At 46.3% G+C, this 139,789-nt stretch overlaps 2 protein-coding genes and 1 long non-coding RNA gene across 7 annotated transcripts; 1 reads left to right on the top strand and 2 right to left on the bottom strand.

The window, feature by feature from the left end:
• Window positions 1-10,811: 10,811 nt before the first annotated feature.
• On the bottom strand, window positions 10,812-13,227 carry LOC132507076 (uncharacterized). The gene is made up of 3 exons (XR_009536041.1): window positions 12,166-13,227; window positions 11,558-11,774; window positions 10,812-11,327 (listed from the first exon to the last, which is right to left on the bottom strand). It is a non-coding gene; the product is annotated as an uncharacterized LOC132507076 (long non-coding RNA).
• Window positions 13,228-42,492: 29,265 nt separating this feature from the next.
• Window positions 42,493-139,019, bottom strand: RAB4A (RAB4A, member RAS oncogene family). Of its 3 annotated transcripts, none has more exons than XM_060126343.1 (8): window positions 138,808-139,019; window positions 107,165-107,245; window positions 104,938-105,052; window positions 99,306-99,368; window positions 98,016-98,170; window positions 95,794-95,889; window positions 91,985-92,117; window positions 42,737-42,870 (listed from the first exon to the last, which is right to left on the bottom strand). In XM_060126343.1, the coding sequence occupies exons 1-7, from the start codon at window positions 138,836-138,838 to the stop codon at window positions 92,002-92,004; spliced, it is 657 nt and encodes a 218-aa protein (XP_059982326.1). In that variant the 5' UTR covers window positions 138,839-139,019; the 3' UTR covers window positions 42,737-42,870; window positions 91,985-92,001. The 3 variants fall into 3 exon arrangements, with proteins under 3 accessions (XP_059982324.1, XP_059982326.1, XP_059982325.1); XM_060126342.1 differs by lacking the exon at window positions 42,737-42,870 and adding an exon at window positions 83,370-87,363; XM_060126341.1 differs by lacking the exon at window positions 91,985-92,117 and having other exon boundaries at window positions 42,493-42,870.
• CCSAP (centriole, cilia and spindle associated protein) lies at window positions 54,619-72,345 on the top strand. 3 transcript variants are annotated; one of them, XM_060126266.1, is made up of 5 exons: window positions 54,619-54,760; window positions 55,251-55,682; window positions 66,578-66,846; window positions 68,414-68,559; window positions 68,949-72,345. In XM_060126266.1, the coding sequence occupies exons 2-5, from the start codon at window positions 55,301-55,303 to the stop codon at window positions 69,001-69,003; spliced, it is 852 nt and encodes a 283-aa protein (XP_059982249.1). In that variant the 5' UTR covers window positions 54,619-54,760; window positions 55,251-55,300; the 3' UTR covers window positions 69,004-72,345. The 3 variants fall into 3 exon arrangements, with proteins under 3 accessions (XP_059982249.1, XP_059982251.1, XP_059982252.1); XM_060126268.1 differs by lacking the exon at window positions 54,619-54,760 and having other exon boundaries at window positions 55,149-55,682; window positions 68,414-72,345; XM_060126269.1 differs by lacking the exons at window positions 54,619-54,760; window positions 68,414-68,559; window positions 68,949-72,345 and adding an exon at window positions 67,254-67,383 and having other exon boundaries at window positions 55,149-55,682.
• Window positions 139,020-139,789: the final 770 nt, after the last annotated feature.

Genomic DNA, 139,789 nt, shown 5'->3' with positions numbered 1-139,789 from the left:
GAGGTGGGAGGAGGGCGAGGAAGGACCAAGTGAACGCTCCGAAAGAAGGACGGCGCATCCTAGGCGGGGAAGGGCACTGGGGGCCGGCCAACAAGGAAATGCCTGCAGGGAAGGGAGCCCAGATGGTGCTGAAGAAGAGGTCAGCAAGAGAGAAGCAGCAACCCCACTCCACTCCCGCAGTGTCTGAAAGGCACAAAACATAGTAACAGTTTGCATTTCTATGAGCGAACACTGCATCTACATATTTTAAAGTAGCCCAGTGTTTCCCAGTCAAGACTTTCGGGAAAAGTGGTCCCTAAATGAAATAGATTCTGACTCAAGAAGGTAATACACTCATTCAGAAATAAGTTTATAAGTAGAATTAACAACATAGCTGTGTTATATGCCACTGTGCCATATGTTTATTCCCTCCTGTTATGGCCTATTGAGAAGCTTCCGAAATCATTGAAGCCTGCAAGGCAGGAATACTGCCAAATCCAGATACAAAGAGAATCACCATTCAGTAGAACTTAAGATTTTAATAAAACAAGTATATGATACCAAATCCGCTGAAAACCATGCATTTATCCACTTAGGATGGATAAAGGTTAGAAACGAGCTAGGGCTTCCCTGGTGGCGCAGTGGTTGAGAGTCCGCCTGCCGATGTAGAGGACGCGGGTTCGTGCCCCGGTCCCCGAAGATCCCACATGCCGCAGAGCGGCTGGGCCCGTGAGCCATGGCCGCTGAGCCTGCGCGTCCGGAGCCTGTGCTCCGCAACGGGAGAGGCCACAGCAGTGAGAGGCCCGCGTACCGGGAAAAGGGCTAAATTCTAGCCTTCCAGAGATACCCAGGTTTTATGGATAATACTACATTGACACAGGCATATCTGAGCAAACAACACACACACAGCCTGAATAATTCGTATAGCCAACAGCTGGGAAGACACGTCAGAATTACATGAGTCAGCTAACCAGCGCGTTAAATCTTTTTTAACCAGGACCCCAGGTCTCTTAATTAGGATTTAAGTAAGATATTTAAGGAGGTAATGACCCATTTCTCCTGTGGTCATAATCATCAAATGCCCGAGAGAAGTTTTCCATATAATCTGTAGCATTTCCTTCTGCCCCACCTTTGACGTTGTTCTACTGAAAACATGTGCAAAAATTAGGAATTGTGTGTTTTTCCTGGAAGTGTGCCAGATGACCTTCTCTCTTCTGGTTCTTCTCTAAAAGGAAACAAGCATCACACATTTCGTTGGTGTTCTGCATCTTTCCTGCTCTCCTAGTAGGTTGTGATTATAGGTGTTTGGTAAATTGTGTTACCTATATTAGGCCTGAAAGAAGATATTTGGTTGCTATAGTAAAGAATGATATATATATAACATATATATTATATATTATGTATATATAATAATGTATAATTATATGCATATATAATTTATGTATATATAATTATATACATTTTAATATAATTATATATAATTTTACGTGTATATATAAAATATACATACACACACACACACACTGTATATAGAGTGTATATAGTGTGTATAGGGATATACACATGTTTGTGCTGGGTGAGGAGAGCCCCCAGCAGCTCTAAGTGCGTTTGCAGCATGAAGAAGCGAGAAGCTCCTGTTTGACAGCAGGGTACTTGGCACTAGAGGGAATAATGTTACGGCTACTTTCCCACTGAAAAGCCATCTCAGAGAATCAATTTTTGGAGCTGTGAGAGAATTGAAAGCAACAAAAACAATTTCCCCAGCAATCACTTATGGTGTGTTTCCTTAGACCTGGTAGGTCTTATCAGGGATCTCACGGCAGTTATTTCATTCTCTCAAAAGCTCATTAAATAGCCGTAATTTTTTTTCGCACCGAATCTATATTGCTAGTGCCCAGTTGAAGGAAGAAGGGACAAAGAAGAAAATGGGAAGAGAGGATGTGTCAGGATTAAAAAGAAGGATTAGGCAGAGTGGGAAAAATAAAAGGGTCTGGGATTGGGGTACAGCCTAGGTTTTATCATTTAAACCTTTGGCAGTTAGAATTAGACCATGGAATACCGGAGTACCTCCCAGCTGTTTAGTCCCCTGAACTGTCACCCTAGATTTGGCAGAACCCTAAGGGGTTAATGAAATATTTTATTGCCCATCTACTATGTGCCAGGGGTACGGAGAAGGCTAAGATGTGGTCCCATCCTGGGAGTTCACTGTCATGACCCCCGCCATCACCAGGCACTTATGCCTTGACTCCGATCGCCGCAAAGCCTGTTGGAGGAGCTGCCTGGGATATCGGATGCTGTGGGTATCTGGCTGCTTTGCACTCGCCACCACCAGGCCGGCTTCCCTCCCGCACAGCATTGTTTTCTGATGAGGCTGGATGGTTCCAGAAATAGATTCTTACAGGGAAACATCCATCATTGTGCTGGAGAAGACCTGCCCACCCCTGGCCTTGGGGACACAGACTACTGCTGCCTCTCACCTGGCAGTGCCTCTACCCTGAGAACAGGAGTCAGAATGGGCTCAGGCCACAGACCAGCCCTGCCCCTGAGGGCACTCATGTGGCCAGGCCACCTGCCTGCCTTCCTCCCTTTCCTTCTTGCCTTATTTCTGTCGCTGACATTTCCTCTCTGCCCCACACTGTCCTTGGAAGTCACCCTCTTTTGCACTGTCGCTATGTCACAGTCCTTTTGGGGAGTTCCCACAAGCTGATGCGCTGTGTCTGACCTCAGCTCAGAGAGAAGCCGAGAAGACCTGGTGTGATGGCGTGCTGGTGAGGTGGGCAGCATGGCGGGTCCCACGTCCGGGTCCACCTGCGTCCTTGTCACCCACAGCCAGAGACACTCCCCCCAGCAGGCCATGGGCTGCACCTTCCAGAAGGGGCACGGATGGCAAAGGCAGCTGGAGGTTAGCTGACGTGAATGAGGAATGGGGGCCCCTCATTAAGGGTGGCCCTTTCACTGGGTGCAGGAGCCCTGAGCCTTCTGATTGACCCTGCCCCTGCTTGTCAGTTTCTTAATGGCTTATCCTGATGAAATGGAGCGGGAGCTTAAGGGGTCTTCATAGAACAGAAACACCCCCCTCTATGTCCTCTGCCTGCCTCTTGTCTGTAGAAAAACTTTAGCCAACGAATAAATTTATTCAGAGAAGTGAGAAAATGCAGAAGCAAAGAAAAGCAGTCAAACAAAAATAATAATAATTTAGTCATTAAACAAAGTCAAGGATTTTAGTTCCTCCTCAAGGGTTATAGATAATATTCTGAGCCATATCCTGTGAGCTACCTTGTAGATATTGAAACTCCCACCAGGTGGAAGAAGTTAACTACATGATGACCAGACTGTAGCCATGACATAAGCTGCAGCAATTCCCAGAACTGGCCTCAAAGAAAGGGGAACAAACCGACCCTGGAACTGAAGGCTCACTGTACCGAAAACAATCAGACTGACGCTGATCAGACCACCAATGACGAGTTTCAAGATGACGGTCAGAGCTGGCTGTGCTGTTGCTGCTTGTAGCCCCCTCCCTCTGCCCATTCACCCCTGAAACTCCCCTTTAAAAGCTCTTGCCCTCTGATCGGCAGGGGAGAATTGGCCTTTGGACGTGAGTCCACCTTCTCCCCAGGTTGCCAGCCTCCAGGATAAAGCAAACCTTCCTTTCTACCAACACTTACCTCTCAAATATTAGCTTTCGAGTGATGAGCAGCCGGACCTGAGTTCAGTAGCACTGATGCTGAACAGTTTCTGGGGGTGGTGATTGGGTGAAAGACTCAAATGTGCAAAGGTGATGTTGGCGGTTCTCAGAGCTGTCCGTAGAATCAGGATTGCCTTTCCTGTGATAGTCATTGGAGTTTCCTAAACCTTATCACCACGTGGAGAGCTCTGGTCACTGGAGATGGACTCGGGAGTAGATGTCTCTCTACGTCATGGACCAAGGGTGGCCGTAGCACCCCTGGATCCTTGTTCACCCCATCTTTCCTAGTTTCCTTCATGGGACCTGTATTAAGTTCCTGTAACAGATTACCACAGACTGGGTTGCTTAAAACAACAGGAATTATTTTTTCCCACAGTTCTGGGGTCTAGAACTCCAAAATCAAGGCAGGGTTGTCGTCACTCGAGGCCTCTCACCTTGGCTTGCAGATGCCATCTTGTCCCTGTGTCTGCACGTCCTCTTCCCTCTCTTCATGTCTGTGCCCAAATTCCTCCTTATAGGACACCAGTCATGTTGGATTAAGGCCCACCCTAAAGACTTTGTTCTAATTACTCCTGTAAAGGCCCTGTCTCCAAATACAGTCACATTCTGAGGTCCTGGGGGTTAGGACTTCAACATATGAATTTGGGTTGGTGATGACACAATTCAGCCCACAATAGGGACAACAATTTAACCCACTATAGTAACTAAAAGGCCACTAGTAACAATTCATTTTAATGGTCCATTTTAATAGCCCATTCATTTTAATAGTCCATGGACTATTAAAATGTTAATGTTTGTTTGACTGCTTTTCTCTTATGTTATGACTCTTATGTGTCTTATGTTATATGAAGAACTTTCACATACATTAGCTCATTTTATCTTATAAGGTAGCTAGGATAGGGATTATTACTCTACTTTCATAAATGATAACAGTGAGGCCTCAAGACTGAGTGACTTGCCTAAGTTTATAAACTTAGTTTATAAATTAGTAAAAGTGGCAGAGGAAAGACTTTAACTTGTAACTCTTGACTCTATTCTTTTATTTTCAATTTTGATGTACCCTTATATTTTATATACATTTCTTGTAAACAGCATAAGGCTGAATAGTTTTCCCAGCCTGACAATTTTGTCTTTTAATTGAGACACTTTGTCCGTTTATATTCAATGTGATTACTGGCATATTTGGGTTTAAATCTATCGTTTTATTTTGTACTATTAGTCCAGCCTGTTCAAAGTCTAAAATTAATCAATATTTTTACTTTCCTTGGACAACACGAGACCCTTGAGGACTTCTAATTCATCCATTTATTTTCATCCTGACTCATCACATATTTTCATTCTATCTTTATAAACCCTTACATATTATTATTTATCATACATCAGTCATGGTTTTAACCTCCTCAAAATACTGTAATTGTCTTATAGAGCTCAGATTTTCTTATATATTAATAATTTTCTCTGCTCATTTCTTCTTCCCTATGGGTACCTTCCAAGGGAGATTATTCCCTTACACCTGAAGCATAGTCTTTAGAATTTCCTTTTGTGATGGTGTGTTGGTTGCAAAATCTTTCAGTTTTTGTTTGCTTATGTGCTTATTTCTCCCTCATTCTTGAAACACACTTTTTTCTCATAAAGAATTCCTGGATAACAGTTATTCCTTTTGGCATATTGAAGAGGGCATTTCTCTGCCCTCTAAGTGCTATTGTCACTGTTGAAAAGTCAGCAGTCTAGTCCCTCTTTGAGGAAATCTGCATTTCCATTTCCCCACATTTCAGCTTAAAATTTTTTTTTTCTTTTTGTCTTTGATATTCTTAGAGAAAATCTTAGAGAAAATATTGTTTCTCTATGTCATACCTAATTGTAGGTTTCTTTTTTCTTATCTCGTTTGGGATTTACAAGCTTTTGAATATGTGGATTGCTGTCTTTCAACAGGTTTGGGACATTACCAGCCCTTGTTTCTTCCAACGTTGCCTTCAATCCTATTTTTTCTCTCATCTCATTCTGAGGAATTGACAAATTGGGCTTCACCAAGTTTAAAATAGTTGCTCATCAAAGAACACCACTAATAAAATGAATAATCAGGCCACATACTGAGAGAAAATATTTGCAAAACGTGTACCTGACAAAGGGTTGGTAGCCAGCCTATATAAAAATAACCTATAGGGCTTCCCTGGCGACGCAGTGGTTGAGAGTCCGCCTGCCAATGCAGGGGACATGGGTTCATGACCCGGTCCAGGAAGATTCCACATGCTGTGGAGTGGCTGGGCCCGTGAGCCATGGCCGCTGAGCCTGCACGTCCGGAGCCTGTGCTCCGCAATGGGAGAGGCCACAACAGTGAGAGGCCCGTGTACAGCAAAAAAAAAAAAAAAAAAAAAAAAATCTATAAAATTCAATAACAGACAAAAATGCAATAAAATGGGCAAAATATTTTGAACAGACACTTCACAAAAGAATATATAAATGGCCAATAAAATAAGCATACACTCATACTCAATGTAATCAATGGCTGTTGTCAAAAACAAAAAAACAGAACAAAATAACAAGTATTGGCAAGAGTATGGAGAAACCGGAACGCTTGTGCGTTGCTGGTGAGAATGTAAAATGGTATAGCCGCTATGGAAAAATGTTATAGCAATTCCTAAAAAATAGAATTACCATATGATGTGGCAATTCTACTTCTGAGTATATACCCCAAAGAAATACAAGCAGGGACTCAAAGAGGTATTTGCACACCCATGTTCATAACAGGATTATCCCAATAGGCAAAAGGTAGAAGCAGCCCAAGTGTCCATTAATGGAGGAATAGATAAAATGTGGTGTATATGTACAATGGAATATTATTCACTCTTAAAAAGGAAGGAGATTCTGACCCATGCTACAACATGGATGAGTCTGAAGACATTATATTAAGTGAGATAAGCCAGTCACAAAAGGACAAATACTGTATGATTCCACATATATGAGGTACTCAGAGGAGTCAGATTCATAGTGAAAAAGTAGAAGGGTGATTGTCAGGGGCTGCGGGGAGGCGGGAATGGGGAGTTAGCTTTTAATGGGAACTGAATTTCAGTTTGGGGGGATGAAAAGTTTCTGTGGATGGATGGTGGTGATGGTTGCACAACAATGTAAATATACATAATGCAATAGAACTGTAGACTTACAGATGTTTAAAATGCTAAATTTAATGTTATGGGTTTTTTTTACCACAATCGAAAAAAAAGACAAGCACATGAAAAAGTGCTCAAAGTTTTTAGTCATCCAATAGATGCAAAATAAAAGAACAATTTATACTATTATATACCCACTATTATGGCTAAAATTAAAAAGACTGACACCAAATATTGGCAAGTATGTGGAGCAACTGGAACTTTCATACTCTGAGTGGGAATGTAAAATGGTGCAACCACTTCGGAAAACATTTGGAAGTTTCCTATAAAACTAAACATACACCTGCTCTAACACCTGATAATTTTAATCCTAGGAATTTACCCACTAAGATTAAAGACATAGTCACAAAAGGACTTATACAAGAATTGTGATAGCAGCTTTATTGATAATAGTAAAAACTGGAAACAGGTCAGGTGTCCATCAACAGAAAAATGGATAAACAAATTGTGTACAGCTGTATAATGGAATACAATTCAGCAATAAAGAGGAACAGACTGCAAATGCACATACAACATAATGGATCTCAAAAATACCGAGTGAAAAAAATTTACACATATATACAGTAAGATTCCATTTATATGATATTCTAGAACAGGCAAAACTAGTCTATGGTATAGACAAAAATAAGAACAATGGTTGTCTCTGGGAGTGGGATGGATATTGAGAAGTGGCATGAGGGGACTTTTTGGAATTATGGAAATGTCCGTATCTTGATAAAGGATTGGGTTACAAAGGTCAGATTCAGTGACTGTACAATTAAGATTTGTGCATTTCATTTTGTGTACATTTTAATCAAAAGAAAAAATTGCAGGCAAAAAAATAAGATGTCAGAACTTCTGATACCCTCTACATTAAAAAAGTTTTTTTAAAATTTTTAAATGGAAAAAATTTTTTTTTGTATTTTTCATTTTAGGGGGTTTATCTGAATTGCATTGTGGGTAATTTCTTCCAATTGATCTTCCAATTTACTAATTCTCCCTTTAAATTACTTAATCTATTGTTAAACCCTTTTGCTCAGTTTTAAATTTCTGGTATTGAATTTTTAACTTTTAGAAAATTTTAGAAATTATTTTATTTTAAAATTAACTAGATCATATTTTTATAGCTTTCTGCTTCCTATGGATATGCGTTAGCTTGTCTCTTCTTTAAAAGAGCAAGCATAGGTTTTTAATAATATGAATCTAATAATCCTAGTGGATGAAGTCTTGGAGTTTCTTTCTATTACCTATTGTCCCAGTTCATACTCACACTACCTTTTTCCATGTGTACTTGACAGTGTCGCGTTCACTGTCTTTGAAGAATTATTTCTGGGACACTTGGAAACCCAGAATAAAGGTGACTCTCTCAGGAAAGGACTTGTATTTGCTTCTGCCAGGGATCTCCTGGGATACCACTAATCTGAAATGATGGTAAACTAAATCCACCGCCTGAGGTCTCCTGGTCCCCCCAGATGAGGTGGGCTGCGAATGCATGTGAGAACTCAGCCTGAGTTTACAATTTCCCAGGAATCTGCACCCCACGCCACTACCACACACTTGGTACCAGGGCCACTCGCCTGTCTGATCCTCAAGTGTCGGTGTGGGGCAGGGCTTACCCCTGGCTCACTCCTTCACGCTTCCCCGTGGTGTAAACCCGTGTCCCAGCTTCACGAAGGAGGCATCAAGCTTTGCAAAGCTGTTAAACCCCAAGCGCAAGGTAAGTGAGATAAACAAACACTCTCAGGGCAAGAGCTGTTTCTAGAATCACTGTCCTGCTGGTGATTCCTTACTATCTTGTCAACTCTTCGGTCTTGTAAGATGTTCAAAATACTTGATGTGGCTTTTTAGTTGTTTTCCACAGGAATGTTGTTCCAAGAACTCAGCCTGTCATATTCCCTAAAAATAGAACTCAACACCTTTCACGGTGCAGGCCTGGCTTTAGCCACCCTTGAAACACAGCTCAAATCTCACACATGGGCTTAAGGAATTTTGCCCCAAATTCTGTTGCCTTATTTTAAATCTGTTATATTTTCCCTGGGCCTAAAAATACACTGGGTCTGAAAATTCCCCAGGATAACAGGGCACCAGCTGGGAGACAGAGCTGCCTGGAGCCCTTCAGCCCAATGTTAATGTGCCCTGTGTCAGCAGGGACCCATTGGACCAGGGAAAAAATGAAGGGCAAAAGGACAAAGCAACTCAGTCAAAGTGATAAATTACCACGATGCTTTCTGCATGGGGGGTGATAGGTGATTTTTTTCTGCCTTTTTTATACTTCATTATTCTTTTCAACTTTATTATTTTCAAGATATAAGTGTTATGTTAATATTAAAAATACTTAAGCGAAAAATGAAAAAATAAATAAACAGAGAAGAAAAGGCCCCTCTAGGCCCTCAGCCCTGAATGGTACTTCCAGCAGCAGAGATGAGTTTGGGCAGATCCATTTGCAGCCACGCGGGTGGCGGGAGGTGGGGCCATGGAGGCAGGGGTCGGAGAACGGCTGTGTCAAGTGTGACCCCAAGGTGGCCCCCGCTGAAAGGACTAAACTGCTCCTGTCTTTTCTCCCGTCTGAGCTCCACAGGCATCCTGAGTGAGCTGGGCAGATGGCACTGGGGAGAGCATCTCTGGGTTCCAGCCCTGGCTCCGCGGAGGACGTTGGTTTCCATCGGTAACAGGAGGGGGAAGCTCTGCTCTAGGTGGTCCCCGTTCCTCTGACAGTCTGTGATCACACCCCCCCACACTTCTCTTGCTCAGGACCCCTGGGAGAGGAAGGGGGGCTGTTGTGAAGCCCCTCAGGACGCAGGACAAGGGGATGAGCAAAGGGGAGACTCCAGTGCTATAAAGAGTTTCTCCACATCCAGGTTCGCTTTGAAGTTCTGAGAAGGCTCTGTTTACCCTTTACCCTTCCTAAGCCAGAGTGCCCACAGTTCTGCCTCCCCTCCCCCTCCCGCCCAGTCCACTCACGCATTTACCGAGTGTCTCTTCTATTGCAGGCACAAGAGGCACTACATGGAATAACTACACTGCACTTGAACTTCTCCAGTAAACGCTTAAAAAGGATGCCTACTATGCTTACCCTCTGTCTTTGGAAGGTTCTCTGGAATCTAGGTTTTCCTCTGAGTTTCGTCTCCGGCCTCTAGCGCTGGTGCAGGGCAGGCCGGTGGAGAACCAGGCTCCAGGAGGCCCGCGTGCTGGGATCACCAGGGACGCCCAGAGCCTCCCTTGGGAGATGCTGTGTAGTGATTTCTTCCTACGCTGCCCTGGCGGTGGAGGCCAGGAATTTGAAAGCTGGGGATCTCAGCACCTCTGAAATTACAGGGCATCTCTCACTGACATGAGAGCGAGCGCAGTGGTCCAGCCTGGACAGGGTGGAGCCCTCACAAACAGCCCTTCCTCAAGCCTCTGCTCCCCTGCGCACTTCCCTTGCTGCACCCCAGTCCCAGCCCTGCACTGGGTGGTCATATTTTTTCCAAAGGGCAATCCAGGCAATTTGCAGCAAACAGATTTGTTCCCAGCCACACGAGAACACAGTGTTGTGGTTCACAGCCAGGGAGATGTCCTTTTTCTCCACCGTCTTCCTGGTTATCCAAGGTGCAGGTGTGGGGCCAACCTTCCCTCAGCTGGAGAAGCCAAGACATCCAACATCTAGTCTTGATTATTCTTTTTTTTAAAAAAATATTTATTTATTTATTTGGTTGCACCGGGTCTTAGTTGCGGCTCGTGGGCTCCTTAATCACGGCATGCGAACTCAGTTGAGGCATGCATGTGGGATCTAGTTCCCTGACCAGGGATCGAACCTGGGCCCCCTGCGTTGGGACTGTGTAGGTTTTTTTTTTGGCTGCGTTGGGTCTTCGTTGCTGCGCGCAGGCTTTTCTCTAGTTGCAGCGAGCGGGGGCTACTCTTCGTTGCGGTGCGCCAGCTTCTCGTTGCGGTAGCTTCTCTTGTTGCGGAGCACGGGCTCAGTAGTTGTGGCTCGCGGCTTCAGTAGGGCGCAGGCTTCAGGAGTTGTGGCTCGCGGGCTTAGTTGCTCCGTGGCATGTGGGATCTTCTTGGACCAGGGATCAAGCCCGTGCCTCCTGCGCTGGCAGGTGGCTTCTTAACCACTGCACCACCAGGGAAGTCCCTAGTCTTGATCATCCTTTAGCTCATTTTCCAAAAGCACCCAGAACTCTGTCACTCCACTCTTGCCCTGCTCGTTGACACACCTGCAGCTGTAAGTTTGCTGATTTACTCAACAAACTTTTACTGGGCACCTGCTATGTGCAGGCACTGTGCTGGGAGACAAGGAGGCCAGCCGAAGAGTCCAGGTCTCAGCCTCAGGGAGCCCTCAGTGCAGAGTGGGAAACAGAATTCATCAAACAACAATGCAAGCCTGTCCATTTAGCATGGGCTGCAAGAGCCGTGCGGTGTGACAGTACAGAAGAAGCCAAGGGGGGTGGGCTCCTGAGCCAGGGCAGTCGAGGTACTTTGAGGGTGAGTAGGTAGCAGCAGGTGAAGTGGGGAGGCTGGAGGTTCATGGCCTGTGGAAAGGTGGGTGTGACGGGGTGGGGATGGGGGAGGCTGGTGGGCAGAGAGGATGCAGGGGGAGGCAGACCCAGCCTGAAGACCCTCCACCGCTGACTGTATATTTTTTCTTTATTCTAAGAGCGGTGGAAAGCCATAGAACTGTTCTAAGCAGAGAGAGAGAGAGGGAAGCTGCCCTGCTGGGGCAGGAGGGCGTCCCAGGACGCCTCTCGGGTCTCTGACTCACCTGCGGATGCTCACTGAAATGGGCACCCGGAGCTTGGGACTGCGGCTGGTGTGGCAACCAGGCAGATTGGTGGTCCCAGGCAGGAGGGCGGCAGGGCAGTCCTGGCCCTGAGGGGGTGCACCCTGGGCTCTGAGGCGGTAGTGTGACATGGGCTGCAGCCACTCACTTCCTCTCATTCCATTCCCACCTTGGAGCTGGCCGGTTACTGGAATGTTCTCTGTAGAAAATCCAGAAAGACCACAGGAGAATGAAGGTTTGTGCTATTTCCCTCCCATCTGAGGGGAAGGGCTGGGGAGGGGGAGGGGAGGCAGGGAAGGGAGGGGGAGGGGAGAGGAGGGAGGGGAGGGGAGGGGAGGGAGGAGGGGGAGGGAGGGGAGGGGAGGAGGGGGAGGGGAGGGGAGGAGGGGAGGGGAGGGAGGAGGGGGAGGGGAGGGAGGGCAGGGGAGAGGAGGAGGGGGAGGGCTGGGGAGAGGAGGAGGGGAGGAGAGGGGAGAGGAGGAGGGGATGGGGAGGGGGAGGGGAAGGGAGGAGAGGGGGAGGGGAGGAGCCGCAGCTGTCTGCCGGCCTTCCGTCACACGGGGAGTCGGGTGCCGGCCCCCACCGCCTACCTCTATTTTTACATCAGCGCCGCTGGCAGCTGGCTGGTTGAATCGGCCTCCCAGCGGCGGAGGGACTCTGGCGGCGGGCGAAGGCCGCACGTAGTCGTCTCAGCAGGAATTATGAAGCGAACCGTCACTCTTGCGAGGAGATCTTCGCCTTTCCCCTGAGCTGCTGTGCCCTGGGCGCGACAGCTGCCAGGCGGTCAGGGCTCTGGGGACGGAGCCGGGAGTCAGCAGGACAACAGCCTGGGCTGGGCAGCGAGCGCAAGGCGTGGGTGGCTGCGGGGCGGCTGGAAGCTGTGCTAATAGGCACTGAAACGCGCCATCCCGCGGCGCGATGGGCCCAGCGACACGCGACCGGGCGGGTAACACGCTCAGAACCCCGGGCCGGAGCCTGGGCGGGGCAGTCAGATGCCGGAGGAGCCGCCTTCTTACGGGCGGCGCCGCGTCCGGCAAACCCTCGGCGTCTCTGAGCCTAATTCCCACCTGTGCGAGGGGGTAGCGAGCCCAGCCCTGCGGGGCTGGAGGATCTCAGGCGCTCGGGACTGGTGTCCGCAGTGCCGAGAGCGCGGCTACTTCTTCCTCTCGCTGTGTCTGGAGGGGAGCTCGGCATACACCCCCTCCCTTGGTCTGTGACGGGTGCAGGAGCCTTCCTGAGGTCACCGGCGGGGTCAGGTGCTCTGCCACGCGCCTTCGGGCCCCTCTGGGTCTCAGCCCGCATGTAAAACAAGATCATCTCCAAGAGAACATCGCTCCTGTGAGCTGCGGCTGTACCTTCAACCACCTGGTGGTTTGGGGCATGGAATCAGAGGCTGATGTTGGGTCCCGGCTCCTGAATTCACCTTATTTGCACCACAGGGTGAATGTTGACTGTGTCCATCCTGGGGATTTAGATTCCCAGAAGAGGGAGTCAGGGTTGACCCTTGCTGGAAGGAAGGGGATGGGCTGGGGGCAGCACACCCTTCTTGCCTGCTGTGAGGGGTGGCTGCTGCCCTCCCCCCACACAGTGGATCCCCCAGCTCCCGGGCCTGGTGGAGGAGAGCCATGAGTCTCTCTGGTCTGTCCTCTGACATTCCGAGCGAGAGCCTGGTGGCCCAGGGCCCAGGCCTGCCTGTGCTCTCAGGCTGGGGCGGGCCAGGCTGAGCCTGACCCCATGCAGCTCAGAGCCCCGAGGGTCACGCCCCGACCACTGGCACAGCCTCTCCTTCTGGGGACTCCGGAGCAGGCAGCTGTCTTCCCCTTCACACACTCCACCTGACCCTAGAAGGAAGCAGAGGGACATGGACAAGTGGCCGGTGTGGTTTTCCCCTTTCTCCCTGGGTGAGTAAGCGCAGCTTTACTCTCAAAGTCAAGAGCAGCCGTGGTGGGCCCCGAGGGGGAGGCAAGGGTGTCCAGACCCCGTGAGGGACGCACACGGGGCGGCCCAGGCCGAGGCACAGGCGTCCTCTCCGCCCTGCTCCGCATCCCCCTGTCCCCACGTCTCTGAGCACCAGGCGCCCAGCTCCCCTCACAGTGTGTGTCCCGTCTTCCTGTCGGGTATCTGGAATGCTTGGCCTGTCTGTGGACCTGGGCAGTGGGCAAGGCGTGGCCCCAGGGGAAAGGCAGCGGGCCTTGAGCTGCTGGGACCCTCTCCCAGGGCTTCAAGTGTCAGGTCTGGGTCTCGTTAATCTCAGATGCTCCTTGAGGGCAGTGCCCAAGCTCCCCAATAAAGTGGCCACCAAAGCCACGTCGTTCCTCCCACGGGGGCTAGCTTGGTGGGGCCGCTGGTCCAGCAGCGAGTCTCTGCCTGTTGTGACCTAGGGTCAGGGGTCTCCCCACCGTGCCCTGTGCCAAGGAGCAGCTGGCCCCAGAGGAAGCTAGAAGTTTTCCCATTTTGCAGATTGGAAAGACAAGGCTGAGAGGTGATTCTAAAGTCCCAGGCTGCTGTTGCGGCAGGAAGCTGGACGTTTCTCCGGCGCCCCGGGATGCCCGGGGCAATGACATGGGGGGGATGGTGGGCGAGCCCTTGGCAGCCCTGGAAACACGGAGTCAGTCTCCTTCCGGGGGAAAGACCAAGGGGGCACGACCCTCCCCCATCCCCTCGGTCAGAATCCGCCTTGAGGACAAAGCCCGCCACCACCCTTCTCAGGTGTTTTATTTTTCTCTCTTCTAAGTGGCCTCCCCTCGCGCTGTGCACCTGGCTTGCCATCTCACAGGTTCATTATCGTCCAGACTGAGCTCCCAGCGCTGGGTCTGGACTGCAGCCTGGGGACAGGAAGAAGGGAGTGGGGGGAGAGCAGCCTTCCTGGGCTGGTCTCACAGTGACAGCTGAGCCGCATGCCTGCCATTCCCCCCAGCGCGCTCATTCTCTGGATATAGGGGCTGCTGACACAGCCAGGGGCTCCGGGGCTGGACGCGCTGCTCCGGGGCTGGACGCGCTGCTGCGTTAGGGCGAGGCCAGCGCCGGGCTGGGGCGCCAGCTTTCCCCCTGTCCTTGCATGGTCAGGGCCCACAGCCTGCATTCTGATTTGTGTGTATTATTAGGTCCCAGGACTCCTGCAGCCCTGGGAGAGCCTCAGAGGGTGGGCCCCAAGCCAGTCTGTGAAGGGAACTTGCTCCTGAACTTGAACTGTGTTTGGGGGTCCTCTGGCCTGCTTAAGATGGCAGGCCCGCCAGCTCCTGCTGGTAAAATGGAAAGGTGCCTCAGTGCCTCTCCTTGTTGTCCCTCCAACTGCCCTTGAGCCCACGGTGCTTGGCAGTCCCCTCCTGCACCTTCCCTCACCCCCGACCCCGGGGCTCCTTTCTGTTCTATAACCTAGTTCATGGCTGACGGAGCTTCGCTGCTTTCTTCCCTGGTGACATGGGGGAGTGTTTACTAGGGCGGTTAAGGCCACGATTCTACAAGGAGGGTTAATTCTGGGAATTGGGACCACACTGCCCTGGAGGTGAGGGGGCGTCCCCGTCCAGGGCACAGAGCCCCCCGACCCCCAGGCAGGAGGAATGCCCAGACACTATTTGACGATGACTGTGAACGGGGAGAGGCTGTGCAACTTTGCCACCGAGGGGACAGGAGTGACAGGCCCCTCACTCTCTGCCTTTGGCGCCTGCCCTCCACCTTGGGGGCTCAGAGCCAAGGCCAGGCCTAGTGAGCAGGTCTGGTTTGATTGGACTATTATTATTATGAATTAATCTTTTTTACAGGTAAAGAACTTCATTAACCTTTGTTTCAAACGTTCTTCCCAGGCCTTTTCAGCTTACTGAGCTGCAGAGAATGAATTGTTTAAGCAAAGGCTGAAAAGAGGTGCAGTGTCCGGGGGGGCTTGGGCTTAAAATTCTCAGAGGTCTGATTTTATCACATCCACGAACAAAATGTTTAAAAGCGGCCATAACAGACTGGCAGCTCCTAGTAACGTCTTCAAGTTTTCTCTTCTTCAGACGTTGACTCCATTCAGTTTGCCTGGTTCTTAGAAGCCTCATGAGAACTCTCAGCGGGCTCTGGACCCTCACCATCACTCCTGACCCTGGTTGGAGCGCACAGGCGAGGGGCTGATGCCGGGAGGCCGGGACTGCGGCAGGAGCTGCAGGAGAAGCCAGGCCAAGTGGAGGGCACCACACCCTGACCCCTTGCCCGGCCCCTCAGCCAGACCCCCTTCCCAGTGGGCGCCTCAGCGTAAGGGCTGCAGCCTTTCTTCCCAGGGAGCTCCTCCCAGGCGGGCAGCCTGGCAGGCCGATCTCACCTGTGCTCTCACAGCCCTGGGTGCCCCACCTCCTGGGGACAGAGGTCCTACCTCGCACTGGGGACCCTCCTCTGCGGAGGTGGGCACAGCCCCCAGGGCATCTGAGCTCTCCCCACTCGCTCCCGGGGACAGTCCCTCATGACTCAGTGCCTCGGGGCCTTATCTTCCGCATCTGTAAACAAGGGGCGTCGCGGTCACCGCCAGGGGCTCTCTCTGCCCCAGCCCTGAAGTCCTGCCCGCGCTGCCATTCCAAGAGCAGGACGTGGTGGGCTCCTGAAGGCCCTCTTGGCGGTGGCAGTGCTGGCGGACCCTCCACCCTCGGGGAGGAGCTCTGGGCCCCCGGCTTGCAGCGCCCAGGCCGTGGACCTTCTTGTGTCCTCTGCCCTCTGCCTGCCGGCTGGGGCCACAACGGTCACCACTGGGGTCACCACTGTGTCAGAGGGAGAAGCTGGTATTTCTGCTGCCCTGAGAACAGTGTCCTGAATGGGGTAAGCGCAATATATGTGTTTGTTGAATGCATTAAGGATGTATTATTTAAGACCGCAATTAGAGATTTTTCAGAAATAAACTTTTATTTTGGAAAGTTTTTAGGTTTGCAGAAAAGTTGCCATGGGAGCACGTAGACTCCCACACATCACACCCCCAGTTGCCCCACTGGTAGCCCTTCTGTTAACTGGGAGAGTTGTCACTCTTGGGAACCAGCCTTGGCGCGGTGCTATTACCTACGCTCCGGGCTTTCTCTGGGTTTCTCCTGTTCTCCCGTTGGTGCCCTGTTTCTGCTCCAGGACCCCATGGATGCCACGTTGCACTGGGCTATCATGTTCGCCTCCTCTGGTCTGTGAGAGTTTCTCAGTCTTATCTTGGTTTTCGTGACTTTGACAGTTCTGAGGAGTTCCGGTCCGGTATTTGGTAGAAGGTCCCTCAATTTGGGTTTCCCTGGTGTTTTTCTCATGATCAGACTGGGATTCTGGGTTTTTGGAAAGGATACTAAGAGGCAAAGTGCCCGTCTCCTCATATCACATGAGGGGACCCGCATGACACCCCTGCTGACGTGAGGGCACGTGGCTGAGGGGGTGTCTGGCAGGTTTCTCCAGTCTGAGTGACTATTTCACTTTCCCTACAATATTCTTTGGAGCCCAGGCTTAGAGCTTAAAGGAGGGGGATTGAGCCCCACCCCCTGGAGGAGGGAGTATCTCCGTACTGTTTGGAATCCCCTGTAAGGTGGAGCTGCCACTTCTCACCCATTTATGTACTTCTTCCATCATAATTTTCATCAGTATGGGTTTATAAATATAGTTGTTTTATACTTTGGGTTATAATTGGGCTATATTATTTATTTTGTTGCTCATATCCTTCTGAATTTGGCAGTAGAAGCTCTTACGGGTCGCCTAAGATAGTAGAAAACATATATTGGTCTCTGCCCCCGGTTCCTGACACAGGGCTCCTGAAACCCTTGTGATTTCCTGGGCGATAGGAGGGTCTTCTGTTCTAATGAGGGGACTCTGCGTGGTTTCTGAATGAGGGCTGGTCACCAGCAAGACCCAGCAGGATGAGAAGCTTGGAATTTTCAGACCCACCTCCCATTGTTTTGGGAAGGAGAAGGACTGAAAGCGGAGTTAATGATGGATCACGTGAGCCTCCACAAATCCCAGTAGGCTGAGTCTTTAGAGCCCAAGGGGAGGGGCCCACAAGGTGCTGCCTTGGCCACAGGGTCCTGAGAAACGGGGTCTTCACTCCTGCAGGAGGAGCCCAGCCAGGCCCCTGCCCAGCACAAGCCTGCCCGTCTGAAGGTGGCTGAGCTCTGCCTTCACCTTTGGGGACGTCGGCAGTGACCGGCCGCCAGCGACACTACCGGTTTGTCGCCAGCCCCCTCCTCTGTGTGGGCACAGAAAGTTCCCGCAGCTTGGGCCTGAGGTCTCGCTCTTTAAGTCCGGGCAGAGGGCACATCTGAGGGACACGTGGGGCTCAGAGATCTCGGAAGCTTCCAAATTAAAGGGAAAGGAATCTTGGCTGGAAGCACCAAGCATCTTAAGAGACGTGACTGTAGCAAAACAGAGAAGTGTCGTAACTCCGCCTTCTGCCTCAGACCTCGTGCAGGGGGAGCCCTGCGGAGGGCTCGCCAGGCCTGGGGCCTCAGCAGTGCTGATCGCACAGGGAACTGTGTGCTCTCTGGGGAGAGAAGCAGGATTTAAGTCTGAGGCACGTAAGGCAAGGTAACAGGCATTTATTGGGCACCCACCGTGTACCGAGCACTCTCCTGGCCACTGGGAGAGACAGCAGGGAAGAGGACACGTCTCTCCTGCCCGAAGAGCATCTCTCCTGTCTCCTGAAGAAAGTAAGACGCACAGGAAACCACCCTGTTAATAGGGATGCTGGCCGGTGACACCTCTGTGATTCTGCGAGTTACGACCGGGCTTCCCGCAGACCAAGTCCAAGGCTGCTCTCTCTGCAAGCTCTCAGGGCACCTTCAAAGAAGCACAGCCAGGCACATGCCCCAAAGCACTGCCCTGCCCGTGTCAGACAGGCATTCCCTCCAGTAAGAACCTGAGCACCACCCTGTGCCCTTCTGCTCCTGCCTCACATAGGAGCAGGCCAGGCAAACTGGACCTCTTGCCAGTTCCCCTGGAAGCAGAAAAGGCTACAGTGGTGTGGTACAGAGGATAGATAGCCCCCAGAGATGTCCATGTGCTAACTCCCAGAACCTGTGACCCTGGTACCTTATATGTCCAAAGAGATCACAGATGTGACTAAGATAAGGACCTAGAGACGGGAAGCTTATCCTGGATTATGTGGCTGGGCCCAGTGGAATCACGGGAGTCCTTAGAGGAGGGAGGCAGAGATTCAGAGTCAGGGAAGGAGAAGTGATGGGGCCAGTGATGCAGTTGCAGAAAGGGACCAGGAGACAAGGAATCCAGGCAGCCTCCAAGGAAACGCACTCTCCCCAGGGCCTCCGGAAGGAAGGCAGCCCTGCAGACACCCATTTCAGACATCTGGCCTCCAGAAATGTCAAACAGTAAGTTTGTACTTTAAACCACTAGGTTTGGGTTATTTGTTACAGCAGTGGTAGGAAACTAATACAGCTAACTGTCTTATGAAAAATGGCCCTTTCTAGGGCTAACTTCCCTCTTGACCTGGACCACAGGTTGTACAGAAGCGATGGAGACCATGTTGCAAAGGGGGATGATTTCTTTGGGGTCTGTATTAGGTACTTGACATTGACGTTTATGTTGGGCTCCCACCACCTCCACATCAAAAGCACATTTTTATATGCATCCACCTTACTTGGGTGGCAGCAAACTTGCCTTCCGTTCTCTGAAGTTCTTGCTGACTTCTCTTTGGACGGCAGCAATTAGGTGCCTTTGCTATTTCGAGCCTCTTCATTTCCTGATATCAGCATGACCACAATACCCCACAGACAGACCCTCTGCCACCCGAGGATTTATTTTCACAGGTTGCTTTTCCCTTCTACGTGACAAAGTGTCTCAAGGGAAAGGCAGCTTCACGGAGCCGGGCACACAGAACGGTGGGCGACATTTCTGTGCACTCGTGTCTGTGAGGACGTGGGTGCCATGTTCTCTAAACCTCTCCAGAAATAGACGAACTAAAACTTCCACGAGATTGAGGAAGGCTTAAAGCAACAACCCCACTCTAGTCTCTGTGCATTGTAGCTGAACCCTCCATAAATGGAGGTCCCCGGTCACGTCACAGATGCCCACATGGAAACCAGCAAAGCTCGCGTCCCGCGCCCTGCCATTCACGACGGCGCTCAGGAAGCAGCACCCGCGCGTCATACAGCATCTTAAACCTACTCTCATTTTACAATTGAGAGCTGCTGCTTTGCCTCCGAGACTTGAAATATGGCAAGTCTGGGCTGTCTAGGGCTGCGCTCCTTGCCTAGTGTGGTGGTGAGGCAGGTATTTGTCGATGCGTCACGTGCCTCACCCTGGAGCCTATAACTCAACGCGGATTAGCTTGCGTCGTGTATACTTCTTGATTGATGGACGCTCAAGTGATTTTCAACAGCAGTGCCAAGACTACTGGATATCCACATGCAAGAGAATGAAGTTGGACCCCTACCTTATACCAACACAAAATTAACTCAAAATCAATCATAAATCTAAATGCAAAAGTCAAAATTATAAAAATCTTAGAAGAAACATGGCAATCGATCTTTGTGTCCTTGGAATAGGTGATAGTTTCTTAGATATGATACCAAAGGCACAAGTCACAAAAGAAATAGGTAAATTAGACTTCGTCAAAATTAAAGACGTTTTTCCAAGTTCTGTGTCTTCTTTTTCTTAAAATTGAGATATAATTGACATATAACATTATATTCATTTCAGGTGTACAACATACTGTTTCGATACTGTATATATTACAGAATGATCACCACAAAAGTCTAGTTAACATCCATCACCACACACTTTTATAATTTTTATAATCAAGTAAGTGATTTCTGTGACTGGAAGAAAATGAGGACTCAAAGTAGGTAGGTGCCAACTGCAAGCTGCCCGGGGGGAAAAAAAGAAGAAATGAATAAAAAAGTGAAAGGAAGGGGAGGGGAGATGTGTGGGGACAGCAGACCCTGGGGAGCATCAATTTTTCCTTTAGAAATTTGATGGGGAAGAAAAGGCCTTGGTTGTTGACTTCATTTGCTTTTCTTTGTTCACTAGTGAATTGAAGTTTGTTTTTTGTGACGCGCGTGTGGCATATGCTCACTGGGCAAACTTGGCCTTTTGTGACGGGCCTGTTGCATCCTCTGTGGAAAAGCACATCCGATTTTCCGATTAGTTTGTAAGGACGCTACACTCCAGCTTCTGGGCAGGTTTACAAGTTGTGAGCATATTTTGCGGCTCCTCAATTTGAGAAGCTGTGGTGGATTTGCAGGTATTTACACATTCTCAGCGTGTGTCACACATCTATGGCTGGAGTCTGGTTTTGAATTTCATGCGCGAGAAAAACTCATGTCACTGGGGATGATAAACTTCCTTCCCTCTAGAGTCTGGTAGAGCGGGGCTGAGAGTGCTTTGTGGGCCCGGAGAGGTCTGTGACACCCTTGCTCGTGGGTGAGGGAAGAGGAATGGCAGACAATCATGGCGTGACAGGGAGAATAATGATGCGGACTTTAGATAGTGGGACAGAAGCCTCCTGACTTGCAGCGAGATCTTGGCAAGAGCTGGAATTTCTGCTGGAGAGGGTGTGGAGAAAAGGGAACCCTCCTACACTGTTGGCAGGAACGTAAATTTGTGCGGCCACTGTGCAAAACAGTATGGAGCTTCCTTAAAAAACTAAAAGTAGAGTTACCATATGATCCAGCAATCCCACTCCTGGGCATATATCCGGAGAAAACTATAATTCAAAGAGATACATGCACTCCAATGTACATTGCAGCACTATTTACAATAGCCAGGGCATGGAAGCAACCTAGATGTCCATCGACAGATGAATGGATACAGAAGATGTGGTACATATATACAATGGAATATTACTCAGCCATAAAAAAGAATGAAATAATGCCATTTGCAGCAACATGGATGGACCTAGAGATTGTCATATTGAGTGAAGTAAGTCAGACAGAGAGGGACAAATATCGTGTAGGATATCACTTATATGTGGAATCTAAAAAAAGTGGTACAAATGAACTTATTTACAAAACAGAAATAGAGTTACAGATGTAGAAAACAATCTTGTGATTAGCAAGAGGGAAAGGGGGGAAGGGATAAATTGGGAGATTGGGGTTGACACATACACACTACTATGTATAAAATTGATAACTAATAAGGACCTACTGTACAGCACAGGGAACTCAATATTCTGTAATGACTATATGGGAAAAGAATCTAAAAAAGAGTGGATATATGTGTATGTATAACTGATTCACTTTGCTGTACAGCAGAGGCTAACACAACATTGTAAGTCAACCATACTCCAGTAAAAATTAATTAAAAAAAAACTATGTGCCAAAAAAACCAGAAAACCAAAAATCTGACTTAGAAGTCAAAGCCAAGGATACTCGGCCTCTCCTGATGCAACAAACGGCAGCCTCGTTAATGATGGAAGAGTCACAGGATAGAGAGGAGGTACGGAGAATAATGACATTTCAAAATATTCTGCCTCATCAACATCAACAGATGTAATGATTCATGTGTCTCAGAGCATATTCAGGGAATAAGCAAAAAGAGGAAAGAAATAGAATTAAGCAACCTTGGCCCTACTTTGTCTCCTAACTTCTTCAATGTGACATGACACTTGTCATGTTTGTTTAGGCCACTTTTCCTCACGGTGCTAGGAACTTCTTGATCACTCTTAAGAGTGATACTGATTTTGATTACATCTTTGAAGATTACATCTTTGATTACATCTTTGTAATTTTGATTACAACTGATGATACCGTAATAAGGAGAAAAACGGATCAAAACGTAAACAAATGATTCATCGTGTGGAAACCGGCAATTGATCCAGCCCTGTTACCACTGTGTGTGCAGCGCATTTCCCACAGTCAGGGAGAAAAAACACTTTGTACCTTCATACAAAATAAAAATAATACGGCCACTCTATCTAGTTTTGGTCTCACCAAAGAACAAAATCTCGAGCATTTCCTGTAAGCCTGGACTCTCAGCAGGGACCACGTCATCCTGGATTTGGGGTTCATGTCTGAGACAGTAACACAGCATCAGGGCGTGAGGAGCTGATCCTTTCCCACCATGAACAGACAGATGTAAACATGCAATCTTGTGGGGTTTTATAACATGAGATACTTGTTGGATTTTTTATTGGATGAGCTGGTCTTACTGAAGTCTGGCTCCCTTGCCCTTTTTGCAAATAAAAAAAATTTTTTTCATCCTGAAATACTTCTTGCCTCTGAACCTTCCCTTGACAGACTCAATGAATTTGATCTCACAGTTTTGAAAAGCCATACATGTCGCTCTTTGTAGAGCCATGTGGAACATCTAAGGGGCCCCAGAGCCCCAGCGCCCGCTTTCCCATGGCTCCATCCCAGGGCTGGCACCCTCCTTCACGGTGAAACTGGCATCAAGGCTCAAGGGACAGCAACGGCCTCACTGGAAGCCTGGAAACTCCACGGGGCTGCCTCTCTCAGCCCACTGTGTAATCCATGCAACTGACAGCGCTCAGCTTCATCTCCTTGAGAAAGTGTTAGCCCTGGGGCTGCAGGTGGGCAAGATGTTGCTGGAGGAGTTTGGTGACCTTTGAACCCAGTCCCCATCACCTAGGACCATTTGTAGGCATCCATGTATTTGGAAAGAAACATGGAGATGCATATGGCCTGATCCCTGGACCAGCCACAACGCGTCTGAAACCACCTCTGCCCTGCTAATCCAGGGCTGTGCTCGCCCCAACTGTGTGTCTGCTTTCCATCGGGGCTCCTGGACCCGGGAGGCTGCCCTCACTAGAGGAAGCTCTGCAGGCGGCATGTCAGCTCTGACGGAGGGAGGGCCGCCCCATCAGTGTGTCTCTAGCTCAATGTCAAAGCTCCGGGGTTCTAAGGGTCCCCATGGTCCTGTGGCAGCTGCCTGTGTCACGCCTGCGTTACACGGTAACTGAAGCCTTCTTACCATAGCAGGGGGTCGCTAGCAGAGCACCTGTCCCGTCCCTGCTGTTCGGCCTCAGTGAGAGGACCTGAGCGCTGACATCCCCCGCGTGGACCTTTCCGTGGGGAGAAGGAGAACGGCTGCGCGCAGACCTGGCGGAAGTGCTGCGCGCGCCGCGCAGGCGCAGAACGGGTGCTGAGACTGGCGGGTGCTTTCTGGCAGCCGTCTGTCCACACCCTTCTGTCCTCCTGCGGACTGGCCCTCTTTGCTGCCCTGCACTGTCAATCACATTGTGGTGCACCCACCCACCCCCCGCCCGCCAAATCGGAACCGGGCACCTGACCTGGGATCAGCTGGAAGCAGCATTTGGTCCTGGATGAGTCCGTGATCCAAATGGTCCAGTCGTCGTCCAGATTGGTCTGTGGAGTGCAGAGATGGGGGCTGCTTCTGCGGGGCCGGGGCGTGCCACATGGGGGGGCGGTGCTGTGCGGCCAGGACCCCGCCCGGGGAGGGAGCTGGGAGACAGAGAGACAGGTGGAGGCGCTCGGATCGGGTCTGAGGACCCAGTCAGGCCCGCATCCATTCCCATTGCTTGAATAATGGGAATTTACTTCCTTCCCACCTTTGTTTGGCTTCAGCTAGTTTGATTTGGGCTTCTGTCATTTTCAACTAAAACAGTCCCAGCTGTCCCTTGTACCCAGGCAGCTACCTAGTGGTTAAAGGCACAGATGCCCGGGTTCTGATGCTGGTTCCACCTCTCCAAGTGCAGGACTCTGACGCCCCAGCCTGTTTCCTCAGGTGCGAGGTGGCCCCGGTCGCTGTTAAAGAGCCTGTTGGTCATGCCCAGGTGATAACGGGTAAGAAAGCTTCCAACACCTGCCAATCATTATGACGGGGTCCTTTCAAGGCCTCCAACTGGTAGGTGCTCCAAAGAAGAGCTTTCCTTTGGAAAGAATGTTCTTATTTTTGAGGCAGTTTTAAGTGTAACTGGATTAACCCGAAGACCTCTACTTGCTTATTATAGGGAAATGTATCCAGAGGAAAGGAACACATTCGCATTTCTCCAGAGAGCTCTTCAAGAAAGGAAATCCTCCTTTACCCCAAACATTCTGCTAAATTCCAAGGCAGAGGTGTTTTAATTAAGTGTGTAATAAATACCTATCGTGGCCAGGACAGTAGTAGGTCATGTTCCTCTTTCAGCTGCAGAGCCTCTTTTAAGAGCTGCAGGGCATTGTTTTGTAGAGTTCTGATTGCTTTTTGTGAAATCGCTGTAGGCTTTCATTCACATAGTGATTTGTATGCAAATCCTTACAGGAGGCTGAAATGCTGTTTGTTTTTTTATTGGTTTTTTTTGTTTGGTTTTGTACACCTTCTTGTTCCAGAAAAGGTTTATGATAATTTATACAAGATTACAAAAGATAAAATAAAAACAAATAAGTGAAGAAATTGGACCATGGAGGGTGGAAAGCTAAGACAAATCTAGGAGTAAGATTTATAGGCAGGTATAAATAAACCATAAATTTAATTCTGAGCTTAGTAGCAGTTTACACAGAGAGGGAAATACAAGCAGGTATATGTTTGTGTTAATCATGCCTTTTTTTTTTTTAAACATCCTTATTGGAGTATAATTGCTTTACGATGTAATCATGCCTTTTTATTTTGATGCTTTGACATCTTGGGGTCTTGATGACCTTGTGAAGACCCGCCCCCCCTCCCCTACAAGGGCTGGCTAATTCCTGGAGATAGTACACAACTGGCCTTCAAGCATCTTCCAAATGCAAACCAACCAATGCCACACCCCAGCTACCTCCTCTATGGGTCTCTCACTCTGGGCCACATCCCCCTGCCCTAATCACCCAGGGCCAGGTAGCAGACACCTAGGGACAGCTCCTATGCCCCAAAGCCCACTGAGATTATTCAAACTCAATTACTCAAAATCAAATTAGCCAATATTGCACCTGCTTGCCCTGCCGCTTCTTGCCCTGCTTGCAGAAACCACAATAAAGGCTGCTGGCTGAATTTTCCCCACTCCCTCTGTCCTCTGGCTGACCCTGGTACTTCCCTGTACGGTCGTGCCTCTTATTTCTAGGGACTTGTGGATATACAAAAATTTTTCCTTCGTGACAGATATTTCCATGTCTGCGTGTCTTACCGTACCTGAGTAAAACGAATCCCTGACACATTCTACAGTAGTGCTTCATGACATCCAAGGAGAAAAGCCAGTTGCTCAGAAGCACAATTATTCATAAAAGTGAGGCCAGAGGTAATTATCTCCTGCGAGTCCTCTTAAAGAGGACATTGTGCCATGGTGTAAACGAAGGCTCAAAGGCAAATGCACAACAGAATGCCTTGGTATCAGTTAGGACACTTTCAGCAGCAAGTGATAGAAAACTGACTGAAAGAGGAATAGACACCAAAAGCTCAGAGGTAGGGCGGTTCCACAGAACTTACAGCTCCAGGAGAGCTTGGTTTCTTTGTGATTCTTTGGGTTTTTTGTTTTTTTGCTTCCCCACTGAACACTTTCTGAGACACAGTAGATCTGTTTATCTTAATGTAGTAAGAAAAAAAAAAAAAATATATATATATATTTTTTTGCGGTACGCGGGCCTCTCACTGTTGTGGCCTCTCCCGTTGCGGAGCACAGGCTCTGGACGCGCAGGCTCAGCGGCCATGGCTCACGGGCCCAGCCGCTCCACGGCATGTGGGATCTTCCCGGACCGGGGCACGAACCCGCGTCCCCTGCATCGGCAGGCGGACTCTCAACCACTGCGCCACCAGGGAAGCCCGTAAGAAAATATTTTGACATATTAGCTGATCATTTTTACTTTTGGTATTCCTGTCTACCCTGTGGCCTTTCTTTTTAATATTAGAGGCTAAGTCCAGAGATAAAAAAATGGAGTCAAAATCTTAGGCTTGACTCTAAATAAAATAGGCTTGTGAAAACCATAGCAGAGGTAATGTCTTGAAAACTAAGGATTTCAACGGACGAGAACCTGGCCTTTGGGGGAGGATCAAAAAGATCAGAGTGAAGAGCTGAGTGCATGATGTTTACCTGGAAATGACAACTGGAAGAACACCTACCAGCCCATTCTCTCCACCACAGAGCGAGGGGAGGAAGGCCCTTTCTGGGCTACAGGGAGGAGAGTTTCTCCAAATTTCAGAGGGTAGGGTAGTAGGGAAGGCTACTGATGCTGAGGGTCTCCGAGAAGGAACTCTGTGTCAGGCGCGTCCAGGCTGAATGAGCCATGATAATGACCCTTTGATAAGTTGGGAGGACCCCCGAGCACTGGGGTCTGTGCCCTAAGAAATGGCCAGCATGGACCAGGGCTCAGAGCATCATCTAAGCAGGGTCTGTGTGTGGCCAAGGCTATGGTTCTCAGGGTAGATCAGGGAAAGGTCCTGAGACTCCAGGAGGTCCCAGAGGTGCTGAGAGAGATGGGGGAGCCTCGTGGTCCTGGTGAGGGGGTGTAGCTACTTACAGACCTGGGGATCTGGCATCCAGGACCATAGCAAGGCTGCGGGGGGTGCAGAGGCGTGGGAATAAGGACCCAGAGGGGCCAGGTGGGCAGAGATGGACTGAGGCCAGCACCTTCTTCTCCTCACAGCTGCAGCACTTACCTGGGTCCCCCAGAGCCTTGACCCATCCCTAGGGCAGAGCGGGGAGAAACATCTGAACTTAAATCCTGAAATGGCTCCATAGTCATTAATAGAGTTTGTCTGGAAATACCAAGATTATTCTTGCTCTTGGGAGAAAATAGGGGCTCAAGACAAAAGTAAACATGATCATGGAAAAATACTGTTTCGTTTTCTCATGGTTGAGCTCACAGATCCTAGCGAAGCTCGGTGTAAGGTATTTTGGTGTTTAGTAAAATAGTTGTTTCATTCCAACTAATACCCAATTATTGGTTATTAGCTGTAGGCAGGACTCAGATGAGTCTTAAATTTTCTCTTTTATCCTTACAGGAAAATAATTTGCCTATATTTCCTCATTTTTATTAATTTTCTGTAGTGAACTTTATTGCTGTGGCATTTATTCATTCAGTAAACTACTGGGGACTTCTAGGCACCAAAGGCATCACGCATCAGTTTGGCATGAGAGACAAAATACCAGCGACTTGAATGAGATAGAAAAGTATTTCTCTTTCTTATAAAATCCTGGGAATAGACCGTCCAGGACTGGAGTTGTGGCTCCACAACTCCACAAGGTCTTCATGCACTCAGGACTCTTCTCTTGCCGTGTATGGTCTCATTTCACAGAGTCACTTCCTGGTCTAACATGGCTGCCCAGGTCCAGTCATCACACCCATATTCTGGCTAGTGGGAAGGAGGAAAACAAAGGACATGCCTAGCTGTCTTCTATGGAAAGCTCCTGGAGGCTGCCATGTGATACTGCTATTTACATGTCCTTGGGCGAATCTTGGTCAAAATGCATTGCTTTAAGAGTGACACAGCAAAGTAATTTTTATTCTGAGTGGCATGTACTCAAAAAAGTGGCAGTTCTATAAAGATGTAAGAAAGGGGAATGATTTAAGGGGATAACTAACAATCTCTAACAAGCACTAACAAAATTTCTTGGCATGTTCCATTTACGTCAATTTAGTTCAACAAACACAGATGGAGCATTTATCACAAGCCAGAAACGGGCAAGACAGGTGCTGGCGGGGTCCTCCTCCCTTCAGGCTGCTCTCCCCCTGATGAGGCAACTATCTTCTCATTCCCTTCTGATCTGATTTGGCTTTGCAGAGACAGATTTCTTTCAACAGTATTTTCCGCTAGCAATGTTGCCTAATGCTGAACTTTGAGGGTAAAGGATTGTTTTACTTACCTGCCACTTTGATTCTTTATGAGGAATCACCTAGCCTACAATTACCTCTAGGCTTTGAGTGTGAATCATCAATTGATACTAAATCTCTTAGACCCAGAATCACAGAATTTTAAAGCTAGAATGGTCTCAGAGAATAGGGAGCCCACCCCACTCATACACCCGGGAAGGGATGCAGAGGCTGGCCAGCACCAGAGGGTGCTCGGGGTTTGTGGTCCTCTCCAGGCCCTCTGCCTAGCCCTCCACAGGGGGAGGGCAGCATCTCGCTAGACCAGCGCACAGTACAGTCCCAGGCCTCTGTCACATGTCAGCAGGCAGTGCAAAGGGAGGCTGTAATTGATGCTCCATCCTGCTCTTTCATCCCCAGGTGGCTTGTCCCAATTCTGCAGATACACGGTTCTGAGCCCTGCTGGAGGCAAAGCTTTCTCCTTGTTGCCTCTCTCCACCCTCCTCCCCTCTCCTCATCTGAGCCTTCCAGCCACCCACGCCACCGTCCACTCCCTCAGCACTTGTCCATCTGTCTTTCTACCCATCCCTGGGTGCAGGGGGAGGGGGCAGAACTTCCCCGCACCCGGCCCCGGCAGCATGTCCTGAGTAGGTGGGTTGCGTAATTTGTTGTCCTAATAGTAAAAAAAAATCTGGTGGTAAGTGATTGAGTGGGTGTATAAAGAGTTAAAATTACCAAGGTCATTCTTACTTGGGCTGAAGTTACAGCCAGGAGGGCTGGGGATTAATTAGCCTGGTCCTGGCACACCTGGAGGCTGAATCAGCATCTCCCCCAGCCCCGCCCTGGTCACACAGCCTCCCGCCTTCGATCGATCATGTCCCCCGCCTGGCCGGCCGGCGCTCCCTGCTGCCCCTTCCCCGCGGTTTCCGTCCTCGGAGCGGAGCGCATCCTCTCCTCGGCCCCTCGCGGGCACCACCTGCGCTTCGCTCGAGCTTTCCGGGCACGCGCGGGAGCCAGGGTGGCCAGCGTTCTCCCCTCCCGTGCGTGAGTAACCCAGAGGTGCAGACAGGGCAGCGGGACAGGTCGGGATAGAAAAAGACTATGGGAGCATCTCACTCCAACGGATGCAAGATGAGTCCCCTTCCAGTCCCACCCTCGGCGAACTGGTCGTCAGATGTCTCCGTGATCCGGATTCATCTGACTCAAGGTCCCAACTGCTTGCCACAGGGCAGGGGTCGCTCAGAGCTGTCAACACTCTGCTTTTGAGCCTTCCTTTAAAGCACTGGGGCGGGGGTGTGCGATGGGGCATAGACGCTGATAAGTGTTGGGGGAAGGGTGTGTCTCTTCTCCACAAGGAGGTTGAGAAAGTGTTGCCTGAGATGCAGAAACTCCTTTTTTCCACATGCTTTGTTGTTCTCTGTGTGTGTGTCTCGTGCATTTCAGAATTCCCCGCAGAGAATCGAACCAGAATGGAAAAAACAAATATTCCGGGCTGAAAAAGAAAGATGCTTCCCGGAAGTTATGATGGCATCGCATCGCGTGGGAGCGCCTTCCTTCTGTGGCCGAGAAAACGGAGGGCTATTAATGGATACAGATTGTGGGTGGCCTATTTCCTTGCAAGTCATCCTAAGTGGAAGGCCTAACTGTGCTCCGTCAAGCTCTTTTCCTCGAATTCATTTGCAAAAAATCGCTTCCAGAGTTTCCCTGTAGAGGAAGGATACACCATATTATTTTAGAGAAGGCCAAACACCGCGCGAGAATTCCTGGTCCTGTAGCCTTGTCTCCCACACCCTCGTGCATCCCTGACTGCAGGCTTGCATCTACTTGGTACTCACTGTCGCTGGCAGGCTGGGGTGGGGGAGGGCGGCCCCCGTTTCCAGGCTCTACCACTCTTTTATTTACTTATTTTTTTTCGGTACGCGGGCCTCTCACTGTTGTGGCCTCTCCCGTTGCGGAGCACAGGCTCCGGACGCGCAGGCCCAGCGGCCATGGCCCACGGGCCCAGCCGCGCCGCGGCATGTGGGATCTTCCCGGACAAGGGCACGAACCCGTGTCCCCTGCATCGACAGGCGGACTCTCAACCACTGCGCCACCAGGGAAGTCCTCTGCCACTCTTTTGGGGCACAGATGGAGGAGGGGTGAGGTGTGTTCCTAGGCCCTTCTCCTCAACACAAAGGTCCTGGTCTAGTGCATTTTGGATGTGACCTCGAGAGACACCTCTGTCCACAAAAATGGCCCCAGGTAGCAGTAGTCAGAGTCCGGGAAGGCCCTAGGGCCAGAGGTCCATTTGGCTACCTTGGAATCTGTCCTTAAGGCCACAGAACAGCCTCAGCTGGGGTCCCGCTGGAGCCTGTACTCGCACTTTTTCTTCTTCTAGTCCCGACTCCCTATCAGGAACCTAGTGTTTAAGGTGGGAGGACAGACGTGGTGAGGCAGAATTAGACTTGGGCAGTGAATCTTCTCTGTAGTCTGAGAAATAAGTGAAGATCTAATGAAACCGCGGAAGGGGATTCCCAAACTGATACAAGACCAGAGGTACTTGCTTTGCTTGGTGGCGGAATGGGGATGGCCAGGGAGAGACAGAGGGAAAGGGGCCAGTGAAAAAAATGAGCCCTCTGCAATCTTCAGAAAATACACTTGACTGGTGAACCCACCAAACGTTCAGAGGCTGGGGCGGGGAGGGTAATGGGGTCACAGACATTGGGGGCTTCTATTCTGATGGGCCCCAAGATTGATAGTTGGGTTGGGGATGGGTCTCAGCCAAACAAACTTAGACCTCAGGGTGTAAGGGGATGCCAGTGGACATGTGTGTTCCATCACAAATAAACGAGTGAGTTTGGAATGAAAAGCAAAATCTACCTGCACTTTCCTTTTTACGCTACTTGAGAATGTCACCCGTTTCCAAGTGGCAGCCTTTGGTCTTTGAGTGTGTTTGTACTTGACAGTGAGTGTCCAGCATCCCTGCTCACCCATGTGGATCACGTGACACATGCATCCCTGTCCGTGGCAGGCAGGGTACAATTCTCAATCTGCCTCCTTGACTGAGGGTTCACACCCAGGGAGCGACACTGTGCCTGCAAGTACCTCCAACTTTTCCCGTGGTGACTTGGGTTTCCCTTTGAATCTTGCAGGACCCCCTTTCTGCCTTTTCCTCAATTCTCCCTCCCCCACAGTTGGGTCAGTATTGCCCGGGGGTCCTATTAAAATGCAGGTTCGAATTCAGTAGGTCTGGGTGGTCTGAGATTGTATTTTTAACACACTCCAGGTGAGGCAGGATGCTGGTTTGTGGACCACAGTTTCAGTGCTGACCCTCTAGATCCCAGAGGAATTTCTCAGCCCAGTGTGGCCCTCAAGCCATCGGCATCAGAGTCCCAGGGAGGTGGGGTGGGGGGGAGGGACTGGGCTCCAAACAGAATCCAGGGAGGACACCTGGCACCCACAGTAAAGTCCCAGATGACGCCTGTGCGGGCAGACGTTGGTGAGCAGCTGCTCCAGGAGAAGAAAGACTCACAGCCTGGCCCCCGAGCCCCCAGCCCCTCGCCGGGCAGAGCCGAGGTCACAGTGACCCACGGGCTTGTGCTGCTGCTACTTGCGCAGTCTCCTCCACCTGGGCCCCCAGGTTTTGGCCTCCCGAGTCCTGGAAACAGGAGATCGTCTTCGTGGGATGGCTCCAATAAGTAGCACTTCAGATCCTGGCATAAAGAAGCCCTCCTCGAGGGGGATACCACATAAAAGAAAAATCACCCAGGAAAGCACTGGAGGGGGCAGGGTGGGGAAGGACCCTCCCCCGACTTTGTTCCATGGAGCAGCCCTCAGCACAGGGGAATCCCCTGGGCCATCGCTGAGGCCGTGAGGATGGTGAGCCCGGCAGAGCTGGTCAGCAGGACCCTGGCTGCCAACCCAGGATGCCGCCTCGGGGCGGCACCGGCACCCTCCATGGTGGACGCAGAACCTCCCGGGAGATGCGCCTTCCCGCGGGGCAGAGACAGGCATTTAGCCCGGTAGACCCTGCCCTGCCCCAGCCCCCCACTGGATCCCACGCCTGAAAAACGCAGGTGACAGACCATGTACAAATCTGATCACGTGAGTAGATGGTGTGGTCCCCTTGGCACTCATACCTGGTGGCTGCTGAAACCCTAGAAAGAGAGTGTAATTAGAGCGTAATTACACCGTGCTTGCTTCATACATTCATTTCCCTGGTCAAGTGAGAAGTCTCACCCTTAACCAATGGTTTTATCTTCCCTGAAGGCTGTCTGCCTGCCCAGCGTGGACCTACGGATGATTTCCACTTTCAATTTAACGTAGACGTAATAACAACCCTAATGTTACCACCACTTCCCATAGCAATGATGGTGCCCCTCGTGTGTGAAAGGACTTGCACTTTGAAAGCATGGTTCCCCAGCGCCAGATCCCCGGAGACTCCGAGCCGCCTTCCTACCCCCTTCCTCTGAACATGCAGGGTGCATGTCAGGTGCAGGCGTGAAGAAGTGCAGAGACAGCCAGCCGGTTAGACCCCCTGTGATGAGTGCGGTGAGGAGGGCGCAGCGGGAGGGAGGCTTCTAGAAGCCCCCCGTACCTGGAATGAGCCCTGGAGACCGAGCAGGAGTTTTATAGGGAAACACACCAAGGCTGGAAGGTCCCTCCCATTCAGGGAACGGGAAGCAGCCAGCACTGCAGGTGCTGAAGATGGACATGGGCTGGGGAAGGGGAGGAGAGAAAGGCAGGCAGGGCCAGAGCGGGAAAACTTCCTATGTCCTGCCTAAGGTTTTGCCCCCCACCCCCACCGCAGGATCCCCTGTAAGGCCTTACGCAGAGGAGCCTTTAGGAGTGGGTCCTGGAGGCACCAGCCGGCAGCGCGTGGCTGCCCGCCTGGAGAGGATGGCCTTGGCGTGCATCAGCGCTGCGCTTGCACAGGCGGAGGGATCCTTGCAGGCTTTGGCGCTTGGCTCTCCACAGGGCAGTTCCCCCACTACCCTTCGCGCCCCGGTTGGTGCCCTGAATGGATCTAGAGTTCGCCATATGTCTGCGGTGGTGGCGGCAGGACTGAGGGAACCCAGCCATCAAGTTCATTTTCAAACAATTGGCGGGGAAAATACTTGGCACAATTAGAGAAATGGTTAATATAGTCTTACTTAAAATGGAAAATTGACCTTAAAAAAAAATCCAGGGCTTCCCTGGTGGCGCAGTAGTTGAGAGTCCGCCTGCCGATGCAGGGGACACGGGTTCGTGCCCCGGTCCGGGAAGATCCCACATGCCGCGGAGCGGCTGGGCCCGTGAGCCATGGCCGCTGAGCCTGCGCGTCCGGAGCCTGTGCTCTGCAACGGGAGAGGCCACAACAGTGAGAAGCCCGCGTACCGCAAAAAAACAAAACAAAACAAAACAAAAAACCAGTGCTCTAGTAAGTAAAGGGTTTCTCTCACTTCTGGGGGCTGCTCTAGCAAATTAATCAACCCCCAGGAGGGTATCCTTGGAACCTCCAAATTATAGGCAGCTGGTCAGAAGCACAGGTGGATTTGCAGCTGGCGTCTGAAGTGGCGGCAGTCTTGGGCTGAGTCCTCAGCCTGCGGGACCTGATGCCGTCTCCGGGTGGAGAGTGGCAGAACCGAGTTGAATTGTAGGACCCCCGGCTGCCGTCAGAGCGCTGCTTGTTGGCAGTGTAGGGAAAAGCTCCCCGCACGCTGGACTCGGTACTAGAATCATCAGACCTGCACCTGGCCTTGGAGGAGCTCTGGTTCCAGCGCTGAGACCCAGGGCATCTGGTCCAGGTTGGACTCCTGAGTCTTCCTGGGCATCACCTGGGCAGCAGGGACCCTGGAGCTGACCTGAAAGCCATCACAGGCCTGGGGCACTCGGACGTGGAACGCTGTTCACAGAGGTACTTGGGGTCCCTCGTTGCCTTGAGTCTTGCTGCAGGGCAGGTCCTCACACTTACATCCGGGAACTCAGCCTCTGAGGCTGGGGGATGCTCTTCCTCCTCCAGCCTGTGTGGTGGTCGGAAGGGGAAATGGGGGGACGCAGCATGTTTGCTCAAGGACCTGCTGAAGTCTGAAGGCTCAGGTTTCTGAACTCTGAGTGGAAACCAGAGCCCTATGGGGCCCTCAGGTTACGACGCACAGACCTGGGAAAGATATTTTCATGGACCCCTGCTGTGGGTTTGGGAACCAAGGTCGTTAAGCTGGTGGCCATCACGATTTAATTGTAGTGGGAGCAGAGGGGCCAGGGTCGGGGGGCTCCAAGAGAAGAAAGCCATGCAGTTTGGCTGGTATCCATCGGCCCAGTGTACCCAGTTGTCTGAGCTACTGGCAGGAAAGCAATCTCAGGCACTCATTTAGAAATCGACACTGTTCCTCCGGCCCCCACGAGGGAAGTGGCCCTGAAAGTCCCCACTGGATGGATACTGTTCTCTGGGGGCTGCAGACCTTGCAGTCACCCAGCCCGGCTCCTGCATCACCCCTCGGCAGGGTGGCCGTGCCCTCCCTGGGGCCTACAGGGGACAGTCCCGGCCCCTCCCCACCCTGCTCCGGCTCAGGTGTGCCTCGCTTCTCGCAGGGCCGAGGGGCAGCCTAGAGCCTGGTCTGCTGCCCACTGCAGTTGGGCCTTGGGGCATCCCACACTCTGGTCCACACCTGTGGGGCTGTGGTCAGCGATAAACAGGGATGCTGACCCAGGGTGGCGGTTCTCTGGGTCGGGGTCCACACTGAAAGCATCCTCCTGCTGAGAGAACAAGCCGGCCATGCAGTTGCTCAGTGGACGGTCAGTCAGCATCTCTGAGGCCTTAGACCTCCTCCACGGGTGACGTGTTTCTGTTTCACACCACGGTCCTGGGTGCTTTACGAGCTGGGTTTGTGTAGAATACTACCGGGCAAGGATTTTGGCAGTTAGGATCCATCGATTCCGCGGGCCACTCTTCAGATAAATTCCCCAGTCAAATCCACCTTTGTTTCTCCAGAGAAACCGGATCTGGATCTTCAGCCCCCATCAGTGAGAAGGTGCTGAGTCTGCCCGCCTGGCCGAGATGCCGGAGAGGACCAGTCTGAACATAGCGTCAGATCAGAAAGGGGAGAACCGGGTTCCAGCTTCTCAAAAAAAATCAAGCCGTCAGCCTCTTCGGGAGCTAAGTCTTCTTTTCAACATCTCAGTTATTACACACACCCCAAACTTAGTTCCCTAACCTCTGAGAAAACTTCCGGTCCGTTGCTGACCACTGCTGTCAAACCCACCAAATCTAACTCCAGAAGGGAGTTGATCTGAACATCCTCGGTCTGTATGGGCTTGGTTCAATGCTTTTATTTATGCAAAGCAACCGCTGAAGAAGGATAGCCATTTCCTTTGTGCCCAGGAGCCCCGGCCCCTCCAGAGACGTTTGGAGCTATTTATAAATGTGACACACGATGATGCCTGCCTTGGCAAGCGGGTCATACAGAACTTGAAGTTTGGGGAGGTCAGAACAGATACCCCAGTCTGAATCTGGCCATGATGTCATTTGCCTTCTAATTCCAGGTGGCCTGCTGCCCGGGGAAGCCATCCGAGCCCTTGAGGGAAGCAGGGCCCCATGGGAAATTTTGGTCCCTGAGGACCCCCGCTGGTAGGCTGGGAGACGTCTGGACCTGTAACAGGTCCTGGGGTGGGAAGGCTCCAGCACTCCATTTCGGCAATTTATGCCCCCAGAGAAGTTCTCACGCGTTTTAATGGAAATCAGTTTCCCGCTGCCTCACCATCCTCTGCCTTGTCCTTTTAGGCAACAGCACAACCCAGGGCAGAGCAAGACGCTTTAACCACCCAGACCCCAGACCCAGATAATCTACAGCTGGGCCTTCTGAAGATGCTCCTGGATGTAATTTGGAACCGTTTTTTTTTTTTTTTTTTTTTTTTGGCGATTTTTAAGGCCTCATTGAGAATAGTAGAAATGACAAAAAGATTAGAATCAGATAAACATTTTTTAAGGAAAATATAATAGATCCTAAGAAACTGTATGTCTGCTTGGTATTGCTTCCCAGAAAACTCCTGGGATTGATTGTTGAACATACGGTTTGTGACTATCATGCAAAGCACACAGCGGTGGCTGGGGGTCTGCGCTAGCTCAGAAAGTGCAGGTCATGCCAACCTGGCACCCTTCTCCTTCAGATCGTGCTGTTCAGTTAATACCTCAGGTGGAGCGCACAGAGAGTATTTTTCTTATTTCATAAAATATGAAATATAAAGTATGAAGTAGATCAGATCAATGAATAAAATACCAACCAAGATGAATATCAGGTTTGGATTTCAAATTTTAAATATGAAAAAAAGAATGGATATATGTATAACTGATTCACTTTGCTGTACACCTGAAACTAACACAAGATTGTAAATCAACTATATTCCAATAAATATTAAAAACAAAACAAAACAAAAATTTTAAGTACGGGAGAAACGTTCTGGCAATTCATGGGAAAAATAACTGGGGAGCTGTTAAATAAACCAGAGTGTGGTGTGATTAAAAAGCACACATAAACCTGCCCTGCCTGAGCAGCTATGTCCTCCTTGAGGGTGGGTTCTGTTCACATTGTCACATCTGTTCCTACACCAGCGCCAGCCACACGCTGGGGGCTCAGCCGTTTCTGGCGGTTCCTGCCTCAGCCCTCGTGGGCTGCAGGGAGAGGGACAGCCCTGACCCCAAGGTGGTTCCCAAAGGCTGGAAGGAGAAACGCTTGGTGTCCCCTGTGAGAGGCAGTGCAGCAGCTGGAGGACCGAAGGCCTGCACTGAGTTTAGGGACAAGTCGGTGCTCGCCCAGGTGACAGCAGTCGGAGGGGCTCCAGGTGGAGCCGTGCAGAGGAGCCCGTTTGCAGGTCCAGGTGGCTGACCTTGGCAGACACAGTACTCAGTGAACACCCACGGGCTCCTCTACATTTTCCTCTGCGGTTGGTTGACCAGATGACCATGTGACCAGATCTCACGGGCACGGATGTTATGAGCTGGTGTGTCTCCTCCATTCCTCTGAAATTATAGAATATATATGTACATATATAATCTCTGTCCCTGATTCCAGTCACAGAACTCCTAAAATCCAGGTAACTTCCCAAGTGGTAAGAACACTTGGAACATCCTTTGTTCTAATATTTGGTCTCTGACTTTGGTTCCTGACACAGATCTCTTAAATCCTGTGGAATTTCTTGGGCGATAGGCATGTCTGCTGTTCTAATGAGGCGACTTTTGGTGGGTTCCTGGGTGGCTTCCAGATGCCGGCTGGTCACGAGAAAGGTCAAGCCATTCTAATCATGCTTAGAATGTTCAGCCCTACCCCTGCATCCTCCGGGAAGGACAGAGAGCTGGAGATGGAGTTAATGATTGATCTTGCCTATATGATAAATCCTGTATAAAGACTCCCAGAGTGTGGGGTTCTAAGAGCTTCCGGGCTGATGAACACATCTACGTGCAAGAAGGTGGTGTCCCCGACTCCACAGGGACAGAAACTCCTGCGCTCGGGACCCTTTTGGACCTTGCCTTATGTGTCTCTTCATCTAGCTGTTCATTCATATCTTCTACTGTCTCCTTTTTTTTTTTTTTTTTTTTCCGGTACGCGGGCCTCTCACTGTTGTGGCCTCTCCCGTTGCGGAGCACAGGCTCCGGACGTGCAGGCTCAGCGGCCATGGCTCACGGGCCCAGCCGCTCCGCGGCACGTGGGATCTTCCCGGACCGGGGCACCAACCTGCGTCCCTTGCATTGGCAGGCGGACTCTCAACAACTGCGCCCCCAGGGAAGCCCCTATCTCCTTTATAACAGACCAGCAAATGTTTCCCTGAGTTCTGTGAGCCATTCTAGCAAATGATCAGATCCAAGGAGGGGCTCATGGGAACCTCTGATTTGCAGCCAAGTCGAACAGAAGGTGTGGGTCATCTGGGGACCAACTACGGGTTCTTGGCATCTGAAGTGGAGGCATTCTTGTGGGACTGAGCCCTTAACCTGTGGGGTCTGATGCTAAACTTCAGGTAGACAGGGTCAGAACTGAATTGCTAGACACCCAGCTGGTGTCACAGGTTTTCCTGATGTGTGGAAAACCTACATTTCCGGTTTCGGGAGTATTGTGAGTGAGTGGTATCGTGAGAGTGAAGGTGAAACACGCAGGGAATGATTTTCTCCAAGGAAACCCTCCCTTCCCTTCTCCTTGTGTCCTGGAAGCTGTGTGTCACGATGGCCGTGTCACAAAGTGAAGGGATCTGGTATCTCTGACTCATGCTGGGAGGACAGTCCCTCTTTGTTTGAGTGAGAAATAGACTTCTATTGTTTTTAATACTGAGACTTTTAAAATTGAAGTAGAGTTGATTTACAATGTTGTGTTAATTTCTCTTGTACAGCAAAGTGAGTCAGTTATACATCTATATACATTCTTTTTCATATTCTTTTCCATTATGGTTTATCATAGAATATTGAATATAATTCCCTGTGCTATACAGTAGGACCTTGCTGTTTATCCATCCTGTATATAAGAGTTTGCATCTGCTAATCCGAAACTCCCAATCCATCCCTCCCTCCCCCGCCTCCCCCTTGGCAACCACAAGTCTGTTCTCTATGTCTGTGAGGCTGTTTCTGTTTTGTAAATAAGTTCATACGTATCATTTTTTTAGATTCCACATGTACGTGATATCATATGGTATTTGTCTCTCTCTGTCTGACTTACTTCACTTAGTATGATAATCTCTAGGTCCATCCATGTTGCTGCAAGTGGCATTATTTCATTCTTCTGTATGGCTGAGTTGTAAATACTGAGATGTTTGAATTTGTCTACTATAGAAGCTGGTGGCTCCTTGTTCTGTCTAATACACTGACCAAGTAGGAAGTGTTTCCAGATGTGATGAAAGGCAGCCTGCTCAGATTTCCCTACTTTTCTAGAGAGTGAGGATTGTCACCTTGGTTTCGTCTATCTGCTTTACTTGTTCAAGCTCCCTTGGTCAGATTGTCTTTAATAAAAGGCTTCTGCTGTTTTTTCAAAAGGCATAAAATAAATGAAATTTTCTAGCATTTATGGAGGGCTTGTGAAGCCCCCAGTGTGCATCTTGCTTCGTCCTCCCAGCAGCCCTACGACACAGGTGCTGTTACCAGCTCCATTTTTCAGGTTCAGAAGCTGAGGTGACAGAGGCAGGTGGCTCCCCTGGGCACAGCGGGGGTAGGTGGGGAGCTAGGTTCTCAGCCCTAGTCCGACTGACTGCAGAGCCCTCTCTCCTAACGGCTAAGTGACTCCGCTGATCTCATTTATCCTCCACCAATGCTTGAGTCCCCAACAAGTGTCTTCCGTAGTGTCTCTGGTAGAGCCCTCAAACACATTTCTGGTCCATTTTAATTTGCCAGCAAGTTCTTTATCCTGAGGTGAAATCTGAGTCCCAGACCTCCAATAGATGAATCATGAAGCATTCATGTGTCATCGTTCTCCTCTACACTGTATTCTGTATGCACCTTTCTATTTTAAGAAGACAGAGAGTCTGCACAGGAAAAGGGAAGAGCTAAAGGAGAGTTTCCAACCAGCCATCCATTGCAGAGAGAGGCATCACACGACACAACTGATGAGTATTACGTAGTGCATTTCAAAGTCATGGTGAGGGATGAAGGGTGATGTTCACCATTGGTCTCAGGATCTTGTGCCGTGAATTATTGCTATTTGAACATCCTGTACATAGAAATTATTTTTCAAAACATCTTTATCATGAACCATAGATAGTATTCTTCGGAATCACCTTTGGGTTTTATAGCAGGTGGCTCTCGCAGAATGTAATATATTTTCTTCCATGTGAATGAGTCAAATGAAGGAGTGGATTCTGCAGCTCTGTCAGTAAAGGTATGATCTTGGGACACTCACTTCCCTTCGCTAGGGCCTTGTAACTGTGCCCTCAGCTTTCAGGACTAATGGGCTGTGGTGTAAGGAATATCTAAGCAGCCTCTGAATTTCGGAGGACCCATGAGGGAATATTTTTTATATTTAATCCCACCTCCACCGCTCCCAAACCCCACCAACAGGGATTCTAATTTAACTTTGCAGCCTTGATCAGAAGGCTCAGATACTTTTCCTCTACTATCTATGCTTTTTAATCAAGATTTCTTGATGACCTGTGTCCGTGTGTTTAATCTCTAGTAGTGAGAAGTTAGGGAGCACAGTTCACAAGACCACCTTCCCTTTGGACACTTGAGTTTGGTAATTCTCTAGAAGGAGTCTCAGAACTCATTGAAAGCTGGTATACTCATGGTTACAGTTTATAACAGCAAAAGGGTGTAGATTAAAATCACATAAGTGGAGAAGCACATGGGCAGCGTCCAGGAGGGAGGGCTCCTGACTCGGGCCTTACAGTCTCCTCTCCCCATGGAGCCATGAACAGTGCTAACTCCTCCCAGCAATTATGTGTGACAGTACGTGGGGAATATTGCCAACCAGGGAAGTTCACCCAGGCCTTGGTGTCCAGAGCCTTTATTGGAGCTCCAGGGTCAACTGTCCGCGTGGCTGGCCTCAGTCTCTAAACCTTCTGGAGGTTGAGCTGATACTGCATGACCCAAAAGCCCCCCACCATCAACACATTGCTAGACACTCCGGTGCAGTCCAAAACCCCAGGTCAACAAATGCCCCACTCATTGGTAGGGCATTCCAAAGGCTTAGAAGTTACCCACCAGGGGGTGAGGGCAAAGGTCAGCCCTCCTATTGGTCAATGTTAAAATTCTCACTACATATGCAGAAATGTTTTCTTTTAGATAAGCTTGCAAACACCAGTCTTTTGTGTTTTTTTTTAATCTTGTTTTCTGTTTGAGACAAAACAGTCAACGGCTTCATCCACAGTAAATGCACTTTGAGCACCTGCTCTTGTGCTTGGAGAATCCAGTGTTAACTGCTGACATATTTTACCTTGCCGTACCTCAGCCATGTCTTCTCTATCAGCAGGTCACGGCATGTGACATGTTACATACGCCAGCAGCACAAATGGATGGAGTTGTGGAAGGGTTACCACCCCTTGACCACAGAGTGCTCAAGGCTCAACCTGGCTTCTGACCAGTACTATTATTTTGGTCGTGGTTGCCAGTTCCCAGGGTTCTGAAAAGAAGGCATGATGAGATGCAGAACAATGTCAGCAGACTCAAAATCTGCAGTTGATTTGTCACGGTCACTCGATTCCCTTTCACATACCCGTTTTCTCCTTCTCTCCAGGCTCAGAAAATGGGCAACACCCTGGCTCCACAAGGCTAAGATCTCTGCCTGTGCGTGGGGTCTCATTTATCCCACTTTTAGCCCCTTTCTCTCCTCGATTTTTCCCCTTCTCCAAATATGAACAGGTTACTCCTGTCTCTGAGAAACATTTTTATTTGACCTAATTATATCCCAATTTTCTGTTAGAGTTATTTATTTGTTTGTTTATTAGATTAAACACAAGCCAAAGACTTATTTAACTCATGATTGAAGGAGCCAGTGAACTGAGAGAGCTGTTTCAAGGGACTATGGGAGATACAGAAGTATTTATAGGCACAGAAAGAATGCTGGAAGAAGATTACAAAATTCCATACAAATTGGTTAATGTTCTATAGTGGAATAATAACTTTTGGAGTCTTCTTTTCTGTAAGGTATAAATCATTTGCATCTCTACAGGACAAAATTCTTTGGATAACAATAATTTGTGAGTGATATTAGCAAAATTACTTTGTACCTATTTCTTTTTTTTTTTTTTTTTTTTTGCTGTACGCAGGCCTCTCACTGCTGTGGCCTCTCCCGTTGCGGAGCACAGGCTCCGGACGCGCAGGCTCAGCGGCCTTGGCTCACGGGACCAGCCGCTCCGCGGCATGTGGGATCTTGCCGGACCGGGGCACGAACCCGTGTCCCCTGCATCGGCAGGCGGACTCTCAACCACTGCGCCACCAGGGAAGCCCTGTACCTATTTCTGTTAAGCCACATACAAAATATCTTTTCTGATCACAATGGAATAAAACTAGAAGTCAATAACAAAATGAAAACTGGAAAATTCACAAATATATGGAAATTAAACAATACTCTCAAACAACCAATGGGTCAAGGAAAAAGTTACAAGTGAAATTAGAAAATATCTTGCAAGAAATGAAAATGAAAACAAAACATAATTATGGGAGGCCAAAACTTATGGGAGGCAGCAAACACAATGCTAAGAGGGAAATCTCTAGCTGTTAACACATTTAAAAAGGAAGATCTCAAGCTAACAAAAGGAAGGAAGTAATAAACACTAGAGTGGAGATAAGATAGAGATAGAAAAACAATAGAAAACAATCTGTGAAACCAAAAGTTGGTTCTTGAAAAAGATGAACAAAATTGACAAATCTTTTCTTCTATATAAATTTATTTATTTATTTATATTTATTTTTGGCTGTGTTGGGTCTTCGCTGCTGTGCACGAGCTTTCTTTTAGTTGCAGTGAGCCAGGGCTACTCTTTGTTGCAGTGTGTGAGCTTCTCATTGTCGCAGCTTTTCTTGTTGTGGAGCACGGGCTCTAGGTGCACGGGCTTCAGTAGTTGTGGCATGTGGGCTCAGTAGTTGTGGCTGGCGGGCTCTAGAGCTCAGGCTCATTAGTTGTGGCACATGGGCTTAGTTGCTCCACGGCATGTGGAGTCTTCCCAGGCCCGGTCTCGAACCCATGTCCCTTGCACTAGCAGGCAGATTCTTAACAACTGCGCCACCAGGGAAGCCCAAAGTTGACAAATCTTTAGCTAAATCGATTAGGAAGAAAAGAGGAGAGAAGAAAAGTCAAGTTACAAAAGTCAGAAATGAAAGTGGGGCCGTTACTACTTATTTTATAGGAATAAAAAGGATTATAAGAGAGTAGTAGGAACAATTGTATGTCAACAGTGAATAGCCTAGGTGAAATTTACAAATTCCTAGAAACACACAACCAACTGAGACTGAATCATGATGAAACAGGACATACAAATAGACCTCTAACTAGTAAGGAGATTATATCAGTAATCAAAAATCTTCCAACACAGAAAAGCCCTGGGTCAGATTGCTTCTCTTGTGAATTCTACCAAACATTTAAAGAGGGGTTAACACCAATCCTTCTCAAGCTGTGCTGAAATATTGAAGAGGACGGAACACTTCCTAACTTGTTCTATGAAACCAAAATTTCTCTGATACCAAAGCCAGACAAAGACATTACAAGAAAAGAAAACTACACACCTTTACTTTTGAATATTATGTAAAAATCCCTAACAAAATACTAGCAAACCAAAATTAGCAGCATGTTAAAAGGATTATACACTGTGACCAAGTGGGATTGTGGGATTTATTCTCAGAATGCAAGGATGGCTCAACACATGAAAATCAATTAATGTAATACGTATTAACAGAACGAAGGAAACAAATTGTGTGATCATCTTAATTGATTCAGAAAAAGATTTTTGACAAAATTCAACACCCTTTTATGATAAAAAGACTCAATAAACTAGTAATGGAAAGAAACTTCCTCAACATAATAAAGGCCATATATGAAAACCTACAGCTAACATCATATTCAATGGTGAAAGACTGAAAACTTTTTCACTAAGGTCAGGAACAAGAAAAGGATGCCTATTTTTTGTCATTTCTTTTCAGAATAGTGTTGGAAGTTCTAGCCAGAACAATTAAGCAAAATCAATCAATCAATAAATGACATTTAAATTAGAAAGGAAGAAGTAAAATTATCTCTGTTCACAGACGCCATGATCATATATGTAGAAAACCCTAAAGATTACACACAAAAACCTGTCAGAACTAATAAATGAATTCAGCAAAATTGCAGGACATAAAATCAACATACAAAAATCCGTAGCGTTTCTATACAATAATAATGACAATCCAGAAAGGAAATTAAGAAAACAATTCTATTTACAATAGCATCAGAAATAATAAAATTCTTAGGAATAAACTTAATCAAGGTGGCAAAGGACTTGTACACTGAAAATTATAAAACATTGCTTAAAGAAATTAAAGAATACCCAAATGAATGGGAAGACATCCTTTGTTCACAGATTGAAAAGACTTAATATTGTAAAGATGCCAATACTACCCAAAGTGATTCACAGATTCAATGCAATCCTTATCAAAATCCCAATGATATTTTTCCAGAAATAGAAAAACTCATCTTAAAATTCAAGGAAGCCTGAACAGCCAAAGCAATCTGACAGAGAAAAACAAAGTTGGAGGACTCACAGTTCTGGATTTCAAAACTTATTGCAAAGCTACAGTAATTTTAATAAGTGTGATACTGGCATAAAGGCATATATATCAGTGGAATAGAATAGACAGGCCCCAAATAAACCCTTTCACGTAAATAAACCTTGGCACAAGGGTCCCAAGACCATTCAATAAGGAAAAGACAGATTTCTCAACAAATGGTGCTGAGAAAACTGGATACCCTCATGCAAAAGAATGAAGTTGTACCCTTACCTTACACCATACACAAAAAATCAACTCAAAATATATCAGAGTTAACTGTAAGAGCTAAAACTATAAAACTCCTAGAAGAAAACGGAAAAGCTTCATAACATTGGCTTTGGCAACAATGTCCTGGCTATGCCACTGAAAGCACAAGCAACAGAAGAAAACATACATAAATTGGACTTCATCAAAATTTAAAATTTTGTGCATCAAAGTACACTATTAACAGAGGGAAAAGACAACCTGCGGATTGGGAGAAAATATTTGCAAACCATATATCTGATAAGGGGTTAATATCCAGAATATATAAAGAATTCCTGCAACTTAACAACGATTAAAACAACCCGATTTAAAAACAGGCAAAATACTTAAATAGACATATCTCCAAATAAGGTATACAAAGGCCAATACGCACATGAAACAACGCTCTGCAGTCTACACTAATGACTGCTAGGGAAAGACAAATCAAAACCACTATGCGATGCCACTTCACACCCGTTCGGAGTATCGGCAAGGATGTGGAGAAATTGGAATCCTTGTGCATCGCTGGTGGGATTGTAAAATGGTGAAGCTGTTGTATAAAACACAGAATCACTATCTGACCCAGCAATTCCACTTCTGGGTATACACTCAAAAGAATTGAAAGCAGAGACTTGGACAGATATTTGTACACCCATGTTCGCAGCAGCATTAGTCATAATAGGCAACGGGTGATAATAACACAAATGTCTATTGACGGATGAATGGATGAACAAAATGTGGTCTACAAAACGTGGAATGTTATTAAGCTTTAAAAAGGAAGGAAATTCAGGGCTTCCCTGGTGGCGCAGTGGTTGCGAGTCCGCCTGCCGACACAAGGGACACGGGTTCGTGCCCCGGTCCGGGAAGATCCCACATGCCGCGGAGCAGCTGGACCCGTGAGCCATGGCCGCTGAGCCTGTGCGTCCGGAGCCTGTGCTCCGCAACGGGAGAGGCCACAACAGTGAGAGGCCCGCGTACTGCAAAAAAAAAAAAAAAAAAAAAAAATTAAAAAGGAAGGAAATTCTAATACATGCTACAAAATTGATGAACTTTCAAGACATGATGCTAATTGATATGTCAGTCACAGAAGGATAAATACCCTGTGGTTCCACTTATGTGAGGTGGAATTTGACTTAGAATAGTCAAAAGTCATAGAGATAGAAAGCAGAACGGTGGTTGCCAGGGGCTGGGGGAGGAGGGAAAGAGGAGTTAGTGTTTGATGTGTATGGAGTTTGAGAAGATGAAAAAGTTCTGGAGATGAGATTCACAGCAATGTGAACGCACTTAATGTCACTACAATTAAAATGGTAAATTTTGGGTTACATATACTTTACCACAATAAACAATTATTTACATTTTTACAAGTTAACACCAATCCTTACACAAGTTAAAAAATTTTAATCAATAACTAAGCGAGGTACATACCACTAGCGCAGGGTTTCCCAACCTTGGCACTACTGATGTTTTGGGCCAGAAGATTAACTGTTGTGGGCATTGTCCTGTGCACTGTAGGGTGTTCAGCAGCATCTCTGCCCTCCTCTCACTAAATGCCACTAGCACCCTTCTCCCCTTGTGACAACCAAAAATGTCTTCAGACATTGCCAGATGCCACATCTCTATTGGTTGGGAACCACTAATAAGGGTTCTGGAAATTCTGACTTAATCTCTGATATTGAATGTTGTCTAAGCAGCATCAGCTTGGAAGTCTATAGCCATAAACTTATTCCTTGAGCTATCGATCGTTAGAAGTTTCTGGTGGAGTCCTTTGCACCAACATCCTTTAGACCATCATTCTCTGCTGTAATCCAACTTCCAGAGTCTGTAGTTTAGAGCAGAGCAAGTCCATACCTCAGAGGACTGATCTCGTTTATGGTGTGCATGAAATATTGACGTGACTGACTTGAGTTCATAAACAGACAGGTGAGACTATTAAGCACCCCACCCTCACAAAGACTATTATTAACCCCAAGTCTTTACTGTATTTCGTGTGGCTGAGAAAGATTCTCATCATCTTCCTATATGCTTAGACCATAAAGCCAGATTCCTAATCATCGCTGCCAGTGGGGAATAAATTATTGGCCACGTGCAAATCAGAACCAGAAACAAACTAGTCTAAGGACCAGAAATAGAACCAAAAATCATGGGACAGGGGTGGAGTGAAGAGAAACAGAGAGTCAAAGAGGTGAATTCTATTACCACTCGGGATTCACTCAAGGCACCAAGAAAATATGTTCCTGGGCTTACCTGGCCTAGGAGGTGCACCATTTTGGGCAATGACGTTCTGAAAGTTGGATCCACTTGGACTTCACAATGGGATCTCCAAAACTGTCAAAGTCCCAGATGCGTACGTTGAAGCTCCAGCCCCAATGTGACTGGGTTTAGAGTTAGGGCCTGTGAGGAAGTGATAAGGGTGCCCTAATCTGTCAGGGCTGGTGTCCTTATAAGAAGAGGAAGAGACACCAGAGCTCTCTCTCCACCACGTAAGGACACAGCAAGAAGGCGGCCGTCTACAAGCCGGGAGGAGAGCTCTCAGCAGAATCTCATCACGCCAGACCTTGATCTTGAACTTATAAGCTCCAGAACTGTGAGAAGTAAGTTTCCATTGCTTAAGCACTCCATCTATGGTATTTCGTCATGGCAGCCTGAGCAGACTCATACAGTGTAATCCCCCCAAAGTTGTCAGCATGACTTACAAATACAGGAAGAACGTGTGTCCAAGATACATTTAGCCCTTCAATGGGGGCCCAGCGTGATGGGCCTGGATTCATCCCCAAGGCCCGGGGTCATCCTGCTGTGCTGCTTTCTAATGAAAAGACCTACCATCTATCGATTGCTTATTAAATGCAGACACAGTTCTAACTACTTCATAAACTGTAATTTTATCTAATCCACACAAGAACTTGCTGTTAAGCTTATTTCATACCTAAGATCACTGATGCACAAAGAAGTTAAATTACTTGACCCGGGGCACGGAGTTAGTGGCAGAGCCAAGATACAAACTCATGCAACCTGGCCCCAGTGTCCTCTATACTTACCCCCACACCTCGGTGTCTGCACCCTCTCTTCTCTCTGTCTCAGAGTGCCTGGCTGATTATTCCTCTGTTGAATTCCTTTTGTCTTAATCAATCCCTTCTAGCAACGTGAGTGTTAACTCTAGAGCCAGCCATACCTGAGTTCCAGTTCTAGCTCTGTTACTTACTAGCTGTGTAATCTTGGTCAAGTTATTTATTAGGTCTAGTCCTCAGTTTCCTCAGCTGTGAAATGGGTGTGATAGTAGATTCTATTTCAAAGAGTTGCTGTGAGAATTAACTGAGACAATGTAAGGAAAATGTCTGATATATAGTGGGCATTTGATGCCAGTTCTATTAGAAAGCTAATCATATATTGTTTTTCTCTTGAATACAGGATAGGGGCTCTTGTTCTGGGGTCCATAAGCCAGCACGGGGAGAGGCTGACAGGCAGGCAAGTGTCTTGTGTGTACCTTTATTTTTTTCTGGGGAGAAAGCCTACAGCTTTTATTATATTCCCAAGAGAGTATGGACCTCCCCGAAAGTTGGGAACCACTGAACTTTGAGTCTGGAGGCTGAGACCGGAGTCCTTCACGTGTCCTGCCCTCAGCACAGCTGGGCCACAGCAGGACCTGGGTCTTTCAGGTCTCCTCCCCTGAGCGCAGCGCTGGGCACACAGAAAGCTTTCAGCAACGAGCCTGGAATTGAATTCCACTGGAATTTAGCAGCTATGTCATGGCCTGGGACAGTGAGGTCCCTGATTACCAGCCTGTCCTCATTCCATTCAAAGATGCCCACGGTTAAAAGATTTCCAGATCACATCTCTGGCCCCATAACAATATTTCAAAGCTGGATACCCAAATGCTGCATTGGTAAAGGATACTGATTACATCAGTCAAGCTGCACTATGACGTTTACTGCTAGCTGACTACTACACGGATGGAGGGGATGACTGTGTGTATGGCAAGTCTCTGTTATCCCTCTCGGCCCTGGCTTCACTGGAGTACCTTAAAATAATAGCAGCTATCATGTAAAGAGTAGAAACAAACTATTCATTTTAATTTTTACCCTTCTACTTGGGGTTTGCTATACCCATCCCCAATTCAAAAAGGATTCATACATACATATATACACACACACACACATATATATATTTATCTTTTGAAGTATAGTTGATTTACAATGTTGTGTTAGTTTCAGGTGTACAGCAAAGTGATTCATTTATGCATACATATATATGTATCTATGTGTTTATATATGTAGGCATAATGAATAGATATACATATATACATATACAGTATTCATGTATATTTAGATATTGATTTCCAATTAAGGTATTAAATATATCTTATGTATCTTATATATCTATATGAGATCTGTGTAGTTTTATAGTACACATTTCCTGCAAGTCTCATTGAATTAAAAAGTTCACATTTTATATGAATTCTGGAAAATAAATAACAATTTTCAAACATTTAAAAAAGCATTTAAGTCAGCTTCCAAAATATACATGATACAAAAGGATCAAATCCATAAGAGAGGAAATCAGAGGAAAAGAAAAGAATATAAAATAGAATAAAACTGTGGTATGTTAATGTACAAAATTGGGACACAAATTTGGCTCTATACTTTATAGCAGCTGAAGCAAAGAAACAAACAAACAAAAAACCCCCCAGGATTTCCAGTGTCCAAAATGTAAAAAACTAGTCAGCTTGTCAATAAAAGCCCGAGACGAATTTGTGCCGTGAGTTGTCACAGGGGAAGCGTGTACCAGGTCACCTCCCTTCATGGATCTGACAGTTCCGTCTGCCTGTTTCTGGTCCAGTGCCTCAGGGAAGCTGATGCCCTGACACTAAGTGCAATTCAGAAAAAGCAATTCTGTGAGGCGCCAGAGCAGTACTCTTGAAGTACACTGTTTTCTAGTAAATTGGCTAGAAGGCAAGGGGAAAAAAAAAGGCTTTGGAATCCTAGAGCAATGGAGAGAGTGCGTATTCATTAGCAAGCCTCCATGAAGGATATTTTCTTTCTCCCCAGCCTGGCGCTGTTCTCTAGGGGGGAAACCTGAAGCGTAGGGAGTCTGTGCTGCTCGACTAAGAATGTCATCCTCTCATGAATATTCTGAAGCCTCAGAAGATGATAGGTATCCTGATGTGCATGGTGCCGGGCTGATGGAGTATAGGCAGTTTGGTTGAGAATGCCTTCAGAAATGCACACAACTAGGCAGCCCAGGGCTCAGCACTCCACCGCACAGAGCAAGACAGCCGGAATTCGAGTCTGGGCACGCCCTCAAGGCAGGCGTGCCGGATGCTGCCGGAGGACACACACGTAGAATTCCGTTCTGACGAATTGCCATGGTAATCGCACTGCTTTCTGGATTTGATGGCCTATTATGGAGTAGTCAGGGAATTGGGGATATCTTGGCTTCTCTGTTAGACGGGACCGAGAGCGGGAACAGCAGGCAAGGGGAGTTTTCTGGAGGGAGACAGAGGCACTGCTGGAAGTGGAGGGGGGAGGGAGGGGGAGTGTGGGGGAGAGCTGGGGGCCGTGCAGGAGAGGCCCTAGAAGATAAGAAGCGGCAGCAGGTGAGGAAGGGCAGAGGACAAGTGTTGCTATGGTCTGAATGTCCATGTCTCCCTAAAATTCATATGTGAAGCCTACTCCCCAAGGTAATGGTATTAAGAGGTGGGGCCTTTGGGGAGCCCTCATGAATGGGATTCCTGCTCTAAGAGAAAAAGCCCCAGAGAGCTCCCTGGCCCCTTTGCCCACCATGTGAGGGCCCAGTCTGTGAGAGAGAGAAAGCGGATTCTCCCCAGAACTCAACCACGCTGGCGGGCACCTTGATGTCAGCGCTGTCAGAAATAAATGTCTGTCGATGATAAGCTGCCCAACTTGTGGTACTGTGTTATAGTGGCCCGATCGGACAGAGGCGGGGTCTTCACCTGAGAGCCCGTCCCAGGGCTGAGTAGCTTCTCAGGGAAGAGCTCAGCTGGTGGTCCAGGTCAGGGTCTGTGGTCAGTGGGCGCCAGCACAGAGCCTCTCTTTGCCTCTTCTCAGGAAGTGAAGGACTCCAGGGCTTCCCTGGTGGCGCAGTGGTTGAGAGTCCGCCTGCCGATGCAGGGGACACGGGTTCGTGCCCCGGTCCGGGAGGATCCCACATGCCGCGGAGCGGCTGGGCCCATGAGCCATGGCCACCGAGCCTGCGCGTCCAGAGCCTGTGCTCCGCAACGGGAGAGGCCGCAGCAGTGAGAGGCCCGCGTAGAAGGAAGGAGTCAGGACAGACCAGTGTATCGAACGAAGTGCTCGATTGCTCTCAGAGAAATCAACTCTGCTCATTTCAGCAGTAAAGACACATATTTAAAAGTCACTTGGGTGGCTTCCAGAATCTCTGGAAGAGGTCTGGGGCTCTGAGAGGAAGAGCATCAATGGAGACCAATGGGGCTTGCATTGCTGACACCATTGGCTCTGGACACTGGCATTTCTGCAAGCACTGGGGTCACTGCTGCTCCAGGAACTCAGTTCTGAAACTGGCATTTCAGCCAAAGAGAGACCCTCCTGGTCCTTGCTTCTCTGCACCAGCAGACCCTGATTCTAAGCCTGGGGGCAGGAGTATCTGATTAGCAGAGTTTAGGTCTCAGGACTACTCTAGCTGCAAGGGAGGCTGGTGGAAATATAGCATCTGTAGCTTCCACGCTGGGAGATAGGTTTATAAAAAGGGTAGAGGGGATAGGGGACTCCTGAGTCTTGTCTGTGTTTGGAGAGAGAAGGAGAGGGAAAAGGCGAGGGAGGGGGAGGGAGGGAGGGAGACAGAGACAGAGACAGAGACAGAGAGAGGCAAAGTCCAGAGACGAATGGGAAGACCGAGGCTGATGGAGGGAACACCGGCTGGGAGGGGTCAGGAGAGGCAGGAGGCGAGCATATGACATGGAAAGAACAACTTGGGAGGAAGGAAGTGTGAAGTCAGGGAAGCTCTTGGAAGATCGCCTCCCTTGGCTCAGAAGGATATGGATTGACACAGGATGGGATGGCACCCTGAGGGGAGGGAGTGACAGTGCCAGGGGCGGCAGGTGGCAGGGCTCTGGAAGTAGGGAGTGCAGGAAGTTCAGCCCAGCAGCCCAGAAGGAGGACAGCCTGCGGCGTTCGCCACTTTGTGAGGCTGCCATCCCAGTGCAGCCAGACTTAGTCAGTAGCAGGCTTCTTATATGGAATCTGTATGTCTAGGTAGCAAATCTCTATTATCTTTCTATGATCTTTCAGGAGTCCGCCATTGACCTTCCTTTCTATTGGCTTCGACTCTCCCTCATGGAGGGGCCTGCCCAGGGTTGCCTCTCACTGAAGGCTCCTTCTACCAAAGTCCTCTCCTCTCCATGCGGGGACACTGCTGCCCGGCCTCTGAGGTCCCTTTGGTGCCTGCCCATTTTCTACTCTCTCTGTTTCTTCTGTGAGCTCCTTAGGCCAGTCCTAAAGTTTCCCTCTTGCTTCAGAAACCAGTTGCAAGTCCACAACATTGGCCACAGTTGTGTCTTGTAATCTCTGCTCGTTGGTCCTGATTCTACCTGCAGAACAAATCGATACCGTCATCCACACGGGCAGTCCTTCAGTGCCGTATGAACAGAGGATTCTCTGGAGGAAAGGTTTACCTCCCCTGATATAGAAATACAACTTTGTAGTTACTGCTTATGATTGTGTTCAGTTTCTTAACAGCCATACTTTACTTATGGTCAAATAGATCCCAGAAGACTTCCCCTCACAAATGCTGTCAGTCGAGATCTTTCTCATCCTGTTATTCTTCCAAACACAAAGATGAATATATAGATGGGCATATGTTGTTTTGTCTGCCTACCGCTCCTTCCTCTGGGAAGCCACTTCTTCCTTGTTCCCTGTGGTTCTCCTGTCAAGTTCAGCCTCCCGCCCTATTCCCATTTACAGGGATGGGCACATGACCCATGCCTGGCCAATCACATCACCTCCTACCCCCCCCCCCAACAGCTAAGCATGTGACTGAAGAATCTGTTTCTATAATTGGAACACCAAGAAGTTCTCTTTTGCTGGTGGTCCTCAGTGAAGACAACATAAGCTTGGGGTACAAGTGGCGTTTTCTCCAGCTGTGTGCAGGAAGTCCATTGCAGTGGGAGAAGAGGCCAGCCCTCCTCCCACCCTCACCCCCCAGGAAAGCAGAGGTCAAAAAACCAAGAGAAAGAAGTAGAGTCCCAGTGACATCGATGGATCCCCGGGTCTAGGTCTGCTGGAGCCAATAAATATTCTTTCTGTTTAAGCTAGTTGAATCGGGTTTTTGTCACTTCCAAGTGGATGAGCCCTGACTAATAATAACACTTTACAAAATTAGAATGAATGTAGTACACTTAACTGTGCAAAATAGGGAAAAGTAAAACAAAAAAAAACAAAAATCATTCCTAACCCTATTTTTCAGTTATACAAAAAATGGTATCATACCTTATATACTTTGTGCGTGTGTGGTTGTGATTTTAAGATATAGCTGCACATTCCTCCATTCAGTGTGCATGCCTCTTTGCAATGTAAGTTTGCTGCTGCTACTCCCGTGGAGGGGTGGAATTTCTCTCTCCCTGGATCTGGGCTAGCCTTGTGACTTATCTGAGCATTAGAATGCAGCAGAAGAGATGTATATGACCTTCAGAGGCCTTCCAACTTCTGCTATTAACCTCTTGGAAGAAAGGGCCAGGTGAAGAAGCCAGGCTAACCTCTTGGAGGATGAGACCGCAAGGAGGAGATCAAGACAGCCCAGCCCACAGCCAGCCTCCGTGCCAGGTGTGTGAGTGAGGCCATCTTGAACCTTCCAGCCCAACTCTCCCTTCAGCTGAACACAACTGTTTAAGTGAGTCTAAAGCAGCAGATGAACTACCCAGCTAACTCATAGAATCCTGAGAAATAATACACGGTAGTTGTTTTAAACCACAACAGGTGGTTAATTATGCAACCAAAGCTAACCGAAACAGATTGTGTTCTGACGGCACATCGTCATTTCCCCCACGTTATTAATATATTTATTAAGGTTCTTTTGTTTGCAACCATGGGAAACCAGTTTAAATAAAAGGGGGTTACATTAGAAGGTTCCTGGGGTATTTCAAGCTACAGAAGGTAAAGTTGGGGAGGGGAGAAGGCAGGGCCACCATGGGGGTGTCAACAGTAGGAGGAAACAAGTGTCTCTCCAGAAAACTGCCATTAACAATTAATGTTAATGACTTCTGGACAACTAACTTCAAGTTCTCAGAACAGGCTTGGGCCCAGCGTCTACCTCTGGAACTTCTGGCTACGATGGGGGGCGGGGCAGGATGCAGAGACAGGAGACAGAAGGGAAAACAGCCGTGAGTCGGTGGAAATCCAGGAGGGAAGCCGGAACCGGGTAACTCATCGTGGCCCGGGCCTTTTTTTCAATTGCTAATGTTTTGATTTCCCCAAACTTCTTTTCTTTCAGATCTTTTTTGTTACTAATGTATCCAGGCTCCTTTTAATAAAGGGGAAGAATCTGCATGGGGCCACGTTGGAAACTGTTAACAACCAGAGCAACGTTGTATACATAGCACAACGCAACTGAGTCAGCCAAGGTTTTCTGTGCAGACGAGTCTCTGAGAGGGTGGCTTGGCAGTTTGAGTCAATAGCTTCAAACACGTTCGGGGTGTAGACGAGAAAGGAGTTGTATCAAAGCGTTGAAAAGGGGTTAAAGCCAGAGTAACAGGTGTTGTGAACAGAGATAAGGAAGCAAGAGCCAACGTGCGGACTTGGGGTTGTTTCTGGGGAGCGCGACCGGCGCAGGTGTCGGGAAGAGAACACAGAACGTCGCGGGCTGGCGGGGGCGGCCTCGTTCCCGGATGCGTCCTGCGGCGGCAAGGGACCGGGCCAGCCGAGTCGCCCGCGTCCCCGCGCGCAGCGCCGAAGCCGCCGCCCACACCGAGCGGGCCGGGGGCCGGGGCCCGGGGCCCGGGAACGCGCGCGGGAGGCATCTGCTCCCGGGACTGAGGCGGCGCTTTGCCCTCCCGGCTGCTGCAGGAGCGCGGGCCGCCGCGCCGGCGGCGACATCTTGCTCAGCAGGAAAGCGCGGGGAGAGCGGGCGGCTCCGGGCTGCTGCGCCACACGCGCAGAGGACCGGCCGGCGCCGCGGGGCCGAGGGCGCACGGAGGAGGTAAGCGGGTCCGACCCTCCCGCCCGCACGCCGCGCTCGGAGGGCTCTCCTGGGACCGCGAGGCCGCCCAGCTCCCCGCGCCCACGCCTCCTTCGCCTCCCTCCTCCACCGCCCATCCGCGGGCTCCCGCGGCTTCTGGCTTCTGAGCTCCGGAGCCACCCTCCCGGCTGACCCCCCACACCCCCACGCCCCGCAGCCGCTGCCGCTCGGCCCCCACCCCCGCCGGGGCCGCGCTCCCAGGTCCCCGCCCCTCCCCCTCTCCCTCCCCCTCTCCTCCCCCTCCCCGGACAGGCCGCGCGCTCCCTCCGCCCCTCGCCCCGCCCACCGCCCGTCCCGCCCCCGCCGTGCCCGCCCCCACGCCCCGCCCTCGCCCGCGCTCCCTGCCCCACGTCCCGCCCCGTGCGGGCGGGGCTCCGGGTTTAAACGTCGCGGCGGGTCGGGCGAGTGGAGGGGCGGGGCGCGCCTCTGTGTCGTGCCGGGGGTTCCGTAGGCGACAGCGCGGCGCGGAACGGCGGGCACTCGGGGCCGGCGGGAGGCACCATGTCCCCGGGGAGCGGCGTGAAGAGCGAATACATGAAGCGCTACCAGGAGCCGCGCTGGGACGAGTACGGGCCGTGCTACCGCGCGCTGCTCCACTACCGCTTGGGCCGCCGGCTGCTGGAGCAGGCGCACGCGCCCTGGCTGTGGGACGACTGGGGCCCGGCCTGCGCCTCGGACGACTCGGCGTCGTCGGCGTCCTCGGGCGCTGGGGCCCCCGCGCCCCAGTGCGCCCCGGCCTCGCCGCCGCCGCCCGTGGAGCCAGCGGCGCGCGAGGAGCCGGAGCAGCGGGCGCGCGCGGCCCCGGAGGAGGAGCGGGGCGCGGAGGCCGCGGGGGACGCGGAGGCCAGGGACGCGGAGGCCGCGGAGGACTCGGCGCTGCCAGGTACCTGGCCGGGGAGGGCCCCGCTCGCGGGACTGGATTTGCTCTTGGGTTTCCTCTGAACCGCCCAGCTGTTTGTCGCAGCGCTCAGAGCAGGCGCTTCCTTGATTTTATTTAATCTAGGTATTTTGGGTAGGCGGAGAATGCGCCTCCCTTGACAAAATAATGAAGGTGGCTGCCCCGCCTCCGCCCTCCCACCCTTTATTCCGTAATGAGGTGGCTCTGGGTTGAGCCCAATGTGAACGCCTTTGACGTGTCCCTGGCGAAGTCCCCGGATCTTCATCCGCTGGCCTTGGTGGCCTCTGCACCACTGAACTCCCATCTCTTTATTTCTGAGCGCCCGTTTTTTTATGAGAGGCGCCCAGCTTTCATCAGATTCTCGAAGGTGACCGCCAGAGGTTAGGAACCACTGAGCTAAGCGCTCTGTCTTTTGAATGGGGCCGTTGTTTTCTGTGTTAACTCCCTGACCTCGCCGCGCTGTCCCTAAGGAATATTTTGCATTTGTTTACGCAGACTGTTGCGTAACTCCCGGCTGGTGGGAGATAATCCTTGTAAGTGCCTGGCTCCCTCCGCTTCTCGCCACCCCTCCTCCGGCTGCTGCTGCTGTGAGCGGGAGGAGAGGCAGCTGGAAAATGGCTCTTGGGGGCGGTGCATCTGCAGTTGCTGCCGGGGCCCCGCGCCTTCTCTCCTGCCCGGAGGAGCGCAGAGCTGGGGGAACTCTCGGCGTGTGAGGCGGGCTGGCTGGTCACTGGTGCTAGGGGCCAAGTTGAATGGATGCCCCAGATACATCCTGGAGGAACCCCCGGTTTCTTCCTGATACTCTAACGTGGGCCAGGCACCACCCGGCGTCGCTCAGTTTTAAAGAGGCTCTGGTGAGCAAAATAACTAAAAGGTACTGAGAGCTTGTCATGCATCCAGTCACTGATCTTAGAATATGTATTTTCTCATTCAACGTTCAAAACAATTCTAAGAGATGGGACCACAGCTTTTATCTGAGTTTTATAGATGAAACTCAGGATACATGATCAGTGATTTTATTTTTGTTTGCCAAATTGCAAGTGGTACTCAGTCAGACTCTCATCCTAGCTTCTCTGTGAGATGCTGAGCAGGAGAGGAAATTGAGTCCTGTTATACTGTTTTCAGCTACTCTCAGTTCGTCATCGGTGGCCGGTGGCAGAGCTGCCCCTCCATCCTCAGGTTACTTGTGAATTCCCACCCATTCCTAACCTTTGCTAGAAGTTCGCATAACAGAAGGTGGAGAGGGTAAGGGGGCACTGACCTACCAGCTCAGTTATGAGATGTACTTTATCAGACTGAATGGGCTTTTCTCTCCCCGCCTCTCCCCCTTCATTGTTTGCAAAAGAGCTGTCAGCTATTTCCATGCGTATATAAATGCGGTTTTTAGACAGCACTGTAGTATGGATGGGGTCTGTGTTTGCAAGAGTTCGTGATTATTTTGATTTCCTTAGAGACACTAAATCCTCCCAGTGGCTAAGGTAGTTACTTTTTCTCTGCTAATATTTCTGGTGTAGGCATCCAGGAGAAGAAAGGATGTTTCTGCTTTCAGGACTCCCAATCCCAGGATCTTTTGGTTTGCTCATGCCTGTCACAGACCCTGTCTATCCCTGTGAATGGCAGGATTGAAAGTCCTTGTTTTTCAGTGGACAGTTTCTGGAATGATGAGCACGCTTTTGAGTTTCTATAAAACGTAAGCGCTTAGCCCTTGTCTTTACTGAAGCCATGTGTGCGCACAGAATCGTGTAGCTCTATGTGGCTGAGCACCGCTACAGCAGCTCCCCTCCCCACCTGCCTGTTCCCTAGGCGGCCACTTCCCACTCCTCTGGTTTGCCTTGCTGTGTATTTGTTTCTCCAGGTAACATGACTTTTATTGATACTTCTTGATCTTTTTCAGTTTTTAGCACCATCCATTGGCTTTAATTCTTTTTAGTGATCTCCTAACCCATACACATGGCCTATCCCCACCCTCTCAGTACCGTCATCATAGAGTTCGTTAGATTCACAGTTAGTGCCTGTGGAAAGGTGGCTCACAGCTGCCCTATATTGTTTTTGCCGTGATTCCCTTTTCTTTCTTTTGCAACACCACGGACACATCAGGTTCACTGTCACCCTCCCCATCTTAAGACGTCCCTCCCGGGGCCTCTGACCTACTTTCATCTGGCCTGGTTGCATCTTGGGATGGCCCTTGGCCACTGCCGCAGGGTCTCCCTGGCTTCTCTCTTGGGTAGGACCCTCTGTTGTGTGGCTCTCACATCGTCTTCTTTCTTGGTTTACCCTCTCCTGACAAAGATTATCTTCTAGTACCTTCCTGAGAAAGGGTGTGTGAGAGGTTTAACTTTCTGAGACCTTGCATGTCAAAAGATTCTACCCTCACTATTCAGTCGTTTGTGGCTGGGCATGAAAGTCTAGGTTAGAAGTAATTGTCTCTAAAAAATCTGGAGGTGTTGCTGTCCAGTGTTGGAACTTCTGATGTTGCCATTACACTTCCATGTCATTCTTTGTTGATAACACGTTCCCCGCCTCGGGAAGCTTTTCAGGTCTTCTCTTTGTCCTCTGTGTTCTGAAAAGTTTCCCCGATCCAGGCCTGTTTTCCTCCAATGTGCTTTCATGGGTCCTTGCAGTCAAACTCATGTTTTGTAATTCTGGGAAGTTTTCTTGAGTTGTTTTCTCATTTCTATTTATTTAATTTTTTTTCTGTTCCTTTCTTTTTGAACTCCTTAGTTGGATGTCAGACTTCGCAAATGTATCCTATAATTTTCTACCCCGGCCCCCATTCCATCTGTCTTTTTCTTCTGTTTTTCTGGGCAGGATTCTCAACCTCATCTTCCAACTCTTCGATTACATTTTTCATTTGTGGGATCCTATTTATTTTTTAACATAAGAGCTGTTGAATTGTTTTCTAGGTTTTCCTCCCTCCCCTCCTTCCCTCCCTCTCTTTATTCCTCTTTAAAAAAAACAGTATTTTGTTCTTGATTCGTGCACATAGTATCCTCTCTTACCTTGCTGAGAACATCGCTAGGAGTTTTTTGTCCACTTTCTTCTTGCGTGTTTCTTCAGCACAGTCTGTTTCCCCTCCGTCTCCCTGCATTTGTTTCTTTTGCTTGTAATCCTGCATTTCCTGTTAGAAGCTTTTCTCAAATGTCTAATGATCCTTGACTTCTCGTTCTTATTTAAGAAATGGGTCTAAGAAACTGTCGGGAAGTTCCCTGTGTGTAGGGGGTGTGGGTGGAGGTGCTCGTTCACTGCGAAGTCCCTTCTCTCCGTAGCAGCATGCTTCAAAGAGGGTCTAGAATGTCTCCAATTCCTTTCTTCATATTCACATTTCTTTTTAAATTAAATTTTATTTTTTAACCAGTTATACGTATGCATATTTTTTTAAAAATAGGCTTAAAATGAAAAAATAATCCTGACCCATCCACCAGCCATGCTCCTCGCTCCCTAGGGGCCTCCTTCCAACTCTCTACCTTTCGTTTCAGCATTGTGGGCAACACTCTTTTCATTCAGACTAATGTTGGCTTTTTTAGTTTAAACATTATATACTGACTTCCCGTCAGTATATTTATGATGATTTAGCTCGAGATCTTAGCTTGGCCATCCCCACCCCTAGACACATACCAGCACCTACTTTGTCCCACAGTATTAACTATGTGACTGTTTCATTAAAGCACTATTCTGTGTTTGGATGATCACGGCTATGTAAATGTTATTTGCAGGTAATCCATGTAGTACATGCTGATTACATTTTCTTGGTTATTATTTATGTTTTTCCTGGAGTTAATCATAGCTTTACTTTTATGTTTGTTTGTTTGTTTGTTTTTGGTACTCCCGTCATTCATTCAGCCTGAAAGAGTCTGGTAGTACTGTAAAACTTGTCATATGCCAAGCACATTAGGTGTTCTGTTCGTTTCATTATTTTCCTTGGAGACATTTTTGTGGAACCCTTGGTTCTCCTGTTTTAATTTAGACTTTATGCTGTCCAGACCTGACATAGCTGTCAAACTGAGGCTTCTCTTCACTGATTGCCTGAGGATTCCTTTTGCTCAACTCCTTTATGCGGCCCCATCTCACAAGTCTCAAGTCTCCCTTCCTTTTGGTGGAGAAATGTTGAAGGGGAGTAAGCATTTTGTCACCTTGCAGTCTGAAAATGCCTTTATCCAAGGACTGGACTGCCATTTTGGCAAGATAGAGACTTCCTAGGTTAGAAATTTCAGTATTTGAAGGCATTATTATGTTGAACCCTAGGTTTAGGTCTTACTGTTGAGAAGTACCATGTTATTCTGATGCTTATTTTGTATACGTGACCTCTTTTCTTTCTTTCTTTTTCTTTTCTTTCCTTCTTTTTTCTTTGGGGAGGGAAGTTTTGGGACATTCTCTTCACCCTAGGTGCTCTAAAATTCTATGTGTCTGTCATTTTTCATTCATTGGGCTGACAATTTGGTGGGCCTTTTTAATCTGGAAACATTTCTTTTAGTTCCGTGCTGTTTTCTAGTACTGTTTAAAATAATTTTCTCCACTCTATTCAGTTTTTCTTTCTATAATTATTTTTAGTTGGATGGTGTACTTCCTGGATCAAACTGCTAACATTTTTATTTAAAAATTTTTTGATATTGGAATTTTTGGTTGTTTTCCAGAACTCTTTAATTTTATCTTCCACATTTTGTATAGAAATGTTAAATTCTACCATTCTAGTTTTTAATTTCAAAGAGATTACTTTTACTTTTTTGTCCCAAGTGTTCTTTAAAAAATTTTTTTTAAATAGCATCCTATTCTCTCCGGATTTCTTTTAACACCCCCACCCCCTCCCCAAAGCCATAAATATCCTTTGAGCGCTCTCTTATATTCCCAACCTAGTCTTTTCCTCTATATTTTGGTCTCTTTCTTATTAAAGGATGTACTTGAATGCTTGCTCTTAGCCTGTCTGCCCATATTTAAGAGTGAGGCTTGAAGGGCTTTTCGGGAGCTGTGTTCCTGGGGGAGCTTGTGACCGTAATTGCAGGAGGACCCTGCTGTTTCTCTGGGGGCTGCCAAGGTCAGTACCTGCCTGTTTCTCTAGTGTCAGCTTCTCAGTGCTCATCCAGCCTTCTGCCTGGGCGGGCACAAGCCTGGCTCTCAGCATCCGGCAGCAGAGTTGGGGGAAGGGAGGAGGGATCCCGTTCTTTACCACGTCATCCTGTTCTCAGGAAGGTGCCCCCTTACTTCCACTGTGCCTGGTGCCCTCCAGTCGTCCCTCTCCAGGCTGTAAGGCACTTGCATTCTGGGGCGGGGGCAGGGTGGTCGCCTGGCCAGAGGAGCAGAGGAAGGACTGTTGAAGAAGTATGCATTGCCGCACAACAGGATTACCCTGGAAACTAGTGCTTCAGACTCCAATTCTCACTCTGTTATTGCTCATGGTTTCTGTGGGTTGGAATTTGGCCCCAGGCACAGGACGTGCCTTGTCTCTGCTGCGTCGGACTGCGGCCGTCTGCTAGGATGCTTGCAGGTGACATCTTCAGGTGCCTGGCCCTCCTCGTCACATGCAGGCTGGCCTCCAAGGGCGAGCGTTCCTGAGAGAGAGCTGGGCACCTGCTGTATTGCCCTTTACGACTTATTGCCGGGAGCCACGTGGCACCTCTTTCACCCCATTCTCTGCTCATAAAAGTCTGCCCAGGTTCAAGGGGAAGCAGCATGGACCCTGGTTCTCAGCAGAGGCACATTCATATTACACTGTCAGAGGAACCCCTGGGGCACTGATTGATGCCGGACCTTTGGGAAGGCAGTCTGCCGCACTAGCCTTCTGGGGAGTCCGGTGCCTCGGTGCCAACTCCTGCGGGGCTCCGCTGTGTCCTGGGCCCTTCTCCTGCAGGGAGTCAGTAGCATCCTGCTCTTCCTGTGAGTCACTTCTATCTCTTTGTCACTTTCCATCTTCCAAAATTTGTCTGACGTCATCGCCTCCTTGCTCTTTGTCCTGCGGGTTTATACCTTTTTTCCTTCACTTTAGTGGGGTTTTGGGAGGAAGGGACTATATGCATGTGTCGCCAGTGCACATTTAGCCTGCTGACCCCATTTGCTCTATTTTTACTTATTTTTCACTTTCTTTATCAGTCTTAGAGGTTTGTGATTCTGTTAATTTTTTTCCTAAACTAACCCTTGGCTATGTTGGTTTTCTTTATTATATGTTTATTAATTCATGATCTTTTTTCCTTACTCTAATTTTTTAATGCTTACTTTTTTTTTAGTTTTTTATTTTTTAATTTATTTGTTTTGGCTGCATTGGGTCTTTGTTGCTGTACGCGGGCTTTCTCTAGTGGCGAGCAGGGGCTACTCTTCACTGTGGTGTGTGGGCTTCTCATTGTGGTGGTTTCTCTTGTGGTGGGGCACGGGCTCTAGGCTCACGGGCTCAGCAGTTGTGGCTCGCGGGCTCTAGAGCGCAGGCTCAGTAGTTGTGGCGCATGGGCTCAGTTGCTCCACAGCATGTGGGATCTTCCCAGCCAGGACTCAAACCCATGTGCCCTGCGTTGGCAGGCAGATTCTTCACCGCTGCGCCAACCAGGGAAGCCCCTCATGCTTATTTTTATAACATTTTAAGATGGATGCTTATCATTGACTTTTTTCCCCTGCCCCCGCTTTTTTTTGATATATTGATTTAAGGCTATACATTGCATTCTGATTACTGCTTTAGCTGTATCATGCTTAATGAGGAAACTGTAGAAACATTTCTAATAGGAACAGGATGAAGAAAGAAATGCCCTCTATCACCATTTTTTTAATGTTTTTTTTTTTTAATTTTTAAAAATTGTGGTAGGGGCTTCCCTGGTGGCGCAGTGGTTGAGAGTCTGCCTGCCGATGCAGGGGATGCGGGTTCGTGCCCCGGTCCGGGAAGATCCCACGTGCCATGGACCGGCTGGGCCCGTGAGCCATGGCCGCTGAGCCTGTGCGTCCAGAGCATGTGCTCCGCAACGGGACAGGCCACAACAGTGAGAGGCCCGCGTACCGCAAAAAAAAAAAAAAAAAAAAAAATTGTGGTAAAATACACACAACACAGATTGCCGTTTTAACCATTTTTAAGTGTATAGCTCAGTGGCATTGAGTACATTCACATTTTTGTGCAATTGTATGATTTGTTTTTGACCCATACATTATTTAGAAATGTTTTTAGGGGGAGGGATAAATTAGGAGCATGGAGTTAACAGATACAAACTACTATATATAAAACAGATAAGTGACAAGGATTTCCTGTATAGCACAGGGAACTATATTCAATACCTTGTAATAACCTGTAATGGAATACAATCTGGAAAAAAATATGTGTGTGTGTATATATATATATATATATATATATATACACACACACACATATATGAATTACTTTGCTGTACACCTGAAACTAACACAATATTGTAAATCAACTATACTTCAATTAAAAAAACTTTTTTTAATTTCAAAACTGGAGATTTAAAAAAGTAATTTATTTTTGTTGTTGTATCTAGCTTAATTACATGATAGTCAGAGGATACATTCTATATGATTTCAATTTTGTAAATGTATTAAGATTTGCTTTATGACCTTGCTTGGATAAGTAGATTTCTGTAAATGTTCCACATGTGCTTGACAAAATTGTATATTCTGCAGTTGTTGGGTGCAGTGTTCTGTATATACCTATTGGGTCAAATATGTTAATTCTGTTGTTCAAATAGTTTAAAAAGCCAATCTGTTCAATCAGACTTTCTGTGATGAGGGGCGGGTTCTCTGTCTGCAGCATCCAGCGTGGCAGCCACGAGCGACACGTGGGAATCGAGCACTTGAACTCTGATTGGTGTAACTGAGGAGCTGAGTATTTATTTTTACTTAATTTTAATTAATTTAAGCATATTTAATAGCCACATGTGGTTAATGGCTTTTGTATTGCACAGCATGGTCCTAAATCAAGACTGAGCGTATTTTTCAGTTACTGAGAAAAGGGGGTATTAGAATTTTTCACAGTAACTGGTGGTGACACCGTTTTGTCTGTCTGGAAATGTCTTTATTTAAAACTTTGAATAGGATTTTGAAACATATATGTGTATACACTTATCTTGTACCAGGCAGTATTTCAAGAGTTTTTTTTTTTTGCGATACGCGGACCTCTCACTGTTGCGGCCTCTCCCGTTGCGGAGCACAGGCTCCGGATGCGCAGGCTTAGAGGCCATGGCGCACGGGCCCAGCCGCTCCGCGGCATGTGGGGTCTTCCCGGACCGGGGCACGAACCCGCGTCCCCTGCATCGGCAGGCGGACTCTCAACCACTGCGCCACCAGGGAAGCCCCATCCTTTTCTGAGAGTCCTTCTCCGGCTTCTCTCCTGGAAGCTTTTCGACTTTGCTGGCTGTTCTCTCCCTGGCTCCCTGGCTGCTTCGTCTGCCAGCTCAGCCCCGGGGCCGCCCTCCGCCCCCTTTCCCCTCATTCCCACCGCCTACATCGTGTCCCCGCTGGGGGACCTGCGCTCCGTCTGAGCCTCGGCCCCCATCCGCCTGCTCAGGACCCCCTCCGATTCCACGTTCTCTTCTCGGTCCCGGATTAAGGGTCCAGCTGCTGCCTTCTCGGTGGCTCCAGGGGCATCTCACACCCGAGGCGTCAAGCACCCTTTCCCCATCCTTTGGCGGCCTTCTGCTGGAGGACGGCATGACCAGCCAGCCGCTCCCAGCCCCTGAGGACGCAGACTCCTCTTTGCCTGCCAGCATCCTCGCGGTGTCCGTCGCCCGCTCCCCTGTCCATCTCGCCCTGTGCCGCTGGGCTCTCTGCAGTGTGGTCTGATCGGTGTGCAGTTCACAGGTGCCCGGTGACTCTGAGCACTGGCCAGGTGTGGTGGGCGCCATTCTGGTCTTTCCCACCGCTCCGCCCCTGCCATCACTGTGGGTTACCCTCCCCTCCCCGGACTCTGCTATCTTTTCCTAGCTGTCCTTTCTGTCCCCACCACTCTGATCTAACCTGTCCTTCACGTTCGTTGCTAGAGACCTCATTCCCGAAATGAAAATAGGACCACATCATTTTTCAGCCTAAAATCCTTCAGTGATTCTTCTTCATTTTCAGGAAAAAATAAAACTTCTGAGTTTGGCACAGAAAGTCTTTTCTCCCCGCTGCTACCCGCCAGCCCCTCCCCGTGCGTTCATCTCTAGGCTCTCTGTGTGCCTGTCGTCTTGAACTATGTATATTCTTTCTTCTGTCCAGGCCGTTGAACAGGCCAGTCCCTCTTTCTGGAATTCACTTTCCTAACCTCTTCGTGGCTGGCTTTACCTTGTCCTTTGAACCAAATCATTATTGTCTTCTCTGGGCAGGCTCCCCACGTGGGTTAGAGGAAGAGAAGGAAGGGAAATGAATCGATGAAGATGATTTAGGTTGTTCCCATCTCTCTCAGTGTTGTGACTACACCAGCCTCGGTCCCCCTTCTACTCTCTGTTGTCTTGGTCCTGATGGGCTCTTTCCTCTTTTCCTACATCCAGGGAAGAGAAGCGGACAAGGTGTGGACACATCACTCAGAGGAGTGTGTGTGAGTGATGGGTGGATCTGGGTTCTCATGATACAGTGGAGGGCTGGCATCTCACCTCATCCCCAGGCAGCACAGGGCTGGGTTTATGGATGTGGCGCACAGGGGTGCGAAGCACTGAGCCCCAGGGTCGGACGCAGGCTGTCTGCTCCCTAAAATGCTTAATAATAAATGAAACAATTTGGTAGATCAGGGTCATTGCAGAAGACAGAAATGACGGTGATCTGTCAGGGTTCACACGTGTGCATTTTGTGTGAGGACCTCTACTTCCACGGGGACGTGGATGTCTGCAGGGAAGGATCCACTAAAGGGGTGAGGGACCCGGGTGTGTCCTAAAAGTGATGGGGTTTGGGAATAACAAGCTGGAAAGTCATCACCTAGAGCCAAATTCTGGAGCCTCGGAAACGAGGGGTTTCCCACAGATGTGAGCAAGGGGGTCTGTGAAGTGGAGCCTGGACGCACAAGGAGCTCTTATTCGCACATAAGTTTAGTCTGAGATGAAACGCAGGTTCACTAGGGGTTTACACAAAGAATACAACCTTTACAAGCTCATAAAGTGCTTATAAAAATAATGAATGGAAAGTCACTAAGCGTAAAAGGGAAATAGTTACGTTTTGGACTGTGTTCTTAGTATCTGAGTTCACCTCAGGCGGGCAGTCTATTCCCCACTGGAGTTTCCCCAGCCCCGCTGAGAGCCCCTGTGTAGACCAGGGGCCCTGGTTCACGTCAAGAACAAGAGCCCCCTTCCCAGATGCTCACACTGGGGGCGCCCAGCTGTGTGTGTGTGTGTGTGTGTGTGTGTGTGTCTGTGTGTGTGTGTGTGTCTGTGTGTGTGTGTGTGTGTGTAGCTATGGAAACCCTCCCTATTGTGATGGAGGGCTTTTGAAACTAAGGAGCGTTTTCCGTAATCATGGAGCTTCACAAAGAAATGCAGTCCTGGAGCTCCAGTTGAGTAATTTGAAGACGAACCTTTTGCAGCTGTTGAATGATTGTCACAGGTCCAGATCTGACCCTGAAGCAAGACGATAAGATGATTGGACTTATCCTGGGGAAAGCCATTAGGCCGAGTTGCTTTCTAGCTTTTAGTATTTAATTAAGATGCTTAATCTCAGAATGCGAGTGATAGTTGTTACTTTTGAATAGGCTTGGTTCAATCTTGGTGTATTTATGGTTGATGTTAAAATGGGATAGACTGAAAATTATTATACTAACGTGTTTCTGTCCTTCCGTTTTAAGTGAAACTTGTGAATTGAGCTATAAGTCAAAAAGTTACTGACTTTATTAAGCATTATGAATTTTTCATCCCAAATATTTAAATCATATGTAATTATATGTAAACCGGAATTTAAAGCATTCATCTTGTTTTATCTCCTTTTCCAAAAAGCACTGCCAGTGAAAGACATAAAAGAAAAACCTGAACGACAGATCAGGACCAGAGAGCCTGACAAATTACCCAGCAGTACCGAACCTCAGCCACCACCAAGTGCCTTACCTGCCAGAGGAAGCAGGAGAGCGGTCAAGAGTCCTCAAAGGTCATCAACTAAAATAAAAGAACCTAAGCACCCGTTCGCCCTTTATGGGTGGGGAGAAAAGCAGATGGATACAGGGAGCCAGAAGACTCACAACGTCTGTGCTTCTGCCCCCGTGCAGGAGGTGGGTGCCGGCGGGCTTCTCTGCTTTCCCCCTGCAGGATGGGGGTGGCCTCGCTTCTGTCATTGGCTGTCATACCCTGTGGTCACTGTGATGCTTTGGGACATGGTAGGTCTTAGGTGGCCCAAGGAAAGCCTAGAACTGGGCATCTGATTTGCACACAGGACGCAGGATGTTAGCTGCCTGGAGGTCAGGGGGTTTTGCTGGTAACCTGGAAGGGTTTACCGACACCGAGCCAGGCGGAGAAGTGCCAGGACTTGGGGCTCTCAAGTTCTTGGGGGGCCAGGAGGGGCAGCTGAGGGGCATGGGCCCTGCTCCATCAGCCTTGATAACTGGTACCCATCCCCTTGACCCCTTTGTTACTGTCTGTCTGTTAGATCACATCTCCTGCATTCTCGACATCTCTCTAGACTCTCGTTTTCTCTGTGGATTAAATTAGAGTGGTTGCGTTTCCCCTGCTCATCCATCCCCCGGAGGTCTGGTTCTCCTCGGACTCAGCCCTGGAGTGTCCCTGTGCGAAGGCCTGAGGACACGGCAGACGAGGGGGCCTCACGTGTGGAGCCACAAAGCAATGACTGTGTTAGCACTAACACCGTCACTCCAGCCCAAAGCAAAGAGGGAATGAAAAGAAGCAGAAAGTTCAGGCTGTTTGAATTCTGGTTAAATACCAGGATCCAGTGTTCACCGAACAGACTTCTGAGCCCTAGCAGATGGTGCTGTTTAGAGTGATATTTGAGACAACAGAGCTGTCCTCTGGCAACCCGGTGGGATTAAGTTGAACAGGGTTCATTAAACGTCTTAGCTGGTAAAATCCTTTGAGATTTGTTAGTATTTTGCTGTAAGACATTATTTATTTTGTAAGTACTTATTTTTTAATTTATTATTTGGCTGCATTGGGTCTTCGCTGCTGCGTGCGGGCTTTCTCCAGTTGGGGCGAGTGGGGGCTACTCTTTGTTGCAGTGTGCGGGCTTCTCATTGCAGTGGCTTCTCTTGTTGTGGAGCACGGGCTCTAGGCACGCGGGCGTCAGTAGTTGCGGTGCATGGGCTCAGTAGCTGTGGCTCACAGGCTCTAGAGCGCAGGCTCAGTAGTTGTGGTTCATGGGCTTCGTTGCTCCGCGGCATGTGGATCTTCCCAGACCAGGGCTCGAACCCGTGTCCCCTGCATTGGCAGGTGGATTCTTAACCACTGCGCCACCAGGGAAGTCCCTGTAAAACATTTAAATTCCTTCAATGGAATACTGATCCATGCTTAATGCTAAGGAGTTCCAGTAATATTCCAGAGCCAGTTTCTCGAGGCACCTGCAGATTAGTTGCTTACCATTTATATCTGAAATTTAGTCCGGTGGTCATTTTCTGTTGCCTAGTTTCTTTATTGCTGACGATGGGTAAGACAGAATCCAGGGCAGTGGCTCTTCTGGAGAAGCCTTTATACACAGAACTCTTGAACATGGTGAGTCTGGCTTGCCTCTGCCCTGCTCCAGGTGACGTGGGGGAAGCTTCATTGTAAATGTTCTGGAAAATTAGCACCAGAGCCACCTGAGTGAGTGTCCGTTTATTCTGACTCCCTTAGATTCATGAATCGGCGTTGCGAGCCAAGAGCAGAAGGCAGGTGGAGAAGAGGCGGCTGGCGGCTCAGAGGCAGCGGGCTCACTCCGCCGACGTGGACAAAAACAGGCGGGTCAAGCCTGCCTCGTCGGAGAACCCGTGGATGACGGAGTACATGAGATGCTACTCCGCCAGAGCTTGAGGGGAGGGACAGTTGCTCAGACAACCTCTTTTAAAAAGTGTAAATGAAAGAAAAGAAAAAACAAAACAAAAACCGTCAAAAGAAACTGGACACAGGTTTAAGAAACCAACTGATTATGCAAGATTTTTCTTAGGGAATTTCCAAAGGATTGTCTCTTTTGATGAATCCTGGTCACCTACCTCAGCAGTAGGGTGACAGTTGAAAGCCATAGACATTTGGTTATTTATGAGAATTCCCTAAATCTTTGATACTCTTATAAGGGTTTTGTTTTAAAGCATCTTAATCTTTTAAGATACTGACACCAAATGCCTTTAAATGGCTTACAGATTCTTAACTTCAGTATCTTCCCTCAGTTTAGGTGGAGCCTGTGTTGCTCCTGTTGTGAACGACTTCTGAGATTCCGTAGCTGGTAAGATCACGCCAGCTTGCGGCAGAAGACTCATTTTCCTTCTGTGTAGATTTCTTTGTGAAAGAATATCACGTTAAAAGTGAGTTTCAACGCTAGTACTGATTCCACGTATAGTGAAAGTAGAGCTTTGGTAGTTCCTAACAGTTCACTTTCTTTTGCATTTCAGTTCAGCACCACTTCACGTGGACCATGATATTTAAGAATTATTGGGCTGGGTGAGGGTCATCTTTTCTCTTTAAACTGTCATCTAGGCACTTATTAATAGTTTAATAGTTCAAGTGCATTCCAGTACGCAAAGTACCAGTGCAGTGTGTTTAGAAGTAGTACTGGTTTCTTTTGAGTCAAAGACTGTCCCTTTTTATTGTGAGATTTTTTAAGAACGCATAATGGGTACCGTTCACTTGCTGCAGTCTGGCCTTCTGACACACACGCACTGTGGACTTTTGCCTCCTTTCTGATAGCTTGGCAGTGACATTTAGAATGTAACTGTCCTGCTCGTTGGGGATGGGGCCAGATTTTAAGATACCCATTAGAGATGTGGACCACCCCTACTTTCTCCCCTATAGAACTCCCCAGTAGCAAAGCCTTGATGATGTACATCGTTCAGACTTTTGGTTGAAATACCTTCCTCCGAGGTTCCTAGCCGGTAGGTCTTGTGTGGGACCTCACGCGAGCAGATGCTGGCGTGTGCGTGGGCAGAGATGTGTGTAAACGAAGTGCTCCTTCTCTCTAGTACATTTGCTTTCGTGGTAGAAAGTGGTTTTGAGAAACACTGCTTTCCATCCAGGAGAGACAGGAACCTGCAGGAAGGATGAATGGTGAACTCCTCCTAGGAGAGAAGGAAGTACTTGGCCAGCTTAGCACGTGCAGATGTGAATGAAAGTCTGGTGTTTGATGTGAGTTTGAGCATCTCCTTGACAGTTGTACTCTGGGTCTTTGAAGTATGATGGGCAGTTTTTAGAACACAAATGTTTATTCCATGTAGAATCTTCACACAGTATCATCTTGCACAACTGTGTTAAGTTTTGCAAACTCATACTGAAGAATCATGAGCTTTTTTTAAAAAAAAAAAAAACCTTTTAAAATATTTACATTGTTTTTAGGTGAATACATCGTGAGCTCTCCCAGTCACTGCGATGTATATTTAGTACGAAGAAGGTCTGTGTGTTGTCCAAAGCAACCTCGCTAGTGATTCTGGTGAATCTTGCTGTTATTATAGTCCTCAAACACTGCAGGTACCTGAAGATGAAATTCCTGTGGCGTCGTGATGGTGGAAACTGTTTCTTTAAAATCACTTCCTGCATGTTCGGTTTTAACCAACGGCTCTGGCGTTCCATTCCCGTTGCAGCTGACAATCTTAGGAAGAGGCCGAGGGGAGTAGCTCGGGTCCACACTGATGGACTGTCTTAGAAACCCGACCCTTCGAGGCTCTGAGCAAGCCAGACTCTCTCCTTTAGAAAACAGACTCATATTCAATGTGCTTACTTATTACCGCAAACTCCAGATGCAGATCTGGAAGAACCTAGAGGGCAATGCTGGCCAATTTTTCCCCATTTTTAAGTAGAGGACAAATGAACAAAATTTTTAAAGTACTTTTAATGTGCATGAACAATGAATGAGTCAATATGAAGTACTTGTGAGTTCCCTTCCTATGTCCAAGTCATTAGTTGGTTAGGGTTTCTTTACTTTTCTCTCTCTTTAGGGGTAAAGATTATCTTTTAAGCCTACAAAATAGGCCTCTCCCGTTGCAGAGCACAGGCTCCGGACGCGCAGGCTCAGCGGCCATGGCTCACAGGCCCAGCCGCTCCGCGGCATGTGGGATCCTCCTGGACCGGGGCACGAACCCGTGTCCCCTGCATCGGCAGGCGGACTCTCAACCACTGTGCCACCAGGAAAGCCCCCCAAATTTTTTAAGTTGTAACAGTTTGATGTCCTACTTTTTCCTTCTCATTCTAGAAACTGATGTGATCATGTTCCCATTTCTTTGGACAACTTATAAGACGTCAAGTTAGTTTAAAATGACCTATCATGTTGCAAAGTTTGAAACTGAGAATCCAGTGATATTTAAAATATAGAATAAAATAATTGCTACATAAGACTCTTTTTAAAATTTTGGTTTTAAGTTCTTAATTAAAACAATTTGTCATAAACATGTTCTCTGTGTTACTTTGATTAAAAGCAATAATAGTATATTGAGTAACACCTGAATACCGCTACTGGACCGAGGTGAGTGAGAACTAAACAGGAATCCATCCGTTTCCTTGCTTTTAAAACCTAAAAGATCGCTCTTATTTAGGAGGTGTCAAAATGCTTGTACTCCCCTACTGTCAGAAAATTTCCAAGCACATATATACATTTTTTCAAGTTTACTGAAAGTAAAATAGGGCATAGTTTATCTGAATTAACTTGTAGTAAGCACACATTTGTGGTGCTTCTGATGAAATAGCTTTGTCACTGATTCATCAAATGTAAATTGCTAGTAACCTGAAAGGTGTGTATACTGGGTCACATAAACTCAACCATCTAAACTGCACAAAAGAAAGGTGGCTTTTGAGTTCTAAGGCTGTGCTGGGCGTAAACTTTATCAGCGGAAGGTTAGTACTTGATAAAGTGTTCAAGCGTATTATTGGCAAAGAGGGAGAGAGGCCAAGCATATGTTAGAAGTAAAAACAACTTTCCTTGTTGACTGCTTCAGTAGAAAATAGTTTAGTGGATAGTTTTACATTTCACTGGACTAGATAAAAAATGGTGCTAATATTTACACAGTCTGATTCTGTAGTTGGTTTGGGATCAAACTGTCAATGCCTGACTTATAAGGTTCTTACTGTAGTCTTGTGATCAGCTAAATAATATTTAAAAAGTGATCCTAAAAGTGTGACCTTGTATTTGAAATGGATTTTGTACAATAGGATGAATAGGGAGCTCTTCAATGTAAGGTGTGTGCTTTATACCAAATTCTGTGCAAGGAGTGACGTCTAGGTTTTGGGTCCAGATTTGCTCCCTTCCAGCCTGCTAGTGTGAGAGGGGGAAAAGCTGCTCGTCTGTTACTTATTTCCATTTTGAAAGTCAGGACACCTGAGTGAAGACAGTAGAGGCCTCTTTTTGGATTTCTTTTATAATTAGCAAAACTGTATTTAAGAACAGTCTCCCTGTGTTGTTATTGTATATTTATTTTGAGCACTGCATTCACTTTAACATTCTGAAGAACAAAGGCTGGGCACTTACCATCACAAGGCTCAGGCAGTGGGAATTTGGGGCTGTGTTTTCTAAGAACTATGTATTGCTTTTCGCTTGTATTGAATATTGCAGTTACTTGGAAAAATGTGAATAAAGTTCATTAATGTTACAGGCTGAAACTTCTGTTTTGTGGAAAATAACTCTGATTAGCACATAAATGGTTGAAGAAAGTGGGTGATCACATTGACCCCTAAATGGATTTTTCATTAGATAAATGTTTAACAAGATACGTTAGATACTTCCAGGAAAAGACACGTTCTGTGTATATACTTTGCGTTAAATGCCACATTTTCCCTCACACCTTCTTATTGTTTTGAAAATTACAAAAGCGATAGGGCATGGGTAAAGTAACTCAGAGAGAAGTTACAGAGTAAAAAGTGCAGGTTCCTTTCAGTACCACCCCCTCACCAAAATTCTGCACGCCTCCTTAGAGGAAACCAGTGTTAAGTTTGGTGTGTAAACTTCCAGACCTTTTTCCCAGGCACTTGGAGGTACATACACACTTTTTCTTTTTTTTTTGCGCAAACATGGAATAATGTTGTACACATTCTGTAACTCCCTGGCTTTCCCCCACCTGCTGCCTTGTCCACACGTCCCCCCCGTGGAGCTGACCCTGATTAGCCTACCAAGCACCCTTGAGACTGGCCTGACGGGCAGACCCCTCCTCGGGTCTCAGACTGACCACAAGATGGTGTACACATGGGGCAGGTCCAAATAGCACTGCCAAAACTTTGAAGACTGAACTGACGTTGGAACCAACACCCACAGGACTTGGGGCCTGAGCCTAAATAGGTTGATTACTTGCTAAAACAAAATAACCAGCATTCTCCACAGGACTTGGTCATGTCTCATCATGTAATATTCAGATGCGTAAGGTTCAATCCCAGGTTACTCAGCACATGAAAACCATGAAAATGGCTCTCATGGAAAAAGAAAATCAGTAGCTGCCCTCACGGGCTTGACGGAAGCTATTATTGAAAAGTTCAAACGAGAAATCGCCCTCTTGAAATAAGCATTGAAATAGAAATTATCAGTAGAGAAACAGATGATAGGAGAACTAAAGGAAAATATTAGAACTGAAAAATACTCCAACTGAAATTAAAAAAACCTTACTGGATAGACTCAATAGAAGATTGAAGATGACAAAATAAAGATAATACAAATCATCCAGTCTGAACAACAGAGAGAAAAAAGGGCTGAAGAAAAAGTTTCCGGGTTGTGTTATAGGAGTCCTAGAAGGATAAGAGGAAGAGTGTGGTGCTTTAAAAACGTGCAGAAATGATGGCTAAAAACCTCCCAAGTAAGCTGAGTGAAGCTGAAACAGGATAAACCAGGAAATCCAAGCCTAGATACATAGAAAACTGTTGAAAACTAACAGACATCTTGAAAGCAGCCAGAGAAAAATGAAAGATGACCTACAAGGGAACAACAATTCAAATGCCCATGCGTTTTTTTCATCAGAAACTACGGAGGCCAGGAGGAAGTGGCACGTTTCTTAAAGTGCTGAAAGAAAAGAACTGTCAACTCAGAATTCTGTATCCAGTGAAATATCCCTCAGGAATGAGGGAGAAATAAGGATATACTCATGTGCAGGAAAACTAAGAATTGATAGCCAGGAGACCTGCTTTAAGGGAATAGTCAAAGGATGTGCTTCAGACAGAAGAGAAGTGATACCAAAAGGAAACTGGGAACATGGGGAATAGAACAATAGTTCTAGAATTTGGTCTTTTGTTCTCGGTTCCTGAAACAGCTCCAGAGCCAGAAAGGTGAAAGGAGTGCCTTGTCATTTCATTCATAACAAGCCCCTTCCCGACACACCTTTTGAGATGACTTTTGGCCAGCCCCTAAGAATGGGGGCTGGTTGCCAGGGAAACCAACTGGGAGGAGAGGGTTGGAACTTTCCCATCCCTGACCTCTGGGGAGGACAGAGGGGCTGGAGATTGAGTCATTCACCAATGGCCAATGACTTAATCACTTACACCTATGTGATGAAGCCTCTGTAAAGCCCAGAAGGACGGGGTTCACAGAGATTCCAGGGTGGCAAACAGATGGAGATGTGAGGAAAGTGGTACCCACAGAGCATGTAAACTGCACTCTTTCCCTGTACCGTGCCCCATGCATCTCTTCCATCTGGCTGTTCTTGAGTTATATCCTCTATGATAAAGCAGTAATCCAGTAAGTAAACTGTTTTCCTCATTTCTGTGAGCTGCTCTAGCAAATTAATTGAACCCAAGGGAGGGGGTCCTGGGACCTTCCAATTTACAGCTGGTTGGTCAGAAGCACAGGTAACAACCTGGACCTGTGACTGGCATCTGAAGTTGGGGCGGGGGGCAGTCTTGTGGGGCTGAGCCCTTAACCCATGGGACCTGCCACTGTCTCCAGGCAGCAGCACTGAGCTGAACTGTAGGACACCCAGCTCGTGTCAAAGGACTGCTTGATGTGTGGGAAGCTCCCACTCACCTGGGGTCAGAGGTGGAAGAGTGCTGTCATGGAGGAGACACAGCAGTGGATCTTTCCTGAGAACCTAACAAGAGCTTCCAAACACAAGCGTCTGACCCCACAGTGAATTGAGTGTGAGCGCGTGAACGTTCCTAAAACCTGGCAGGCTCCTGTGGGAAGCATGGCAGATATCATCCCTACAAAATGACAGAATGCAAGACCCACAAAGGGTTCTCTGCGTGCACGGGGAAAGCCGCGCCACGAAAGTAAACAGAGTGGCTATGGAGAGCAGATTATGCTGATCTTCTGGGAACAAGGCTAAAACTACAAAGAAGACTGTCCTGAGGCAAAATGCAATACATGAAGGAACATCTGACCCCGAAAGGAGAACTAGACAAATTTACAATTATAGTTAGAGACATCGACATGCCTATTGGTAACAGAACTAGTAGACAAAAGATTGGTGAAGACACAGAAGAGCTAAACAACACCATTAACCAAATCACTGACATTTATAGAACACTCCCCAGCAAAAGCAGAACACAAAATTTTCATGTTCACATGGAACATTCATCAAGACAGTTCAGATCCTGGTGATTAAAATAACCTAAAATTTAAAATCTTACAAAGTATGTTTCTGACTATAATGGAATTAAACTAGAAATCAGTAAAGATAGGAAAATCTCAAATCAGTCAGAAATTAAACAACCTGCTCATAAATAATCCACCAAAAAGATGGTCTCAAGAGGAATTAGAAGATATTTTAAATGGAAGAAAAATGCAATTACAATATATTATAATTTGTGGGCACAGTTAAAGGAAGTAGTACTTAGAAGGAATTTATAGCATTGAGAGCTTATATTAGGAAAGCAGGCCTCAGATCAATAAGCTTCCATCTTAAGAGACAAAAGTAAGCCCACATCTTCCAGAATGAAGGAAAGAGAGCAGAAATCAATAAAATTGATAACAAAAGCAAATGAAGCCAAAAGCTGGTTCTTTGAAAAGATTAGTAAAATTGATAAGCCTCTAGCAAGCTTGACAAAAAAGAACAAGCCATACTGTTAGCAATATCAGGAATAAAATGTGATTATATGAATTTGCACTTCACTGACTTAGTGAGGGTTACCTTCTTTTTCATGTTGATCAATCATCATTTCTTTGATGAATGGCCTATTTATGTGCTTTGCCAAGCTTAAAATCATTTTGGGAAAACTAGAAAAGCACACTGCCTTTCCCCCACCCCCACCCCCCAGTGGGTATCTGTCTGTTTAACTAGCTAGGATCTCTGTATTATCTATCTGACCCCAATCTTGTGTCAAACGTGTTGCAAATGCTTTGTCATAGCCCGTTGCTGACTGTATGCTTTCTTTTGTATAGAAAATGCTAATTTGCAGAGTCAAACCTCAAACCCTTTCTTTATGGGGTATTTTGAGTCACCTACAGAAAGATTCACCCTTTGGTCATAAAAAAATTCTTATGTTCTTCCAATGCCTTTAAAAAAAATCTTACCTTTTGCTTTTAGATCTTTAATCCAACTGGAATTAACTTTTTTGGTGAATATGAATTAGGGATCCAACCTTTTAAAAAAAATTCAATTAAATGGGAAGAAAAAGGCCCTAACACCATCCAGTGAAGAGCCCTTAGTGATGTAAAATGTCACATCATGCTTCTTCATACATTGCCACAGATACAAGGGAAAGTTTCTAGACGCTGCTCTTCTGTGGATCAGCTGGTCTACACCTGGGCTCACAGCACTGTTCTAACTTAATTTTGCAGTGCATTTTAGTATTTGGTATGGCAAGTCTCCCTACCCGCCCTTGTTCTTTGCTTTCCTTGGCAATTTTCTTTTTTATATGAACTTTAGAATGAGCTTGTCGATTTCTATTTTAACATTCCATTTGGGAATTTTATTAAACTGCATTGAACTTACTAATTTTGGAGGACTGACATCTTTATAATATTGACTCTTTCTATCCCCAAATAGAGTATGTCTCCATTAAGTTCTTCTTATATTTATTTCAATAAGGTTTTCATCAAAAGGTCTTTCACATTTCTTGCTGGATTTTTTTTCCCGTTTCCGTCAAATTTTGTAAATGCTTCTTGCCTCTGCATAGGAAAGGGGCTGAACTGGGAGGAACGCTGTTACTTTTTCTAATGAATGAAGGAAGGAGACAGAAATGTGGGTGAAGACAGAAGTTGACGATGCTGTCATTAATCATGTAGTTTGGAATTACCTCAAAAGAACCAGGGAATTGGAAATGACCCAATTGTTTATCAGCAAGGAAGTAGTTAAAGAAAACATGGCATATTCACACAATGTAACATTATTCAGCCTTCGATAAGAAGGAGAAAGCTCTCAATGTACCCAGACGTGCCAAGAGCTCCAAGATGCAGTACAGATGGAAAAAGACAGTGTGTGTAACATGTTGCCTTTTGTTTGAGGAAGAGAGGAGGAATAATACCTGTGTCCACATCAAGGAACTCTGGAAGGATACACACACTAGCCAGTGGTTATTGTAGGTGTGGGGTGAGCAGAGGGTGAGGGAGAGGCAAGGAGGCCCCAGGCTGACCTTCCATACTGCTTTGATTTTTGACATGTAAGAATGTATTAGCTATTTTTAAAAATCCTAGAGAAAACAGGAAAAAAAAAAAACCCCCAAACTGAATACCCACTCTGTGAAGGTATGTCTCCCCCTGAAAACTCCAAGCTGTGTGTGGTTAAGCTAGGCTGACGGCAGAGCCAGCTAGGGGCCTGTAGGGCCCGCAATTGTAGCCCCTCCCTCCTGGGCCTGAACGGGGCTGGAAGGGTACTTTGAACCTCACCATATTCAAAACACGTAGATTTTTGGATAGTGAGGTGTAAATCCTGAATTTCCACCAAAAAAACTAACCTTTCCTAGGAATAAAATTTGAACTTGATTACACCAACAATAGAAGCTTATCGAGTTTTTCAGAAGGACCAGGGCTTCCTTAGGTGAGCCAGGCTGCTGGCTTTTCCATGTGTTCTGATTGGGACACATAGACTCTGTTCCACTTTCCTCCACAGCAGGACTGATTTCCCAGGGATGCCCGCGGTGTGCCCTTCATAACAACAGTGCTCCTGTAGCCTGTGACTGCTGTTTATAGATTAAAGGACACCTTCTTCATGACTGCCACAGTATGTATGGCAAAGGTTAAAATTTAATAATACAAAATATAAACCATAATTTTTTAAAAAATGGCTTCTTCTTACGTACAGCATGGATTTAAGTTTGGGCCTCCTGCACTATTAGTGGGAAGGTAAATTGGCACAAGTTCTCTGGAGGGCAGTTTGGCTTTACGGCTTTTAAAAAGGAGCACATCTTTGACTTGGCAATTCCACTCCTAAGCGTTTCCCCACATACCCACGTGGGCCCAGGGAGGTGACCACAGCGCAGCATCCCGGGCAGACGGGGCACATCCGCACGCTGCCCCCATCGGAGCTCCTACGGTGGTGGGGAATGAGGAAAGGGAAGTGTGGGCAGCCCTGAGCATCTGGAAGACCCAGCCAACGCTCTCTGCTCACGCCTGCACAGGTTCAGGAAGCCTGGTGGCTCACGGGCAGGGGACACCACGCCTGCTGCCTGGGATCTTGCTGTGAGTGTGGCTTCAACTTAAACCCCAAACACTGGCCGTGTTGACTGTGACTGGTAGTGTGAACCAGTTAAGAGTGACTGCTTGTGACAGCTAACATCGCCATTAATCCGTCTTTTACTGGTTTTATGACCTAGGTGTTGACTAGGGCCCGAGACAGACAGCCTGTTTCACTTGAGGATTTCAAGGGAACTGGAGGCTCTTCTGTCTCTGTGCTGCCTTCTGCTCCTTGAGAGGAATCCTGGGGGTCAGGAGCAAATGCCTGCTTCCTGCCAAGAGCCCCCTCCAACAGCCCGCCTTGCTGGGGGCCCCGGCCTGGCACCAAACACCCCTCCCTTGTGGATGGATCCCGGCGCTGCCCGCTGTGCTTTCTACGACGTTTTCCGTGGACTCGACTCGTACCCACGCCCAGCCGAGTGCTCTGCTGTGTGGCGTCACCCTGTGAGAACGGCTCTGACAACGGGTGAGACACCATCTCACCGCGACATCCCCGGAGACAAACACCAGACCCGGCCTAAGGCCGAGGCCGCTACATGGATCCCCAAACGTAACTCCATTGGGTAAAAGTCTGAAGTCACGGGCTAGCGCTTAAAGCCAACATTACTGCTGGAAACAAAAAGAGGAAGGCAGGAAGGCCAGAGTACAGTAATCGGATAGTTGCAGATCAAGTAAAAAAATCCGAGTACCTAAGGACATTTTTCTTCTATGCTTGTTCAAGGACTCAGTCAAATAAACAGAGAAAAGAAGCAGCACAGACGAGGGCCAGCCGGCTCAGGAGTTTATTGGCAGACAGCACAGGAGTGTTGCCATGGTAACTGCAGACATTAGCTGCTGCTGGGCGAGGGCCGTCAGGCAGAGACCACCCTCCTGCGGGCGAAGGGCGGCAGCCACGGCTCAGGCCCCCAGGCACTGCCTCACCTTCACAGAGAAATACCCGACTCACAAGCGACTTCGGCACAGCCTTAGGCACCAAATACAAAACGACTGCGACAAGCATTCGGAAAGCAGCTGGCACGCATTTTCAGTCATGCATTTTTAACTGATAATGTTTTCAGTGTACCGAACGCAGGGACAAAAAGAAGTTATCAAGCTTGCAGTTTCTTTTTCTTTTCTTTTGAAATCAAAGCATGGTTTCACAGTGATGAAATCAACTTATTTCCCACCTCCAACAACTTGGCACTAAAGGTATGTTAAACATGGAAAATACTCTTACCAGTTAAAATGAGAACGCTTTATAGTGCTTGAAATTCCAGTAAACACGTGTGTCTGAAATTTCCATGAAGTCTGAAGAAAAAAAGGTGCCACTCAACAGAAATCCCGGTGCCTTGTCCTACTGTGCCTTGCTGTGGAGACCACAGGGCCGTCCCCCGGGGCCTGCCGTCCACTTCCTGGGAGTGGCAGCCCTGGCGTCTGCATCTCGGGCCCCTGTACGCTGAGCCACCGCAAAGGGCTATTTTGAAGGTTAAATCAGATGTTAAAAGTGAGAACACCTTTAAGTTGTTGCCCCTTCGAGGCTTTACGATAGACATTTCAAATGACAGGATTAAAAATGAGGAATCTGTTAAACAAAAATTCTCCAGTAATTTCTCAATAAACTATGTTTTCTTTTAAAAGAAGAAAAGAAAAGGGGGCATGAAATCCTATACTTTGATCGGAGACACATTGAACAAGCAACGCAGCACTTGGGTACTGGATTTCTCCAAGTGCAGAAGTGTATTTCTCACGGCTCAGATAGGGCTAAAGTTTGAAGAATCAGGTTAAAAACATGTATAAACAACCTAAATAGAAAACCAAATTTAAAAGCTTCAGGTGAAATCATTTCATCTTAAAATTAGAGGAGGAAATCTATTATTTGCCACTCCTCTCCTACGGCTTCGAAAAGGCAGTTACTGAGTTTTCATAGCTCTGGCTTCTGCTTCAGTGTGAGGACCTGTCAACTGTAACAGAGTGTGTGTAATTCACAGAATTGAGAGATTCGACACATTCCACCCCAGGCACTTATGGCCCATCCTACAAGTCTTGGACAGCTGAGCAGGCCTAGCCCTGAAAGCAGACGTTTATCGACAAATCGTCTGTTCTATTGCTTCTCACAGCCTCAAGTGACCGGTCAGTGCACACGGACAGCACAGCAGTCTGGACGGCTGCTTGCCCACAGGCTGTACCGTCAGGTACCAAGAGGCCAACTAAGAGTTCACAGACAGCATTCCCAAGAAATACTGGTCCAAACAACAAAACCTGCAACCTAAACAGCAAGGCTCTTAACCCTAGAATGTAAAACAAGACAACTGGGTAACTAGGCACTGACGTCAACAGTCGCAAACGAAGAGGCTGCTCTGAGAGTTACGATTTTAGACAGTTTCATTACCATGTGTCTTGGAAAGAGAGTTGTGGACTGGAACTTGGACTCCAAACGCCTCCCAAGGTTTGGGAAGTTCTCAGCCATCATTTCTTTAAACAAGCTTCCCGCTCTCCCTCCCTCTCTCCTCCTCCTGGGGCTCCAGTGATGTGCAGACTGTCTCTTAACGGTGTCCTGTAAGTCCTGGAGGCTTTTCATTCTTCCCCCCCCCACCCCGCCCCGCTTTGCTTCTCTGTTTGAATAATTTCCAATGCTATGTCTTCAAGCTCACTGTTTCTTTCTTCCGTTGCTCTTGAAGCTCTGTATTCAGTTCTTTGGTTCAGTCGTTGTATTCTTCAGCTCCAAAATGTCTGTTTGGTTCTCTTTTATGTTTTCTATCTCTTTGTTGAACTTCTCGTTTTGTTCTCCTGATTTTGTTTTATCTGTGTTCTCTTGTAGCTCTCTGAGCATTTTTGGAACAATTATTTTGAATTCTTTGTTGGCCAACTCATGCGTCCCCATTGCTTTGGGGAGAGTTACTGGAAGTCTGCCGTGTTCCTTTGGTGGTCTCACGATTCCCTGATGCTTTGTGATCCCTGCCGTCTTGCTGTTAATAGGTACCTGTGCACTTGAAGCAGCAGCTATCTCTTCCAGACTTTACGGGCTGACTTTGGTATAAGGAAAGACCTTCACCTGCAGGCGGGGGCATGCCGGAGTGTGCTGGGATCCCAGGCCTAGTGGTGCGGGGTTCCAAGTGCAGGGTCCGGGGTAGTCTGGGTGGGAGGGATACTGTGCCATTGGCTCAGGCAACTGAGGGTCACAGCATCAACTGTGTGGTTCTTGGCAAGCACTGTGCGGGCTCTGCAGTGGCTGCAAGGACTGGTGGGTTCCTCAGTGGTACCTCCAGGTTCAGCTGCTCAGGCACAGGGCAGGAAGCAGTGATGGCCACAGTTGGAGGTGTGCACACACCTGGCTGTGGAGACCAGCTGCAGGTGCCTGTGTAGTGGCAGGGGCTGGTCGCAGACTCACACGTAGTGGTGGGGAACAGGGCCAGTCGCAAGGGCTTGGGCCAAGCGTGGGCCCACAGCAGCTGCGGGGGCCCTGGCAGGTGGTGTACTTTCCTAGAGCTGCAGAATCTCCCCACAGGTGTGTACACAACAGTGGAGGTTGGTGACGGGGATCAGCTTGGGGGGTGTGCAGGTGCACAGCTGGGAGGGGCTGGCCACACTGTGCACCCGGCAACGGGGGTCAGCCGCAGGGGCCTAGGCGGGCATCTTGCACCTATGTAGCTGCAGATCCTGGGCTCTGGCGGGGCCGGGGAGAATGGGGAGGGACTCAGGCAGCAGGTGCCCAGGAATGGGAGTACCCATGGGGTGATAACTACTGAGAGCTGGCGGGCTCCTCTGCGGAGCAGGGCACTAGGAACCATGGTTGTTCCAGCTACACGGCTGACACTTTGCTTTGCTGGTCTCTAGGCGGGATGAAACTGAACAGGTCCCTTGCGCGGTGCCCCAAAAGGCTGGGGAAGCTAGTTGCTCACACCCCCGCCTTTCCTGGGGAGGAGAACTCTTTCTAGCTGGGGAGCTCCCTCTTGGTGCTGAGCAGTGCTGGCCTGGGGGATGGGGTGATGCAGACAAGAGGAAGCTGTTCTTCCCTTTCTGTGTGATTATTTTCAGGGTTTTGTTCCACTGAGCGGCTGAAGTTTCTGAAGTGGACCCCCGAGTTCTCCCAGAGCTGTTTTTCTCTGTGGGTAGCTAATTGTTGATCTTTGTTGGGAGTCGGGGGATGGAGGCCGGGGTCTCCCTACTTCGCCATCTTGGTGATATCATTTGAAAGTGAGCTCTAGGAATTACGGAACTCCCTCCCAGACAGGAAGGGACTGAGTGGGATCAGATAACCACCTTTCGGGAGACTTTGCAAAACAGGCGTCTTGCAGTGGATAGGCTTGATATCCAGGTACTTGGGGACACAGCTGACTCTGATCGTTTGTCCTTTCCACAAGCACTGGAGTCCTTTCTATTTGCCAGGCCCTAGGCACACAGAAGGCAGCCCTTTCCTAGGGAAGTCTCAGCCCAGTAGAGAAGAAAAATAAAGACAATCTACGGACCAACGTGACCGATACCAAAAGCAAGGTCAGGACAGCGCAGACTGGAGCGGTGTGTCTGCACGTGTCAGGACAGCGCAGGACCGGAGCGCTGTGTCTGCACGTGTCAGGAGTGGAAGAGGGTTACTGAGGGCTCCCAGCTGCACCCGTCAGGACAAGGGGGCTGCAGCCTGACAGACCTGGACCGCCTGCAGGGTGCGTTACAGGTGAGGGCAGTTAAACACAGTCCATGCAAAGGCAGAGAGGCGATGAGAAAGCAAGGGGCATTCGGAGAAACACAAGAGTGTCCTATAAAAGCACCATTTTCCCCAGGAAATAGGCATAGCATGAGGGCATGTGACAGACGTTTATAGCCACAGAAACCAACATGGTGACTTTTCTGGAAAGGAGGATGGTGTGGTGGACTTAGCCCAAATTAATCACATCACAAATTTTCCTAGTCAATGTAAAATGATTTGACGGCTCCCCACCCGACGTACAGAACTTAGCACTTTACTCTCACACAGAGTTAGGTGGCCCTTAAATATTTAGTGAACATAATTATTTCTATGGCATTTTGGAATGTGACATACTCAGAAATTTAGTGTTTTTCTGAAAATGCTAGCTTTTCTTTAAAATGAAATTTACACGTGACATCAAGAAGTTAGAGAAAGGAGCTGTCAGAGCACAGGCTTATCTATTTCTCATCCGGTTCCCGCAGGTGAAGGACAACGTGCTCTAGGATGAAGGAGCATGCTGACATTATTGCAAGCTCGACCAAATTCATACTTGGTAGCGTAACTTCCGGAGATGCATGGGTCAAGTTCAATACGTCCTTCATGTAGACATGCTGAGGTGATTAAATTAGGTGTGCCTCACATTACTTCAGCAGCAAGTGTCATACTGAGAAGGTCTAACAACCAGTCCGGCGAGGGGTCCCACCACTCTGAAGCTGCGCTGGCTGTGGGTGGCAGGCTGGCTGCCCCGTGTCCCTGCTGAAGGTACAACTGTCCCCTGGGCTCGGGGACAGAACTTCCAGTACAATTAGCCACATGTTGGGAAATGACCTCCTGTAATGCTGGACTAAAGATGTGCATCTTGCTTCTTCAATACATGCCAGAAAGACAACTTTATGTAATTGCAAGAAAAAACCATAGCCATGCTTGGCTTGTAACACTATCTTTTATGAAGTTCCCAATGGTATGTTGATTATATAAAACTAAAAAAATATATTCTTGTCAGAGATGCATACTGAACTATTTTTGGGTTAAATGACAGATGTTTTGGGTGTTTCCAAATATTACAGCATAAAAAAAGTGGGGCAAAGGTACAGTAGATAAAACAAGATTGGCAATAATGCGGGCAATTGTGGAAGCTAGCTGATACAGTGGTTCTATGTGCTATTTTCTCCATACTTGTTTAAGTTCAAACACTCCCATAAGTCCGCTGCTGACCTTGGAGGGTGATGGCCGGCAAATGGCTCCTCTTTCTGAAGCTGGCAGGTTGAGTGTCCTCAGATAAATCCCTCTACAATTCTAAAAGCAACTCCTTAAACAAGTAAATACAATCAGGAAGCGACCAAGCAACAACTGGGATAAACTCAGATTGTCTGTAGGTACACAGGTAGACTGATTAGTAAAGAGAAATCACTTTACAACTAGCACAAAAAGTTATTTTAAACTTTACAGGTGTTTTAAAAGTCCCTCTAATTTTCCCCTCCAAAAAAAGCAAAAAAAAAAAAAGGACAAATTTGACAGAAAATAAAGAACCATCTACTGTGTCATGGTATGAATTACAAATCATTTAAATTACTAATTTTAGCACTTTCTTCACTCTGAATGATACTGATCTGCTAGGAATCAATGTTCTTAAAGATTTCAAAAACTCTTACATAAGTCACAAGTAATGTTTTCAAAAAACCGTTATAGTTTCCCAAATTGTGATGTTTTCATCTTCACTTAAATGCTGGACTGTGAAAGAATAAATTATAATCTCAAGTCCAGATGGAGTGTAGAATCTTTTTCTAGGAAGACTGAGAAAACGCTTTTCTAGATATGTAAATTAAGAGCATCCTGAAAACTTAGTAAGTTGTGGGAAATACATACATAACATTTGTAACTAGATATACTTGGTCTTTATCTCTGGTTCCCGACACAAAGCTCCTAAAACCCTTAGAATTTCCTGAGTTTTAGGGGTCCCTTGTGAGCAGAGTTTATGCTAATGAACTGACTTCAGGTGTGTCCCCTAGAGAGCCTCAGTGTGGGACTGGTCACCAGAAAGATCGAAGGAACTTTTAGCTCCACCCACTGGCCTCAGGGAAGGGGGATGCTGGAGATTAAGCTCTAGAAAAATTCTTGAACAGCAGGATTTGAGGAGCTTCTGAGCTTCCGGGTTGGTGAACAGGAAGACATCCATGTGCCGCGAGGGTGGCGCACCCCAAACTCCACGGGGACAGAAGCTCCTGTGCCCGGTACCCTTCCAGACCTGGCCCTATGCATCTCCCCGTCTGCTGTTCATTTGTATCCTTTAACATCCTTTGCAATAAACCAGTAATCTCGTAAGGAAACCGTTTCTCTCTGTCCTGTGAGCTGCTCTAGAAGTTAATCAAACCCGAGGAGGGGGTCGTGGGAACCTCAGACTTAGTGCTGACTTAACCTTAGCACTTAACCTGTGCTCGTAGGTGAGAAGCACAGGTAACAACCTGGACGGGTGACTGACATCTGCAGTGTGTGTCTGGGGGCGGGTGGTGGTAGTGGTGGTGATGCCTACTCAGCCCTTAACCTATGGAATCTGATGCCATCTCCGTGTAGACAGGGTCAGAACAGAACCCATCTGGTGTGTGAAGAATCAGAGGATTGGTTGGTGGTGTTGGAAAACACTCCACGGACCAAATACCACATCTTCTCCCCTCTTCATTTTTCCTAAAGGCCTTTATTAAGAACCACCATGGTTTGGTTCTCCAGCAACTTTTATTGGTCAAGGGATGTGGAATTATATGCAGTACCTGGGGTTTAATTAACAGGCTCACTTATAAATCAACTTAACATTTGTCTTATTTAAAAAAAATTTTTGCTTTTGAATAAACTGATGTGGTCAAACAGACATGCTCCTACCCCATGCAAAAAGCTGTCCCAAAACGAGCAGCTTGCAAACCCACTGTAACTGAGATACCGAATGAAACATTCTTCTAGCGAGGTCCAAGAAGCAGCTCAGTCTGAGAATTTGCTTCATATCCTGACTTTTCAAAATCAAATATTCGAGACATAAAAGAAGCAAAATTAAAGTACGTAAAACAGCTATATCCTGATATTTTTATCCAAGTCACTTCCCAGAGTTTGTAGTGCTGCTGTGCTCTGTTGGTTAAAACAAAACAACAAAAGCAGTAGGCAGCTTCCAACTTAAAGGTAATGAAATTTACCAGTTTGCAGCTAACAGTCACAGTGGAAGAACACATGTAAGGTGAAGAATGCTTTTAAACCTTTCAGCTTTAAGTAGTGCTGTATTTTAACTTTAAAGAGAAGTTCTATTATATATTTTTTGCATAAACATTTTAAAATATTAGAACAAGTCTTTGTAATACAATATATATTAGACTTCAATATAACTCATGTGAATTAAAAACATGTTAACTTGATAACTGTCGTAAGGCAAAAGTTGTACAGAAACTTCTTAGTGGTGTCCCTTTAAAATTAACTTGATTTAGTGGGTTGCCTTAAAATGAACACAAAACAACAAAAGACTAAAAAAGAGGCAGTGATGCTCTAATACTGAATCCCAGAAAAAGCACAGTAGCAAACGATGTGTTTTCTAACAGGGAGACCAGGTGGTTCAGCAAACTGGGACCAGGTGAGCAGCCCCTGGTACATGGTTCATCTATTGCACTGACCAGATGCTGAGAGTAGATCGCTTGCCTAGGAAGTTTGGTTAAAGGTACCAGCATCTTTAGTACTAATCACAGTGCCTGTGACAGAGCAGGTGCTCAGCTCTACTTCCTGAACTGGTCTGATGAAGATACTTTAAAATCAACAGGGTGCTGGACAGTGTAAAGTTCATGGAAAAACTCCATTTTTCATTTTGTTTTGGTATGTGAGTAACTACTGATCTAGTATTTCGAGTGTGGCTCACATAACACCTTGTGGACTGTGGTAAATGGAATTAACTAAGCACTGCATTGGCGATCAATGCCAGAGTCTCTGAATATCAGGTCATAAACATAACCAACTGTGCAATATAACCGACGCGATGATCAAAGCACACCTCACAATGAACAGATTTTAGTTCAGACGATTAAAAAAAAATGAAGTATTAGACTGCATTTAGTGCAACGCTCTATCGATCATACCATACATCAGATACCATGCTGTGGAGACGTACTGGAGTAGCTTATATACAGTACACAGCCAGGATTCAAACTGGGGTGAGAGGGCGAATACGGAACAGAACATTTTTACATATATGTGTACATTTAATGGTCTTGTCCACTGAACTGGATTTATTATACGTTTGCTGTGCCACATCTACTAGCTTGCATAACAACCCAAATTATTTTTTTTGCACAAAGATCTACTTCCATTTAAAGTAGAAAAAGATGGTGGTAAAAAAAAAAAAAACTTCTTCAAGCTCCAACAATTGTGTCCCAAATACCACTGTATGAACACCTAAAAAATATTAAGAACAATTTAGAAATATGCATAACTAAAAATGTACAAACAAACATCGATTAAAGTCACAAAGGGAACTAGTGAATGAATACTTCCAATTTTTATTTAAACTTACCTAGGCATATTAGATAATGTTGACTATACATAAAAAAGAGGACGCTTTAGAAAGTTAAAATCTCTACTTGCAAATTTTATAAATGAGCCGTAGCTACAGGCACATTCATTTAGACTTCAATGAACCCAGGAAAAGACTCGTCACTGACATAAAGGGAGAAGAACCTCTAACTCAATCACTCCCATCAACTTTCCTTTCTGAGCAAGTGCATTAAGGATTTCCTACAAATTCTTTCAAGCAGAGAATCTAATTTTTTTTTAATTGGTAAGGCTGGGTTTAATCTAGCATTTTGCTATTTGTTTTATATTTCCCCATCTGTTCTTTACTTCCTTTTTTCCTCTTTTCCTGCCTTCTTTTGGATTTATTTAATTATGTATTTATTCCATTTTAATTCCCATGTTGGCTTATTAGCCAAAACTCTTCATTGTGTTGTTTCAGTGCTTTAGGATTTTTTTCTTAAGATTTTATTTTTTTAGAGCAGTTTTAGCTTCGAAGCAAAATTGAGGCGGGAAAAGTATGTAGAGTTCCCAAAGACCACCTGCATTCACACATACTCAGCCTCCCCCATTATCAACGTCCCCACCAGATGGTACACTTGTTACAGCTGATGAGCCTACACTGACAGTTCATAACCACCCCAAATCCATAGTTAAATTACAGTTCACTCTTGGTGTTCTATGTTCTAGGGGTTTGGACAGATACATGATGACGTGGATCCATCACATGGTATCATACAGAGTCTTTCCACTCTCCCCAAATCCTCTGTGCTCTGCCTATTCATCTCTCCCATCCCCAGCCCCTGATCTTTCCCGTCTCCATAGTTTTGCCTTTTCCAGGATGTCACATAGTTGGAATCATGCAGTATGTAGCCTTTTCAGATTGGCTTCTTCTTTTTTTTTTTGGCCGCACCGCATGGCATGTGGGATCTTAGTTCCCTGACCAAGGCTTGAACCTGTGCCCCCTGCATTGGAAACGCGGAGTCTTAACCACTGCACCTCCAGGGAAATCCCCAGATTGGCTTCTTCCACTTAGTTATATGCCTTGAAGGCTTGATAGCTCATTTCTTTTTAGTGCTGAATAATATTCCATTGTCTGGTTAGACCGCAGTTTACCCATTTGCCTTCCGAAGGACATCCTGTTTGCTTGCAAGCTTTGGCAATTATGAATAATGCTGCTATAAACATCCATGTGCAGGTTTTTGTGTGGACGTAAGTTTTCAACTCCTTTGGGTTAATAGCAAGGAGTGAGACTGCTGGATCATACAGTAAGAGTATGTTTAATTTCATTCATCTATCTACCTAGCTATCTACCTACCTACCTACCTAATGGTTTTACCCGTGTTATACGACTGACAGTTTAAACATTGATTATAAACACGTCGTTAATTAATTAATTTATTTTTAAGCATTACTCTTTTTTTTAAATTTAATTTTTATTTTTGGCTGCGCTGGGTCTTTGTTGCAGTATGCGGGCTTCTCATTGCGGTGGCTTCTCTTGTTGCGGAGCACAGGCTCTAGGAGAACGGGCTTCAGTAGTGTAGCATTCGGGCTCAGTAGTTGTGGCACATGGGCTTAGTTGCTCCGCGGCATGTGGGATCTTCCTAGACCAGGGATCGAACCTGTGTCCCCTGCATTGGCAGGTGGATTCTTAAGCACTGCGCCACCAGGGAAGTCCTAAGGTTAGTTTTATAAGAAAATGCCAAGCTGTCTTCTAAAGTGGCTGCACCATTTTGCATTCCCACCAACAATGAACAAGAATTCCTATTGTTCTACATCCTCACCAGCATTTGGTGCTGTCCGGGTCTTGGACTGTGGCCATTCTAATAGGCTTGTAGTGATATCTCATTGTTTTACTTTGCTTTCTCCTTGATGGTATATGATATGGAGTATGTTTTCCTATACTTATTTCCATCTGGGTATCTTCTTTGGTGAGGTGTCTGTTAAGGTCTTTGGCCCGTTTTTAAATTGGGTTGTTTGTTTTCTTACTGTTGCGTTTTAAGAGGTCTTTGTGTATTTAGGATTAACAGTCCTTTATCAGGTGTGTGTTTCACAAATATTTTCTCCTGGTCTATAGCTTGTCTACTAATTCTCTTGACAGTCTTTTGCAGAGCAGAAGTTTTTATTTTTCATGAAGTCCAGCTTACCAATTATTTCTTTCATGGATTGTGTCTTTAGTGCTGTGTCTAAAAAGTCATCACCACACCCTAGGTCATCTACATTTTCTTTTATCTTCTAGGAGTTTTATAGTTTTGCATTTTACATTTAGGTCTACGATCCATTTGGAGTTAATTTTTGTGAAGGGTACAAGGTCTGGTATGTAGATTCATTTTTTTGCATGGATGTCCAGTTGTTCTAGCACCATTTGTTGAAAAGACTATTTCTGCTCCATTGTATTGCCTTTGCTCCTTTATCAAACATCAGTATGTGGGTGTATTTCTGGGCTCTCTATTCTGTTCCATTGATCTACTTGTCTATTATTTCACCAATACCATACTGTCTTGACTACTGTGGCTTTATAGTGTTTTGGAGTTGGGTAGTAACAGTCCTTCAACTTTGTTCTTCTCCCTCAATACTGTGTTGGCTATTACGGGTCTTTTGTCTCCTCTCCACATAAACTTCAGAATCAGTTTGGTTTTCCTCATATAGATGTTGTTAGAGTTCTACCTATTTCCTTTTTGGGGGATGCTAATGTGAAGGGTATTGTGTTTTTCATTTCGAATTGCACTTGTTCATTGCTGGCACAGAGAAAAGTCATGGACTTTTGTATATTAACCTTGTATCTTGCAACTGTGCGATATAATCATTTTATATAGAGTTTGTGGACTTTTTGGATTTTCTATACAGATTATCATCAGCCAACACAGTTCATTTCTCCCTTCCCAGTCTGTGTACCTTTTATTTCCTTTTCTTACTGCATTAGCTAGGACTTCCAGTACGATGGTGAGAGGGGACCTCCTTGCCTTGATATTAATAGGAAAGCTTCAACTTTCTCACCATTAAGCAGGATGTTAGCAGTAGGTTTTGGGTAGATTTTCTTTATTAAGTTGAGGAGACTCCCCTCTATTCCTACTTTACTGAGAGCTTTCATTGTGAATGCATATTGGATTTTGTCAAATGATTTTTCTGCATCTCTTGATGAAATCATGTGATTTTTGTTCCCTGTTGATATGACGATTACATTAATTGATTTTGGAATGTTGAACCAGCCCTGCATACCTGGGATAAATCCCACTTGGAAGGATGTAATTCTTTGTATACATTGTTGGATTCAATCTAACATTTTGCTGAGAATTTTTGCATCTATGTTCACAGGAGATACTAGTGTGTAGTTTTCTTTTCTTGTAATGTCTTTGTCTGGTTTTGGAATTAGGGTAATGCTGGCCTCATAGAATGAGTTAGGAAGTGTTCTGCTTTTGTTCTGTGAAAGAGGCTGAAGAGAATTGGTATAGTTTCTTCCTTAAATGTTTGGTGGAGTTCACCAGTGAACCCGTGTGGGCCTGGTGCTTTGTGTTTTGGAAGATTATTAATTATTGGTTCAATTTCTTTAATAGATATAGGCCTATTCAGATTGTGTATTTGTTCTTGTATAAGTTTTGGCAAATTGTGTCTTTGATAGAATTGGTTTATTTCATGCAGGTTATCAAATTTGTGGGCATAGAGTTGTTCATAGCATTCCTTTATTATCCTTTTAATGTCCATAGAATCTGCAGTGATGCCCCCCCCTTTCATTTCTGATATTAGTAATTTTATTTTATATATGTATATATATATATATTTTTTCCCCTTAGCCCGGCTAGAGTCACTGATTTTACTGGTCTTTTTCAAGGAGCCGGCTTTGGCTTCATTGATTTTTCTCTATTGATCTCCTGCTCTAATTTTATTACTCCTTTTCTTCTGCCTACTCTGGCTTTAATTTGCTCTTCTTTTTCTCATTTTCTATGGTGGACACTTATATGACGGTACTTAGACCTTTCTTCTTTTCTAGCACATGCACTCAATGCTATAAATTTCACTCTAAGTACTGTTTGTGTTGAATCTTCCCAAATTTTGATAAGTTGTGTTTTTTCATTTAGTTCAAAATAGTCTTACATTTCCCTTGAGACTGCTTCTTTCACTCATGTGTTATTTAGAAGTATGCTGTTTAATCCCCACGCATTTTGGATTTTCCAGTTAGCTTTCTGTTACTGATTTCTAGTTTAATTCCACTGTGGTCTGAGAGCAGACACTGGATGATTTCTATTCTTTTAAATGTGTTCAGGTGTGTTTTATGGCCCAGGATGTGGTCTGTTTTGGTGAGTGTTCCGTGTGAGCTTGAGAAGAATGTGTGAGCAGAGATTCTCACTGCTGAGAATCTCTAACTTTTAATTATGCAATCACCTCTCCTTTTCATAACGCGGCTGCAAAACGCAGTGACAGCCTCCACCTCTAAGCCTGTGCGGGGCTGTGGGTAGCAAACAGAGGGCGAGGCCGAAGGCGGCAGGGCGGCCACGACGCAGGCACCTACCTGTGCACCCTGCTGCTTCAGCAGCCACACTCCTGTGCGCTCGGGGCCTGTGCGCGGCGTGGAGACCGCAGCTGTCTCAAGGCCGCATCTCCATACTGAATACCTGAGCCCATTCTTTCTGGGTCCAGCTCACCTGAGGACCAAGCAAGTCTTTAGAAAAAGTTTTCATGTTTCTGTGATCCCCACAATATATTAAGTGAAAAAAGCAAAGTGCAGAACACTGTGTATATACAAGACAATTTTGAATACAGAGGAAAAAATACACACGTTTGCTTGTATGGGCATAAAAACCTCTTTGGACGGATACATAAAGAACCGGTAATAATGGCTGACTTCAAGAAAGAGCTCTAGACAGCTAGGGGACAGGAGACGGGGTAACAGAGGGTGACTCACTCTATCCTCTTCTGCACTTTCTGGATTTGGAATTATGTGAATATATTACATATACAAAGATTTAATTTAAAATTAAACCACAAATTAAAAAAGATACCACTTTCCACTTATGAGACTGGTAAAAACCCACGTATGATAATACACCCTGTGGGTGTGGCTTTAGTGAAATAAACACCTTCATTCACTACTAGTGGGATGATAAACTGCTACAACCCCGATGGAGGAATCTGACAGCTTCTACCTAACTTCCAAATGCTTGTGTTCTTTAACGCAGCAAAGCCACTTCTGGGAATTTATCCTATACACACACTCACACACATGTGAAATGATATACAAAAGGTTATTTACGGCAACATTTTTTGTTACAGCAAAATACTGGCAACAACTCAAATGTCCAAAGTAGACTGGTTAAATAGATTATGGCAATACCCAAAGTTGAACACTACATACACACACACATTATGTGTGCACATGTACATTAGCATATATATGTACATGGAAGTCTCTAAAGACTGATTTGTCATCACTGGTAGGCAGAGTAAGTGCAGAGTTCATAGTATGCTAACTTTTGTATAAAAAGGAGGGGAGAAAATAATGGTTTTTGAACCATATGAATGTACTGCCTCTTTAGAAAACTAAAATTAAAAAGTACTGCTGAAATGGATAAACAACAAGGTCCTACTGTAGAGCACAGGGAACTATATTCAATATCCTGTGACAAACCACAATGGAAAAGAATATGAAAAAATATATATATGTATAACTAACTGAATCACTTCGCCGTACAACAGAAATTAACACAACATTGTAAATCAACTATACGTCAATAAAATCTAAAAAAAAAAAAAGTACTGCTGAAGAGTTCTAACATGTCCTTATAGTTTTCCATCTGACGTAACTATGATTTGGATGATCTCAGAAGAAAAAGATCCTGAAAGCTTTAGATGAATGAACTCACACACACTGTATTCATGGGTGGACACCAAAGGGGGAGGTAAGCTAAAGAAAAGTTCGTGTTGAGCTTGCTAATACTCAACATCACACCAATTTTCATGACAACTACTGATGCTCTAGTCTTTAAAAATAACAGTTCTGTACCAGCTTGAGTAACTTTTTGCTGCTGTTTTCAGGTCAAAAGACCACACAAGGATGAAGCGGCCCTGTTCCTGCTGAGCCCAGCCCGCCGTCTGGGACCCTGGCGCTCTCCCACTACCTCGCCCGCCCCTACCTTCTCCGTCCGCTCCCCTCCCGCCTTTTCTCCTTTCCGTTCCTCTCTCTCCTCTCGCGTCATTTACTGAACCCTCTCCTTAAATTAACCCTCCTCCGGGGAGGCGCCAGGCTCTGCTTCCTCACCCCCTCTTGGCGCTCCGCTGCCCCGTGTCTTCTCCTTGTCATTCTGCTGGTAAAGATGACTGGTGACTTCCTACTGCCCGCCCCACCGGACACTTTTCAGCTCACGTCTTGGCTTATGAGACTTTCCTCTGATGCATTTGATAACGAACAACCCTTTGGCTGAAGCTCGGCTAAAGTGATGCCCACATTCCCGGATCTCTTCATATACCTTCACATACCTATGACTTCCCCCTCCTCTCTCTCAACCTCCGGCCTCCAGGGCTTCGCTCTGGGCCACTGCCCTTCCCACTCTCCACTGATCGCTGCGTGGTCTCGCTCCTTCCAGAGCTGCCACTACTCCTACAGACTGATGGCTCCCAAGCAGACTCCGCCAGCCAGGAATTCTCCCCACAGCCTCCTGCATGCCTCCTCGTGTTTGTTCCAGTGACGCTGCCCAGGGAACACTCCAAAACAGAAGCATCTGGATTCCCTTGAACCAGCTTGCCCTCTGGCTCTGCCATGACCCTCGGGGTCCCCGAGTTACCCAGGTGTGACACCTCCTCCCTTCCTGACCCCACCTCTCAGTCCCCTCCCCAGAGGCAAGGGCCCCGCCCCACTAGTTAGCATCTGAGTCAGGACGCCACTGCCAAAGCGTTTCTTGGATTCATCTGTCTCTCCATCTCTGCTTCCACACCCTCGATAAAGCTTTAATCAGGCATCTTTTTTTGGATTACTCAAAGATGCCTTTGTTGCTATCCTGGCCATCGGCCCTGGGCTCCCTCCAGTATGTCCCTGATGTGACCACCCACACACACGATCTGCCTCCAGCCACAATCTGACCACGTCATTCACGGACCCCGCCCCTGAATGGCCACTCACCCCTACTGCAGTGCTCAGTCGTGGACGAACATCAGAATTAATCACACGAGAGAGCGTTTTAAAATCTGATGCTGAGGGCCTAATTCAGCATCTCTAGAGGCGGGTCTTGGAATTCAAACTTTTATGCATCCCAGGAGGCTCTAGCATACAGGCAGGGTGGAGACTCGATCACCCTTTACAGGGTAAAGTTCTAGGTCCCGGATCACGATCCCTGGCCTGGCTGCTGCCTCTCCTCAGCCTTCTCTCCTGCCATTCCCCGCTGTGGTCCGTCTGTCCTAGAAACTTCAACTTCTCCCCCAGTGTCCACTTGCGCTGTCCCTGCTGGCCTCCCCTCCTCACACTTGACAGCCTGAGCTCGGCCGCCACCTCCTCCTGGAAGCCCTTCCTGATATCACCTCCTAAGCAGGTAGGTTCTCCTTCTTCGTGTGCCCCAAGATCCTGTGCGCTTCTCAGTTACTGTATCGACCACACCGTATTATAATTATCTTTTGACTGCTTCCCATGAAAGAGTTTCTTGAGGGCAAGGGTTGTGATTAATTTATTTCTGTATCCCAGCACCTGACAAAGAACAGGCATTCATATATTTGAATGAATCAATTAAAAACTGAATGTCCACATATAATTGCGGTGATACTTAATAAAAAGTAACTCTAATAAATGACAACTACATATTACTTTGTCAGCTGCCTAAATTAGGGGTATTGTAAATTTATTTTTACTGAAGCAGCAAACAGAACAATGATGAGACAGGTTACTACTGAGGCACGCTCAGTGAGCTTCGGGAGTAAATTCTCCCCGATGCCTGATCTAAACCAGCGGCACCCCGCGAGGTGCCCATAGATCACGTCAATCCATCACACACGACCGCTGGCCCAGCAGAGTCTGAGGTGCTGACGGAGCGCGGACAAAGGTCCATTCTTCCTGAAGTGATGGCTCCAACAAAGGCTGTGGTTCTAAAAGCAAACGTGCCCTGACACCCTGACTCTGTCCCTTCCGTCACTGGGGCCAAGGAGGCCGCCGTGAAGGAGGCGTGGGCTCCCACCTCAGCCGCGGACAAGACCTTCAAGCCCGTGAGTGGTGACTGCAGGTCGGCAGGGGGAGAGGCCACTCTGACCAAAGCACTCCTGGAAGTACTGAAAAGTGACACTACTGAGCTAGAGAGGAAACGACGCTAAAGGAAAGTTTATGAATGGAAAGCCTTTTACCTGATTCAATTTTGTTAAGTATTTTTCTCGCACACTGTACAAAGGCCTCTTCCACGTTCTCTCCGGTTAGTGCGCTCGTTTCCAGAAACATCAGCTCTAAAATCGACATCAAACAAAACACGAAGCCATATTTAGAAGACAATCACAATTATTCGATTCATAACTGCCAGCTTAGTACACTCTTAGAATAATAGACGAAACAAATTTAGTACTTAAAACCAGGTATTTCTGCAAATATGAAATCAATAAATGTCAAAATATTTTTTAAGTATTAGAAGAAATCTAACTTTTTCCGAAAAGTAACTAGTATTTTGTGCTAGCACTTAAATGTGTTGAAGAAACTAAGCAAGCAGGACGCTGGTAAGGAAGCAGGCTGGCTGAAGGCACCCAGCCGTTGATATAAGACAAAGTAGCAATTGCCTTTCCAATAGTCTCCACGTCACCACAGATACAACCTACAAGTGCTGACATCTGGTGTGCCGCCCTGACAGTGAGGGGATCTTCCACGAACGAGCCCTCTTCTTATGCACCAGCTGGTGACTCATGCAGCAGAAGGCTGCTCTCCTTGCTTTTGGGAGCAAACCACAACCTCTCCAGACCCTTGTCTCCTTCCTTGTAAAAATGAGTTTCACTTAAATGACAGATAAATTCCTTTCGACCTTTAACATTCTAAGCGTGCATGTTTCTAAACAGCTTCTTTACAAACTCATGAAGGCTTCTGTTTATTTTCCTAGCAGAAACCCTGCTCGTTTGTGAGAGTGTAAGTGGGTGGTCCTGGAGTCCAACTGAAAGGTGATAGTAGGATATTTTAGTTGTTGACTGCTTCCAAAAATTAAAGTTATTTTAAAATGCCTGAATTCTTTTTTTTTTAAACCTAAGCTATGTTTTTCTAAGTATCTTTTTTCTTTTTTTGTGAGATAAGTGTTTTTTTTTTACATCTTTATTGGAGTATAATTGCTTTACAATGGTGTGTTAGTTTCTGCTTTATAACTAAGTGAATCAGTTATACATATACATATGTTCCCATATCCCCTCCCTCTTGCGTCTCCCTCCCTCCCACCCTCCCTATCTCACCCCTCTAGGTCACAAAGCACCGAGCTGATCTCCCTGTGCTATGTGGCTGCTTCCCACTAGCTATCTGTTTTACGTTTGGTAGTGTATATATGTCCATGCCACTCTCTCACTTTGTCCCAGCTTACCCTTCCCCCTCCCCATATCCTCAAGTCCATTCTCTAGTAGGTCTGCATCTTTATTCCCGTCTTACCCCTAGGTTCTTCATGACATTTTTTTTCTTAAATTCCATATATATGTGTTAGCATACGGTATTTGTCTTTCTCTTTCTGACTTACTTAACTCTGTATGACAGACTCTGGGTCCATCCACCTCATTACAAATAGCTCAATTTCATTTCTTTTTATGGCTGAGTAATATTCCATTGTATATATGTGCCACATCTTCTTTATCCATTCATCCGATGATGGACACTTAGGTTGTTTCCATCTCCTGGCTATTGTAAATAGAGCTGCAATGAACATTTTGGTACATGACTCTTTTTGAATTATGGTTTTCTCAGGGTATATGCCCAGCAGTGATTTCTTCTCATTCAGCTGTCTATAAGCAACCATTAATTTTACGTGTCATCCTTATGTATTCTATACGGAAATTCAGAGAAGTTTCAAAGGCATCTTTAGCCAAATGACTTAAATTTAATGTAAGTGAAATACAGCCAATTAGTCCAGTATGTCTTCTACTGCTTCCCTTTCTATTTACGTCTAAATATTTCACTAACTTAGCTTCAAATTCCATTTTATAAAAGATAACATCATCTGATTAGGGCCTTTAAAGATTGTTATAAATTTCACTTTAAACCAAGACTTGTGATATCAAAGATCCTAGACTGAAAAGTCACCACAGAATGCTAAGAAATTAGCTTTTATCATCATAGTAACCTCTTTTTTTTTTTTTGGCCACACCACGCGGCATGCGGGATCTTAGTTCCCTGACCGGGGATGGAACCTGCGCTCCCTACAGTGGAAGCACAGAGTCTGAACCGCTGGACCACCAGGGAAGTCCCTCATCACAGTAACCTTCGTGGGCAGCATGCAATAGGGTGAGACTATGTTAAATGCGTCTAATGCACAGTGAAAACAACAGGAGGTTCCACACTTCCTACAGCTGCGTCTTAGACCTCCCGCAGGTGTGACAGGTGCAAGGCCACTTGCCATTTTCCTGAGCAAACCGGGAGGCTTCTAGGAAAGTGACTTCCCGATCGGGGTCCAGGTCCTTCTTGTTCCCACAGAGGATGATGACGATGCTCTGACTCGCGAGCATTCTGGCATCTGTTAACCAATTAGTAAGCGCATTGTAGGTTTCTCGGCTGCGTAATATAAGATTGTGAAAATAGCACATGTATTTTATAAAGCTAGCAACTCTTTCCAGTCACTCACACCACTCACAGCGCTTCTACACACGCAGGGCAACGCCCACAACCTTTAAGGTGACTCAGATGACCTGATGCCCCAGGTGTACACCACACCAACAGGGTGCATTTCATCTTGTTTCCATGAAAACGAGGCAGCAAGTCAGAAGCTTGCTGTCTGTCGTCTGCCCAAGCAGGGTCAGTATTTACTGGGCTCTCGGTTCATGCAACATGCGAGCAGGACCTAAGGCTAACTGCTGCCACTCAGTGGATCCGTGTGATGTGCTGGTACTTCGCTTCACACGAATTTAACACACTGATTCTCTGTAAGGACTCTGTGACACAGACTCTTATTATCTCCTGTTTCCACAAGAAACCTGAGGCCCAGAGAGACTAAGCTGCCCAAAGTCACACAAGCAGCCAGTGGCAGAGCCAGGACTGGGTCAGGTGCATCCACCTTCAGGACTGTTCTCAGCCCTCATCTATCTAAGGATAAAACCCTTGTATATTCTAAGGACTGACCGAGGAACTGAATTTTAAATTTAATTGTGATACCTGGGTGATAGCTACACGCAGGACAGTGCACTCAGATCCTTACGATGGGCCAAGAGCTCTATGTGAACCAAATCAACCGCCCAACAACCTCACGAGTATTACGTGGTCATTACTCCATGGAACAGACAAGGAAACTAAAGTCCAGACAGCGGAGCACCTCGCCGGAGGACTCACACCGCTGGTGACGGCAAGTGGGCTTTGAACCCAGGCCGTCCCAGCCTAGAGCCTGTGCTTGATGGAGGTCCGTTACTTCTAATAATTTACCACATGCAAAGCTTCACTTTGCAAACCTTAAGGAAAGCATCAAAACATCATGTTAAGAAACATAATGACACTGGGGGTGCTTATCTATCTGAAGCTTGGGAACATGCTGCTTTACATGGTAAAGTGGTGGAAGGGGCTGCTTCGAAAACGCCCAAGACCCCCAGGGAAAGGGCTGAGGGGCTTCCCGCCCCACAGCCCTGCCACCGACGTGCCCAGCACACCCGCGGGGAGGCTCGGACCTCGGGGACCACAGGCCGGCGAGGGGTGTCATTACCTGGTGATGTCATAGACGAGCAGCGCCCCTGCCGCACCCCTGTAGTAGCTTCTCGTCACAGACCTGGAAGAGTTACAGGCTTTCACTTTCCACCACGCAGAGCCCGTACCCCTGGGCACCATCTTCCCACACAAAACACCCATTTTTGCCTTGGAAACCACAACATAGGGACGGAGGTGGCTTTAAAGAGCAATGATTCAAAGTTATCTGAACATGGGCCTGAAGGGCTGTCCTGCCTGAAATCGTATCACAGGAGCGACAGGGAGGTGGGGACGTGAGGCTGGGATGAGTGTCATCCTCCCTGGAGGGCATGAGGCTGCCCCGCACAACTGAGGGTGCCTTTGAGAACGTCGGGGGAGGGGCAGAAAGGGGGCATCACAGAGTCCCAGGGCACGAAGCCCTCGGCAGCCCCTCTGCTTGCCCGGGGTCCGTGCCTTCCTGTGGACGAGGGGCCGCGCGTGGCTGTGCCCCCCACGCCCGGCCGCGCGACCTCACCTGTCTTCAGCGAGCCCCCACCCGAGCGCATCTCGCCCGTTCCCACAAGCTCCAGGATTTCTCCTGCAGTAACACACCTTCTCCCCTGCATCTCGACTCTCTCCCCGCGCGAAGACTTCCCCACTCACAGAATACAATGGGCTCCGGCACCTCCCATCTTGGACGAGAGCCAGGCAGGCGGTGCTACGCTCCCGCTGCCGTCCCATCGTGGGCCCCTCGCGCACCCACACGTCTCAGGGGCTGCTTCGCCAGCACCGCCTCCTCCTGCCCCATGGACCCCTCGGCACCTGCCCTCCCCTGCTGCCTGGACCCCTCCCCCCGCCCCCAGGCCGCAGCCCCACTCCCTCCCAGTCTCCTCTCACACCAGCTACTCCGGACCGTTCCTCTGAATCTGCCTCGCTAGTCCTGGAGCTCCTTCCCCCAGGCTGGGTCCTGGGCTCTCCCTTTTTTTTACATCTTTATTGGAGTATAATCGCTTTACAATGGTGTGTTAGTTTCTGCTTTATAACAAAGTGAATCAGCTATACATATACACATATCCCCATATCCCCTCCCTCTTGCGTCTCCCTCCCTCCCTCCCACCCTCCCTATCCCACCCCTCTAGGTGGTCGTAAAGCACCGAGCTGATCTACCTGTGCTATGCTGCTGCTTCCCACTAGCTGTTTTACGTTCGGTAGTGGATATATGTCCATGCCACTCTCTTTTCTCCCAACGCTCTCAACTCCGGTTTAATCCTCAGCTCAGTCTACTTCCGTAAGAGCCATCCACCAGCCCGGCAACTCCGTGTGACCACAATGCACGCGTCACAGTCAACATCTCAGGCAGAACTCTGGCTCCCGGCCTACAGGCCCCTCCGGGAGGCGGCCCCACCACCCACTCTGTTTACACAGCCAGGAATCTCTCCACCCACTCTGTGCCCATCACAAAGTGATGTGACGCAACGTGTCCCACAGTGGACACATCCGTCAGGACCCGTCTCACCAACTGGTCAGGTCCTACACCGTGCACGTCTCTACACCTTCACCACCACCGTCCTGATCCGAACCACCAGCTCTGCCTGGAGCCCTGCCACGCGCGTCCCCTCTGTCACCTGTGGCCCTCAGCCCCTCCTCCAGGTCTTCCTCGAGGCCTGCAAGGCCCTGGTGCTCAGGGACCGGGGCTCAAGTTCAACCCCCAATGGTCAGTGATCGAATCGATCGTGCCTACGGACTGGAACCTCCCTAAGGACCCCTAAGAAATGGGGCTCAGACAGCTCCCGCCACCTCCCTGTTCCCCAGGCTGGGGTCTTCCTCTCTTGGTTCCTCCCTTGTGCTGGTGAAGCATATCCTCCTGAAGTTTCTAAAGGAGAACATATGAAAGACAACATTTGTTTCCCTCCATTCTTGTATAACTGAAGGTATTTGATTTTATTCTCACACTTAATGGAGAGTTTGGCTGAGTTCAGAATTTTAGGTTGGAAAAAATTTTCCACGTTGAGTTTTGAAGGCAAGGCTTTAGTTATCTTCTAGCTTCCAAGCGTTGCTGCTGAAGAGTCCGGTGCAATTCTCATTTTCGATTCTTGATATGTGATTTGCTCTTCCCTCTTGGAATCTTTTGGCATCTTCACTTCATCCCCGGTGTTGTGAAATTTTATGTGGCAGACCTGGTCTGGATTTTTCCCCCCTCATCTGTGTTTGGTGTAAGGTGGAATCTTACAGAGTCTCATTCCTCTAGTGGAAAATGTTCTTTGATTGTTTCTTTTACTGTTTCTTCTGCTCTTCTGTCTTCGGGAAGGCTTAACTGGTAAGGCCTTGAGCTTCCTGGACTGACTCTGTATGATTTCTCATGTTGTCTTTTTTTTTGCGGTATGCGGGCCTCTCACTGTTGTGGCCTCTCCCATTGCAGAGCACAGGCTCCGGACGCGCAGGCTCAGCGGCCATGGCTCAGGGGCCCAGCCGCTCTGCGGCATGTGGGATCTTCCCGGACCGGGGAACGAACCCGTGTCCCCTGCATCGGCAGGCAGACTCTCAACCACTGAGCCACCAGGGAAGCCCTTATGTTGTCTGTTCCCTTTCTCATCTCAAGTTTACCGTTTCACTTTCTGGAAGGGCACTACTTTATTTAATACATTATTTTAATTTTGCTCTTTTAAAATTATAAGTTTGTTCTCATTCCCTGAACGCAATATCTACTCTTATTGGTGAGGATACTGTAGTTTTAGTTTCTGTCTATTCTCCAAAAGTTTCTATTTTCTTTATTTTGGGCTCTTTCTCTTATCCTAAAAACTTTCGTCAAGTGTCTGCTGATCCCTGGTTGATCATTTATATTCAAGGACAAGGATGCCAAACTCTAAAAGACGCTCTTTATGTGTGGGCTATTCACTGTGAGATGGCTGGACAGAAATTGGGCTATTTCATTGGGGAACCAAAATGTTAGTATCTTTAAGCCTTTTCTTTGGGGCTATTTTTCTGCAGATAAGAATCGTTTCTCCTGCCTGAGACATACACACTTGGCTGCCAGCAGCTAAGGAAGAGATGAGGGAAGAGGGTGAGGGTCAGCAGACTTTCACTTAATTTCCGTCTTTCCAGTCCTTGCCTCACTCATCCCTGCCCTCGGCTGGGCCTCTACTTTTAGTTTTTAGAGGAACCTCCATACTGTTCTCCATAGTGGCTACATCAACTTACATTCTCACCAACAGCACAGGAGGGGTTCCCTTTTCTCCACACCCTCTACAGCATTTATTTTTTGTAGACTTTTTGATGTTGGCCATTCTGACCAGTGTGAGGTGGTACCTCACTGTAGCTCTGATTTGCATTTCTCTAATAATTAGTGACATTGAGAATCTTTTCATGTGCCTGTTGGCCAACTGTATGTCTTCTTTGGAGAAATGTCTATTTAGGTCTCCTGCCCATTATTTGATTGGGTTGTTTGGTTTCTTTTGATATTGAGCTGCATGCTGTTTGTATATTTTGGAGATTAATCCTTTGTCAGCTGGTTCGTTTGCAAATATTTTCTCCCATCCTGAGGGTGGTCTTTTTGTCTTGTTTATGATTTCCTTTGCTGTGCAAAAGCTTTTAAGTTTAATTAGGTCCCATTTGTGTATGTTTGCTTTTATTTTCATTATTTAAGGAGACGGATCAAAATAGATATTGCTGCGATTCACGCCAATGAGCGTTCTGCCTCTGCTTTTCCTGCAGGAGTTTTACAGTACCTGGTCTTACATTTAGGTCTTCAATCCATTTTGAGTTTATTTTTGCATATGGTGTTAGGGAGTGTTCTAATTTCATTCTTTTACATGTAGGTGTCCAGTTTTCCCAGCACCACTTATCGAAGAGACTGTCTTTTCTCCATTGTATATTCTTGCCTCCTCTGTGGAAGATTAATTGACCATCGGTGTGTGGGTTTATTTCTGGGCTCTCTATTCTGTTCCACTCACCCATGTGTCCATTTTTCTGCCAGTACCACACTGTTTTTTTTTTTAAAATAAGAAAGTCCTTCTAAGTCTGTCCAAGGTACTTTCTCTTTTTAAAAAAATAAATTTATATATATATTTATTTATGGCTGCGTTGGGTCTTCATTGCTGAGCGTGGGCCTTCTCTAGTTGCAGCGAGTAGGGGCTACTCTTCGGTGTGGTGTGTGGGCTTCTCATTGCGGTGGTTTCTCTTGTGGCAGAACACAGGCTCTAGGTGTGCAGGCTTCAGTAGTTGTGGAACGTGGGCTCAGTAGTTGTGGCTCGCAGGCTCTAGAGCACAGGCTCGGTAGTTGGTGGCACACAGCCTTAGTTGCTCCGCGGCTTGTGGGATCTTCCCAGACCAGGGCTCGAACCCATGTCCTCTGCATTGGCAGGCAGATTCTTTTTTTTTTTTAATTTATTTTTATTTATTTATTTGTTTATTTTTTTGGCTGTGTTGGGTCTTCGTTTCTGTGCAAGGGCTTTCTCTAGTTGTGACGAGCAGGGGGCACTCTTCATCGCGGTGCACAGGCCTCTCACTATCGTGGCCTCTCTTATTGCAGAGCACAGGCTCCAGATGTGCAGGCTCAGCAGTTGTGGCTCACGGGCCCAGCTGCTCCGCGGCATGTGGGACCTTCCCAGACCAGGGCTCGAACCCATGTCCTCTGCATTGGCAGGCAGATTCTTAACCACTGCGCCACCAGGGAAGTGCTACCACGCTGTTCTGATTACAATAGCTTTATAGTAATACTGTCTGACGTCTAGTTATGATACTTTTTTTTTTTTTTTTTTTTGCGGTACGCGGGCCTCTCACTGTTGTGGCATCTCCCGTTGCGGAGCACAGGCTCCGGACGCGCAGGCTCAGTGGCCACGGCTCACGGGCCCAGCTGCTCCATGGCATGTGAGACCTCCCGGACCGGGGCACGAACCCAGATCTCCTGCATCGGCAGGCGGACCTCTCAACCACTGCGCCACCAGGGAAGCTCTAGTTACGATCCTTTTGAAGCAAACAATTATTGAGCATTTAAAATATTATACCTGACTTTAAGTGAAATGCTTGCACTGGGATTGAGTTTTATTTAACTGCATTTTGTAACTGTGAATATCTGTTCTGTTTGACTTTCTGTATCTATTCAAAAAAAACACAACTAAAATATTAATCTACTTTCCTGCTTTAGTAGTTACAGAATATCAAACATGGAACCTATCTGCTGTGGACTGTGGTCATCATTCCAAACGTCGATCATGACTTCAGCGTAATGCAAGTGCTGAGGAGAGAATATTCTGTGGAATGTTTTAATGTAAAGCAAAACCAACCCCCAAAGAGGTTTTAAAAAATTCTCCTTTTAAAGTGAAATACAGAGAAAAGTTGTTTGTGCTACTACTTTGCCTTGATTTTAATCCAAAAGTAATGTGTGGAATATGCAATGCCACGACCTCCTAATGTACCCACTAGGTCCCAAAGAATAAATTCGCCTCCAAATTAGGACGCGTGCACTCGGAAGAGATTCTAATGTATTCTTTCGTAAATCAATGCTGTGTGGAGAAAAACTGACTTTTAGCTTGTCTTAAAGCTTCCAGAGGTGAACTTTCTAAAATCTGTGAGGGTGCGGGGAGGGAGGAGGGGACCACATACATTATGAGAATATAATTGATTATTTCAAACCCACTTTTCAAATATTTTTATTAAGTTAGAGAAAAAGCTACCTGAATCGCTCTTGGCCTGCTGTGTCCCATATCTGTAACTTTACATATTTACCACCAACATTTATTATCTTTGAGCCAAATTCCACTCCTATTGTGTGATTTGAGTCATCTTTGACTGAAAAAGAAGAAGAAATTTTATTTTAGAACATTAGGGAAACAGGCTTATAGATTTATACAAGTAACACTGAAATCAAGAGTGCTCTCAATGGAAAATGTAATTTACTGTCGCCATTCATTTCTCCAACAGTCAGATGCTAATAAGCACTCACTGTTTTAAACAGAACACACACAGTTCCTGTTCTCAAAGAGACAATAAAGCTTCTTCTCAAAACACCTAAACAAGCCATGTATTTAAAGCTGAGGCTTGGTGGCCACGCTATGTAAGACCACATCTACCTGACCACCGCTAAGGTTCTCGTGAATGGCAACTGCACAAAATACTGGGTACCATCTTGGAGGGCTTACTGCCCAGTGACAGACTGCAACTTGGCCAACGATAGTTTCAACTATTCGGACGAACATTCTAAAGAAATAGAAGTAAAGGGAAGGAAAGGCACCGTGGCCCAAGAAAGAAACTTGATGCTCACCCAAGATTAAGGGAAAAAGAAGAAAAGATAGAGTAAAAAACTCAGAACAAACACACCCCAAACCAAGACCTCTATGCACATTATAGCTGTTGAGTTTCATGAACTCGAGTATTGTGTGTGGCAATCATTTGGAATGAATTTGCTGGAGAAATCAATACTGTCTGAATGGGCAGGGAGGTTGGCAAAATAAGTAGTTTGCTAAACCCAACTGGAATAAGCTGTCTTATAAAAGAAAATTTCTGTGATGTGAAAGGAAAAGAAAAAACAAATATCCTGGCTACACAGTCCATGGACTGGTTTATATTTTATAACTGTAGGATAAAATTTAATTGTACCAGAAACCAGGGCGCCATCTGACAGCTGTGTTTGTTCATTGCTCCCTGGGGTCCTGGGGGAGGAAAGGGTCTGATTCCAGCAGCTTGTCTCAGGCCCAGACAGTGCAGACCGGCGTGGACATCCGCTGGTGTCCAGCTACTGGGCCAGCCTGGCGGGAGAAGCCTTCGAAGGCAGTAACGAAAGGCCAAGGCATCCTGACTAAGACACAGCTACGAGAGCAATACAGTAAAGCCTCCTTACATCATTACTGTGGTCGTGAGGGGTGAGCGGAGGAGGTGAAGGGAGAGTGTCCGCCGAGGCCGGGCACCTGGCCCAGCGTCCCCTCTTCTGGGATGGAACAATGCAAAGTCTGGGTAACTCGTACAGAACCCCAGGCCGCCCAGCGGGTGAACGCCTGTCAAATTCAAGAGGGGCTGAGCCACGCTGGGTCCGTGTCACTACATGAAGGTTCCAACAAGCTCCTGGTCGATGGAAATGGAAGCAGCAGAAAACACTTCTAGAATCTTATTCTTCAGAGCTCTTTCCCAGGACACCCTTTGCTGCCTCTGTCTCCACCGCCCGCCACCTAATGCATCTCACGCATTCTTACTTAAGAGGCGCTTCATTAAGTGAGATTAATTTTCTGTGCTCGGGCCTTCACCTGACTACCTCTAGATAGACAGGTCATTCTCCACAATTCTTTCCATTACTGTATAAGCACGGCTTAATTTAAGGGCCTTTCAAACCTACCGTCTTTTACAGTAGCTTGGAATACAAAATTCAACCTCTCTCACCAACACAGGGCAAGTCAACGGCACAAGATATTTTCTGTGGTCGAAAGGCCTGGGTTTGAGTCTAACATGCACCGTTCCTAGGTGACCATCCCAAGTGCACACACCAAGTCCTGTAAACCTCTGTTTATTTACCTGTAAAACAGGACTGATGACGATAGCTGCCTTAAGGACAATACAAGGCCGCTGGGGAGCAAATGCTATCTTATCCAAAATGTACAACTAGGGTTCTCGGGCCACTCCTGCCAGGAAACAGAATTCCACAGCATCATACTGTATTTTAGTGTCTGGAAAATGTACAGGACAATGCACTACATAATGAACAATGACCCACTACGCAACTGAAATGCTAAATAAAAAATCAGATTACTAAACGTTTAATAACATAAACTTTTTATGTCATTTAAAAATATTTTTAAACTATGACATTTTCCCTGGAAATGTATTCGGAAGTTTTGTCCTAAACAAATCTGCACAAGAGTGCGCTCTTGGGAGAAGACATGCAAGAAACACTGACCATGTGACGTCACTTACATTTGTTTTCAATAAACTGATGAAGCAAGCAAGACTTGCCGGTCCCCGCGTTCCCAATAACCAAGAATTTAAACAAAAAATCTGAAAAACAGAAAGAGACAGTGAAACAGAACTTTAGAGCAGGTGCTGCGAACTTAGACTACAATCATAAAATTTCATGAAATCTCAGTTAATATAAAAAAGAGGTAACTGAATATTTTGTGAAAATGGCAATAAACACGCTGACTTACCTTTCCAACTTTTCGATACATGGCTTATATGCTAACCCAGTGCCTTTTCAAACTGCTCTGGGGACAATTTCTTTTGATACTGGAAGTTTGAAAACTCCTCTTGTAATGACTGAAATCTCTTTGCTATTCAAATAAATACACACACAGTGACAAGCAAAAATCGCCTAGAAATTGCAATTTTTCTGTACAAAAGAAAAAACCTGGTAGACTTACAGGCTTTGAGAAGTCCACTCCTTTCTTCTTTCACAAACAGGTATAAGTTCTCCCTGCACTTGCAGACTTCTGTGGCCTTGCCTTCATTCCTGTGTCTATGACCTTTGGGAAGGCCGGCCTAAGCCCAGGGGTTTGGGTCAGTACTCCGCGTGTGATATTTGTCCCATTCAATATAGAGAGAGCTCTTCACTTCTTCTTTACACAGAGGAATAGATTTAATTTGGGATCCTACTTTCCATAAACTGGAACTAGAGGCTTCTAGAATGGAATCTGTGAATCGGAATGATGGGGCCTCGGTAGCCTGACACTGGCTTGGTGATTCCTTTTGCTTTTTCTGTTGGCGAAGAACTCTAGTTCTGTTCAGCCTAGCGCTGCAGGCACCAAGCCCCTCTCCACCCTCACACTTTGACCCCGACCCACATCTGCTGACCCCCGGCTGCCAGGCTCAGCCCGTGGCCCTGAAGGGCCTGCTCCACATTCCTGGTTCTGTCGGGGGCACCTCTGAAGGTGTCACCTCCACACTCCTGTTTCAGACCCGACCACGCGCTCCCAGCCCTGGTTCCTTCCCCCACCACCCACCCAGCGAAGCACAAACGGTCAATTTGTTTGCTGGTGCTTGGTCCAGCCCTGTTCCTAAGAACTACATACCTTATCACCCAAAGGTCAAGCCTATTCAACCTCTCGTGCTTTTCAAATAGTTACAGGCAATTAAACTTGCAGGCTAGTGCTATTCACAATTGTTAGCATTTAAAAATACCTACAGTTTTATGCACCTCACTGCCTGTTTTGAAAGCATGCCACACCAGTGTTCATAACAGCACTAGTCACAGTCGCCAGAAGATGGAAGCCACCCAAATATCCATTGACAGATCAACGATAAACAAAATGTGGTACATACATGCACTGGAATATTATTCAGCCTTAAAAAGGAAGGAAATTCTGATACAGGCTACAACATGGATGACCTTTGATTGTGCTAAGTGAACTAAGCCAGTCACTAAAGGAGAAATACCAGAAGAGTCCATTTATATGAGGTACCCAGGGTGGTCGAACTCACAGAGACAGAACGTAGAAGGCTGGCTGCGAGGAGGCTGGGAGAGGGGAAATGGGGAGTCAGGGTTCAATGGATATGTGTATTGGTTTGAGAAGATGAAAAAGTTCTGGAGATGGATGGCGGCGATAGTTGTACAACAATGTGAAGGTACTTAAAGCCACTGAACTGTTGATTTTAAAATGACAAATCTCATGCTATGTGTATTTTACCACACATACAAAATAAAATATGCAAGTCTCATCATCGTCACTGAACAGCTTTCACAGCCCAAGAAATTAAGATTGCCAGGTTAAAATGAAAATACTGAAATTTCTCAATCTTGTTCAATATCCTCTTCTATTTAAGAAATAAAGCCCAATACAGTACATAGGTTGTAAACACTGGAAGATGAGAACCAGGTAAAGATGCTGCCAATAATATAGGCAAAAGTAAGTCTTGAGAGCAAAAATAATTCATATATACAAATGCGAATGTTTCTCATGTTTTATATGCACATGGTAAAAGGAGTTTCACAAGTCCATCTAATCCTGAAACAAAAACTCATAGATCTAAGCACAGTCTTTGGCTTAATACTTGTTCCATTATTATTTTCTGCTTTGGAAGTTTTGCTTCAATGGACTCTATTATGGTAATCGCTTTCCAGATTATACCACAACCTCAACAGGTAAAAGGATAACATATCAACTGACTTGCACCTTGCTGGACAAAAGACAAGTAAGATGTGTAATTTCCATATGTAAAAATATTTAATTCCTCCAAAAAACTCTTCACACTCTGAATCTTGTAGCTCCAAGAGGTAAGTTTTCATACTTAAATAGAAAACCCTATTTTTGAAAACCCTCTTGGGTTAAACAACTAGAAATGCTGGAAAAAATATATCATATTAAAAAAAGACACATAGCTGACCTTTTAGGAAAGAAAAGGAAATCTCTAGACGCTTGGAACTAGAAAAAGCAGGAGGGGCCCCAGATGGAGGGTTGTCAGTATTGAGTTTTAACATCTGTGGGACAGGATTCAAGAGCTTGTGCCCATGTGAAGGAAGGAGTAGAGAGCTGAATCTGAACAAGTGAAGGACAGGCTGGAAAAATCCTCTCACCAGCTCCGGAAGACAAGGAACCTTCTCTGACTCTGCCCGACCTCTCAGCAGGATCAGCAGAAAAACATTACGCTCTGAAGATTTATCATGGGCTGGCTCCACAGGTGAGTGTGAAATTCAAACTTAAAAAACATGTCGACAGTGAACCTCCAAGTCAAGAAAGTTAAAACAATAAAAATGGCCTTAGAAAGTGGTATCAACAGGATGCCTGGAAGATGCAAATGCAGGTCACTCTGGAAGGACACATCCTCAAACCGGGATACATAGGAGACCCATGCTTACAGCTCCTCTGAAGACGCGCAATCCTCACAATCTAAAATTACAAAACATTCAAACAACCCATCATGAGTGAGTCAGCAATCCAAAGACATGACAATTTCAAGAATTTGATAAAAAAAGAACCTGACAAAGTATACTCAGGATGATTAATACCATAAAAAAGGAACTGAATCCATACGAAAAGATGAATCCATAAAAAATGATATAAAAGAAAAGGTAGATTTCCAGAATGTGTCTGTCTAGAAATAAAAACCGCAGTCATTAAAAATAAATAGTCAGTGGGCGAGTTAAAGAGTAGAATCAACAAAACTAAGGAGAAAATTAGTGAACTGCAATCCAGACTGGAGAAAATTACTAGGAGGCAGAACAGAGACATGAAGAGAGAGAAAATATGAGAGTTTAAGAAAAATGCAGAATTGAAGGAAAAGGTCCAACATATAGGTCTAGTACATATTCTGGAATGGAAAAAAAAAAACCCAGAGAATGAGGTAGAGTCAATATTAAACTGTAAAAGCAATCAGCAAGAAAGGAAAAACTCCCTATTAAGAAACGAGGTTCCTTAACCCCAAAGGTCACCATCTTCACAGTGTTGGGGCAGGAGCACAAAAACAAGGAACTGTCTAATGTAGAATTCGATGTGCAAAAAATGACCCTTAACACCAAGGTGGACTTCTGCTTCCAAGAAGATGGAGTAGAAGTACTTTTCCCCATACTGCCTGCTCAGTACAACTTAGAACCCTAGACACTACGTATAAAAGAAACATAAGAAGACTTTGAAAAGTGTAGAGAAGGTGGCAAACTGCCCAGGAATCTTGGGGGCTGAGGAATGACACAGTGATGAGTCCCCTGGGTTTTTCCTTTTCCCTCGTATTTCCCAGACTTGGAGCTGAACAAGCTGGCAGCCTGGAAATGCCAATGGAGGCAGATTTTAAGAAGCCCCAACAAAAGCCTGCTCTCTCAAGTCATCGAACCAGGAAAGGGCAACCCAGCAAGAGAGAAACCTTTTACACAAAGCTGCTCTACTCCAGACAAACACTACAGGAAAAACTGTGGCCTCACGCCACCAATGCCAGCAAAGGCTGAGTGGGGAGCCCGGACCATCACCCTTGCGAGGCTGCAGTGAGGTTCCCTGACGCCCCCAGCAGGGTGGTGTCCCAAGGCCAGGTACGGAGCCACAGTGCCCGTGGGGACATGTGGTCATGGGGTGTGGGAGGCCGGACACCGGGGCTCTCACCCTGGCCCAGCAGTACAAGGAACAGCCCTGGCCCTGGGTGTCCATGGGAGCTCGGCAGGCAGCCTGGGCTTCCACCTCACCCAGCAGTCACAGAGCAGCGCCCAAGAGCAGAGACGAGTTAAACAAGAGATTTAAATAAAAATCTAAGGTCTCATAACACAATGAAACAATGCCCAGAATTCAAACGGAAATCCTTCATTATATCAAGAACCAGGAAGATCTCAAACAGAAAGAAAAAATATTATCAACAGATTCCAGTGCCAAGATGATAGAGACGTCTGAAAAATCTGACAAAGACTGTAAAGCAGCCATCATGAATGCTTCAACAAGCAATAACAACATGACTGAAACAAATGAAAAGGAGAAATCTTCAGCAAAAAGAAAGGCTTAATAAAGAAAAGGAAGATATAAAGAAGAACAAAATGGACGTTCTGGAATTGAAAAATACAATAACTGATGTATGTAGCTCAGTGGATGGGCTCAAAACAAAATGGGACACAGGAAACAATCAGTGAACTGGGCTTCAAAATGATAGAAAATATCTAATCTGAACAACAAACAGAAAATAGCCTGAAAATATATTAATAGAGCCTCATGGAGTTCTGAGATGATAAAAAAAAAACAAAACAAATCTAACTTTCATGAGTCACAGAAGGAAAGAAAAAAGAGGATGGGTTTGAAAAAGTATTCAAAGAAATAACGGCTGAAAAATTCCTAAATTTGGCAAGACACATAAATCCAGATTCACAAAGCTTACTGAATTCAAACAGCTAGATTCTTCCAAACAAGAGTCCAAATACATCCATGCCAAGATATATAATGAAATTTCTAAAAACTAAAAACAAATAAACAAAAAAAATCTTGAAAGCAGCCAGAGAGAAATGATACCTTACCTACAGGAAAAAAACAATCCAAATGACAACAGATTTCTCATCAGAAACCACTGAGGCCAGAAGTGGCACCAATATTTTTCAAGGGCTGGAAGAAAAGAACTCTCAATCCAGAATCTTATATCCTTATACCCTAAAAATATCCTAGGATGAAGGAGAGATCCAGACATTCGTAGAGGAAAAAAAGAACTAACAGAATTTGTCACCAACAGATCTACCCTAAAAGATGGCTAAAGGAAGCTTTCTAAACCAAAAGGAAAGGAGTTCCCTGGTGGCCCAGTGGTTAGGATTCCGGCCTTTCACTGCTGGTGCCCGGGTTCAACCCCTAGTTGAGGAACTAAGATCCTGCAAGCTGCACAGCATGGCAAAAAACAAACAAACAAACAAACCTGAAAGGAAGTGATAAAAGGAATCATGGAACATCATGAAGGAAGGAAGACATGGTAAAGAAAAATATGGGTAATTACGATAGGCTTTTCTTCTCTTCTTGAGTATTCTAAAGTGTGTTTGGGTGTTTAAGCAAAAATGGTAACACTGTTTGATGTGACTAAATATAAGAGGAGGAAATATTTAAGATGACTATATTACAAGTGGGGGAGGGTGAACGGATGCACAGGTCTACCCCAGAGATACTGCCGGTTCAGTTCCAGACCACTGCAATAAAGCAAAAATCACAATACAGTGAGTGACACAAATGTTTTGGTTTCCCAGTGCATATAAAGTTATGTTTATACTATCTTGTAGTCTATTAAGTGTGCAACAGCATTCTGTCTAAAAAAACAATGTACATACTTTAATTAAAAAAATACTTTATTGGTAAAAAATGCTAACCATCATCTGAACCTTCAGCAAGTCATAATCTTTTTGCCACAGGAACATCAAAGATCACTGATCACCATAACAAATATAATAATAATAAAAAGTCTAAAATATTTTGATTATTACCAAAACATGACCCAGAGACACAAAGTGAGCAAATGCTGTTGGAAAAATGATGCCAACAGACTTACTCAATGTAGAGTTGCCACAAACTTCAATTTGTAAAAAACACAGTCTCTGTGAAGCACAATAAAACAAGGTATGCCTATAAGAGAAGGCAAGGTTTTTATATTTCACTCAAACGTAAAATGATGACACCAGTAGACTGTGATATGTATATATAATGTGATACCTAGAGCAACCACTAAAAAAGCAATGCAAAGAGATATACTCAAAAACATTATATGTAAATCAAATGGAATTCTAAAAAATGTTCACATAAACCACAGAAAGACTAGAAAAAGAAAAGAGAAAATGAAAAACAGAACAGAAAGCAAAAATATAAAATGGCAAAAATAAATTCTAATAGATCAATTATATTAAGTGCAAACTATATAAATATATCAAGTAAAAGACAAAGATTGGCAGATGAGTTGAAAAAACATGACCCAACTATAAGCTGCCTACAAGAAACTCCCTTCAATTATGATGTTCAGGCAGGGTGAAAGTGAAAGGATGGAAAAAGGTATATCACACAAATATTAATCAAAGTAAATCATTATCATTATCAGCTACAACAGTCTTCAGGGCAAAGGAAATGACCAGAGAAAGAAAGTGTCACTATATAATGAAAAAAGGGTATTCCACCAATAAGACATAGGAAGCCTCAATGTGTGCACCAAAAAACAGAGCTACAAAATACATCAAACTAAAGCTTGATAGAACTGAAAGGAGAAACAAACCCACGATTATGGCTGAGACTTCAACACCCCTCTCTCAACACTGATAGAACAACTAGACAGAAAATCAGCAAAGACACAGAAGAACTCAGCTTAGTCAACCAAGAGGATGGAGTCAACATTTACAGAACACTCTGCCCAACAAGAGCAGGACACATATTCTTTCCAAGGGACAACGGAACGTAAATCAAGATGGACTATACCCTTGGCCATAAAACAAACCTCAACAAATTTAAAGGAATTGAAATCATATAAAATGTGTTTTCCAACCACAAGGGAATCAAACTAGAAATTCATAATATAAAGACAATAGGAAAATCTCCAAATACTTGGATACTAACCAATCCACGTCTAAATAACCCATGATTTAAAGAAGAAGTCTCCTGGGAAACAGAAAAATACACTGAGCTGAATGGAAATGAAAATATAGCTTATCAAGACTTGTGGGTTACAACTAAAGCAATGCTGAAAGGAAAATTCAGAGCACTAAATGCATATATTAGAAAAGTCTCAATCAGTTATCTAAGCTCCTACCCTCAAGAACACAGAAAAAGAAGAGCAAAATAAGTAAAGCAAGCAGAAGGAAGAAAATAAAGAGCAGACATCAATGAAACTGAAAACAGAAAGACAAAGAAAATCCATAAAACAAAGAACTGGTTCCTTGAAAAGATCATTAAAATTGATAAACCTCTAGCAAACTGGTGAGTTCAAGGTCTGGGGCAGACCAAGGAAAAAGACAGGACCTTGAGATGGTCACAGCACACACCGCCTTCGTTTGGGTAGCACTTTGACTGGCTGCATGGGAGGGAAGCCAGACAGCACCTGCTAGAGGCCTGTCACAGCCCCAGTGTGTCTAAGCAAAAGTTTGCAGATGAGAGTGCGGCTTCACAGGGTATTCAAAGCAGGCAGCCTCTGAATGGCTAAAAATATGCGTATTGCGGCTATATTTAAAGCACCTGAGTGTGTAAGAATGGAGTTTGGTGCTGGCAAGGCTTTGAACTAACGTCTCAGCTTGCTGTGAAGAACGTCACAGAGAGGCCAACATGAAGGACCATCTTTAACTCATTTATGTAACAAAGACTCACAACAACAACAACAACAACAACAACAACAAAGGGAGGACACACAGAGCCAATTTCAGGTCACAGCACTACAGACCCAGCAGGGTAACAAAGGAGTAACAAGAACAGCTCCACATACTTTAATTTGACTTCTTAGATGAGATGGACCCATTCTTCAAAAACACAAAGTAGTACAACTCGGCCAATAAAATAGATAACTAGCCATATAACTTAAGGAAACTGAATCTGTAATTTTAAAACTAACAAAAAAGAAACATTTAGGCTGGATGGTTTTACTAGAGAATTCTATGAACATTTAAAAAAAGAATCAACACCAACTCTATATAACATCTTTGAGAAAACTGAAGAGGAGGGAACCCTTCCCTAATTATTTTATGAAGCTAGTATTTCCCTGATACCAAAGCCAGAAAAAGACAGCCTTAAAACAACACAAATGACAGAGCAGTATCTCTTATGCACATTAACAAAATATTAGCAAAAAGAATTCAGTTTTACATATATAAAAATTATACACTAAGAACAAGTGGGCTTTGTTTCAGGGACGAAAGACTGTTCAACATTTGAAAATCAATCAATGTAATTTCTCTACTAACAGGCTAAAAGGAAGAATCACACGATTATATCAACTGATGCAGCAGAAGCATTTCGTCAAAGTCAACACTCATTCATGATAAAAACACTCAAAAAAACAAAAAAAGACAGCAACCCAGAGAGGAACTCCCTCAACGGATAAAGAGCATTTAAAAAATTCTACAGCTAACCTTACACTGAGCGGTGAAAGACTGCTTTCACGCTAAGATCAGGAACAAAGTAAGAATGTCCGCTCTCACCACTCTATTCAATATCATACGGTAAGTTCTAGCCAGTGCAGTGAGGCATAAGGAAACAAAGGCACACAGATCAAAAAGGAAAAAATAAAATTGTTCCTATTGGCAGACAATATGATTGTCTACATAGAAAATCCAAGGAATCAAAAACAAAAACAAAAACAAAAAAACCCAAAACCCTCCTATAACTGATAAGTGAGTTCAGCAAGGTCCAGATTGTAGGATATAAAAATCAATCATATCTCTTCATACTAATGACAAACACATGAGCGTCAAAATTTAAAATATAACACCACTTGCAATCACTGGAAAAAAAAACTCTGGCATAAGTCTAACAAAAACATGTAAAGGGTTTCTATGATAAAAAATACTGCACGATGCTGATGAAAGAAACAAAAGGAAATCTAAATAAACAGAGAGACATACTGTGTTCATGGATTAAAGACTAGACAAAGTAAAGATGCCAATTCATTCCTATTTCTAGCAAGACTTTTTGGTACATAGAGACAAGATTATTCTAAAATTTATATGGAAAGACAAAGGAGATAGAATAGCAAGAACAATTTTGAAAAAGAAAAACAAAGTGGAAGCAATCACCTTACCTGAGTTATTATGTAACTACAGCAATCACACTGTGAGGGACTGATGGGGGAGACACATAGATCAATGGAACAGACCAGAACTAAGAAGTAGACCTACATTAATACGTCCAACTGCTTTTGAAAGTGCAAAAATCATTTCCCAGAAGAAAGTGAGCCTTTTCAACAAATGGTGCTGAAGCAACTGGACATCCATGGGGGGGAAAAAAGAACTTTGACCTAAGCTTCATATCTTATGCAAAATTAACTGAAAATAGATCACGGACTTAAAAGGTAAAACATTACTATGAAACTTTTAGGAAAAAATAGGAGAAGAGCTTCAGGATCTATGGCTAAGCAAAGAGCTCTTAGACTGGACACCAAATAAATAAATAAATAAAATAAAATAAATAATAATAAAAATAAAATAAAATAAAATCCAGAAAAGGAAAAACTGATAAATCTGACTTCACCAAAATTGAAAATTTTTGCTTTGTAGAAAACCTTGCTAAGAGAATAAAAAGACAAGCTACAGACTGGATGAAAAGAGCTGCAAAATATCCAACAAAGGACTAGCATCTAGAATATATTCATCAATTTAAAAAAAACCCTCTCAAAACTCCACAGTAAAAAAATTCAAATAACTCACCATTAGAATTAATAAATGAATTCAGTAAGGTAGCAGGATACAAGATTAAATACATAAATCTGTTGCATTTCTTTACACTAACAATGAAATACCCGAAAGAGAAAGTAAAAAAAAAAAATCCCATTTAAAATTTCATCAAAAAAATATCTAGGAATAAACTTAACCAAGGAGGTGAAAGACCTATACACTGAAAAATATAAAACATTGATAAAGGAAATTGAAGCTGATTCAAAGAAATGAAAAGATATCCCATGCTCTTGGATTGGAAGAATTAATATTGTCAAAATGTCCATACCACCCAAAGCAATCTATAAATTTAGTGCAATCCCTATCAAATACCCATGACATTTTTCACAGAACAAGAATAACAATCCTAAGATTTATATGGAACCAAAAAAGACCCATAATTGCCAAAGCAATCCCGAGGAAAAAGAACAAAGCTGGAGGCATAACCCTTCCAGCCTTCAGACTATACTATAAAGCTATAGTAATCAAAACTGTGGTATTGGCACAAAAACAGACATATAGCCCAATGCAATAGAACAGAGAGGCCAGAAATAAACCTACAGTCAATAAATCTATGACAAAGGAGACAAGAATATACAGTACAGAAAACAGTCTCTTCAACAAGTGGGGTTGAGAAAGCTGGACAACTACATGTAAATGAAATCAGAACACTCCCTCACACCATATACAAAAATAAACTCAAAATGGTTTAAAGACCTAAATATAAGACATGACACCATAAAACTCCTAGACGAGAACATAGGCAAGACATTCTTGGACATAAATGGTTGCAATATTTTCTTAGAAATAAGAAATAAAAGCAAAAATAAACAAATGGGACCTAATCTATCTTAAAAGCTTTTGCACAGCAAAGGAAACCATCAATGAAATGAAAAGATAACCTACAGACTGAGAGAAAATATTTGCAAATGATGAGACCAACAAGGGGTTAATCTCTAAACTATACAAACAGCTCATGCAGCTTAATATCAAAAAAACAAACAACCCAATCAAAAAATGGGTGGAAGATCTAGATAGACGTTTCTCCAAAGAAGACATACAGATGGCCAACAGGCACATGCAAAGATGCTCAGCATCACTGATCATCAGGAAAATGCAAATCAAAACCACAATGAGGTACCACCTCACACTGGTCAGAATGGCCATCACCAAAAAGTCTACAGAAGGGGGCTTCCCTGGTGGCACAGTGGTTGAGAATCTGCCTGCTAATGCAGGGGACACGGGTTCGAGCCCTGGTCTGGGAGAATCCCACATGCCATGGAGCAACTAGGCCCGTGAGCCACAACTACTGAGCCTGCGCGCCTGGAGCTTGTGCTCGGCAACAAGAGAGGCTGCGATAGTGAGTGGCCCGCACACCGCAATGAAGAGTGGCCCCCGCTTGCCGCAACTAGAGAAAGCCCTCGCACAGAAACAAAGACCCAACACAGCAAAAATAAATAAATAAAATTAGTAAACTCCTACCCCCAACATCTTTAAAAAAAAAGTCTACAGGAGGAGCTTCAAGACGGCAGAAGAGTAAGATGCGGATATCACCTTCCTCTCCACAAATACATCAGAAATACATCTACACGTGGAACAACTCCTACAGAACACCCACTGAACGCTGGCAGAAGACCTCAGACCTCCCAAAAGGCAAGAAACTCCCCACGTACCTGGGTAGGGCAAAAGAAAAATGAATAAACAGAGACAAAAGAATAGGTACGGGACCTGCACCAGTGGGAGGGAGCCGTGAAGGAGGAAAGGTTTCCACACACTAGGAGCCCCTTCGCTGGCGGAGACTGCGGGTGGCGGAGGGGGGAAGCTTCAGGGCCGTGGAGGAGAGTGCAGCCACAGGGGTGCGGGGGGCAAAGCGGAGAGATTCCTGCACAGAGGATCAGGGCCGACCAGCACTCACCAGCCCGAGAGGCTTGTCTGCTCCCCCGCCGGGGCGGGCGGGGCTGGGAGCTGAGGCTTGGGCTTCAGTCGGAGCGCAGGGAGATGACTGGGGTTGGTAGCGTGAACACAGCCTGCAGGGGGCTAGTGCGCCACAGCTGGCCGGGAGTCCGGGAAAAGCGTGGAGCTGCCGAAGAGACAAGAGACTTTTCTTCCCTCTTTGTTTCCTGGTGCGCGAGGAGAGGGGATTCAGAGCGCTGCTTAAAGAAGCTCCAGAGACGGGCGCGAGCTGCGGCTGAAAGCGCGGACCCCAGAGACGGGCATGAGACGCTAAGGCCGCTGCTGCCGCCACCGAGAAGCCTGTGTGCGAGCACAGGTCACTATCCACACCCCCCTTCCGGGGAGCCTGTGCAGCCCGCCACTGCCAGGGTCCCGGGATCCAGGCACAACTCCCACAGGAGAACGCACGGCGGGCCTCAGGCTGGTGCAACGTCACGCCGGCCTCTGCAGCCGCAGGCTCGCCCTGCACTCCATGCCCCTCCCTCCCCCTGGCCTGAGTGAGCCACAGCCCCCGAATCAGCGGCTCCTTTAACCCCGTCCTGTCGGAGTGAAGAACAGACACCCTCCGGCGACCTACACGCAGAGGCGGGGCCAAATCCAAAGCTGAACCCCGGGAGCTGTGAGAACAAAGAAGAGAAAGGGAAATCTCTCCCAGCAGCCTCAGGAGCAGCGGATTAAATCTCCACAATCAACTTGATGTACCTGCATCTGTGGAATACCTGAATAGACAACGAATCATCCCAAATTGAGGAGGTGGACTTTGGGAGCAACGATATATACATTTTTTCCCCTTTTTCTCTTTTTGTGAGTGTGTATGCTTCTGTGTGTGATTTTGTCTGTATAGCTTCGCTTTTACCATTTGTCTGTTTTTTTATTACTTAAAAAATTTTTTTCTTAATAATTATTATTTTTAATAACTTTATTTTATTTTACTTTATTTTATCTTCTTTCTTTCTTTTTTTCCTCCCTTTTATTCTTAACCGTCTGGAGGACAGGCTCTTGGTGCTCCAGCCAGGAGTCAGTGCTGTGCCACTGAGGTGGGAGAGCCAAGTTCAGGACACTGGTCCACAAGAGACCTCCCAGCTCCACGTAATATCAAATGGTGAAAATCTCCCACAGATCTCCATCTCAACGCCAAGACTCAGGTCCACTTAATGACCAGCAAGCTACAGTGCAGGACACCCTATGCCAAACAACTAGCAAGACAGGGACACAACCCCATCCATTAGCACAGAGGCTACCTAAAATCATAATAAGGCCACAGACACCCCAAACCACACCACCAGATGTGGACCTGCCCACCAGAAAGACAAGATCCAGCCCCATCCACCTGAACGGCACTCGTCCCCTCCACCAGGAAGCCTACACAACCCACTGAACCAACCTTAGCCACTGGGGACAGACACCAAAAACAATGGGAACTACGAACCTGCAGCCTGTGAAAAGGAGACCCCAAACACAGTAAGATAAGCAATATGAGAAGACAGAAAAACACACAGCAGATGAAGGAGCAAGGTAAAAACACACCAAACCTAACAAATGAAGAGGAAATAGGCAGTCTACCTGAAAAAGAATTCAGAGTAATGATAGTAAAGATGACCCAAAATCTTGGAAATAGAATGGAGAAAATACAAGAAACGTTTAACAAGGACCTAGAAGAACTAAAGAGCAAACAAACAGTGATGAACAGGCAGAAGAACGGATCAGTGACCTGGTAGATAAAATAGTAGAAATAACTACTGCAGAGCAGAATAAAGAAAAAAGAATGAAAAGAATCGAGGACAGTGTCAGAGACCTCTGGGACAACATTAAACGCACCAACATTCAAATTATAGGGATCCCAGAAGAAGAAGAGAAAAAGAAAGGGACTGAGAAAATATTTGAAGAGATTATAGTTGAAAACTTCCCTAATATGGGAAAGGAAATAGTTAATCAAGTCCAGGAAGTGCAGAGAGTCCCATACAGGATAAATCCAAGGAGAAACATGCCAAGACACATACTAATCAAACTATCAAAAATTAAATACAAAGAAAAAATATTAAAAGCAGCACGGGAAAAACAAGAAATAACCCATAAGGGAATCCCCATAAGGTTAACAGCTGATCTTTCAGCAGAAATTCTGCAAGCCAGAAGGGACTGGCAGGACATATTTAAAGTGATGAAGGAGAAAAACCTACAACCAAGATTACTCTACCCAGCAAGGATCTCATTCAGATTTGATGGAGAAATTAAAACCTTTACAGAGAAGCAAAAGCTAAGAGAATTCAGAACCACCAAACCAGCTTTACAACAAATGCTAAAGGAACTTCTCTAGGCAGGAAACACAAGAGAAGGAAAACACCTACAATAATAAACCCAAAACAATTAAGAAAATGGTAATACGAACATACATATCGATAATTACCTTAAATGTAAAAGGATTAAATGCTCCAACCAAAAGACATAGACTGGCTGAATGGATACAAAACCAAGACCCATATATATGCTGTCTACAAGAGACCCACTTCAGACCTAGGGACACATACAGACTGAAAGTGAGGGGATGAAAAAAGATATTCATGGAAATCAAAAGAAAGCTGGAGTAGCAATTCTCCTACCAGACAAAATAGACTTTAATACAAAGACTATTACAAGAGACAAAGAAGGATACTACATAATGATCAAAGGGTCAATCCAAGAAGAAGATATAACAATTGTAAATATTTATGCACCCAACATAGGAGCACCTCAATACATAAGGCAAATACTAACAGCCATAAAAGGGGAAATCGACAGTAACACAATCATACTAGGGGACTTTAACACCCCACTTTCACCAATGGACAGATCATCCAAAATGAAAACAAATAAGGAAACACAAGCTTTAAAGGATACATTAAACAAGATGGACTTAATTGATATTTATAGGACATTCCATCTAAAAACAACAGAATACATATTCTTCTCAAGTGCTCATGGAACATTCTCAAGGACAGATCATATCTTGGGTCACAAATCAAGCCTTGGTAAATTTAAGAAAATGGAAACCATATCAAGTATCTTTTCTGACCACACTGCTATGAGACTAGATATAAATTACAGGGAAAAATCTGTAAGAAATACAAACACATGGAGGCTAAACAATGCACTACTTAATAACCAAGAGATGACTGAAGAGATCAAAGAGGAAATAAAAAAATACCTAGAAACAAATGACAATGAAACCACAATGACGCAAAACCTATGGGATGCAGCAAAAGCAGTTCTATGAGGGAAGTTTATAGCAATACAATCCTACCTTAATAAACAAGAAACATCTCAAATAAACAACCTAACCTTACACCTAAAGCAATCAGAGAAAGAAGAACAAAAAAAACCCCCAAAGTTAGCAGAAGGAAAGAAATCATGAAGATCAGATCAGAAATAAATGAAAAAGAAATGAAGGAAATTATAGCAAAGATCAATAAAACTAAAATCTGGTTCTTTGAGAAGATAAACAAAATTGATAAACCATTAGCCAGACTTATCGAGAAAAAAAGGGAGAAGACTCAAATCAATAAATTAGAAATGAAAAAGGAGAAGTAACAACTGACACTGCAGAAATACAAAGGATCATGAGAGATTACCACAAGCAACTCTATGCCAATAAAATGCGACAACCTGGAAGAAATGAACAAATTCTTAGAAATCCACAACCTGCCGAGACTGAATCAGGAAGAAATAGAAAATATGACCAGACCAATCACAAGCACTGAAATTGAAACTGTGATTAAAAATCTTCCAACAGGCTTCCCTGGTGGCGCAGTGGTTGAGAGTCTGCCTGCCGATGCGGGGGACACGGGTTTGTGCCCCGGTCTGGGAGGATCCCGCGTGCCGCGGAGCGGCTGGGCCCGTGAGCCATGGCTGCTGAGCCTGTGCGTCCGGAGCCTGTGCTCCGCAATGGGAGAAGCCACAGCAGTGAGAGGCCCGCACACCGCAAAAAAAAAAAAAAAAAAAAAAAAAAAAATCTTCCAACAAACAAAAGCCCAGGACCAGATGGCTTCACAGCCTAATTATATCAAACATTTAGAGAAGAGCTAACGCCTATCCTTCTCAAACTCTTCCAAAATATAGCAGGGGGAGGAACACTCCCAAACTCATTCTACGAGGCCACCATCACCCTGATACCAAAACCAGACAAAGACGTCACAAAGAAAGAAAACTACAGGCCAATATCACTGATGAACATAGATGCAAAAATCCTCAACAAAATACTAGCAAACAGAATCCAACAGCACATTAAAAGGACCATACACCATGATCAACTGGGGTTTATTCCAGGAATGCAAGGATTCTTCAATATACACAAATCAATCAATGTGATATACCATATTAACAAACTGAAGGAGAAAAACCATATGATCATCTCAATAGATGCAGAGAAAGCTTTCGACAAAATTCAACACCCATTCATGATAAAAACCCTCCAGAAAGTATGCACAGAGGGAACTTTCCTCAACATAATAAAGGCCATATATGACAAACCCACAGCCAACATCGTCCTCAATGGTGAAAAACTGAAACCTTTTCCACTAAGATCAGGAACAAGACAAGGTTGCCCACTCTCGCCACTATTATTCAACATAGTTTTGGAAGTTTTAGCCACAGCAATCAGAGAAGAAAAAGAAATAAAAGGAATCCAAATTGGAAAAGAAGAAGTAAAGCTGTCACTGTTTGCAGATGACATGATACGCTACATAGAGAATCCTAAAGATGCTACCAGAAAACTACTAGAGCTAATCAATGAATTTTGTAAAGTAGCAGGATACAAAATTAATGCACAGAAATCTCTTGCATTCCTATACACTAATGATGAAAAATCTGAAAATGAAATTAAGAAAACACGCCCATTTACCTTTGCAACAAAAAGAATAAAATATCTAGGAATAAACCTACCTAAGGAGACAAAAACCTGTATGCAGAAAATTATAAGACACTGATGAAAGAAATTAAAGATGATACAAATGGATGGAGAGATATACCATGTTCTTGGATGGGAAGAATCAACATTGTGAAAATGACTTTACTACCTAAAGCAATCTACAGATTCCATGCAATCCCTATCAAACTACCAATGGCATTTTTCACAGAACTAGAACAAAAAATTTCACAATTTGTATGGAAACACCAAAGACCCTGAATAGCCAAAGCAATCTTGACAATGAAAAACGGCGCTGGAGGAATCAGGCTCCCTGACTTCAGACTCTACTATAAAGCTACAGTAATCAAGACAGTACGGTACTGGCAAAAAAAAAACAGAAATATAGATCAATGGAACAGGGTAGAAAGCCCAGAGATAAACCCACACACATATGGTCACCTTATCTTTGATAAAGGAGGCAAGAATATACAGTGGAGAAAAGACAGCCTCTTCAATAAGTAGTGCTGGGAAAACTGGACAGCTACATGTAAAAGAATGAAATTAGAACACTCCCTGACACCATATACAAAAATAAACTCAAAATGGATTAAAGACCTAAATGTAAGGCCAGACACCATCAAACTCTTAGAGGAAAACATAGGCAGAACACTCTATGACATAAATCGCAGCAAGATCCTTTTTGACCCACCTCCTAGAGAAATGGAAATAAAAACAAAAATAAACAAATGGGACCTAATGAAACTTAAAAGCTTTTGCACAGCAAAGGAAACCACAAACAAGACTAAAAGACAACCCTCAGAATGGGAGAAAATATTTGCAAATGAAGCAATTGACAAAGGATTAATCTCCAAAATATACAAGCAGCTCATGCAGCTCAATATCAAAAAAAACCAAACAACCCAATCCAAAAATGGGCAGAAGACCTAAATAGACATTTCTCCAAAGAAGATATACAGATTGCCAGCAAACACATGAAAGAATGCTCAACATCATCAATCATTAGAGAAATGCAAATGAAAACTACAATGAGATATCATCTCACACCGGTCAGAATGGCCATCATCAAAAAATCTAGAAACAATAAATGCTGGAGAGGGTGTGGAGAAAAGGGGACCCTCTTGCACTGTTGGTGGGAATGTAAATTGATACAGTCACTATGGAGAACAGTATGGAGTTTCCTTAAAAAACTAAAAATAGAACTACCATACGACCCAGAAATTCCATTACTGGGCATATACCCTGAGAAAACCATAATTCAAAAAGAGTCATGTACCAAAATGTTCATTGCAGCTCTTTTTACAATAGCCAGGACATGGAAGCAACCAAAGTGTCCATCAACAGATGAATGGATAAAGAAGATGTGGCACATATATACAATGGAATATTACTCAGCCATAAAAAGGAATGAAACTGAGCTATTTGTAATGAGGTGGATGGACCTAGAGACTGTCATACAGAGTGAGGTAAGTCAGAAAGAGAAAAACAAATACCGTATGCTAACACATATATATGTAATCTAAAAAAAAAAAGAAAAAAATGATCAGAAGAACCTAGGGGTAAGACGGGAATAAAGATGCAGCCCTACCAGGGAATGGACTTGAGGATATGGGGAGGGGGAAGGGTAAGCTGGGATGAAGTGAGAGAGTGGCATGGATATATATACACTACCAAACGTAAAATAGATAGCTAGTGGGAAGCAGCCGCAAAGCACAGGGAGATCAGCTCAATGCTTTGTGACCACCTAGAGGGGTGGGATAGGGAAAGTGGGAGGGAGGGAGATGCAAGAGGGAAGAGATATGGGGACATATGTATATGTATAACTGATTTACTTTGTTATAAAGCAGAAACTAATACACTATTGTAAAGCAATTATACTCCAATAAAGATGTTAAAAAAAAAGTCTACAAATAACAAATGCTGGAGAGGGTGTGGAGAAAATGGAACCCTCCTACACTGTCGACGGGAATGTAAATCTGTGCAACCACTATGGAAAAAAGTATGGGGGTTCCTCAAAAACTAAAAATAGGGCTACCATATGATCCAGCAATCCCACTCCTGGGTAGATATCCAGAAAAGACAAACTCTAATTTGAAAAGATACATGCACCCCAATGTTCATGGAAGCATTATGTACAATAGCCATGATATGGAAGCCACCCAAGTGCCCATCAACAGACAACTGGATTAAGAAGATGTGGTATATATGTACAATAGAACATTCCTCAGCCATAAAAAAGAATGAAATATTGCCATTTGCAGCAGCATAGAGAATATTACACTTAGTGAAGTCAGACAAATATTATTGTGATATCACTTGTATGTGGAACCTAAAGAATAGTACAAATGAATCTATATACAAGAGAGAAACAGGCTCACAGACATAGGAAATAAACTTATGGTTATCAAAGGGGAAAGAGGGAGGGAGAGGGATAAATTAGGAGGTGGGGCTTAACAGATACAAACTACTATACGTAAAATAGATAAGCCACAAGGATTTACTCTATAGCACAGGGAAATATATTCAATATCTTGTAATAACATATAATGGAAAAGAATCTGAAAAAATATATAAATGAATCGCTTTTCTATACACCTGAAACTAATACAATATTGTAAATCAACTGTAATTCAATAATTAATTAATTAATTAAAAAATCAAACAACCCAGTTAGAAAATGGGCATAAGACATGAAGAGGCATTTCACTGAAAAGGAGATACAAATGGCAAACAAACACATGAAAATATGTTTAAGGTCATTAGCCAGTAATTAGAAAAATGTAAATAAAACCATAATAAGGTATCACTACACATTAACAGAAAGGCTAAAATAAAAAGTAGTGACAACACCAAATGCTGGCCAGGATGTGCAGAAACTAGATCACTCATACGTTGCTGGTAGAAATATAAAATGGTACAGTGAACTGGAAAATAGCTTGACAGTTTCTCAACAAAACTAAACAAGCAACCACCAGATGACTCAGCAACTGCACTTCCAGGCATTTATCCCAGAAAAATGAAGACTTATGTTCACATAAAACCCTGTACATGAATGTTTGTAGCAGCTTTATTTGTAATCGCTAAAAACTGGAAAGAACCCAGATGTTCTTCAACAGGTGACTGGTTAAACAAATTAGTACATTCAGACCAAGGAACAGTACTCAGCAATAAAGAGGAGTGAACCGTTCACACATGCGATAAGCTGGATGGACCGCCAGAGGATTATGCTGTGTGAAGAAGTCAATCCCAGAAGATTACACACTGCATGAGTCCACTTACAGAACACTCCTGAAACAGATGAACAGATGAGCGGTTGCCAGGGCCTAGGGGTGGGGGTGGGGGCAGGGAGGAAGAGTATGTGCCTTTAAAGGGTGCAGGAGAGATCTCTGTGCTGATAGAAGTGATCTGTATCGGTAGCCATGGCAACATCAAAATCCTGGTTATCTTACGACCGTTTTGCAACATTCCCACTGCGGGCAACAGGGGAAAGGGTCCGTGAGATCTCTATTTTTTCTTAAACCTATGAATCTATCATGATCTCAAAATAAAAAGTTCTATAAAAAAATGAAAGAATAGGTGGTATTATCAGACAGTGATTCTGTAAGTTGACTCTGCAGATCCCACACTGAAAGGACCACTGAAGGGTGTGCTTCAAGGAGGACGTGGTACCCAGAGGGAGGGACCGGCAGGTGAGATGCGAGGCTGTGTGTCCTGTTATTTTCCGTCTGGAGATACATGTGTTTGGTTGACACAAACACGACCAAGCACCACAACCGGCAATGACTTATTCCCTGTAGGTGACAAGGATCCAACTTACGAAGAGTTTCCGTTAAACTCCTCCTGTTGACGAGGGGCTCTGGATTTCACAGGCTTCCTCGGAGCTGAGTGGCATCATCTACAAAACCTGGCACTCTCTCCTTGGGGCGTGAGGTTGGCTGGTTTTTCACAGCAGTGAGGCTTTCACTCACGAGGCCCATATCCATGGGTTTGGTAGAAAGTGCGCTCGCTGGCTTTACTGATTTCTTTTGTTTTTATGATCTGCGGTTGTTTTTTTTTCCCCCCTCTTTCCTTGCTGGAAGTTGGATGACATACACATTGCATATCATGTATGTTTTATATGACAAGTGTACAGTGCTTAACAGCTACAAAAAAGGCTTACCAGGAGCAGGTAACTAGGCATGTTACAGAGTAATTTATGGATGGATGTGTAGGGCACATTGTTAGGTTGTATATGATAACTAATTGTGAGCTAAATAATTATGTCTACTTCAGTTGGATTTGATGTTGTTCTACTACAGTCGATGTCACTTTGCTCAAAATCACAAAGAAATTTTTTGCATCCGACTTATGATCATTATGAGGGTTTCCTCAGAATGAGCTAAGCTTGAGGGTGGGGGAAAGAGCATATCCCAAAATAGAAAACCTAAAAGGGATATACGCTACTAATGTATTGTTAATTTTGCATGAGAAATGTTAAATGAGGTAACAGGAAAGGTATTGAATAATTAGAAACCAGTCTTGGGCAAAAGTCAGTCATTGAGGAACACGGACAAAATTGGATCAGGAAAAAATGGCCTCCGCTGAAGCAGCTAACACAAAGCCAAAGGATTAACTCCATGGGGGAAACCTCATTTGGAACCTACTGACTTTTTTTTTTTTTTTTTTGCGGTACGCGGGCCTCTCACTGTCATGGCCTCTCCCGTTGCGGAGCACAGGCTCCGGACGCGCAGGCTCAGCGGCCATGGCTCACCGGGCCCAGCCGCTCCGCGGCATGTGGGATCTTCCCGGACCGGGGCACGAACCCGTGTCCCCTGCATCGGCAGGCGGACTCTCAACCACTGCACCACCAGGGAAGCCCTACTGACTTGTTTTTACACTCATTTCAAGCAACCTCCAATTTCCCGGACCACAGCAGATCGGCAGCACATGCTACAGTATGACTGTGGCTACAGGGACAGTAACGAGTGATGGGGAGCCGGGCACTGGGCCAGAAAGGGGCACTAAGAGCCCCGCACATCCGCTCCACCACTGACCTTCAGCCTCAAGAAAATCAAGTCACGCTGAGTAGACCAGATGGCCTCTGCCTTCCTTGTTTCTCCAAGTACTGGTTCTGCTTTTAAGGTTTCCAGAGGTCAGAAAGGAAGCAAAGGTGGATGACAGCCTTGACTGCGGGATTCTTTCCGTGTATTCCACTTCCTGGCAGAAAAGGCGCTGGGACAGTGAGTCGGTCATCTGAGAAGGGGTCCTGGGTTTCCGGCTTAGGGACCAGCTGGTCAGTGATACCAACAACTGAGGTAAGAAAGCCTGAAGGTTCTGAGGACGTATCCATGTTGTGGGTGCAGATTCAGAGATCACACTTCAAATGCCGACGACCATGGAGGAGATCTGGGCAGGTGGCTCCTCTAAGTGCTGTGAACGGAAGCTCGGTAAGGTAACCCCCAGCACCCCGAGGTAAGCCAGGCCACTGGAGCTGGGGCCAAGGGTGGGCTGCTGAAGGGCGGGGGATGCGAGAGGCTGCAGATAAAAAGCGCTGGCAGCTCTGACCAGAGCTTGGCTGGGATGGAAAGAAGGGCCAGGTCAGTGAGGGGAAAGTGCAGTGTGGATGCCAGCAGGTGGGAAGTGACCAGCGGAAAAGGGATGACTGGTGACACACGTCCCTAAGCCTTGAGAGATGAGGTGTGAGGCAGGAGGCAGGGCTTAGTGTCCGCCGCGACAGAGACCTCCTTTCTTGAGTCAGCAGGACCAGGGCTAAGGTGAGGTGTGGAGGTGAAGACAGGCGGAGAAGGGGCGGCAGGGCAGGGAGTCTCCTCGGCACGGCACCTTCCTCTTCCTGTCACCTGGTGGAGGTGAGCTGAGGGCTTGAGATCAACGAAAGTTTAAAACAGCAGATGCAGAGGAAAAGCGAGCCAGCCAGGAGAGAGGGAAGGGTGGCCAGGCACCCCGAGCACCCAGCCGGATGCACAGGCCATCCGTCTACAGAGGTCTCAATCGGAGAAGAGCTTTGCCCGCAGGGCAGCGGGCAGGGCAGATGGTGGGGAACCAGGGCCGGGTCACAGCGCGCGCGCGCAGCTGAGGAAGAGGCGAAGGAAAGGCGTGGGCGCACGTGGGTGCTCATCGCCCCAAAAGAAGGGGCTGGGAGCCCGCAGCTCCTAAGGGGGAGGGCGGGGGAGGGTGACCGGGACGGGGCATGTGACAACGTCCAGAGAGCAGCCGGGGACATGAGGGCCTCAAAGTGGGGGCAGAAGAGAAGGCGGAGAAGGGGACAGGCAACGACATCGAGGAACTGAGAATCCAAGCGGGGACCCCGCCGTCGCCCAGGGTGGACGAGGGGCTGTAGTAGAGAGCGGGACCCCAGACCAGGGGACCTTGGGGGGTAAGGAACAGCCCCGAGGACACCAGGGAACAGCAACAAGGAGGACAAAGTGCCGCACAGAACATCAGATGACATGAAGTGCTTCCAAAAAAAACAGTTCTGGTTCACTGGGCAGCGGGAGTCAAGCAGCAAAACCCTTGGTGGAGCATTGGCTTAGGCGAGGCGGCCGGTCTGGGTGGCAGGAGAGAGTGACCTATGGATGGCGGCGCGACAGGCGGCGAGCAGCCTGGCTGGCGGCAGCGGCACTGGGGCTTTGCCTGAGCCTGAGTTAAATGACGGCAGAGAGGAGCTGCCACACGGTGGGTTTAACATTCTCAGCACAGACCCCAGGGGCTGCTCAAGGTCACGGACAGGCTCTGAGACTGTGCGGACACGCTCGTGTGGGTCAGACCCACTGGGGGCCTGAGGTTCCTTCGCAGGTGAGTGAGCCTGGCCAGCGACCCAGCATCAAAACCGCAAGTTCTTAGGTGATACCTATTTGATGTAATAATATGAAAAAGAAAAGGAAAAAAGAAAAGGAATTCTTCTCCTAAAGTAGAAACTGCCCAGAAAAGGAAGTTGGCGTCCAGTGAAGCAGACAGAAATGAAGAGACCTAATAAAAAAACAATTATCCTTAACCAGGAAATAAGTTTGAATACTTTAAAGAGTAGAATGTTAAATCTGATTGAAGTATACGAGAGGATAAAATTATATGAAGAAATAAGGGCAAGCTGTTTGTCAAAATGTTTCAGAGAACACTCCAACTGGGGTAATGAAAAGAGAAAAGTTGAACAGTAACTTTTGTATTTGAGGATTCATACAGAAAACGTGTCTTTCTGAACTACAACTTTGGAGAAAGCCTCGAGTACCATAATAGTATCTGCAATTTTAGAGGTTACACAGCAATGAAAGCACCCCATATGAACGGGAAAGGTCTCCGGCATTAGTTGAGAAGGTACAGGCTTCAGCACCCACCTCCCAATTGTGTCCTGAGTTAGAGATCGATTCTGACTCGTTATCAAACATCCAGTGTGTGTCTAGCACATGCACTAGAGCAATGAGATCCAGGGGGTCATCAGTGATCGGAGACAAAATGGAGGAGAAGGATTTCAAAATTACGTACAAGTTTATGACAAAATTACTCAAGGTGTTAATTTATGAAAAGCGGGGAAACAGCAATGGCCACCAAATAACTGACTTCCATTCCCCGTCCCCCCCCCCCGCAAAGTATGAGTGGTTCTGAAGGTAAATGGTTAAAGGTAAAGTGGTTCTGAAGGTAAATGTTAGTCTTCAAAACACCAAATATTTTTATCAGCTTCACAGAGACAATGAGAACTAAGGTCAAAGGCAAGTATATTGTGTCTGCAAAATAACAAGAAAAATTTCGCTCTTCCTAAGAAGATCAGGTTTTCCCATCTGTGCTCACCCACGGTGGAGGTCCGTGCTCTTTCCACAACTCTGCTGCGTCCTCCCCATTGGAGAAGGGACATCTAAGTCTGTCCTCTACTTCAGGAAAATCACTAACTGGAAGAAACAAGTTCAAACTGAACCACAGCTGACATTTTTTGGAGACTAGGAGGCACTGCTGCGGTAGATGTTGTCTGCCTAACAGCCTTCCCTCAAGGAGTCACAGTAACCTCGGGAAACAGGACCCCAGAACTCGAGGACAGGCACTGTTTTTATAAACCGATTCCCAGGCCCCTTCTCCCTTCCTGAGACTAGATTAGAAACACAGGTTTCAGCTAAAGAGAGCAAGGCATTACCCTGCCTGTAACTGGTCCAGGGCAGGCACTTGACCTAACTTGGTCCAATCAGATGGGGATGACTTTATTTCATAAACATGGGAAAGTACTCCTCTTTTCTATGGATGTAAACAAGGAAGGGTACCCAGATTACAAACAGTAGCCGTTTTCTGGCTCAGGGGATGAGGATAGTACAGCCAGAGGAGAGAGATGTTAAAAATTTAGGTCCTTGCTGACATGGCTGAGCTTCTGAATCAACCAGCCCTGAAACCTCATCTATAGCCATTTTCAAAAATACATGTTCAAACTCAACAAGAAGAGTGCACTAGAATGAATTCCGACAGACCAATACCTGAATAAAGTGCTCTAAAATGAAAAAAAAAACACTTTCATATTACCTATGCCACTTGCAGCTGGAAACCTTCCACCTGAGAAAATGACCAAAAGAGCTAACAATCCATTATCTATTGAACACAAGTTTTCTTTTAAGCATAATTTCTAAAAAATTTTATTTTTGATCATGTAGAGTCAATTTATAATCAGAAGGTGGTTAAGTAAACATGGATTTAGAACCAGGGGAGTGCATTCAACGAATGTATTTAATAACGACCAACTGCCGGGCATTTGAATGTTTGGTGAACACAGATTCCGGTCACCTGGTGTCTGTCCCCAGGGTGGGAAGAAGTCTGCCTGGGTACCCCAGGCCCCAGGGCAGGGTGCCAGCCTCCCTGAAGTGCCTGATGGACACACTGAGGCCTGCCTCTGGGCTCTTGCACCTGCAGGCCAGCCAGCTGCCATACGACCATCATGTTCTCTCTGCAGGTGCAGTTACGTTCAAATGGGCAGCGGTCAAGGGCTACTGCCCTGGAAACAAAGCAATGGTGCCTCTGCAGCCCTCAGCTCCAACCGCTGGGAGCTGATTTCAGATGTGACTTCCCAAGGGAAGTCCATTCTCAAAAAGGATGCCTGTGTGACCTCTTTGGAGAGGTTTTAATTAGAATTTCATTTATATTACATACAATGTAAAAAACTGGTAGACTTCTACCATAAAGAAAAGAGTTAAACTACATCTTCCAGTCAGCTTTTCTATTCATCCTGACATTTTGTTTCACATCCTGTAACTGAGAGGAAAATATACCACCTCCCCAGTGGAATCAAAGTGAAGGTTCATTCAACATTCCCTGACGGCTGTCCAGGGGCTGGTCACAGCATGGGGGACAGAAAGTCATGCAAGCAGTCCCCTGCTTTCAAAGAGCTTACGGTCTAGTCTTGAAAGAGATGTGCTTTGCCACCATCAAGAGTTGACTGAATTGCAAAATCCATCCGCCAGTCCCCACAGGCAGCAAAGCTGGGTGTTTATTTTATGAGGACTCCTATCATAACCCGTGTAAGCAAGTGAACCAGAGAAACTTCTGTAACGAAGCGAGCACGTGGCACGTAACAATATTTTAAATTACAACCAAGGAGGGAAAGATGCTGTGTTTTTAAGTCCGCAGTCTCTTCTGGAAGATTAAAACTTCACATTTGAAAAATGATAAACCTCCCTCTAAAATACATCGTCTCATTCATAAAGTATCAGCAGTTTATGAATGGTGTCCCTCCCCCCCATTTCTAAATATGAGCTGCTTTTTACGACTTCTTAACTGCCCAAAACACAGCATATAAGAGAAATAGGAAGAATCAGAAGGCCAAGGTCACTACGTGTTGTCATATAAGCAATTACTGTTCTGTAGTGTAGTGTAGGGTTGCATCTAGCTGTGGCAGAGCAATCAAGCATGATTCCCAGGTATCACAACCGTCATCATCAGGGATTTAGTTATTGGCCAAATCTCTCTCAATGTAAACTTATTTTTGTTTAGAAAGCTTAGTGGGGATTACAAAGGAAGACAATTTGTAGACAGACAGTGTTCGTTTGACTTATGTGTTGTGCTGTAGTACCCTATCCTTTACATCTGCCTTGCTTGATCCGCCTTTAGACGATAGTATCCTGCTCATCATTTTAGCTTTTGATTCATATTCACAGCTACAGAGAAGCAAAAGTCTTCTTTAAACACATGGAACTCAGTCCATTACCAAGATGAGACTGGCAGAGAAAGCTGTGACGTCCAAAGACAAGAGTTACAGACAGGACACAGAGGAATCACAGGTTTTCCCTCAAGCTATTTCCACTGGCGAGTATTCTAATGGATTTGTTAGAAATGGGGGGAAAAATCTATTACATCAGTCTGAGCAATCTCTAATGGATGGTTTAGGAGAAAAAAAAATCAAAGAAACTTCAGCTTTCTTCTCATTCCAAAAAAATATTCAGAGCAAAGATCATCTCTTAGGCAAATGGGTACCTGGGGAATAGCAACGGGTAATTAGTTGGGTTTGGGACATGGGGTAGGCTACCTCTAGGCCATCCACATGCAATAGGTAGGTAGGGAGTTGAAAACAAGATATTTAGCTTGAGGGACTGATGTGGCTAGAAATATTTAGGAGACTTCAGAGAAAGGCAAATGACAGGCAAGGATTGGAATGCTTTATAGTTCAAATGACCATGAAAAATTCTCATAAACTTCTGATTTTCCAAAGAACAATGTTTTCAAAGTTCTAGGGCCTGGAGGCATTGTACAGAATAGTGTCCTGATATGCAGTTGTGGTCCTTGGACCAACAGTGCATGCACAGCCTGGGAGCTGGGCAGGTGCAGAAGTGAATATGCAAAACCAGAATCTGCATCTTAACACACCAGGGGGCTCGGGGCACATGCAGTTGAGAACCACGGTGGTTGTAGTGTTCCCCAAACTTTGGCTCTTGTTCACCAATTTTCAATGGTGAGAAAAAGAAAAATACAAACATTTAAAACGATAAATGTATTCAATTTAGAGAAATGTTCTTTATTCTGATGTTACATGCTTCCTTTGTTGACATTTTTTACATGCCCTGTCTAACAGAACACAGTAATGGCAATTTAGGTGATTTCCCTAACAGCAAGTTTTTCACACTTCATTGGAACCAGATGACTCTGAAGACGTTATTTCCTTTGCCTAGAATGTTCTCCTCACTCCACTTTGCTTTATCAAGCCTGAATTTCTTCCTGAATCATAGTTTGACTACCAACGCCTATGTATTAGTTTCCTACTATGGCTGCTATAACAAAATGCCACAAACTGGATGGCTTATTTTGTAGTATCATAGTTCTAGGTTAGAAGTCCAAAGTCAAGGTGCTGGCAGGGCCAGGCTCTCTCTGAGGATGCCAGGGAAGGACATCCTCAGATGTCCTTGCCTCTTCCTAGCTTCTGGTGGCTGCCGGCCATCCTTGGTGGTCCTGGGCTTGAAGTCACATCACTTCGACTTCAGCCTGTCTTTACATCACATTTTCCCTCCATGTGTCTATATCAAATTCCTCTCAACCTATAAGGATGCCAGTCATTGAATGAGAGCTCACCCTAATCCAACATGACCTCATCTGAACCTGATTACATCAGTAAAGACCCTATTTCCAAATAAGGTCACATCCACAGGTTGCCTGGGCTTAGGACCTGAACTTGAACATACCTTTTAGGGGACACAATTCAACCCACAGCAGCCTATAGTGATAACATTCTAAAAAGAACATGTCCTGATAATTCTCAAAGTTACATGTCAAGTGTTGTAATACTTTCAAAATAAAGCACAAAATAAAAATATTGAGTATATACTGTATCACTAATAAAACTAGTATATGACCAACAATTTGTGTCCTGGCTTCATAAATTGTTGTCACTGTAGAACGCATAAAGTCCAGTGTGTACAGAGATTTGGCTTAGACTTTTCCTCACTCTCAAACTGCCTCGGCCCTTACTTTTTTTTTTTTTTAATTTCTAGCATCTTCTACACCAGGGGTCCCCAACCCCAGGGCTGCGGACCATTACTGTCCGTGGCCTGTTGGGAACTGGGCGGCACAGCAGGAAGTGAGCGGTGGCGAGCAAACAAAGTTTCATCCGCAGCTCCCCGGCGCTCCCCGGCGCTCCCCGTCACTGGCATTACCGCCTGAACCCTCCCCGCCCCCTTGTCCATGGAACAACTGTCTTCCACAAAACCGGTCCCTGGTGCCAAAAAGGTCGGGGACCGCTGTTCTACACCACTTACGCTTCTCAGCTCCTTTCTGAACATCACTGCTTGATACTACCTATTCAGTTCGTTCGTTTTGTCTCACAGATCTTGGTATCAGAAATTAAAGGCAATTTCTGATCAGCCAGTCTGGAGCTCCTTGGGAAGCCCCAAGCCACACTTAGTGGCCAGAGCATTAAGAATGCTGTGGATCTAACAATGTCTGGGAAACACTGTTTCGGTTTAGGGATATTCAGAGGGAAGGTTTCAATCAGAAACCTATGTGTTCGAGATTTCAATGTTGTATTACAATATTAAGTAAAGTATTACATAACATATGTTATTCATGTGGTTGGTGCTTTCAGAGCAGCAAAATACTGAACACTATTCAGTCCCTGGCAGGTGAAATACTGCCTTAATAAGCGAAAAGGCAAGTAGACAGAGCTCATTAGCAGTACACTGGTCAGCAGTGGTTCTTTATGTTTCATCGTATACCTGTCAAGCTAGAGAGACTCCTTTTCCAGAAGGGAGAAAATGAGCACAGAGTACAAAGGAATTTAAAGATTAGGCAAAACATTCCTTTACCAGCTACCTAACAGGCAAACGTCCAGAAGCAGGGAACCTGACTGTTTTCCTTTTGGGAACCAATGCTGTGCCAATCTACCAATGATAAGTGAAGGTGATAGCTTAGGACTTGGTTTTGGGTGACTTTTATTTTGGGTTGGCACTTTCAAGTGCCACATTTGCTCTTCCTAAAACTAATTTCTATGAGTTTCTTCTACTAGAGGGAAGGATTAAATTCAGTTAGTTAAAAGTAAAAAACAGGGCTTCCCCGGTGGCGCAGTGGTTGAGAGTCTGCCTGCCGATGCAGGGGACACGGGTTCGTGCCCCGGTCCGCGAAGATCCCAAATGCCACGGAGCGGCTGGGCCCCGTGAGCCATGGCCGCTGAGCCTGCGGGTCTGGAGCCTGTGCTCTGCAATGGGAGAGGCCACAACAGTGAGAGGCCCGCGTACCGCAAAAAAATAAAAAATAAAATAAAAATAAAAAACATATTTGGCAGGTACCATGAAATAAGAACACTAAAGGTCAAAGCCTGATGAACAGAATCTGATCAGTTAACCCGTGATGCTTGATGAGCTCTGTCTGAAGTGGAGATGCCAGATTTTACCAACGTTATTGCTTCATATGACACAACTGAAGAACAAAATCTCTATCTTCCCATATTCCTCCTAACTCATAACCCCACTTGGTTTCCTACTTGGACTTTCCACCCCTCCCATGTGCTCCTTTCTCCGGGTCAGAGGAAAAAACAAAGTGTGGGCAAAGGAGCGCGTGAAAATAAAGAAAAAGCAAAAGCATAACCAAAACTTGCTGGAGAAATGGATTTTCTTTAGGAAATCTGACTGTGGTTCTCTACAGACAGAGGCAGACCACGTGGATGTGACAGGTGCCGTAGCAGCAGAAGCTCCCATGACACTGATCCTTACAAGCCAGGGACGTCCTGTCGGACTTCCTAAGCCTTCTAGGAACAGCCATCCTGCTCCCAGCGTTACCAAGAACAGGGCAGGTACCAGTCACAGGAGTGGCTGAAGGTGAAGCAAATGCCCAGGGGCCAAGGGGCCTCAACCACACTCCTCTAACAGGGACCCTGGATCCCTCAGGGCCTGGGTATGTGCGCACTGGTTAACGCCTCCCTGGCCTGGGTCTGGGTCAGGTTTCTTTCTAACATACCTTCAGAGACCACATTCCTTCAGAACTCCTGCCTTAAGTTTTTAACATTCATTAGTATCATACCTGGATTAACATTGTATCCCCCCCTGGACCGTAAACTCCCTGAGAGCAGCGCAGTGCCGGTGGGTACCTTGTAGTGTTGGAAACCATGCCGGCCCATAAAGCCGGTCCACACCTATCTGTTGATGGGAAAGGGGGCAGCATGTCAGGACACACGGAGGAGACACGACTGATTTGACGAGAAGTAATGGTTTTGAACTTGAGCCCCTCCCTGGGACTGTAAAGTCCAAATCAGACTTAATCTGAGAATGCACACATCTGAGAGTGATTCCAGACTGGTGAACACCTCATCAACCTTGATACAAAGCAGAAGTGTACTATGTTGTTTATTTTTACCACGCAGGACAAAAACAAACACAGTTTATGAATTGGGAAGGCTTTCGTTTATTTAAAAAAAAATCTCTCTTGGGTGCCTGCAGGTGTGGGTGCTACAGAGGAAGCAAAGATCAAGCAGACTGGGCTGTGCTTCGGAGATGCTTATGGTCTTAAAAAGACACGTTTATAAAGAGCCATCACGCAGCCTGAAAAGTCTCTGGAAATAGAAATGGATGAACTTGCCTATCGATAAGTCCTTGTAATTTCAGTGCAAAGGAAGACTTCCAATCTAGGAAAGCTCAAAGTGCAATAGCCGAGGAGCACACTCAACTGCAGGCGTCGCCTCAAGTCCTTCACATCCCTTGCTAGGGACAATATCGCAGATAAGCCGAGTCTCCAACTGGCTTCCCAAAACCTGACTACTGATATCAGACTAAGAAAGGGAAACCCTACCGGCGTGAATGCGGAGAACCAGCAAGAGGACACTCGGAGAAGCAGATCACGTAGACTGGCCACACTCGGCCGGCCGGCGCCCCGGCACTCGGATCCGCGCCCCGCCGCCCGCGCCCACCCCACCCCAGCCCGCAAGGCCGGGCCCCCAGCACCCCACCCCGGCCCGCAAGCCCGGGAACCCGCGCCCCGGCCCGCGCCCCCGCCTCGTACCGTAGGTCTCGGACATGGCCGTCTGCGACATCTTGGGAGCGGCTCCGCCTCTCGCGGGACACCGTCTGCAGCTCCGCCGGGCCGGCGGCAGGGAAGCCGGGTCGTCGGCCGCGCCTTGGTGGGGAACGCCACAGGCAGAGGACCGGAGGAGGGAGGGGCCCGCGGTCCCCACGGCAACTGCCTGCCACTCCGCGGCTGCGGCCCCGCCACACTGTCCGCTCCGCGCAGGCGCACGGCCCCGCCCCCCCACCGGTCAGGACGCGGCGGAGCGGGCAGGGGAGGAGGGAAGGGGCGCGAGGCCCGGCCCCCAATGTGGTCGCGCGTGCGCGCGGGGAGGACGGGGCGGGGAGGGCCGATGGGCGCCGAGGATCCGGGTCGGCGCGCGGGGAGGTCGGCGCGCGGGGGGGGCGGCGCGCGGGGGGGGGGGCGGCGAGGGGAAGGCGGTCCGCAGGCCTGGGGGTGACGGGGTGGGCACAGGGGCTGGGACAGCGGGGTCCTTTCTCGCGCAGAGGAGGCAAAGTGCCTGCACTGGCGAGGAAGGCAGCGCTTTACCAGGTTGGCCGCCTCGGTAAAGACTTGGTCGTCGTCATCTGGGGCGCTCGGCCGGGGAAGGACTTACTCCGCGCTGGAATGATCAACCCGGGGGACGGGTTGAATGTGTAACTAGGAGGCCGTGCGTGGCCTCAGGTGTCCAGCTGGAGGCCAGCCCTGCGGGCGGGGAGGCAGGCTGACCTGCTGGGGCCGTCGCCGCTGGGGCCGAGCTGGCTTCTGGGGGAAACTGACAGAAGCTTAGGACGTACCGGTTCCAAAAAGTCCCCAGAAGACTGTAGACGTTGGCCCCCCTGCACCTCACTTTAGGGAATGTGGCCTTTGGGCAGGAAGCATCTCTGGGCTCTCAGCCGCGGACGCATTTTTACGGGTACGAGTCGTTGGTTGAATATTTTGATTTAAGGAGCACAACTGAATTCAGAATCCCCTTCTG

This window comes from Lagenorhynchus albirostris, chromosome 16 (assembly GCF_949774975.1).
Source record: "Lagenorhynchus albirostris chromosome 16, mLagAlb1.1, whole genome shotgun sequence".
In the NCBI taxonomy this organism is placed as follows: Eukaryota; Metazoa; Chordata; class Mammalia; order Artiodactyla; family Delphinidae; genus Lagenorhynchus; species Lagenorhynchus albirostris.
This window is presented reverse-complemented; position numbering and strand designations above follow the sequence as displayed.

Excerpts from the sequence above, each read along its gene's own strand:
- RAB4A (XM_060126341.1), bottom strand. The coding sequence starts at position 138,838 with ATGTCGCAGACGGCCATGTCCGAGACCTACG. Across the intron at positions 99,369-104,937 it reads GCAGGCCAAGAGCGATTCAG|GTCTGTGACGAGAAGCTACT; the intron begins GTAGCTTTTTCT and ends TAACTCTTCCAG. Across the intron at positions 95,890-98,015 it reads CCGGTTTGCTCAGGAAAATG|AGCTGATGTTTCTGGAAACG; the intron begins GCAAGTGGCCTT and ends TGTCGATTTTAG.
- CCSAP (XM_060126266.1), top strand. The coding sequence starts at position 55,301 with ATGTCCCCGGGGAGCGGCGTGAAGAGCGAATACATGAAGCGCTACCAG. Across the intron at positions 55,683-66,577 it reads GGAGGACTCGGCGCTGCCAG|CACTGCCAGTGAAAGACATA; the intron begins GTACCTGGCCGG and ends TTTTCCAAAAAG. Across the intron at positions 68,560-68,948 it reads GAGAACCCGTGGATGACGGA|GTGGAGCCTGTGTTGCTCCT; the intron begins GTACATGAGATG and ends CCCTCAGTTTAG.